Consider the following 144179-nt stretch of genomic DNA (forward strand, 5'->3'; position numbering starts at 1 on the left):
GATCCAGCGGCTCGAAGACGCCCTGGCGAAGCAAAGGCGAAAGGGGATCTCCAATCCGCCTACCCCTCCCGGCAGCGATGCCAGGGACGGTAGGAAGGACGGAGGAACCCAAGTAGCCGGAGCTAAGCCGGGCCCAAGTCTCCGAGGTCTACGTCCAAGACATTAGGACTCTTACCTAAGTCTACGACAGGGGTGAAACCGAGCCCTGCGTGGCCGGTGTAACCCTGCACGCCGGTTTCGTTCAATAAAGTCTTTTCTCTCTCTCTCTCTCCGCCACTCCCCTAAAACGGTTGCCGAGTTCGCGTCTGAAGCGGCTGCAACGGAGGAGACGCTACAAATTCGAACGAGGCAGTACGACCGCCCTGTCAACGCGGTGGCTTAGAGGCTAAGGCGTTGCGCTACTGAGCACGAGGTAGCAGGTTCGATTCCCGGCCACGTCGGCCGCTTTGCTGATGGAAGCGAAAAGCAAAAACGTCCGTGTATACGAGACTTCGGCGCACGTTAAAGATCTCCAGGTGGTCAAAATAATCCAGAGCCCTCCACTACGGCGCGCGTCATCGCCGTCGTTGCGTTGGCGCGTTAAACCCAACAATCAATCAATCAATCTGTCAACGCGCTTTTATCACAGACCATCGATGCCGCGACTGTAAGATCCAAGACATTACGTGAGACAATCCGAGCAGTGGTCAGGGAGGAGCATCAGAAGCTTTTTCCAACGACGCCGCAACCTCAAGTGGCTTCCCTCACTGACGTCATCGAAGAAGAGGTTCAACACGCGCCCGGGACTTATTCGCCTTCAAAAGCACCCCGTGATCCCCAAGCGAATACCTACTCCGCAGCTCTTCGTCAACCCCGCCCTGCTCTAACCCGTTATCAAGAGGCCGAGCCATACCGCCGTCCAATCCGCCTGCCCGACACCCTGTAGACCACTACCAGACTCCAAAGAAGACCGACGTGTGGTGAACGCCCGATAATCGCCCGCTATGCTACCAATGCGGAGAGGCCGACCCCATCAACCGTCTCTTTCTCTACAAGAGGCTCGGTTTGTGAGGATTCTCCGTCGACGCCCCACGCCGGCGAAATGGCCAGCGCCCTGCTGACAACGAAGAGTACCTGCCCAACACCAACAGCGCCTGCTTCAGCCGTTCACCGTTGCCCTACCGGTATCAGACACCCAATTGCCGCAGCACTGCCGACTTCACACGTAGAAGGTCCCCCAGCCCACGCGGGGGAAACTAAAAGCAGAAAATTCTGGAGGCAACGCTTCATGAGCGCGGAAAAATGAAAACCCTCAGACGACGCAGCGACTCGCTGAATACCATAATTCACGACATACCCTAAGTCCAACGACCCAATCTAACCCTAACGTGACCCCACATAACCGAACCTCCTGCTAAGAACACGACGAGGACGACGACGCATGGTGCCCGACCGTCAACACGTACAGGCCGAGATACGACGCCCCGACGCACCCGAAACTCGAGGAAAGCCGCGTCCGAGGTTAAGCTGTCCATTGACGGCTTTGATTTAGTCGCCCTCATAGACACGCGAGCCGACTACTCAGTAATGGGCGAACCATTTGCGTCTAAGCTGAAGAAAGTTAGGGCCAGATGGCACGGTCCGCACATACGGCCACCAGGAGGCCACCTCATGAAGTCAAGTGCAACGTGCACATCGCGCGTCACCTTAGACAGCGCACCGTGCTCTGGGGCATTCGTCATTTTGACTAAGTGCTCCACCGATTTAATTCTCCAAATGAACTTTTTCACGAACAACTGCGCAATAATTGAGCTCCAGACCAAGTCGATAACTTGCCTGCAATCACTCCATGACGCCAGAACAGAACTCCGAACACTGTGAAGCTCTAAGGATCGACGATGATCATGTCAACCTGGCACGCCGCGCAAGCTTGATTATCACCGTCTACTGTGAAGGTGCTGCGCCAGATGTCGACGCTACTGTGGAGAGAGACCAGAGGTTGCTTCTCGGCCGCGGTGTCTTTTTTTGCGAGGAGCATCGCGAGCTTTGAGCAACGGCACTCTCCAGTTTTGGCCCCTAATTTCACCGAGGAGTACCAGAACCAAAAAAAGGGTGGTGAAATTGCATTCCTCGAATTAATGCAAGATGCAAGTCACGTGATCCCGGTTGCCGACTTTAAATGAGCACCCGAAGATGCTTTCAAGCTGCCGCATCCTTTCGACGTGAACACTGCGCTGCCTCCAGAAAATCGGGACAAATATTGAATTTGCTGCATTGCTACAGCAAGTGTTTTTCGTCAATATAAAAATTACGTCATACACCCAAAGCGAAGCACTGAATTACAACCAACGATGGAGCCCAACATACCCGAGAGCATACCTCGGCAAAGTTAGCGCGGCTCACTCAAACTCACTCACAATATTTTTTTCGAATCACCACTCCCTCAATCTCAGACTCAATGCTGAGCAGCACATCTGCGCTCACTCAAACTCAAACTGCCATTGAGCGCAAAACTCAGGACTCACTCGGACTCAAAACTCCAAATGTACTCAGAACTCAAAAAGTACTCAAACTCAAAATGGACTCAGAACTCAAAATGTACTCAGAACTCAAAAAGTACTCAAACTCAAAATGGACTCAGAACTCATATGTACTCTGAACTCAATATGTACTCAAACTCAAAATGGACTCATAACTCAAAAAAGACTCAAAATTGAAATTGTGCTCAGAACTCAAAATGGACTAAAAAAAATGTACCCTGAACTCAAAATGTATTTAAACTCAAAATGAACTCACAACTCGAAATGGGCTGAGAACTCAAAATGAATTCAGAACTCAAATGGCCTCACAACTCTCTCATGCTAAGAATTTACTCAGGGTCAGATGGACTCTGATTTGATTAGCAGTCAGTTTTTTCAAATTCGCGCATGGTAAAAATATTACGGGTGCAAATTCGTGAGCTCAAACTCTTGCATTCGCCACGACATGACATCGTAGCTCCTGTAAGGTCGGAAACAATTTTCGTTGCAGATTTAATACAGCTATACCTGCGGTTCATGAAGAGTAGCGCTGGTTGGAAGCAATCGTACGTATATATTGGATATCAAACTCTTGATGTAGGCTCCGTGTTCGTGTTTATAACGGAGGCGGTCCAGACGTGATGGTGTGCTGGGTCCCTGGGTCGAAACAAGCAAGATGGGGCGAGGGGGTGTGCGCTCACTGCTCCATTCATTTATGTCGCAGCTGTTTAGGGTTACGGTTCCGTGCATTCTTGCTCTGCGTCCTGCAAAAACGCCTTTCGTCAAAGCGAACTGTCCACGCGAATCTCTAAAGCGCGAGGCGTTCATGGATATGCCTTTGCTATTAATTGCGTAGCACTCTTTGCCCAGTACCCCCCTCTCCTTACCCCCACCAGGATCGTGTAACGCCCTGCATTTACACAAAAATGCAGATATCACGGAAGTTGAACATTTAATAATTATAAAAGCGTAAATGTAGACAATTGATCAAAATAATTCCTAAAAAACTAAAAAAATATTAAGAATAAAAAATATCGAAAATTGCGTACTGTGTAACACGGGAGTCATCGATAGTCTCAGATTGTGCTAAAATTCATAGAGATGTGGCGCTAAGCAATTCGGGGTATCAAATTGAGGGTCTCGAGGAGAGAAATCACGTGGGAGAAAGAGAAAAGTGCCTCGTTGTTTGCTTAGGCACTTTTATTAGTTTTTATTACCATTTGCTAGGTTGGTTGAGCTCTTGTGGCTCGGCTCAGCACCACGCTATTGTTGTCAGCAATTTCCGCCAAAGTACCCGGCTATTACTTTCCAGCATGCACGCGTGTGCGTGTGCGAGTGCATGTGCGAGTGCGAGTGCGCGAGCGAGTGCGCATGCGTGTGCGTTTGCGTGTGCGTTTGCATGTGCGTGCACGTGTGCGCGTGTGCGTGCGTGCGTGCGTGCACGCGCGCGTGCGCATGCGTGCGTGTGTGTGTGCGTGTGTATGTGTGTGTGCGTGTGTGTGGTCATGTGCATGTGCGTGCGTGCGTGCGTGTGTGTGTGTGCGTGTGTTGCGTCAGTCAACTGTTCTTCCGTTGTGTTTTAGGTGTAGTCGTTGGAGAGCTGCAGAGCCCGAGTTAATTCTTTTCCTTTACATTGTCTTCATGTGCTAGTTTTGATATCTTGCGCTGATTTTGATATCTTGCCGTGGACGCACACCCAAACTGCGCTTGCTTGTTTTTCTGAAGTGTTTTCCTTCTGCCGCAATGTCTTTTTATGTCTTGGTGGCTCTGTTGCTTCTCTATCTCCTACACTCTAGCGAGGAGTTAATGTCTAACATGTAATGGGCCAATTCTGGATTCGAGTGCGCGTCGTACACTTTGGGAAGGAAATTAGGGATATGAAACGCGGCCGCAAGGCTTATTCTTAAACAAATGGGAAATTCGCCTTCCTGGTGAGCTCTGATGTCCCCTGTTACCTATGGTCGTCCACAATTTCCACCACACAATATGTGTCGAATGATTTCCTTGTTTGTTTTAACACAGGGAAATGGGGAAAGTAACGTTTGAATGGAAGCTATTGGCAGAGAGTTTTTGAGTCTGGTGATTTAAGTTCGAGAGCTTGGCATGGCTTCTGTTCTTACCCCGTGTCATCCTGCCTAGATGATCCAGCAATTAGACGCCAATATTTTTATTACTATATACCGCATTGATGGACATCTCTGACAAGCCCTCGCATGTATATAGCACAACTGCCTTACGGGTTGGCAAGGAATTTTGGTTAAACCCTACCCAGTAAATAAAGAAAGATGGCGCATACCGACAAGAATATATCTAAGCTCGAAGGCGTCCAAAGAAAATCAATCAGATTTGTCTACAATGCCTACGGGTGGCATATTTCCCCTACAGCGCTTTTAAATCTAGCCGAGCTTGAAACCTTGCAACTAACACGTTACCGAGATCGCCTAAAACACTTGCATCTACTCTACCATAAAAACCTGCCTTGCCTCCAACGCCTACTTAACACGTGTCGATAAATGCTCGACTCAAGATTTCCACACTAAAAAACTATCCGAGATATATTGTCGCACTAACGTCTTTCAAAATGCATACTTTCCGCGGACTATACGCGAGTGGAACCGATTATTGGCAAGCTTGATAGACTGCCCTACCACTGTATCCTTTATGCGCATGCTTACAGAAACATCGGCGTGCGCGCATGCTTAAGTTTTCTTGGTCATATGTGTTTCCTGGCAGGGATCATGAACATTTATTTTCACGTTTTTTTTTCTCTGGTTGTGATAGCGCCTTTATGCGCAGTGCAACTGCGTGTTCATATATGACTTCTGTAGTTTTGTCCGCCCGTTGCATGCGCTATTGTTGGCAGCATTATTCTACTATTTTTTTTCGTTACCTATGCGCCATCACATAATGTGCTGTTGTATACGCAACGCGCATGTCCCGCGGTGTTTGTTTTTGTTTTTTTTTTCTTGTTCCTATTGGTGCAGTCACGTTGTAGACAACTTTTGTTAGGGTTCAGTGGGCCCTGTGTTTAACTGTCGTGCATTATATTATCAGCTGGTTTCTTCCACCCACTCCTGCCTAAGCCCTTGTTTCAAGGGTGGCAGTACTGTATAAATAAATCAATGACCATTTGCTATGCCCTCATAACTATATTCAGAAAGCATTTTTATATTTTTCCCACGCCATACCCCTCGACGAGACCTTTAATTTGATACCCCACACACCTAGCAGGATCATATGGAATTCATACCAGTCAAACTAACCATGACTTTCATGACTGCAACCTGGACGCATTATTTAAATGTCCGACGTTATTTCCCTAACTGAAACCTTTAATTTGACACCCGACATGCTTTAGCGGCTTCACCTTGTATTTAACCCAATCTATGACTCATAATGACTATCTCATGATTAGAACCACGAAGCCTTTTTTATTTGTACCACGTGATTCCCCTCGTCAAGACCATAACTTCGATACCCTACACGCCCTAGGCGTCACTTCGAATTTTAACCAAATATAAAACCCGCCATGAGTATCTCATGTTTATAATCAGGAAGCATTTTTCTATTTCTCCCATGTGATTCCGCCACGACCAACTACAATTAAAGTTGGTCGTGGATTCCGCTCATCAAGACCAATAATTTCATACCCATCACATCCCAGCGGAATCAATTTGAATGTTAAACCAATCAATGACTAACCATGACTATCTCATGATATAGCCATACCGCATTTTTGTCCGACGTGATTTCCCTTATCGGAACCTTAAATTCGATGCCCCTCCCACCCAGTGGTGTTATTGTGAATTTTAACCTAATTTATGGCCCACCTTGAGTATGTCATGATAATATTCAGAAAGCACTTGATTACCCTCATCGAGACCTTAATTTGATACGCCACACGTTATATCGTAATGAAATTAAATTTTAACCGAATCTATGAATAACCATGACTACATCATTATATAACCATAACTCATTTTGTCCCGAACGATTCACACATCGAGACCTTGATTTTGATTCCCCAGATGCCCCCGCAGCGTCATTTTGAATTTTAACCCAATCTATCACTCATTATGACTGCCTGATGACTACAATCAGGAAGCATTTTTTTTATTTACCCCACGTGATTCCGTTAGTCGGGACAATTCATTTGATACCTCAAACGCCTTCCTTAGCTTCATCAGTCGTACATGTCGCCCAATCTAATGCGGTCATTTTTCGGTCTAAAGACGCGTTGCCCAGTCAATTCATCTAATTCATTTAAACAGCAGAAGGGACAGCCCCCGCCCGCTTTTCCCCCCGTCTCTCACCTCTTCCTTTGTGACCCCTAGTATATCAAGCCGTTAACAGTACCAGGCGAACAACAAGCAAGCAAGCGCCGCAGTGTGCTTTCCCACCCTCTTAGCGGATGCATTAGGAGGAAATGTTAAGACAACCCTTTTTTATGACCTAACCACTCAAATATTACTCACGCGCCAGCCGAGAAAACTTGGGATACAGCAAGTTCTTCGGGTCATGAAAATTCAACAAGAAAGTAAAAAAAATCATACACCCCCTCTCTCCTCTCAATCGATCACGCGGTTCGCGAATGGTGCCGTCCCGGCAAGGTAACCTTAATTCCGAGCCCACAGCGACGCATGAAACTTAACAGCCAAGCATAGCTGCCTGCTAGCAACTCATATGTACTCAAACTCAAAATGGACTCAAAACTCATATGTACTCAGAACTCAAAATGGACTCAAACTCAAAATTTACTCACTACTCAAAATGAACTCCAACATAAAATGTACTCAGAACTCACAATTTACTCAAAACTCAGTATGTACTCAAACTCAATATGTACTCAAACTACTCAAACTCAAAATGTACTCAGAACTCAAAATTGACTCAAAACTCAAAATGTACTAAGAACTCACAATGGACTCAAACTCTAAATGTACTCAAATTTAAAATGTACTCAAACTCAAAATGGGCTCAAAACTCAAAATGTACTCAAAACTCAAAATGAACTCAGAACTCGACATGGACTCATACTCAAAATTGACACAGAACTCAAAATGGACTCAAACTCCAAATGTACTCAGAACTCAAAATGGACTCAGAAGTCACTAAGTCTCAGGAGTACTCAAACTCAATCGGACTCAATCTTAGTCGGGCTCACTCACCTCAAACTCACTCAAGCTCAAACTCCCCATGCCACACTAGCCTCGCACTCACTCAAACTCAAACTCACGCGTGAGTTTGAGTCCAAATGAGTCTCAGTGAGTGGACTCATGAGTGAGTTCGCTGACCTCTGCGCGACAGTCACCGCACCGCTTGTCTTGACACGAGCGAGAAGCCATCCGGACACAAGTCGAAGACGAGCTCAGCCACGATATTATACAGCCATAGAAAAACCCGTGGGCTGCTCTGGTCGCACTCTTAAAGAAAAAAGACGGCACACTGAGGTTCTGCGTTGAGTACCGGCGATTGAACAAGATCACCAAAAAGGACTTGTATCCCCTGCCACGAATTGGTGACGCCCTGGACCACCCCTGCAACGCGAAGTACTTCTTATCGATGTATCTGAAGACAGGCTACTGGCAATTTGAAGTGGACGAGATAGATGAAGAGAAGACTTCATTGAAAACCCCGGATGGTTTATACGAGTACAAGGTGATGCCCTTTGGGCTATGCACGGCGCCAGTTACGTTTTAGAGGGCCATGGACACTGCGCTAGCTGGTCTGAAGTGGCCTAACTGCCTCGTATACCTCGATGACATTGTGGTTTCTCTTGAACTTTTTACAAACACCTTGGAATGCTGCAGTCTGTACTCGAGGTCATCCGAGTGTCAGGTTTAACGCTAAAGCCAGGAAAGTGCACCTTCGCAAACGAGGAACCCAAGTTTTTGGGCCATATCGCCAACCCCGTGGGAGTCGGGCCTGACACGGCAAAAACATCAACCATAGTGAACTTCCGTAGACCGATAAGTCAGAAGGGCGGTGGAGATTTTTGGGACTGTGCGCATACTACCGGCGCTTCGTCGCAAACTTCGTCCGCATTGTTGAGCCACTTACGCGCTTGACGAAAAATAGCACGCCTTTTAGTTGGGGAAATGACCAAGGCAAAGCATTCTTCCGAGCTGCAAAAACGCCAGCAAAGCCCTCCCGTGCTCGCTCATTTCGACGAAACCGTCGAAACGGAAATGCACACCGACGTTAGTGATATAGGTTTTAGGGCCGTCCTCGTCGAAAAGCAAAGTGGTTGCGAAACGGTAATCGCCTCTGCCAGCTGTGGTCTGTCGATGGAGCAGAAAAACTACTCGGCCTCTGAGAAATAGTGTCTGGCTGTTATACGGGAACTGCAAAATTTCGCCCATACGTGTATGACAGACCGTTCAAGTTTGTGACAGACCACCACGCGCTGTGTTCGCTCGCAAATTTGAAGGACCCCTCTGGCCGCCTTGGGCGATGAAGCTTGCACCTGCAGGAATACGACGTTAATAAATCCGGCATAAATCCGGCTTAAATCCGGCAGGAAACACTCCGAAGTCGACTGTCTGTCCATGCCCCCCTCGATCCACCGCCTCAGGACTCCGATGCCGACAGCGCGTTCTTCGGAGCCCTGACGGAGAGCGATCTAGCCCACCAACCGCGTGCTGACCCGAGTTACGCGTCATTATCTACTACCTTGAAGGACGCAATGTCGCCATGGTTAGGGCTTTCAAACGAACGTTACCAGCATTCAGCCTCAAAAACTCTGTCATCGTGAAAAAAAATTTCAGCCCCGGAACGTGAAATATTTACCTTCTTCTCATCCCGGCAGATCCTCATGACGAAATTTTGGAAGCGTGCAACGACGACCTGTCTTCTGGACATCTCGGCGCAGCTCGCACAATTGGAAACATCCAAGTGAGGTACTACTGCTCCTGGCCTATATCCGACTTCACACACTACGTCCGGAGCTGCCGTGACTGCCAGCGACCAAAAACACCACCCACGAGACCCGCTGGACTTCTGCAGCTGATCGCCATTCATTCGATGCCTTTCTAGCAGATTACAATGGAGTTTCTGGGCTAGATCCCTACGTAACGATCCGAGACGAATTGGATTGTCGTAGCGACAGGCTACATGACGCACTACGCAGCTACCGCTGCTCTTCCGAGGGGGACTGCTCAAGAAGTCGCAAGGTTCTTAAAAAGTCAAGTTGTGGTGCGACATGGAGCTCCTCAAGTTGTAATCACGAATCGCAGAACGGCCCTTATTGCCGAGCTGATGCAAGGAATCTTACGCTACAGCAACACGGATCACCGAAAAAGGATGGCTTACCACCCCAAAACAAACGGTCTAACGGAACGTTTGAACAAGACGATTGCGGATATGCAGTTTATGTACGTTTATGTTGCACATAAGACCTTGGACGAAGTCCTCCTATATGTGACGTTAGCGTACAACATGGCTACACATGAAACTACGCAGATGACACTGTTCGAGCTTGCCAACGGAAGGCGGCCGACTACGGTGCTTGACGCCTTGCTTCCGCACGTAGAAGACGACACCCCAATGCCGGCGTCGAAGGATACCTTCAACGTGAAGAGGAAGCCCGCCAGCTTGCTCGAGTTTGTACAACAGACAAGCAGCTGGTGGATGCCGGCCGCTGCAGCCTTCGACGCCGAGACGCCGAGTACCACCCTTGGGATCGTGTGTTTGTTTGGACTCCCATCCCACGACGCGGATTGAGTGAGAAAATTCCACGATGGTATTTTGGACACTACCATATTCTATGACGTTTTGGCCAACTAACCTACGAAGTGATCCCCGATGCTGATTCCGGCACATCACGACGACACACGAAACCCGAAGTCGACCACGTGGTTGGCCTAAGACATTTTTACGCACGATGCCGGACTTTTATTTTTTGTTCGGACTGTCGCCTATGTTAGCGTCAGGTCGATGCACTCTTAGAGGGGGGATAAGGCTGCGAACCATGCATTAGGTTTGCTAATTTATGTTTTGCTTTTGCGGCATGGCTGCGCTGGTTTGTGTTTTGTGTGTGCCAAGAGAAGCGCATGCTTCATTCTTTCTTTTTATGCCACATGTGTTATCTCACTTGATAGGGAGCGCGTTCCGAACTATCTTGAACAGCCTAGAATACTTTGCTTTGTTCTGAATGTAAATCGACGGCTGGAGAAACATTCGCGCCGAAAGGTAAAAGCGTGCAGAGTATACGCCGTGGCTTTAATTCGACTCCCGAAGCCCACCGATGCACCTCACTTTGTTGACCGCTGCTTCGCCGCCTGTGTACTTTTGGAGTTGTTAAAGGAGCCCAAGTACGCTCAAATAAACGTGCTTTTCGTTCCACACGACGGCTTCATCTTTGGCTTCGTATCAATATACAACCCCTTCTGCCGAATCTTTGACAATCCAGAAACACTCTAGCATGTGGTTTCGCAACCCCAATAAAATTCAGACTTTGACAAAATTCCAAGTACAACATACGAGCTGTGGGATTAGTAATGTGCCTGCTCGGACATAAGTAAGTAGCTTTGGCTATCGATGAAAGGGCGAAGACGGCAGGCCTAACCAACAGACTTCTCGACTGAGGACACCACCCACAATCTAGCTAGATTTACTTTTAAAGCTTTTTCCAACCCCTACTGTTTGGTTGTCTTCTGAGCTTTGAATTTACTTACGGACGGTATTACTCAAACCTCCTAGAGCTTTCATTTTAATGAGCACACTGTCTTGACTTTTGACTGCAGCATGTCTTACATTGTAAGGTCGACGTTTCTCAGAAACGAAGTTTTTTGGTTTACAATCGTCGGCGTTGAATGGACGAGTGCTTAACCTTGCTAACTAATTTTACACCTCCATTCATCCTTCTCGAAATTCTAGCCACTTAAATCGCGTCGAAATGACGCAAAAGAAATAAACATCAGCTTCCTAACGGGAGGGACGCAGATTGCATTCTTACTACAAGAAGCGTTTTAAGTGCGATGCACTTTATAAGCGACCCCAAACCATCCACCGCCGGCGGCGGCGGCGTCCGCAGCCCTGCTCTCCCTAGCAACGGCGCAGAGCGGAAAGGAGCGTCGGTAGCAACGGCGCAGTGACGTCACTCACCACGTGACGCCACGCCCTCACCGCTCCCTCGCTGCGTGGCGGTGTGCGCCACGCGCATCCCTCTCCTCACCCGCGCCGTGACGTCACGCACGACCTCCTCTCCCGGCAGCTGCTGTTCGCCGCTGCGCGCGTCCCCCTCCCCCTTCGCTCGCTCCTCCTGTCTCCTCGCTGGCTGCAGCTGCGCGCGCACCCCTCTCTCTCGCGCGCCCGCCTTCTCTCTCAGCCACCTGGCTCGGCGCGCTCAGCGCGGCGTACCCCTCTTTATATGCAGCGATAAACCGCCAGACCTCCGTGGGTCAGCTCGCGCGCGCTGTCTCGCTACAGTCTCCTGCTCGCTCTGCTCCAGTTTAGACCGTTCGCTGGCTGGGCGCCTCTCAAGGCGATGTCAGAATTACTACGCCGTGTACTCTCGGCGCAAGAAATGCATTCGCACTTCCTCACGATTCCCTTCGGGGAGGTGGGGGCAATTTTTTTACGTTCTCTTCACTCACAATGACGTCATAAATTGAGAATGTTGGCTTTATTGCAGTGCGTTTTCACACGGCATACACAATATTTACAGGATAAAATGAATCGCAATATTATTGCCAGGGCAATAACCATGGTGCAGATGACAACTGAAGTGACGTACTGGATACTGCAAACACAAATACTGCTTCTAGCGCAAAGTCCTTTGCAATCAGTTGACAGGAAGTCTAGTTGGACAACAAAGGAATCTAGAGGCTCATACATGTCGTGATTGGCTCGGCAAAAAGACGCACCAGGTCCTCAGCGAACATTGCCACACTTTCATTTGGCGTCTCTGCGCGCGATTCATGGAATCACAGTGCATTGTCCCGACGATCTGCGTTCGGGAATGCCTCGCGAAGATCGCGGCGCAAGTAGTCCCCCGTACGAAGGCTCGCTTCATGGTTCTGAAACCATATACGGGCACCGTCCTTTATTGAGTAGTAGACGTTTGTTAGTTTGTGTAAGGCATTCCGGAGATTGATTAGGCGACTCATTTGTACTGTTATAGCCAGTCTTCGACCTATTCCTACACTTCGCCATTGAAGCTGGTTGGCTGCCGAGGCTCTTGGAGAATCACGTGTGAGTTGATGGACTCCATGGTTTGCGTTTCGCGAGCTTAACGTGCCTGAGCGTTCCTGGCCACGAGGCCGAATTCAGCGTTTAGGCCCAGAAGGCGACGGCTGCTGCGATGGAAAGGCGCGTCGATGAGGAGAGGCCTGCCTGGGCTTGGTGACCGGCTGCCCGTAGGACTACCGGTAGGCGAACTTGGGGGCAAAGACGAATAGAGATTTATTTAGGCAAACTTGTGCCTCAAGAAAGAAAGAACCAAGAAGACGGGTCTCCCGCGAAGCGCCGATCAGCCAGACCAGCGTTCTAAAGCATGAACTGTTCCACGAACTCTCCTACATGCGCCATGCGAAGGAGCCTTTCATTGTTATCGTCTTTGTGGCTGCGGCTCATAGATGATGCACTCGTGACAGTATTGGCTAAACGCCCCTCGAAACGTGATCGGCCCCCAAAAAGGGGCCGCACCGAATTTTCTTTCCCAGCACTTCCTAACTTGAGTCCTCCGGAGAAGAGCAACTACCCTCTCTTATTGGTGCTGGAATCGTCGACCAATCAAAACGTCTTCCTTCACAGTCCGCATTTCTTGTTTCAAAGTTTATGTAAGGTGTCGCCGGTGCCCCATGTAAGATAATCTCATTTGGTTTAAACGGGGAAAGGCTTTTGGGAAGCGAGTGTGTCATGAGGCGGGAAGGGCGAGTTCGCGCATTTTCCTCACTTTACCAGTTCATACTAGACACACACAGTCTGGGCATCAATACGAAACCGAAAAAGACAACATACACACAGCCTGGCCCTGGTTAGTACAACAGAGGACACATAGGAAGACCAGGATTACACACTCGCCCAACACTTTCAACATGTGTGCAGTTCAGCGTACTACACCAGCGCTTTCAGAAAGCGGAAAACAACCTGTGAGAAAAGCCCTTGCGAAATAGTTATAGGACCTCATCGTATAAGACCACCTTCTTATCTCACGACGTTTCAACATCTTTTAATTCTCCTAACTTCTCCATTTTTTAACGCAAAATCCAGCTTGGTGTGAACAAACTTGCTGGCTGGGCGGACACAAACAGTTTTAAACTGAACCCTGGAAAAAATACTTGAGTTGTGTTCTCCCGGAAGCGTGGCATACACCCGAATCCTGAAAACTGTAATATTGGTGTAGTAATTCTTGTCAAAGTGGAACAGAAGTTTTGAGGCCTAATATTAAATCGTGAACTCACATTTATCAATCACTTCATACAGCTCAAACACAAATGCCTAAAAAATGGGAACGTTCTTAAAGTATTGTCACACCATTCCTACGGGGCAGATAAAAAACTGCTTCAACGCCTGTTTATTGCTCAGATAGGATCCCGGCTGCGTTATGGCAGTGTTGCCTATGAGTCAGCGCCTTACACATCCCTGAAAATGCTGGACTCAACGCTGCACTTCGCCCTCCAGCCAACTAGAATGCCTCAATGTTGAATGTAACAAGTGGAGCCTCGAACGTCGGGGAAAATGCAGGGACCTTCTTTATGCTTTCAAAATCTCATCAATGCATAACCATTATTTTATGTCATTCTTTATTGATACCTCCAAATCCCAGGTTTTTTAAACCGCCCATTTATTTCTTCTGCGTTTTCATACAGAGGTAGAGAACGAAGCATCAGAGCTCGCAAAGCTCTGATGCTCTGCTGAAGCATCAGAGCCTCAGTCTCTTTTTTAGATACAATGAAAACAACTGTTATTAATTAAATAGCCCCATTGCATCTTCGTCTTACACTACGTGACTTATCTTTTATACATATCTATACTACCAGGGTTCCAAGAAGTGCGATTCTGCAACATTTCTTGTCGCTTCAACCCATATACAAGTGTGCAGAATTTTATGCTTACACATCAAAAACTGCCACCACTAAGTCCCGTGCTGCGCACAGGACAGTTTGACAGCTTGAATATTAGTAAATCCCATGAATGTGTATGCTAGTATATTCACAGCCGAGGCCCATGGTATACTTCTTGTTGTGAACTATACCCTTCACACTAAAATTCCAGAGTACGTAATTTATACTTATCCCTTAAATGTTGTGCCGACATTGTCAGCATAAAAAACTTCCAAACACCTTGTTGTTAACCTTCTGATAAGCAACATTATGTATTTATATGCGTTAGACCTCCAAGTCACCGTGTGCTGGGTGCCAGGTCACTCTGGGGTCGCATCAAATGAGAACGCAGATGACATGGCCACTTTTGCTACACTTAGTACAACGGTTGACATAACAACAGCACCGTACACCGACTTGAAGCCACACTTCACAAAACTACTTCGAAAAGCCTGGCAAACACACTGGAATGAACAGACACACAGCAACTTATACGTATTAAAACAACACTTTTGACCATACAAAACTGACATACACAACAGAAACACAGAAGTTCCCTGTGCTATGCTACGGATAGGGAACACATGCAACACACTCGAATCAGCGCACGGGGTCTTCAAGACGTCTTTGGAGCAGGTGCTGAACGTCCCTATCCGTTGTTCGCATACTCATTCAATGCAAAACCCTTCACACCACATGACGTAAACGCTTCCCCCAAATGCACAGAATACAAATCCGGTTACACCCAGCTCTTTTCCTCTCGGACGATGCCATGTTTTCTGTCCAGTGGGTTTTTAAATATTTACCAGAAACAAAATTTTTAAACCTGATTGCACACCACGCATAATCCAAACCTGGACTCCTGCAGAGGCCATCCTCAGTGTCTTTTACTGATTCTACTTTATTTCTTATTGAGTGACTTTAGTGTTTAGATTTTATCCCTCACAATAACCACGGTTTTGGCGCTCTGTGCACCTGTTGGGCTTGCCCCTTCAACATCCAGCAATCATCATCATCATCATCTGCCGTTGGTTGGCTTCTGCCATCCGCCAGACCTCACACAGCCATGGATGTAGCTGTGGCGGGTCCTTCGACCACTACTCCGTCCAACACACAACGAGCGGTTGTGGGAGCGATTCCTTCCTGCACTGCAAGCGTATTCCATGGTGGACTCCAGCTCGTCACTGTCACCGCACCAGATGCTGATATGGACATAACTCCTTCGCTACAATCTCCAAAGGTTGCGAAAGAACAGCGCTCCATAGGCGGTGGGGAAAAAAGCTACCAGCCCCTGGTGTCAGTGGCCCAAATCATACCTAAGTGTCGTCGGTGATGCATCCGGCCCTAGGCTTCGTCTACACCAGCCAAAATCTTCTTTAAACATTTATGGCAGCAGAAATAGTTATGTAGTCGAACTGCAGAGGATTAATTCAAAACCTGGATGATATATAAGAAATACTACACAACACTCAAACAACCGTCCTGTGTTTACAAGCGACTCACTTTAATTCTAAACACCCTGACTTCTTAAACCAATACTTAGTATTTAGTAGAGAGAGATAGCTGCACACACTCCTCTGGTTGCGTAGCTATAGTTATGCAAAAATCTTTACCTTGCCAGTAACTTCAGTTCGCACTGGCGTAAAAGCGGTTCCTGTTCGGGCAATTGTCTTCAACAGGTTAACACAAATTTGCTCAATATACATTTCCCCTGAATATCGTTTGTCCAGCTCCTAATATGAGCTCCTTATAGAGGAGCGGCAGGAACCGTTTTAAATGCAGAGCATTTCTTTAACTCAAGATGTTATGCGTCCATAACTCGGCGTCAGCAGCCAGCCAGCACGTGCGCCCCTCCCCTGCTCCTCCTCGCTCTCAACAACAGGTGCGGGCGCGCATGCGCGTGCTCCGGCGCTGAAAGAGGCGTTGCAGCAGCAGGTGCTACCTCCTCTCCCTCTACTGCGCGCGCTACGAATATACTCGTTGCCCGAGCGAAGGATCCGCGGCCCGACGTTGACGTTTGGCCGCGGCTTCTCGTGCACGAATTTCGGCGTCGGCAGCGCGCTTGAGACGCTTGCGTTCGGCGTCGGCGGCGCGCCATCTCGCCGCCTTGTCTTCTGCCGCCGTCAATGAAGAGGATGGCACGACGTCTTGAACTGGTACTGCAACGCTGACGTTGGCTTGCGTCGCGGTACTGGTTAAAGGTGTTGCTTCCATCGCTTATGAACTTCGACGATGGCGCACTGCCCTCCCGAGAGGGATAATAAGAAAGACAGAAAATAAGAATAATAAAGATTCAACCGATTGCCCCGCAGAGAGGGTGGGGTGCAAACGATGGCAATAAATAACACAATACGTACTTACGTCTCTCGTCTCTCTCTCTCTCTCTCGTCTCGCAACCCAACTACCCAACCCTTACGACAACAACAACTACAACTACCACCGCCAACTACCACAACCTACGCCACGTGACCACCCCCAATGCTCTGCATTTACTCGTGTCCCTCGCGCGGGGGCATGCGACGCAGGTTTTTTCACTTGGCACCACATAGATATCTTACTGAAGTATAACGCTGGAAGTCTGTATTCTGGGGGCTTTACGTCAATAGGAAGGGGATCCAATCCTACTTGTGTTTTGAGCTTTCTTTATTGCACGAATGACACCAGGACACTAACGACGACGTCCAAGCATTTTTTCCGGACTAGAACCGGATGAGTGCTCTATCGGTAATATTTCTTGCGGAAATACAGATTCGTTGAGCGTCGTCCGTGCATTATCATCCGGAAAGTCATCAAAAAACCATGTCATTAATCTGGTCTTCAAAACAATTATGGTAGCTTATTCCTCAAACCTTGGGGTGACTGTGTGTTGGGTGCCAGGCCTCTCTGGCATTGGCGGTAATGATGTGGCGGATGAAATGGCCGCCAATGCTGCACTCCGAAACACAGTAGACATAACAACACTACCTTACACGGACCTCAAGCCACACATAAGACAACACCTGCGCAGAACATGGCAAACACACTGGGACGAACAGACAGACAACAAACTACATGTAATAAAGCCACACTTGGAACGGTACACATCTGACTCACACAACAGACACACGGAAGTCGCCTTGGGTAGGCTGCGGATAGGGCACACCCATGCGACGCACTCGTATCTGCTGACGGGATCTTCTAGACCCCAGTGCAGCAGGTGCGGAGAGGCCCTATCCATAGTGGACATACTAATCACATGCAAGGCTCTTCACACAACACGACACAAACACTTCAGAGAACTCTACAGACAACATATTCCCCTACATCCATCGTTTTTTCTAGGTGACGAAGCCATTGTTTCCGTGAAACGTGTGTTTGAGTATTTGTCAGAAGTCAAGTTTTTAAACCTCATTTCCTATCACGCATCATGAAATCTGGCCCTATACACCAGCCATGCTCATTGTCGTTTTGTGATTTTACTTTTGTTTTTGCTGATTTTACTTAGTGTTGAAGGTATCACCTCTCATATACGACTATTGTATTGGCGCTCTTTTCTCCAGTTGGCCTTGCGCCATAAACATCATACCATCATCATTATCATGCGACGGCGGTTTTTTATTTGTTGGTGACCTGAATGCGCACAGCTCACTGTGGGGTTCGCAACCCAAAAATTCCAGAGGCCGCTTGATACAGAAATTTCTCTTGTCATCCGTAACTTGTTTCATTAACACAAATCAGCCCACATACAACAATACAACACACAACACATATTCACATGTTGCTTTGGCCATACGCCCCACTGTTGGTTTTCCGTCCATCGATTAGGAAGTTGATACGAATCCCTACTGAAGCGACCACTTCCCAGTCATCCTCAGATGCAACAAAAGTTTAACCATCCTCGTTACCACTGGGCAACGTTTAAAGGGAAGTCTAAATTTACACATCAATTGCACACATACATATGAATGAAGTGTGCACTTTCTTCACAGCACATATACTTGATGCTGCAAGCGATTCTTTTCCGCATACCACTGGTACAACACCTACTTTACAGAGGTTCTGGAGGAATGGCGATTGCAAGAAGGTCAAAAATGCTGAGGATAAAGCCTGGAGGGTCCTCCGCAGATACCCTATAAGAGAAAACCTCATTTCCTTCGTTGAACGAATTAGCCATTGGACGGCGAATCCTGAGTCAGGCAAACAACAGACAGTTTGAGATATTTTCTATCATCAATACAGGTACGCGCAAAATTCGGAACAAGATACGAAAATGCGAGGGGCAAAAAACATATGTCAACCATCCGGTCAGCACAACTGGCAATAAACTTGAAGAGGAAGCAAACATCCTTGCACAACAGTGTGAAGACATTGCGAGCTTCTCCAACTACAGCGAAACATTCTTGCAAAGTAGTCTATTGAAAGGAAAGCTATCCTTGACAACAGGAAATCTAAAGACGGGTATACTTTCCTTTTTCTTTGCAGGAACTTATGCTAGCCCTGGGCACTACCGTGCTTCAGCACCAGGGACCAATAAAGTAGCATACACAATGATTCAGCACCTACTCCTAGACACCCTCAATACTCTTCTCTTCTTGTACAACGAGATATAGCTCGCGGGGTACTTTCCTCATGCTTGGAAAGAGGCATTGGTGTTAGCAATACTGAAAGAGGGAAAAGATGCTTCTTCTGCGACAAACTATCCCCCATTGCTTTAACGAGCTTATTGAGCAACCTCTTTCCAATGATGATCAAAAGACGAAATATATTTTTCAGAATATCATGGTGTCCTTGATGGCTGCCAGGCAGTCTTTCGGTTGGCCAGATCCACAACTGACATTCTTACAGCTGTTGAATCGTATTTTAAAGGTGCTTTTCCCCATAAATAATAAATAAAGCTGCTTTTCCCTATAAATTTCCCCATAAATATTGAAATCTTTCGGCATTTATGGAAACATGGGAAATACACAGTAAAACTACCTCTCAGAACATCTCGGGTACAAGTTGGTGCAGCGTAATCGAGGACCTATACGCAGGAAAATGGGTTCCCGAGGGTGGAGTGCTCAGCGGCAAACTATTGCAAAAAAATTACACCACTGAGTAGTATGCGAAGCAGTCATGGGGTCGAATGAAGTTTCCATTAGTTTTCATTGCGTCGTTTCCGTTGATGTTCAGCTTTGCCTGCCTTCGTTGTATCAGTAGCTTCTTGACGTAGTTTAATTGAGTGACGGACATAAGGCGCGTTCGTAGCACATGCTCTCGTGTTGGTTTGTAGCGGTGGGGGAAGAGCGCCACGTACCTGCCGTTGCGGCCAGAGAGTTGTGGAATCAAAACCGTCTACCGCCTAACTATTTCTTTTTACAGTACACGGCGCTGACGTCATCCCAAGCGCTTACGGGGCTGAATAAACGCCCATGCGCAGTAGAGTGCGGACGGCGGACAAGGGAGGGAGGGACACAGCCCCGAGCATGAGATGCTCCGCATCAAAAATAATTAAGGTAGGGAGAGCGCTGCCAGCCACCAACTTGTATTAGGTCTACGTAGACGATGAAAACATCAGCTTCCGGTTATGTGAGTCATCTATCGGTGATTGGCAGATCCACGTTATTGTGAACAGTCTAGCCAAGTGGGCAGACAAAAACCTCACAAGTTCAAATTGAGTCTTAACAAAAGATATGTTTCTAACTAAGGGCGAATAGCCTTACCGTTCAAAAAAGCTGTGCTCGTCAGCCGTGTTTATCAAGCTTTGGCGGAATGATAACATCAGGGTTAACCTAAAACTAGGATGCCGCAGCCACAGGGGACCTCAAGTGCGAACTTAGAATTGCGCGTGAGAAGAATGAAGTGTCAAAGGAAGAGGCGATCCGATAGGTCTTTGCTTTCTAAAGCCTAGGATAATGTGTATGTTTGGCACTCACGGCATAACTTTCAAGTAGCTCTAGTTTGGTGGCCGCTGGCCGCAGGTTTCGTTACTGGCCGGCAATATTTGAGCAATCCATAACCCACCAAAGAACGCCTGTGTTAGTCCTGAAGCGAGCACCCGTGTTTGAACGAGCCAGTAGTTGTGCTTACCGACGGCCGGCTCTGTTCTTCAGACGCAGCCACGTAACCATGTCCTAGTCTCGTTATGTTAGCTGACTTATAGCGGCTGGAGACAAGGAATAGTGAATGAACTAGCTCCTTTTGAGGACTCCCGTAACGGCCGTAACCCTGTAGTGCCTCCTCTGCCAAAAGTATTGTACATACTAGTTTCACTTATCTTTTATTAACCGTACCTTATTATGGTGAAACATAACTGGATGTAGAAGTTTTCAACAATACGTGCGATGCACTGCCGTACAATATAGTTATCATAATTCTAGAAATCACGAACTACCGATAGAAATATGAGATAAAAAAGACGACGACAAAACTTGCCTGTTTTTTGGGCGTTGTCTTATCCAGTGGGCGTAGTTGCTGTTCACGTTTTATTGAACTGTGATGCTATACAAACTTTCTCTAGAAGTCACCTTTTCTAAAATATAATACATTTAGAACTTTTCATCGTTCACCTCCAGAGCCCAGTACGACAACGCTACGCCAATCTTTACTGGTAAGAACACAGCGCTGAATGAATCAGTATGAGCGCGAAAGACCCCACTAACATTCGCGTCACGTGGCATGGATTGGTAACTCATGTTGTTAGTTTATTCAAAAAAGAATGGGGCTATGACGCGAAATTATAAGCCAACCGCTCTGGAGTTAGTCAGGGCTTGCTACATTTTCGTGAGTTAGTTTTATGACAGCCCTAGACTAGCTAAAACATACAGAGATAAAGAAGGCTCGCGTAACTCTATTCAACCTAAAGGGCATATTCGTGAAATGTACATACCGTATTCGAATAAATTTCACAGGTGAGACACGTAATCAAATTGCGTTGTTTAAAGAGTTAAAAAAATGGTTGGTGGATCTAATCTTAACACAAATGTACAAAAAGTTGTCACCTTGAGCGTGTAGTGGAGGCCATCGTTTGTAATCGCATTATAGTACAATTCCAACATTTCTTGCGGCCAAGTAGTTGTGGGTGAGTATACCAGAGTCATCGTTTACCAGCAGGTGACCACAGCTTCTCCCCAACCTTTATAATAATGTTTCTCTTGGTACCTTTTTGGGGCAACCAGGATGAAATAGGCAGAAGTTATGAGGGGCGTGTAGTCTGAAGACGGAAGGGGTGCAGACGTCTGCTACGCACGCTGGGCTTCTACTAAAACAGGTTCAGGCAGAGGCTTAAGCCAGTCACCGAGAAGAGAGCACAGCGATTCGCAGAAAAATATAACTCTTCGTAAAAATGACCGGGCGGAAGCTATATTACTAGCCCAGAAAATGCGATGCCGTTGCAATCTACAGAGAATGAGAAATGTTACAAGGTTGCGATACGAAGATGTTTTGAAAAAAAGCGAAACCTATCATCTCTGATAAAAATCAATTTAAAGTTGAGAATAAAACAAACTAAACCGAACAAAAGGTGGAACAGTAAAGATAGTTGAGCATGGCGCTGTTTTACTTTTTACTTTCAGTAGAGAACATTCCAAATGCACCCAGGGAAGAGCGAACGAACACATTTAAAGCCGTGCGGAATACCGCACCAGGTGTTCTGCAGTCTAAGAGCCGTTTTTCAATCTTACGAAACAAGGCGAGAGCGCAACGTAGCGCATATGCTGAATACAATCTGCATCTTTATCGGTGGCTTTTTTAGGGCATGAGTCTACTACGAATAAAAAAAAACACCGGGAAACACCTGGGTTAAAGTTGCTAGAAAGTATGAAGGGCAATAATCGATGGCAGGACTCTATCTATACGCCTTTGAAGCTATCCTTGTTATAATACATAATAAGCCTAACTTGAAACAGCGGGTGACTTTTTCCTAGAGAATAAACAAGTCGCCTTGAGGTTTGATGCTGAAGCAAAACGCATACGCCGGAAGTATGCCCCGGTCCTTGAAACGCCGATGTGCTCTGGCTGTAACCAACTTCACTCCACAAACAAATGTTGTGAACCAATATTCTTATTGTCCGGGGAAGCACATCCTTCGGTGAATTAGGAGTGTAGGCACAGACATCGACTCTGGCCCACGAAACCTGACATCTTACCCTCCAAGAAGGAACACAACCGGGAAGTATGTGTAAAAAGAGGAGGGTAAAGAAGCACCAAGAGAAAAATAGTTGTAGCCTGGGCCGAAACGAATTCACGCATAAGCCGCAGTTTACTGGGTCAACCTAGTGTCTGGTTCAATTGTTAATTGATTGTGGTGTTGAACTACACCCCGACACTACATAGGCGATGACGCGCTCCTAGTGAAGGGCTCCAGAATAATTTTGAGCACGACCGTATATTTTCTGGCTCACCTAACTATAGAAGCTTTAATGCAACCCCGTCAACCAGAGAAAAGCAACGTCTCAAAAAACAGCCACTTGAAATTTTAGATCCACGCTCTCCCATAAGAACTTTCCATTATGTCTAAGGCTACAACCAAACAATCTGCAACCACCCAGAAAATCGAACAAGGTCCACCTCTATTATCACCAACCCATGCCTCTTGAACGAAACAAATGAATGACCAAAAACAAAAGTCTCGACGCGTGCACCACACCTAGCAAAAATAGAAAAGAAAATAAAGAACATTTAGAAATAAACATATACGCTTCCATCTGCATTTCATGCGCACAATCCACAGTCCACAAGCCTGTTGTAGAAATTGCAAACGCCGACTAAAGAAGAATTCTTGCAACAAATTCAGCACCAAATGCAACCACAAGAAATGTGACGCAGAGCCATTCTCATCACCTCCAAACTGAAGCCTCTCCTGAATCTAGGCGTCTTCAGAGAAACATCTCGAACGGAGTACTGAAAAAAGAGTTTAAGTGGAATTACAGGACCTCTTCAAACAAAAAAGGGACTCTTGTGATAATCTAACCCAATTAAAGCAATAAATCTGACATAACCATGTTGCAAGGACCACATGGGAAGGCCAAGATCCCTGTGAACACCCTACGTGTCAAAAAGCCACTCCGTGAAGGACATTGCAGCTACCCACAATTTCCTACCGAAAAGAGGTGAAATACCTACTCCACTTGGGCCAACAAATATAGAGGGCGTCCTCTCGTATTCAACTGTTATTGTCTACCAAAACCAAACAGGTTTTTTGATTTCAACTGTTACTGTTTTCTAAAAGCAACTGAAGTTTAGCGCCTCGACAGGAGCGAAGCAGTGGAAGTAGTCACCAAACTCGACCATCCTCATTGCAGTCCACTTAAACGCAACACATCATACATGGAGCTACCCTAGCAACAATCACCCCGCGCCAACGAAATTAGTGGACTCCTCACGAACACAGACCTCGCGCTTCTCAGTAACTCTACCACACTCTGTATATTGAGAACAAGCACCACTCGGAATACATTCCCGAAACTGGTTCTGTGCTTGAGCTATAAAGCGCAACGAAGGGCGACCTTCCATAGCACGAAATAGTGGGTGAAATGCGGTATTCTTTGGATTTTCTTCCCACGGACCCTCTAGAAGACTATAAATGGCCCATCTATCTCCACCCACTCACACTCAAACTATAGCTGCTGGGGCTCCAAACAAAAACACATCATCAGCCATGCTGTGGTACTTATCGCTACTCAGATATGTTCTACATTGATGACCGTGTTTTTTTAATTTGGTAAGTCCGCCTTAAGTGCAAAAAGATGAACAGGGCAACGGCGCTAAAAGAAATTACAAAACGCGGGGTACAAGTAAACGCAAAATCTGCTGCTACGCCAAAGACCTGGACTAAGAAAATTGCCTAGTTATATGTGGCGATCCTAACGGCCTCGTATCGTTCGAAGAAACACGAAGCTGCTTAGCGAACTTATTGATTGAATTAAAGGGATAGTAAATAATCCAATCAAATGCAAAGCAGACGTTGAGCACACTATCTAGGGCGGAAATGAACATCTATGAAGGACCTTGCTACTCCACCTGCTATGCAAAACATTCACGATAAACACATTAAAACTGGACTACAGCGGCCGTCGCAACAGCACATTGCGGGTGCTTATGTTCATTGAAAAACTTAAAAAAGAGCAGTTGGCTTATAATTGCGTGGCAGCGCCCCATTCTTTTTTGAATACAAGTCAGCTAACATAACGAGACAAGGACATGGTTACGTGGCTGCGGCTGAAGAACAGAGCCGCCCGTCAGTAAGCACAACTACTGGCTCGTTCAAACACGGGTGCTCGCTTCAGGACTAACACAGGCGTTCTTTGGTGGGTTATGGATTGCTCAAATATTGCCGGCCAGTGACGAAACCTGCGGCCAGCGGCCACCAAACTAGAGCTACTTGAAAGTTATGCCGAGAGTGCCAAACATACACATTATACTAGGCTTTAGAAAGCAAAGACCTATCGGATCGCCCCTTCCTTGGACACTTCATTCTTCTCATGCGCAGTTCTAAGTTCGCACTTGAGGTCCCCTGTGGCTGCGGCATCCTAGTTTTAGGTTAAACCTGATGTTATAATTCCGCCGAAGCTTGATAAACACGGCTGACGAGCACAGCTTTTTTGAACTGTAAGGCAATTCGCCCTTTGTCAGAAACATATCTTTTGTTAAGACTCAATTTGAACTTGTCAGATTTTTGTCTGCCCACTTGGCTAGACTGTTCACAATAACGTGGATCTGCCATTCACCGATAGATGATTTACATAAACCGGAAGCTGATGTTTTCATCGTCTACGTAGACCTAATACAAGTTGGTGGCTGGCAGCACTCTCCCTAACGTATTTATTTTTGGTGCGGATCATCTCATGCTCGGGGCTGTGTCCCTCCCTCCGTTGTCCACCGTCCGCACTCTACTGCGCATGGGCGTTTCTTCAGCCCCGTAAGCACTTGGGATGACGTCAGCTCAGTGTACTGTAAAAAGAAATAGTTAGGCGGTAGACGGTATTGAATATACGACTCTCTGGCCGCAACGGCAGGTACGTGGCGATCTTCCCCCCAGCGCAACAAACCAACACGGGAGCGTGTGCTACGAACGCGCCTTATGTCCTTCACTCAATTAAACTACGTCAAGAAGCTACTGATACAACGAAGGCAGGCGAAGCTGAACGTAAACGGAAACGACGCACTGAAAACTAATGGGAACTTCAGTCGACCCCATGACTGCTTCGCCTACTACTCAGAGGTGTAATATTTTTCAATAAATAGTTTGCCTCTGAGCACTCCCTCCTCGGGCCCCCCATTTTCCTGCGTATATGTCCTCGATTATGGTGCACCAACTTGTACCCGAAATGTTCTGACAGGTAGCTTTACTGTGTGTTTCCCATGTTTCCATAAATGCCGAAAGATTTCAGGTTATGCAGGATGGCATAGGATCAAACGGTGGCCTAGGGCTTTTCAATGTCAAAGAATACAGATATAGAGCATTATTTATGGGGAAATGTACCTTTAACCAAAGTTTCAACAGCTGTAAGATTGTCAACTGTGGATCTGGCCAACCGAAAGACTGCCTGGCAGCCATCAATGACACCATGATATTCTGAAAAATATATTTCGTCTTTTGATCATCATTTGAAAGAGGTTGCTCAAGAAGCTCGTAAAAGCAATGGGGGATAGTTTGTCGCAGATGAAGCATCTTTTCCCTCTTTCAGTATTGCTAACACCAATGCCTCTTTCCAAGCATGAGGAAAGTACCCCGCAAGCCATATCTCGTTGTACAAGAAGAGAAGTGTATTGAGGGTGTCTAGGAGTATGTACTGAATCATTGTGTATGGTACTTTATTGGTCCCTGGCGCTGAAGCATGGCAGTGCCCAGGGCTACATAAGTTCCTGCAAAGAAAAAGGAACGTTATACCCGTCTTTAGATTTCCTGTTGTCAAGGATAGCCTTTTTTTTAATAGACTATTTTGCAACAATGTTTCGGTGTAGTCGGAGAAGCTCGCAATGTCTTCACACTGTTGTGCAAGGGTGTTGGCTTGCTCTTCAAGTTTATTGCCAGTGGTGCTGACCGGATAGTTGACATATGTTTTTTGCCCCTCGCATTTCCGTATCGTGTTCCGAATTTGGCGCGTACCTGTATTGATGATAGAAAATGTCTCAAACTGTCTGTTGTTTGCCTGACTCCGGATTCGCCGTCCAATGGCTAATTCGTTCAACGAAGGAAATGAGGTTTTCTCTTATAGGGTATCTGCGGAGGACCCCCCAGGCTTTATCCTCAGCATTTTTGACCTTCTTGCAATCGCCATTCCTCCAGAACCTCTGTAAAGTAGGTGTTGTACCAGTGGTATGCGGAAAAGAATCGCTTGCAGCATCAAGTATATGTGCTGTGAAGAAAGTGCACACTTCATTCATATGTATGTGTGCAATTGATGTGTAAATTTAGACTTCCCTTTAAACGTTGCTTAGTGGGAACCAGGTAGTTAAACTTTTGTTGCATCTGAGGGTGACTGGGAAGTGGTCGCTTCCGTAGGGATTCGTATCCACTTCCTAATCGATTGACGGAAAACGAACAGTGGAGCGTATGGAAAAAGCAACATGTGAATATCTGTGGTGTGTTGTATTGTAGTATGTGGGCTGATTTTTGTTAAAGAACAAGTTACGGATGACAAGAGACATTTCTCTATCAAGCGGCCTCCGGAATTTGTGCGTTGCGATCCCCAAAGTGGGCTGTGCGCATTCAATTCACCAACAATTAAAAAACCTCCGCCGCATGCCCCGGCGCGAGGGACACGAGTAAATGCACAGTATTGGGGGTGGTGACGTGGCGTAGGTTGTGGTAGTTGGCGGTGGTAGTTGTAGTTGTTTTTGTCGTAAGGGTTGGGTAGTTGGGTTGCGAGACGAGAGAGAGAGAGAGACGAGAGACGTAAGTACATAACGTTTTATTTATTGCCATCGTTTGCACCCCACCCTCACTGCGGGGCAATCGGTTGGATCTTTATTATTATTCTTTTCTTTCTTTTCTTTTCTTTCTTATTATCCGTCTCGGGAGAGAAGTGCGCCATCATCGAAGTTCATAAGCGATGGAAGCAACACCTTCAAACAGTACCGCGGCGCGAGCCAACGTCAGCGTTGCAGTACCAGTTCAAGACATCGTGCCATCATCTTCATCGACGGCGGCAGAAGACAAGGCGGCGAGACTGCGCGCTGCTGAAGCCGAACGCAAGCGTCTGATGCGCGCTGCCGACGCCGAACTTCGTGCACGAGAAACCGCGGCCAAACGCCAACGTCGGGCCGCGGATTCTTCGCTCGGGCCACGAGTATATTCGTAGCGCGCGCAGTAGAGAGAGAGGAGGTAGCACCTGCTGCTGCAACGCCTCTGTCCGCGCCGGAGCACGCGCATGCGCGCCCGCACCTGTTGTTGAGAGAGAGGAGGAGCGGAGGAAGGGCGCACGTGCTGGCTGGCTGCGGACGCCGAGTTACGGACGCATAACATCGTGAGTTAAAGAAATTCTCTGCATTTAAAACGGTTCCCGCCGCTCCTCTATAAGGGACTCAAATTCGGAGCTGGACAAACGATATTCAGGGGTATGTATAGTGAGCAAATTGTTGTTAATCTGATGAAGACAATTGCCCGAACAGGAACCGCTTCTATGCCGTTGCGAACTGAAGAGACTGGCAAGGGACAGATTTTTGCATGACTATAGCTACGCCACCAGAGGAGTGTGTGCAGCTATCTCTCTCTCTTATATACTCAGTATTGGTTCAAGAAGTTGGTGTGCTTAGAGTTATAGTGAGTCTATTGTAAACACAGGACGGTTCTTTGAGTGTTGTGTAGCATTTCTTATATATCATCCAGGTTTTCAATTAATCCTCTGCAGTTCGACTGCCTAAATATTTCTGCTGCCTTATATGTTTAAAGAAGATTTTGGCTAGTGTAGGCGAAGCCTAGGGCTGGATGCATCACCGACCCTTCAAGTTTTGGGCCCGTCAAGTTTTTGGGCCCGTCAAGTTTGGGCCCGTCAAGTTTGGGCCCGTCAAGTTTTGGGCCCGTCAAGTTGCAATTGAGCAACTTTTTCCCGATTTCCCTTGATAAAGATTTGTATGTGCTTTACTGGAAATAAACTTTCAACTTTCAACCACACTGAGGTATGATTTGGGCCAGTGACACCAGGGGCTGCTAGCTTTTTACCCCACCCCCTTATGTGGCGCGGTTCTTCCGCAGCCTTTGGAGATTGTAGCGAAGGAGTTATGTCCACATCATCATCTGGTGCCGTGACAGTGACGAGCTGGAGTCCACCATGGAATATGCTTGCAGTGCAGGAAGGAATCGCTCCCACAACCATTCATTGTGTGTGGGACGGAGTAGTGGTCGGAGGACCCGCCACATCTACATCCATGGCTGTGTGAGGTCTGGCGGATGGCAGAAGTGAGCCAACGGCAGATGATGATGATGATGATTGCTGGATGTTGAAGGCGCAAGGCCAACTGGTGCACAGAGGGCCAAAACCGTGGTTATTGTGAGGGATGAAATCTAAAGACTAAAGTCACTCAGTAAGGAATAAAGTAGAATCAGTAAAAGACACTGAGAATGGCTTGTGTAGGAGTCCAGTTTGTGATTATGCGTGGTATGCAATCAGGTTTCAAAATTTTGTTTCTGTTAAATATCTAAAAACCCACTGGACAGAAAACATGGCATCGTCCGAGAGGAAAAGAGCTGGGTGTAACCGGATTTGTATTCTGTGCATTTGGGGGAAGCGTTTACGTCGTGTGGTGTGAAGGGTTTTGCATTGAATGAGTATGCGAACAACGGATAGGGACGTTCAGCACCTGCTCCAAAGACGTCTTGAAGACCCCCTGCGCAGATTCGAGTGTGTTGCATGTGTTCCCTATCCGTAGCATAGCACAGGGAACTTCTGTGTTTCTGTTGTGTGTGTCAGTGTTGTATGGTCAAATGTGTGGTTTTAATACCTATAAGTTGCTCTGTGTCTGTTCATTCCAGTATGTTTGCCAGGCTTTTCGAAGTAGTTTTCTGAAGTGTGGCTTCAAGTCGGTGTACGGTGCTGTTGTTATGTCAACTGTTGTACTAAGTGTAGCAAAAGTGGCCATGTGATCTGCGTTCTCATTTCCTGCGACCCCAGAGTGACCTGGCACCCAGCAGAGGGTGACTTGGAGGTCTAACGCATATAAAGACATAATGTTGCTCATCAGAAGGTTAACAACAAGGTGTTTGGAAGTTTTTTATACTGACAATGTCGGCACAACATTTAAGGGATCAGTAAAAATTACGTACTGTGGAATTTTAGTGTGAATGGTATAGTTCACAACAAGAAGTATACCATGGGCCTCGGCTGTGAATATACTAGCATACATATTCATGGTTTTACTAATATTCAAGCTGTCAAGCTGTCCTGTGCGCAGCACAGGACTTAGTTGTGGCAGTTTTTGATGTGTAAGCATAAAATTCTGCACACTTGTATATGAGTTGAAGCGACAAGAAATGTTGCAGAATCACACTTCTTGGCACCCGGGTTCTATAGATATGTATAAAAGATAAGTAACAGCCTAAGACGAAGATGCAATGGGGCTATTAATTATTAACAGTCGTTTTCATTGTATCGAGAAAGAAGACTGAGGCTCTGATGCTTCAGCAGAGCATCAGACCTTTCCGAGCTCTGATGCTTCGTTCTCTAGCTCTGTATGAGAAGGCAGAAGAAATATATGGGCGGTTTAAAAAACCTGGGATTTGGAGGCATCACTAAAGTATGACATAAAATGATGGTTATGCATTGATGACATTTTGAAAAATTAAAGAAGGTCCATGTTTTTTTCCCGACGTTCTAGGCTCCACTAGTTACATTCAACAAGGAGGCTTTTTAATTGTCTGGAGCGCGAAGTGCAGCGTTGAGTACAGCATTTTTAGGGATGTGTAAGGCGCTGACCTATAGCCAACACTGCCATAGTCCAGCCGGGATCCTATCTGAGCAATAAACAGGCGTTGAAGCAGTTCTTCATCAGCACCATAGGAATGGTGTGAGAGTACTTTAAGAACGTTCCCATTTTTTAGGCTTTTGTATTTGAGCTTTATGAAGTGAGTGATAAATGTGAGTTCACGATGTAATATTAGGCCTAAAAACTTCTGTTCCACTTTGACAAGAATTACAACACCAATATTACAGTTATCAGGATCCGGGTGTATACCGCGCTTCCGGGAGAACACAACTCAAGTATTTTTTCTAGGGTTCAGTTTAAAACTGTTTGTGTCCGCCCAGCCAGCAAATTTGTTCACACCAAGGTGGACTTGCGTAAAAATGGAGAAGTTAGGAGAATTAAAAGATGTTGGGACGTCGTGAAATTAGAAGGGGGCCTTATACAATGAGGTCAACCTATTACTATGTCGCAAGGGCTTTTCTCACAGGATGTTTTCCGCTTTCTGAAAACGTTGGTGTAGCGCGCTGAACTGTACGCATGTTGAAAGTGTTGGGCGAGTGTGTTATCCTGGCCTTCTAATGTGTCCTGTCTTGTACTAATCAGGGCAGGCTGTGTGTCTGTTGTCCTTTTCGGTTTCGCATTGATGCCCAGACTGTGTGAGTCTAGTATGAACTGGTAGAAGTGAGTAAAATGCGCGAACTCGCCCTTTCCGCCTCACGACACACTCGCTTCTCAAAAGCCTTTCCCCGTTTAAACCAAATGAGATTATCTTGCATGGGGCACCGGCGACACCTTACATAAACTTTGAAACAAGAAATGCGGACTGTGAAGGAAGACGTTTTGATTGGTCGACGATTCCAGCACCAATAAGAGAGGGTAGTTGCTCTGCTCCGGAGGACTCACGTTAGGAAGTGCTGGGAAACAAAATTCGGTGCGGCACCTTTTTGGGGGCCCATCACGTTTGGAGGGGCGTTTAGCCAATACTGTCACGAGTGTGTCATCTATGAGCCGGAGCCACAAAGACGATAACGATGAAAGGCTCCTTCGCATGGCGCGTGTAGGAGAGTACGTGGAACAGCTCATGCTTTAGAACGGTGGTCTGGCTGATCCGCGCTTGGCGTGAGACCCGTCTTCTTGGCGCTTTCGTTCTTGAGGCACACGTTTGCTTAAATAAATCTCTATTTGTCTTTTCCCCCAAGTTCGCCTACCGGCAGTCCTACCGGCAGCCCTTCAACAAGCCCAGGCAGCCCTCTCCTCATCGACGCGCCTTTCCATCGCAGCAGCCGTGGCCTTCTGGGCCTAAACCCTGAATTCGGCCTCGTGGCCAGGAACGCTCAGGCACGTTAAGCTCGCGAAACGCAAACCATGGAGTCCATCAACTCATACGTGATTCTCCAATAGCCTCCGCAGCCAACCAGCTTCAATGTCGAAGTGTACGAATAGGTCGAAGACTGGCTATAACAGTACAAATGAGTCGAAGACTGGCTATAACAGTACAAAACAGTACAAATGAGGACGGTGGCCGTATAAGGTTTCAGAACCATGAAGCGAGCCTTCATACGTGGGACGAAATGCGCCGCGATCTTCGCGAGGCATTCCCGAACGCAGATTATCGGGACAATGCACTGTGATTCCATGAATCGCGCGCACAGACGCCAAATGAAAGTGTGGCAATGTTCGCTGAGAACCTGGTGCGTCTTTTTGCCGAGCCAATCACGATATGTCTGAGCCTCTAAAGTCATTTGTTGTCCAACTTGACTTCTTGTACACTATTTTAAAGGACTTTGCTCTAGAAGCAGTATTTGTGTTTGCAGTATCCAGTACGTCACTTCAGTTGTCATCTGCACCACGGTTATTGCCCTGGCAATAATATTGCCATTCATTTTATCCTGTAATTAATATGTATGCCGGGTGAAAACGCACTGCAGGAAAGCCAACATTCTCAATATATGATGTCATTGTAAGTGAAGAGAACGTAAAAACGCTTTCTGTACAAGGAATGCAATCTGCGTCCCTCCCGTTAGGAAGCTGATGTTTATTTCGTTTGCGTCATTTCGACGCGATTGAAGTGGCTAGAATTTCGCGAAGGATGAATGGAGGTGCAAAATTAGGTAGCAAAGTTAAGCACCCATCCATTCAACGCCGACGATTGTAAACCAAAAAGCTTCGTTTCTGAGAAACGTCGACGCGACAGTGTAAGACACGCTGCAGTCAAAAGTCAAGACTGTGTGCCTATCAAAATGAAAGCTCTAGGAGGCTTGAGTAATACCGTCTCTAAGGAAATTCAAAGCTCAGAAGACAACCAAACAGTAGGAATTGGAGAAAGCTTTAAAAGGTAAACCGAGCTAGATAGTGAGTGGTGTCCACAGTCGAGGAGTCTGTTGGTTAGGCCTGCCGTCTTCGCCCTTTCATCGAGAGCCAAAGCTACTTACTTATGTCGGAGCAGGCACATTACTAATCCCACGGCTCGTATATTGTATTTGGAATTTTGTCAAAGTATGAATTTTAATGGGGTTCCGAAACCATATGATAGACTGTTTCTGGATTGTCAAAGATTCGCCAGAAGGGGTTGTATATTGTTACAAAGCCAAAGATGAGGCCGTCGGATTGAACGAAAAGCACGTTTATTTGAGCGTACTTGGGCTCCCCTAACAACTCCAAAAGTACACAGGCGGCGAAGCAGCGGTCAACAAAGTGAGGTGCATCGGTGGGCTTCGGGAGTCGAATTAAAGCCACGGCGTATACTCTGCACGCTTTTACTTTTCGGCGCGAATGTTTCTCCAGCCGTCGATTTACATTCAGAACAAAGAAAAGTATTCTAGGCTGTTCACGTTAGTTCGGAACGTCCTCCCTATCAAGTGAGATAACACATGTGGCATAAAAAGAAAGAATGAAACACGCGCTTCTCTTGGCACACAGAAAACACAAACCAGAGCAGCCATGCCGTAAAAGCAAAACATAAATAAGCAAACCTAATGCAGGGTTCGCGGCCTTACCCCCCTCTAAGAGTGCATCGACCTGACGCTAACATAGGCGACAGTCCGAACAAAAAATAAGTCCGGCATCGTGCGTAAAAGTGTTTTAGGAAAACCACGTGGTCGCCTTCGGGTTTCGTGTATCGTCGTGATGTGCCGGAATCAGCATCGGGGATCACTTCGTAGGTTTGTTGGCCAAAACGTCATAGAATATGGTAGGGTCCAAAATACCATCGTAGAATTTTCTTACTCAGTCCGCGTCGTCGGATGGGAGTCCAAACCTACGCACAATCCCAAGGGTGGTACTCGGCGTCTCGGCGTCGAAGGCTGCAGCGGCCGGCATCCACCAGCTGCTTGTCTTTTGTACAAACTCGAGCAAGCTGGCGGGCTTCCTCTGCACGTTGAAGGTATCCTTCGACGCTGGCATTGGGGTGGCGTCTTCTACGTGCGGAAGCAAGGCGTCAAGCACCGTAGTCGGCCGCCTTCCGTTGACAAGCTCGAACGGTGTCATCTGCATAGTTTCTTGGATAGCCGTGTTGTACGCAAACGTCACATATAGGAGCACTTCGTCCAAGGTCTTATGTCCAACAGAGACGTACATAAACTGCATATCCGCAATCGTCTTGTTCAAACGTTCCGTTAGTCCGTTGGTTTTGGGGTGGCAAGCCATCCTTTTTCGGTGATCCGTGTTGCTGTAGCGTAAGATTCCTTGCATCAGCTCGGCAGTAAGGGCCGTTCCGCGATTCGTGATTACAACTTGAGGAGCTCCATGTGACACCACAACTTGACTTATTAGAATTCTTCGACTTCTTGAGCAGTCCCCCTCGGAAGAGCAGCGTTCTGTGCGTAGTGCGTCATGTAGCCTGTCGCTACGACAATCCAATTCGTCTCGGATCGTTACGTAGGAATCTAGCCCAAAAGCTCCATTCTAATCTGCTGGAAAGGCCTCGAATGGATGGCGATCGGCTGCAGAAGTCCAGCGGGTCTCGTGGGTGGTGTTTTTGGTCACTGGCAGTCGCGGCAGCTCCGGACGTAGTGTGTGACGTCGGATATAGGCCAGGACGAGTAGTACCTCACCTTGATTTTTCCAATTGTGCGAGCTGCGCTGAGATGTCAAGAAGACAGGTCGTCGTTGCACGCTTCCAAAATTTCGTCACGAGGATCTGCCGAGATGACAAGAAGGTAAATATTTCTCGTTCCAGGGCTGAAATTTTTTTCACGATGACAGAGTTTTTGAGGCTGAATGCTGGTAACGTTCGTTTGAAGGCCCTATCCATGGTGACATTGCGTCCTTCAAGGTAGTAGATCATGACGCGTAACTCGGGGTCAGCACGCGGATGGGGGGCTAGATCGCTCTCCGTCAGGGATCCGAAGAACGCGCTGTCAGCATCGGAGTCTTGAGGTGGTGGATCGAGGGGGGCACGGACAGACAGTCGACGTCGGAGTGTTTCCTGCCGGATTTATGGACAACTGTAAGGTCGTATTCCTGCAGGTGCAAGCTCCATCGCCCAAGGCGGGCAGAGGGGTCCTTCAAATTGGCGAGCCAACACAGCGCGTGGTGGTCTGTCACAAACTTGAACGGTCTATCATACACGTATGGGCGAAATTTTGCAGTTCCCGTATAACCGCCAGACACTATTTCTCAGAGGCTGAGTAGTTTTTCTCCTCCATCGACAGAACAGCTGGCAGAGGTGATTACCGTTTCGCAACCACACTGCTTTTTGAACGATGATGGCCCTAAAACCTATATCACTGACGTCGGTGTGCATTTTCGTTTCGACGGTTTCGTCGAAATGAGCGAGCACGGGAGGGCTTTGCTGGCGTTTTTGCAGCTCGGAAGAATGCTTTGCATTGGTCGTTTCCCCACCTAAAAGGCGTCTATTTTTCGTCAAGCGCGTAAGTGGCTCACCAATGCGGGTGAAGTTTGCGACGAAGCGTCGGTAGTATGCGCACAGTCCCAGAAATCTCCACTGCCCTCCTTACCTTTCGGTCTACGGAAGTTCTCTATGGCTGATGTTTTTGCCGTGTCAGTCTCGACTGCCGCGGCGTAGACCATAAGGCCCAAAAACTTGGGTTCCTCGTTTGCGAAGGGGCACTTTGCTGGCTTCAGCGTTAACCCCGACACACGGATGGCCTCGAGTACAGACTGCAACATTCCAAGGTATTCGTAAAAAGTCTAAGAGAATACCACAATGTCATCAAGGTATACGAGGCAGTTGGGCCACTTCAGGCCAGCTAGCACAGTGTCCATGGCTCTCTGAAACATTGCTGGCACTGTGCGTAGCCCAAACGGCATCACCTCGAACTCGTATAGGCCGTACGGGGTTGAATGAAGTCTTCTCTTGATCTATCTCGTCCACTTCATATTGCCAGTAGCCTGTCTTCAGATACATCGATGAGAAGTACTTCGCGTTGCAGGGGTGGTCCAGGGCGTCACCAATTCGTGGCAGGGGTTACACGTCCTTTTTGGTGATCTTGTTCAATCGCCGGTAGTCAACGCTGAACCTAAGTGTGCCATCTTTTTTCTTTAAGAGTACGACCAGAGCAGCCCAAGGGTTTTTCTATGGCTCTATAATATCGTAGCTGAGCTTGTCTTCGAGTTGCGTCCGGATGGCTGCTCGCTCGTGTCAAGACACGCGGTAGGGTGACTGTCGGGCACAGGTCGGCAAACGCACTAATGAGTCCACTCACTCAGACTCATTAGGACTCAAACTCACGCGTGAGTTTCAGTTTGAGTGAGTGCGAGGCTTATGTGGCATGGGGAGTTTGAGCTGGAGTGAGTTTGAGCTGAGTGAGCCCGACTAAGATTGAGTCTGATTGAGTTTGACTACTCCTGAGACTTAGTGAATTCTGAGTCCATTTTGAGTTCTGAGTACATTTGGAGTTTGAGTCCATTTTGAGTTCTGAGTCAATTTTGAATTCGAGTACATTTAGAGTTTGAATCCATTGTGAGTTCTGAGTACATTTTGGGTTTGAGTCCATTTTGAGTTCTGAGTACGCTTTGAGTTTGAGTACATATTGAGTTTTAGTACATATTGAGTTTTGAGTAAATTTTGAGTTCTGAGTACATTTTAAGTTTGAGGTCATTTTGAGTAGTGAGTAAATTTTGAGTTTGAGTCCATTTTGAGTTTGAGTACATTTTGAGTTTGAGTACATATTGAGTTTTTAGTACATTTTGAGTTCTGAGTACATATGAGTTTTGAGTCCATTTTGAGTTTGAGTACATATGAGTTGCCTAGCAGGCAGCTATGCTTGGCTGTTAAGTTTCATGCGTCGCTGTGGGCTCGGAATTAAGGTTACCTTGCCGGTACGGCAAAATTCGCTAACCGCGGGATCGGTTGGGAGGAGAGAGGGGGTGTCTGATTTTTTTTACTTTATTGTTGAGTTTTCATGACCTGAAGAACTTTCTGTATACCAAGTTTTTGCGGTTGGCGCGTGAGTGATATTTGACTGGTTAGGTCATAAAAAAGGGTTGTCTTAACTTTTCCTCCTAATGCATCCACTAAGAGGGTGGGAAAGGGTGGTGGGAAAGTACTCTGCGGCGCTTGCTTGCTTGTTGTTCGCCTGGTACTGTTAACGGCTTGATATACTAGGGGTCACAAAGGAAGAGGTGAGAGCCGGGGGGAAAAGCGGGCGGGGGCTGTCCCTTCTGCTGTTTCAAATAAATTGGATGAATTGACTGGGAAACGCGTGTTTAGACAGAATAATGACCGCATTATATTGGGCGAAATGTACGACTGATGACGCTAAGGAAGGCATGTGAGGTATCAAATGAAAGGTCCCGACTAACGGAATCACGCGGGGTAAATAAAAATATGCTTCCTGATTGTAGTCATCAGGCAGTCATAATGAGTGATAGATTGGGTTAAAATTCAAAATCACGCTGCGAGGGCATCTGGGGAATCAAAATCAAGGTCTCGATGTGTGAATCATTCGGGACAAAATGAGGTATGGTTATATAATGATGTAGTCATGGTTAGTCATAGATTCGGTTAAAATTTAATTTCATTGCGATAGAACGTGTGGCGTATCAAATTAAAGGTATCGATGAGGATAATCCCGCGCTATCTGAATATTATCATGCCGTACTCAAGGTGGGCCATAAATTAGGTTAATATTCACAATAACACCACTGGGTGGGAGGGGCATCAAATTTAAGGTTCGGATAAGAAAAATCTCGGACTAAAATGCGGTATGGCTATATCATGACATTGTCATGGTTAGTCATTGATTGGTTTAACATTCAAATTGATTCCGCTAGGATGTGATGGGTATCAAATTATTGGTCTTGATGAGTGGAATCACATGGGAGAAATACAAAAATGCTTCCTGATTATAACCATTGAGATACTCATGGCGGGTTTTATATTGGGTTAAAATTCGAAGTGACGCCTAGGGCGTGTAGGGTATCAAATTTACGGTCTTGACGAGGGGAATCACGTGGTACAAATAAAAACGGCTTCGTGGTTCTAATCATGACATAGTCATTATGAGTCATAGATTGGGTGAAATACAAGGTGAAGCCGCTAAAGCTTGTCGGGTGTCAAAAAAAAGGTTTCAGTTAGGGAAATCACGTCGGACATTTAAATAATGCGTCCAAGTTGCTGTCATGAGAGTCATGGTTAGTTTGACTGGTATTAATTTCCTATGATCCTGCTAGGGTGTGTGGGGTATTAAATTAAAGGTCTCGTCGAGGGGGATCGCGTGGAACCAATGTAAAAATGCCTTCTGAATATAGTTATAAGGGCCTAGCAAATGGTTATTTATTTATTTATATAGTACTGCCACCCTTGAAACAAGGGCTTAGGCAGGAGTGGGTGGAACAAACCAGCTGATAATATAATGCACGACAGGAAAACACAGGGCACACTGAGCCCTAACAAAAGTTGCCTACAACGTGACTGCACCAAAAGGAACAAGAAAAAAATTAGCAAGAAAAACAAACACCACGGGACATGCGCGTTGCATATACGAAAGCACATTATGTGATGGCGCATAGCTAACGAAAAAAATAGTAGAATAATGCTGCCAACAATATCAGGCAAGCGCATGCAATGGGCGGAAAAAACTACAGAAGTAATATATAAACACGCAGTTGCACGGCGCATAAAGGAGCTATCACAAACAGAGAAAAAAAAAGCGTGAAAATAAATGTTCATGAACCCTGTCAGGAAACACATATGAGCATGAAAACTTAATCATGCGCGCACGCCGATGTTTCCGTAAGCATGCGCATAAAGGATGCAGTGGTAGGGCAGTCTATCAAGCTTGCTAATAATCGGTTCCACTCGCGTATAGTCCGCGGAAAGAATGCATTTTGAAAGACGTTAGTGCGACAATATATCTCGGATAGTTTTTTAGTGTGGAAATCTAGGGTCGAGCATTTATCGACACATGTTAAGTAGGCGTTGGTGGCAAGACAGGTTTTCATGGTAGAGTAGATGCAAGTGTTTCAGGCGATCTCGGTAACGTGTTAGTTGCAAGGTTTGAAGCTCGGCTAGATTTAAAAGCGCTGTAGGAGAAATATGCCACCCGTAGGCATTGTAGACAAATCTGATTGATTTTCTTTGGACGCCTTCGAGCATAGATATATTCTGGTCGGTATGCGGCATCTTTCTTTATTTGCTGGGTAGGGTTTTAACGAAAATTCCTTGCCAACCCGTAAGGCAGTTGTGCTACATACATGCGAGGGCTTGTCCAGAGATGTCCATCAATGCGGTATATAGTAATAAAAATATTGGCGTCTAATTGCTGAATCATCTAGGCAGGATGGCATGGGGTAAGAACAGAAGCAATGCCAAGCTCTCGAACTTAAATCACCAGACTCAAAAACTCTCTGCCAATAGCTGCCATTCAAACGTTACTTTCCCCATTTCCCTGTGTTAAAACAAACAAGCGAATCCTTCGACACATATTGTGTGGTGGAAATTGTTGACGACCATAGTAAACAGGGGACATCGAAGCTCACCAGGAAGGCGAATTTCTAATTTGTTTATGAATGAGCCTTGCAGCCGCGTTTCATATCTGTAATTTCCTTCCCAAAGTGTACGAACACGCACTCGAATCAGGAATTGGCCAATTACATGTTATACATTAACTCCTCGCAAGAGTGTAGGAGATAGAGAGGCAACAGAGCCACCAAGACATAAAAAGACATTGCGGCAGAAGGACAACACTTCAGAAAAACAAGCAAGCGCAGTTTGGGTGGGCGTCCACGGCAAGATATCAAAATCAGCGCAAGATATCAAAACTAGCACATGAAGACAATGAAAAGGAAAAGAAATAACTCGGGCTCTGCAGTCTCCAACGACTACATCTCAAACACAATGGAAGAACAGATGATTGACGCAACACACACACACACACACACACACACACGCACGCACACGTACATGAACACGCACACGAACGCACACACGCACACACACACACACGCACGCACGCACGCACAAGCACACACGTGCACGCACATGCAAACGCGCACGCACACGCACGCGCACTCGCACGCGCACTCGCACTCGCACACGCACTCGCACACGCACACGCGTGTATGCCGGAAAGTAATAGCCGGGTACGTTGGCGGTAATTGCTTACAACAATAGCGTGGTGCTGACCCGAGCTACAAGAGCTCATCCAACCTAGCAAACGCTAATGAAAACTAATAAAAGTGCCTAAGCAAACAACGAGGCACTTTTCTGTTTGTCCCACGTGATTTCTTTACTCGAAACCCTCAATTTGATACCCCGAATTGCTTAGCGCCACATCTCTCTGAATTTTAGCACGATCTGAGACTATCCATGACTCCCGTGTTACACAGTACGCAATTTTCGATATTTTTTCCTCTGAATATTATTTTAGTTTTTTAGCATTTATTTTCATCAATTTTCTACATTTACGCTTTTATAATTATTAAATGTTCAACTTCCGCAATATCTGCATTTTTGTGTAAATGCAGGGCGTTACACGATCCTGGTGGGGGTATAGAGAGTGGGGTACTCGGCAAAGAATGCTACGCAATAAAAAGCAAAGGCATATCCATGAACGCCTCGCGCTTTAGAGATTCGCGTGGACAGTTCGCTTTGACGAAAGGCGTTTTTGCAGGAAGCACAGCAAGAATGCACGGAAACATAACCCTAAACAGCTTCGACATAAATGAATGGAGCAGTGAGCGCACATCCCCTCGCCAATCTTGCTTGTTTCGATCTAGGGACCCAGCACACTATCACGTCTGGGCCGCCTCTGTCATAAAGACGAACACGGAGCCAACACCAAGAGTTTGGTATCCAATATATACGTACAATTGCTTCCAACCAGCGCTACTCTTCATGGGCAGCAGGTATAGCTGTAATAAATCTGCAACGAAAATTGTTTCCGACCTTACAGGAGCTGCGGTGTCAGGTCGTGGCGAATGCAAGAGTTTGAGCTCACGAATTTGCACCCGTAATATTTTTACCACGCGCGAATTTGAAAACACTGCCTGTAATTAAATCAGAGTCCATGTGACCCTGAGTAAATTCTTAGCATGAGAGAGTTGTGAGGTCATTTGAGTTCTGAATTCATTTTGAGTTCTCAGCCCGTTTCGAGTTGTGAGTTCATTTTGAGTTTGAGTACATTTTGAGTTCAGGGTACATTTTTATTTTCAGTCCATTTTGAGTTCTGAGCACATTTTGAGTTTGAGTCCATTTTGAGTTCTGAGTACATTTTCAGTTTTGAGTCCATTTTGAGTTCTGAGTGCATTTTGGGTTTAAGTACATATTGAGTTCAGAGTACATATGAGTTTTGAGTCCATTTTGAGTTTGCGTACTTTTTGAGTTCTGAGTACATTTTGAGTTTTGAGTCCGAGTGAGTCCTGAGTTTTGCGCTCAATGGCATTTTGAGTTTGAGTGAGCGCAGATGTGCTGCTCAGCATTGAGTCTGAGATTGAGGGAGTGGTGATTCGAAAAAAATATTGTGAGTGAGTTTGAGTGAGCCGCGCTAACTTTGCCGAGGTATGCTGTCGGGTATGTTGGGCTCCATCGTTGGTTGTAATTCAGTGCTTCGCTTTGGGTGTCTGACGTAATTTTTATATTGACGAAACACACTTGCTGTAGCAATGCCGCGAATCCAATATTTGTCCCTATTTTCTGGAGGCAGCGCAGTGTTTACGTCGAAAGGATGCGGCAGCTTGAAAGCATCTTCGCGTGATCATTTAAAGTCGGTAACCGCGATCACGTGACTTGAATCTTGCATTCATTCGAGCAATGCAATTTCACCACCCTTTTTTGGTTCTGGTACTCCTCGGTGAAATTAGGGGCCAAAACTGGAGAGTGCCGTTGCTCAAAGCTCGCGATGCTCCTCGCAAAAAAGGACACCGCGGCCGAGAAGCAACCTCTGGTCTCTCTCCACAGTAGCGTCGACATCTGGCGCAGCACCTTCAGAGTAGACGGTGATAATCAAGCTTGCGCGGGGTGCCAGGTTGACATGATCATCGTCGATCCTTAGAGCTTCACAGTGTTCGGAGTTCTGTTCTGGCGTCATGGAGTGATTGCAGGCAAGTTATCGACTTGGTCTGGAGCTCAATTATTGCGCAGTTGTTCGTGAAAAAGTCCATTTGGAGAATTAAATCGGTGGAGCACTTAGTCAAAATGACGAATGCCCCAGAGCACGGTGCGCTGTCTAAGGTGACGCGCGATGTGCACGTTGCACTTGACTTCATGAGGTGGCCTCCTGGTGGCCGTATGTGCGGACCGTGCCATCTGGCCCTAACTTTCTTCAGCTTAGACGCAAATGGTTCGCCCATTACTGAGTAGTCGGCTCCCGTGTCTATGAGGGCGACTAAATCAAAGCCGTCAATGGACAGCTTAACGTCGGACGCGGATTTCCTGGAGTTTTGGGTGCGTCGGGGCGTCGTATCTCGGCCTGTACGTGTTGACGGTCGGGCACTATACGTCGTCGTCCTCGTCGTGTTCTCAGCGGGAGGTTCGGTCATGTCGGGTCACGTTAGGTTTAGATTCGGTCGTCGGGCTTAGGGTATGTCGTGAATTATCGTATTCAGCGAGTCGCTGCGTCGTCTGAGGGTTTCATTTTTCCGTGCTCATGAAGCTTTGGCTCCAGAATTTTATGCTTTTAGTTTCCCCCGCATGGGCTGGGGGACCTTCTACGTGAGAAGCCCCCAGTGCTGCGGCAATTCGGTGTCTGATACTGGTAGGGCGACAGTGAACGGCTGAAGCAGGTGGTGTTGGTGTTGGACAGGTACTCTTCGTTGTCAGCAGGGCGCTGCCATTTCGCCGGCGTGGGGCGTCGACGGAGAACCCTCACAAACCAAGCCTCTTGTAGAGACAGAGACGGTTGATGGGGTCGGCCTCTCCGTATTGGTAGCATAGCGGGCGATTATCGGGCGTTCACCACACGTCGGTCTTCTTTGGAGTCTGGTATTGGTCTACAGGGTGTCGGGAAGGCGGATTGGACGGCGGTATGGCTCGGCCTCTTGATAACGGGTAGAAGCAAGGCGGGGTTGACGAAGAGCTGCGGAGTAGGTACTCGTTTGGGGATCACGGGGTGCTTCTGAAGGCGAATAAGTCCCCGACGCCTGTTGAACCTCTTCTTTGATGACGCCAGTCAGGGAAGCCACTTGAGGTTGCGGCGTCGTTGGAAAAAGCTTCTGATGCTCCTGCCTAACCACTGCTCGGATTGTCTCACGCAATGTCTTGAATCTTACAGTCGCGGCATCGATGGTCTGTGAGAACAGCGCGTTGACAGATTGATTGATTGATTGCTGGGTTTAACGCGCCAACGCAACGACGGCGATGACGCGCGACGTATTGGAGGGCTCAGGATTATTTTGACCACCTGGAGATCTTTAACGTGCGCCGAAATCTCTTATACACGGGCGTTTTTGCTTTTCGCTTTCATCAGCAAAGCGGCCGAAGTGCCCGGGAATCGAACCTGCGACCTCGTGCTCAGTAGCGCAACGCCTTAGCCTCTAAGCCACCGCGTTGACAGGGCGGTCGTACTGCCTCGTTCGAATTTGTAGCGTCTCCTCCGTTGCAGCCGCTTCAGACGCGAAATCGGCAAATGTTTTAGGGGAGTGGCGGACAAGGAAAGCATAGAGTTCTTGCTTTGCTCCTCGCATAAGGAATCTGTTTCTTTTCTACCGTCATTTCTTGTCCGCGCGGCGAAATAATCACTTCATTTCTTCAACGAAGATGACTTTTTCGTTGGAGTGCTGCGTTCGAGTTTCAAGCAAAAGTGCAGCTTGTTCTTTTATCACCACGGTAGTGAAGGTCTTAAGAAACTCTCTTTTGAACTGAGTCCAGCAGGTCAAACAGCTCTCATGGTTCTCGAACCAAGTTCCACCAGCATCTTATAAGTAAAAGAAGATGTGCCGGAAAGTTTCTGCATCGTCCCACCCTTGAAGATGCGGACCCGCTCCAGCTTCTCCAACCATTTCTCAGGGTCTTCAGCGGGTGCTCCCCAGTACGATGGCGGTTCCCGGGCCTGCTGGAGGACGATTGGTGACGTTGTTTACTGCACAATGGTGTTGGCTGAAACGTTCGTTCTTTTCGGCCCTTCTGGCAGAAGACCGAACTCGGGTAGTAATATTTGCAGTCAGCGGCTTTATCTGGTTGGACTGGCTTGGTGGCTTCTGAATGTCGTACTCAGACTCATCGATTCGATGACTGCGCAGGCGAGTGTCATCGAATCGAATGGCGCGGCATGTGCACTGCAGGCTTTTATTTTTCGGCGCAAGTGTTTCTGGAACCGTCGATTTAAATCCAGAATATTGTAGATCAAAGAACACTACTCTAGACTTCGTGACGTTAGGGTCAAACAGTCTGCTTATCTGAATGAGATATCCCGTGGGGCATAAATATAAAGAATAGAACACGCCAATCGCTTTGGACACACATACCAGAGCCGGGCGTTGCCGGGCAGTGAAAACAAACAATAAATAAAGAAACCCATGCATGGTTCGCGGCTATATACTAACCTTATAACGTCGCTTGGGAAACAGGTATCTCCAAGGTGACGCACTTCACCATCAAAAGCCTGTTCAAAACAATGCACGCATGACCAATACAAGCGCTACGGAACGCAGACTTCGCAATTTCTCCTTGTGCCAACTTGGAATTCCCCGACGGATAACTCAGAATTGGCTTTACGGACGGATGCTGATAACACCAGCACAAACGTTCATTCTCAAGTTGCAAATTCAAATCCAGGTACTCGAGTCTGTTTTAACGAGGAGTCTCAAGGGTTAATTTCAGGCCTTGCCCAACCACATCTAGCCCCACTCTACAAACAGTGCTTTTCCATTATACACGTTGTGGTTCATATTTTTTGTTCGCGTTTTCTTGACGGCCACTATACTCTCCAGTCTGTCGGTGTAGTCCTTAGTCGCGGATACTGGGTGTTGAAGTGCGCCTCTGGAAGGTGTCTCTGGTAATGTGCACTCATAGCGCAATCAAGCGAGTACGAGTGCCTGTTGGATGCCCGAAGGCTTGCTTAAAGTCCTTCCGTATAATTGTGTTGATCGTCCACCTTTCTTCGGCTAGCAGGGCTGCGTAGGATGGGAAGAACATATTTCTTGAAATAAGGAAAGCTTGAACTAGACTCAGCATGTCCTGCTACTCAATATTGTGTTTTCAGCTGTCAATGCTCCAGAGCAGCCTGAGAATTTTAGAGGTTGACGATTCCGATTTTGATATTTGGAGTCAAAGCCAAAGTCTATTCAAAGTCGAAAAATTTTATTATAAATAGAAAGTTCAGTACCTCGTTAGGATTTACAGAAGGACGTCCCAAGGTCACAGACTGCAACGGGATCTCCTATAAAGTTTCGCATAAGTGGTTGTAAACAAAGTTCAGCAAACAAGAGATTCAATGATAAGAGTGATTTTAGTAAAAATATCCAGACAGTAGATAAGTATTAGCAAAATTTGTAAATGTTATGCTCCATAAAATACTAGTGAACATAAACACAAATATAAAAAAATACTCAAATGCAGATACCTAGAAATTGGAACAACGAAACAAACGGATCAATTACTACAAATGTAAAAAAGCGAAAGAGTAGAAACACTGTTATAAATAGTTTTCATAATCTTCCTTTCAAAGTAAAATTGAGCAGAAAGCGTAGTGCATGATATTAGTAACTTTTTTAGACGCAGTGCTTCTCGTATCTGTATCAATGGATGAGTATTGCAAAAAAGTTCTGAATGCTCTTTGACGAGATGGTATTTTACATCACATTTGAAAGAATGGAGTGTTTTGAGTCCCTTATCTTGTTCGCAAGTGCATTCTTAATAGTAAATGCGAAGAAATGGCCTGGTTGGGTTGCCGAAATTAGCTCAAAATGTAGGCGGGAAAAATTATCATTGCTCGAAAATCTCGTGAGGCTGTGGTTGGAAAGGGATGAGGCAGTAAAAATGGCCCAGGGAAGTTGATGATTAATAGATCGCTAGAAGATACAAAGACTATACGTGAGGAGATTCGTGACTGCCAGAATGATGTGATTTTTCAGTAAAGGGTCGGCCTTAGAAAGGTACGAGCTGGAGGTTAGGATTATAAGCGCTTGATTCGTATTATTTGCATCAACGTGATATGACGTTTGCATGTGTTGCCTCAAGAACTGATACGGTAATTAATATGAGAGTGAACAAAAGAATAATAAAGCGTGGTGAGTGTCTGACGACTGAAATATGGACGAGCAATGATGATTATACGTATGCCATATGCCATTTTCTTTTTTATGTAACCGGTTAGCTTGAAGAGCATACTTCAAAGTATAGTCTAATTGAAAACCTAGAATTGTTGAACTGTTGTTCTACAGGTGCTGTGCAATGTAGAGTGATGGAATTAAAGTTGTGTTTTGTTTATTTGAGTTAAATACAAGAAATTGAGCTTTTCAATGGATTAATTAGTAGCGTGTTGTAGCTTATACGGGTTGGTGTTTATTTTGTCTGTAAAGTCGTCATACTTTTGTGGAAAGAGAAAACACCCGTGGCGGCAGCGTAGGAGAGGCATTTTGAGGAAGAAAGGCAATTAGGTTAATCTTTTATGTAAATTAAAATTATAGTGTCCTAGTATGGAGCCTTGAGGAACACGGTTGTTTTTGGTAGCCGCGTTTGAGAAAACTCCAGAAATGGACGTGACCTGTTCCTATCACACAAATAGCTTTTCAGTAATTGGAAAGGGGGTCCATATATGCCAGAGACTCCTAATTGTTTTGAAGTGCAATGATTTATGGTGAGAAAAACCTTTCTTATATCAATAAAAACAGAATCTGCATAACATGGATTGTACTTATTGTTTAAGGGTGGTCAGTAAATGAAACTACTCTGATATCATTGGACTAGCCTTAGCGAAAGCCGTACTGGCAAGCGGAGATACTACCACATGAATTGAGGTAACTGGTAAGTCGCAAAAGAATAACTTTAAATGAACTGACTAAAGGAAGGCAAAATACACATGGCCCTGTAGTTAGACGTTAAGTATCAGTCTCCTTTTTTCTACAGTGGTATTGTTTTTCCAAGCTTGAGTTATATAAGAAACACGCTATTCAAGTTGTTTAATGTCCGCAGTAAGCTGCGGCGCGCTTCACTTATATGGACAAGGGTATTGCCCGCGCCGTTGTTTGTTTGAAAATTGGAATTTCCGTTGTGTTTTCTAAAATGTTCTCGCACACACCTCGGGTCTATGCGCTGTGTTGATATTCTGTTGGCCGCTTTTTCACTTCTCTCTTTGCTTATCGCGTCTCAGTTTCACTTCTCCTAACCTTGTCCTTAAGATGGATCTTACACATCATCGGGGGCACTTCGATCTCAGTGACTACTTTTTAAATTTTCCTCGCGATTTTGCAACTTGCGTTGGCGATTTTTGCTCTAAAGGTGTGATCTGGACAAGTATCTCTCGTCTGGCTGGTGATACTTCTATCTGGCGTGGATGGGTCTGTGATGGTGGTGAGGCTCTTTTCTATATTGTTAGAGAGTTATCCACCTAGTTTGGTTTGGTAAGTGTCGAACAGTAAGTTGATTTTCCCCATTGAGGCTGGGTGTTGCCTCCAGGTTGTTTAACGACATGACCTACTGCATCTGCGAAGCGGCGCCCATACTACACGAATATTTGTCGCAGCTGGCTTCTAGAATGACTGTCCAAGGTACGAGGTATTAAAACCGCGTAGTGATCGGTTCCGAGTAATATTTCACGTCTGCCACGAATCCGAAAGTTGAATATTCTGAAATGGTATGATAGTACTGATTCCCCAAGCCTCCGTTTTTTTACCTTTTAGCTAGCATAAGTACTCTTTTCACCGGATTTTTCTTGTTCTCGAAGATAAGCCTCTCTTTCTAGAGCAATCTGACCTGGTAGGGACCGCATTGTTTCTTTTTTTCCGATTCACCTCCGATTTCAGTTCCTGCTATTATATCACTGTTTTTCTCTATTCCCTATTCATTCCAGGATTACAAGCTTCTGTAGCTCTTCTTTTGGCTCTCGTTCTGCAGTTTCCGATTTCGGAACCATCCATGCTTGATTTAGCGTTATTCTGCATATACTTTTCTCCAAGGATCTTCAAATAATCAATCCAGTCTTCGAACTTCCGGCTCGGTGGATATTTCGTATCGTTGGACATTCAGGCTCGATTGGACCTTCCGACTCGGTGGATCTTTCGTCTCGTTGGACATTCAGGCTCGATCGGACCTTCCGTCTCGTTGGATTTTTTGTCTCGCCAATCACGTGACGGATTGGACCTTCCGACTCGGTGGATTTTTTGTCTCGTTGGACATTCAGGTTCGATTGGACCTTCCGACTCGGTGGATCGTCCGTCTCGTTGTACATTCAGGCTCGATTGGACCTTCTGTCTCGTTGGATCTTTCATCTCGCCGATCACGTGATGGATTGGACCTTCCGACTCAGGGAATCTTTCGTCTCGTTGGACATTTAGGCCACGTGTGTTTAGAAACGCTTCGCTGTACAGAGCACACACGTGACATATCTGTTCGCGAAATGGCGAACGGTAATTCAACGTGGTCATTATCTGCCCTCTAAACCTACAGAGAGATAACAAAAGAGCGTGTAGATTTGAGTTTGGAAACGAAAATAAATGTAGAAAAGAAATAAGCAATGAAAAAAATACCTTCTGGGGTTCGAACCCAAGCCTGCAGCACCAGTACTCAGTGTTCTACATCGAGACCACAGAGCTTTTTTTTTGTTCTTTATTGCCCATCTCGGACAGCAACACCAGGTACCAGGTACAATGACAAAGAAAAAAATCACAGTAATGCCACCATGCCCCGCCGGGCCGGTGTTGTCATTTAAAATTCCCTAAGCGTAGTCAGGGGTTAATTTTAGACAACCACTCTGGTGGAGAGTTCTTCGCTCTCTGAACTTCAACAAACTGTGACACACTTTCCCTTAAGTACTGTCTCGTTGGTCGCGTGTCGACATCGCAATGCAGACCGCAGAGCCCGAACGGTGGGTTTGCTTTAGCAGGCGCTCAAAAGAATAGCGCCCGCAGTGACATCACACATGTTACGTGGGATTTCTGTGCAGCAGGGCGTTTGGAAACACGCGACCGGGCCGGAACTGTGCCAGGCTCACAAACGGACACCCGGGCCCGGGCTTGGTGTCATGGGGCCGAGTCGGGTTCGGGCTTCATAAAGCGGGCGCGTGCCTTCAAAGTTAGGTTAGTGCAGGGCTTCTAACTCTTCACTTCAAGCATGTTTAAAGTGATAACAACTTACGTGGTTTTTTGGCGACAGCCTTACATAGGAGTTAGGCCCCATGAGTACGTGCATTTGTATCTGATGGGAAAAATTATAGGCACTGCTCGTTCCTTTGAGTGAGAATGTGGGAAATTTAAGTGGGTAGGCAGGTTAATATCTTCCGCAAACGTGTATGGGGAATTGGCCACGAGCTTCTACCACCCACTCTGGTCGTTACTGGGTAATCGTATGTGTGGGGAAGGAAGAATTCGGATCAGTTCTCCATCGTCAGCACGCCGGCACAGGATTTTCGGTGAATGGGTGAGGAAAACAAAATACAACTTTAATTTCAAAGGCTAGGATTCAGCACCTCACGCAACTCGTTCGCAGCCAGAAACGACCTTGAAAAAAAATAGGAGTGGCTTAGCTCGGCTATGCCAGGATATACATAGCCTGAGCTAAGGTTCAGCACCCGTATTCAAATTTGATTGGATTTCAATCCAACACAATCCAATCCAATCCAATCTAAATCAAACGCAATCCAAACCAATCCAATCCAAGCCAATCCGATCCAATCCGATCAAAACCAATTCAATGCTTCTCGCGCAGAACTATGGTGGCTAGAAGGGGGGGGGGGGGGGGGTCAGCATCGGCGCGCCGGAAAGGCAACGAGAATTCATCAAGATGCGGCGGCGCTGCTGCCGGCTCCGAGATGCCCGAGCAAGCCCCCGCGCGTAGCAGCCGCCTTTCGCCGCAGCTGTTTCAAGGTAATGCGGATTTAGGGGGTCTTATAATAGAGGCTAGTTGGCACACTTTCCTGACTGATTGCTGCAAAACGTGTATTGGCCCTGAAAACTAACGTCTTTAACTTCTTCCTTCTATGTTAGCTGCGTGCGACGCTCGCATCGTGAAGCGCTGGAGGATAGCGAATAAAGTGACTTGCCACGAGCTTGTCACCAAAGCAGCATCCGTGCCGTATTCGCTTTGGTGCCAAAGTGTTCAAGCAATGTCTTAGTTTAGATTAACACGCAGCATGAACCATTATAGAAACAGTTCGTTTGAAGGAATTCAGGTCGAAAAGTAAGTTCTCTTTCGTACAAGCTTTTATACATGTATATTTGACACAGACTCCTAGGGAGGAAATGTAGGTAGAAAATATGCATCAACAATGCAAACAAGGCTATATATAGCAAGTAAAGACACAGTCAGTAGTTAATTAGCAAACTCAGATCAAGTCGTTTAGTGTCCGAAACTATACATTTTTGCTAGATATTTTCAAAAAGGAATGGTTACAGCCGCTTTCTGTACCAGTCGCACGTTTACAGCTTCGGCTAAGTAATTATCACGAGTAACTGAAATTCCACATACTATAACAGTCATCCTAGCGGCCAATTGTTATGTAACTTTTCATGCGACTTTTTGTAGAACAACAGTTTAGGCTATTCTTATATATTCGTACAGCATGCATCGACAGCAGACAAGAATTCTGCAACGTTTACAACTTGACTGTAAACTAATTTGTCACAAGTAAATAAAACTCAATGTAATGAGGAAGCTGTCCTTTCGGCCAATTGCCATATTATTGCTTTCGGTAAAGTTCTGAGAAAACAAGAGCTACAGCCGTTCAAACGTTGACAGTACGCGATAAAGTTGGCTTTGCCGCAATGAGTTTTTTTGGATCGCGGTGCAATACACAGAACCCAAGCACTGAACAGCTCTTTGAATTTCACGGACATATCCATAAACAGCTTCTACGTAAAAACTCCTAACTCCCCTGGCGGGAACCCCTGTGTAGATGCGACGCATAGGCGGAGCAGCGAAGGGACCGCGTTTTATAGCGCGCATAACTTTGAGGCGACTGCGTAAACCAGTCCCCGTGGATGACGACGTTGGCGTACTTGTAAAGCGTCGTGGACTCTAGGTGTTTGAGCCAAGCGTGGATGTTGCTTCGCTGGAAAACGGCACACCGGTTATATGCGCAACGCGCCTGAAGGAGAGGAAACCGCAGAAGAGAGAGTACTGCATGTCGCGCTAGGATCGTGCAGAACCCAATGAGAGGAATGCCGGACGCACACACAGGACGGAATGTATTTACAACATATTTAGCCACTCAAGGAAATGAAGGAAACTCAAAAAATAGAAATGTTCGCAAAGCGGGTTCGGTTAGCTTTCCACGGCAGTGGCTGTCGCTAGGCCCGCAAAACAGTTGCGTTGAGCACGGCTCACAGGTACGTCTTGTTGGGGTGCAGTGGTCGTCGAGGGTGAGGGTCGCAAACTTGGCCAACCGCTTCACGCACAGGTCGCCAACGGGCTGGTGTGGGACGCTCCGGAACACCCCCGCGACCAAGCACACCAGGCCTGGAAGTCGTGGCCAGGACTTGGCAACCCGGCGGGCCGAGCAGGAGCATGGGGTCGCTGACGCACCCCGAACGTTGGCCTCGCAGCAGCAGAACCCTGGCTCGAGCCGGAACGTGACGACGCGGCAGAGCCTTGCGATCACTCGTGCCCGAGCCGCACCCAGACGGAAGCTCGCCTTGGTCACCGATGGCGACGGTCTCGTAGCGGACGGCACGTCGACCGGACGTCTGACATGGGAATGCCCAGTCCAACTGTGCCCTGTCTCGGTCGCCCTGCATTTCCCGGGTTCGCAGCGCTTGCTCGCACCACGCCCTCGTCTTCTTCTTCTCCGTCATGTCTTTTTCCCAGCGGCCACTTGGTGTCTCCCGCGATGTGAAATCTTTCACTACTTTCACCGTGCCCCTTCCGAGCCACTCATTACACTGCACGTGCGCCGGCCCCAGAGCGTCTGTCGCGGCTATGACGCAACACAACCCAACACAATCCACTTTAATACAATCCAATCCAAATCCAATCCAATCCAAGCCAAGCCAAGCCAAGCCAATCTAATCCAATCCAATCCAAGCCAATCCAATCCAATCGAATCCAATCCAATGCCCCTCGCGAGAGAGTGTTCGCTATCGGAGAGGAGAGGGGGTGAGCGGCGGAGAGCGCAGCTGGCGCGGTGAGGAGAATGGGGGAGGGGTGGACAACGCCGCCGCCGACGACGACGACGCCGGAGGGACAAGGCGAGTGAATCAGATGCTCCGCATCTAAAAATTTTCACCAGCCCGGTGTATACGTTGTGAAAACGCGAGCCCTCTATGCCGGCGAGGCAGGCGAGGCCAGGCGAGGAAACGGCGGTCTGCTGCTCGAGGCATCCCGGTAACGACGCGCGTGCTGCCGCTCGACGGCATGAAATACCAGCACGCCGCCGAACACGGCGCAGTCGAGCCGATGCTGACACCTACCCTTCTAACCACCATAGCAGAACGGCCATTCACGGCACACGCGAAACCGCTCAACCTCGGCAAGTGTAGCTTACGCTACAAAAGCGCGTTTTGTAGGACTCGCGAATTTAGCTCAACAGTGGCGCGTAATGGACAGGAGTCACGTCATATGGGCCACACACGCCACACATCAGAACATTATTATCGGTGTGTTAGGTGCACGCTATAGCATTGAAGCGATGGGATTAAAGGGAAGAAGATGCCCCACTTCAATAGCCCAGTCGTGTGTCTTAGCGGTGGTTTATATCGGCAGCCACAAATCACGCGTACAAGATACTCTGACATCAAGAAAAGTTGCCGAAAAGTTGCTAAGGAGTGAGGCGCCACTGCTTCCGATGTCTTCTTTGATATCTCCGTTGCATCTATGAAGTTTGCAATAAAATGTTTGCCATTGTTATCGGGACAAATCGGTTTGTTATCGGTTTTAAAAAACCAAACTTGTGCTTTGTCTTTGTGGCGCCTTTAAGGCCGTTGCCTCAAAGGTGTTCTTTGTACTCTACTTACAACTCCACAATCAACGTGGTAAAACCTGGAGGCGGCACGTCAGGCATAAGAACTGCACCCCCTAAATACCCGACAGTTGCGGCTGCTTCTCTAACGAAGAGTCAGATATACGAACAGAAGTTACCATGCCCCAGGAGGTAGGGGAATTTGACAACGTTTCGCAAACGGCATTATAGGGTGCCTTGAAGCGCGCCCGCTCCGCTGAGGGTGAGCACAACCGCGTTGTTTGCTAGCGCGACCGCCATTTTCTTGCATCCGCGGGACTTGGGGCGCGCGTTCGATGCGTGACGTGCCTTGACAGTGCTGGTCTCCCTAACAGTGTGGGCTTTATTTGGCTTTACTTTTGATATTCATTCCTTTTCTAGTATAGATAAACAGACGAGTAAGGTTTTGCTGAAGGATTCTCTATTTTGAGATGATTAGCGTAGGTATGGCGAATGCCTTTCTGTTTTTACGATAGGGGACACGGCGGTCAACGTCTCGCTGTCGCTGTCATACCGCGGCGTGAACTCGCTGTCGTTGCGTTTACATATAAACATAGCAGAAAGTAGGCGCAGTACACGAACGGAGGGAACTGATACATATATGACTACAAATGTCCGGCAGGCTTGCGGCCACTGAAACTCGCGGTACTTACATAGTATTGCCTGGCGGCAAACTGTGTCATGCATTCACTTGCAATCTAAACCTGATTGATTTACTGATGCTTAAAGCACCTACTCTACATAGGCGGTGAGGCGCGCTGCAGTGGAGGGCTCCGAATTAATTTTTGACCACCTAGAGATCTCTAACAAGCGCCGAAATCTCGAACACACGGGCGTTTTGTATTTTAGTCTTCATCTAAAGAGCGGAAACCGCAGGCCGAGTATCGAATCAGCGTCCCTAGGCTGCAATCTAAACACAAAGGCTTACACGGAAGTAAAAATAATAATTTATTGCCTTGAAGCACAAATACACTATGTACAAACTGATTAAGAACATACTCCACTGCTGCTACGTTATACATATGTACAAAATGATACAAACACACTTCACTGCAGTTATAAAAAAGGTAATCATGATTGCATTGGAATGTTTTCGAGCTTGGTTTTTGAGGTTGTGAATTGCGTTCTTTGCATGTGTGTGATGTTCTTAAGTACGGTGTATCATCTTTCCAGGTCTGCTAACTGCTTTTTAAACTCACCACAATCCCTTTGTGTCTCACTATACTTATTTTGTGATAGTTTTATTTGCCGAGTTTGGATTTCCGACATTCAAAGCTTCGACACCTGGGCTGTTGAGTTGGAGGTTTTCCGATGACGTTTCTTGTGATACTGTGTGAGTTGACTGGGGGAGCATTTCCACTGTCTCGTGTTGCGTGAGGTTTTCCAGCGAGGTTTTCCACCTCTTCATCGTTGGATGTGGGCTCAGGCTGCGTTCTGTCTCTGGGTGGCTTTCGCTGCTTTGCAGCAACTAAAAGCAGAAAGATATGCAAACCAATGATCAAATTAGGCAGTAAGTTCAGGCAAAGCTTGGTAATCAAGGGAACGGGAAATCAAGCAAAGAACAAAGCGGAAACACTGCGTGGCAAGTGTCTTTGATTATATAATTGTAATAATTAATCAGGTAGAGCGATTGTGTCTTTTCCACTGGAAATGGATTAAGTGGATGCCGGAGGTTAAGGTTGTGGCGTTAGCTGATCGACATTGCAATTGAATAGGTGAAAGTTGTGGGGGCCGGTGTTCCCCTACGCCTCGCCTGCACATATTTCCGCGAGCTGGGAGCCGCCATTTTGGGTAGCCGGCGCGTCACGTAGGTCGTGTCCTCTTCATGACCCCGCGCGACGCGCCGAACCGGCTTGCCGCGAACGTGTGCGCGAGGGCGCGAGGGAAGGAGGACCAGTTTGTCACCTTCCTTAGCGCCACCCTCTCCCCGACCTGGGGAAGATCTCCTCTCCCCTCCGAGCTGACCTGCGGCACCTGCGGGACGAACGAGCGCTCCGGCGGGGAGTCGACTGGGCGATTGGGTCGGAGTCGGTTGGCTCGGCTGTGCCTACGCCGAATGCCCCGATGACGGTGAACCCAGTTGGCTCCACGGACTCTGCCGAGAGATTCTGCCCTGATCGGTCGCCTCGGGATGCCTCCCCTGCTCCCGCGGCCGTGATGACGGATATCGAGGTCTGAGCCCAGCGGCTTGAGCGAGCGACAGGAGCCACTGTCTCCCCGCGAGCGATAGTCGTGTTGTCTGGTGTATGCACTGTATCTGCCAGGCAATAAAGCCTCACTTTGGATTGCCGGAGCCTGTCTACCGCATGTGAGTACTCGAACCCGTGCGTGAGTCTTCGGATTCCGCAGGGCTAGTGTACGGCGCGTAGCGTTCTCTAGCAAAGCTAGCCGGGGTCCTCTGCTATCCCGTACGTTAGCCCACAAAGTGACTCCCGATAAGAGCAGGAGAAGCAGCTTTAATACATATACATACTTACATGCCTGCATGCATAACGTGTTAAATTAAAAAGAAGTGAAGCATGCCAGACCGGCGGCTCAAATGCCACTGGAACGTTTCCGAGCGGCCAACATGCACTGATTTCTGAAGTAATGTACGCACTTATACAAAACCACGCAGTGAATCAAATGTTAAATGCCTACCTCTGATTGGGAAAGGCGTTGGTACAGCGTTTGGCTTCAGCATCTTTCATCCATCTGCCTGGTTTTGTCAGAAACAGGATCCTTCAAAGTGAGCTTGCACGATAAATTGTCAATATAGGGTCCTTTTTCCCCGAGAAATAAGAATAAATGACGTGAAATCAAGCAAAGCGAACAAACTGGCATCCACACGTATCGGCTCACATCCGCACATGATTCACAAAATAAAGGTGTAATTCACCGACTTCGTTTCACCTCCATGCGCGACTGTTATGACATGATAAGCGAGAATATCATGTCCTAAGTATCAATTTTTTGCACAAGAGCATGTGAAACAGACCTTAAGTTCAGACAACGAGGAGAAACACGTGCATAACGCGTCGCATGCAGTTTTACGCTTCGGGATATATCATTCATACTGCCAAACATGGGCTTTTGCTGAAGTAAGTGTGGTGTGCCGGGAAGACACTTCGGTACCGAGAATACTCGCACACCTTCTTACAACGAGCGCATTATTTCGTGATACAAAGTAAAATGACTGAAGATGCAAAGCGCCACACGTTTTATATCGGCCCCCCGCTTCAAGAGGCCACGTCCGTTTGCATCAATCAAATATAACAAGGCCGCGAATGCATGATGAAACCTCCAAAATAAACACATAAAACCGTACGTATGCTATCTAGAAACAGCCACCCAGATATGCTGGCAATAACCCCGAATAGATTTGGCATTGCTTGGAAGCCGGGTACTTACTCTAGAGGTTCGTCGCCTGCCACTTGTCCCGCTTGGTCTTCACTGTCCACAGAAGCCGCCTTTTTGGGTCTGTAAGAAACGAAAACATCCTCCAGACATTTTTAGCGCTGTTAGAACGCGGCATCACCCAGGCATTCTGCAAAGAGAGTTTGTGAAGAGCGCCGCTTTTCGCCTAGCGCGGGAGTCAGCGGGGGCGGGATGCACGAAAATGGCGGCGGCGCCTCCCTAGAACCGGTCTTGGCGGCGGCTACCCCTTCGAAGAGTGGCGCCTACCTCAGCGGAGCGGGCGCGCATTGAGGCACCCTATACCATGTACGGCTGCAGCGACAATTATGGAATAATTAAATTACACCGCAGGCACAGGAGGATCGACCACCAGAAATGTGTGCCTGTACTTCGAATCCTGCATGAGTACATTGCGATCTAATAATGAGCTACACACGCCCAGAGTAGGACACGCTCGCAATAGGGTATTGCACAACGCTTTGTTATAATGCAAGTTCAGCCACACTTCATTCATGATTGTGGCAGTCGAACTGTTTGTTGAAAACGTCTCGGCAACATTTTCATGCACTTCACGAATCTGCGTTCAGGAAGTGAAATATTAGTAGAGCTTATAGGCACCGGTCACTGTTCAGAGGGCGCGACGAATAAGTACACCCAGCGCCGCCCCGCGGATGCTTGAGCTAGCTTTGGGTCGGTGAGAGGGAGACGGCGGCCGCGCGTTCATATATTCGGCCCCTCTCGATTTGTTTTAGCGATTCTGCAATTGTTTTTGAAAGGTGTCTCGACCTTGAAAACTGTTCTGGCAAATAGTTTCCCGTGTATCAAGTGCTTCTGTGCGATTTCCGGACAGTTACGGGGCTGAACTACTACTGTCGGCATCGCGTGCGCGAGAAGGTAGAGATTGTACGTTCCCGTGCCGTGTTCGCCGTGAAAAAAAATTACGCGACAGACATCGTTGCGAAGCCCCATTCTCAGCAAGGGAAGGTTATTTACAGCGCCAATTCAGGTCAGTAGCCAGAGTATACAACGGCGCTCCACAACAGGAGCGTGTCTGTTTTATTGTTTCGTCTGTTCGCGCAACCACACTACAGTTACTTTTTCGGTTGCTATTCTTCAGCTCGGTTGGTGTTGTCACTAATTAACAACGCATTCCAAACGTTATTAGCTGTTGACAAAGTAAACGCAGTTCCACACAGTTCGAAATATGCTGTGGAGCGGTGGTTGTCATCACGAAGATTCCGTTTAGTTTCGGCTTCCATCTTGTGAGTAATGTTAGAGTCGTCTTAGCGGCTAATTGTGATACAGTTTGTTCAGGCCGTTCGTAATTCTCTAAAAAAGTATTTCCTCCTCCTTCCCATCCTCTGCTTAAACAATAATAAGATCACCTTTCAGAGTACGCAAAACGCATTAAAGAATTCTCCTCGCCATCCTCTGCTTAAACAATAATAACCTCATTTTAGTACGCAAAACGCATTAAAGAAGTCCGCGCGAGTGAATGGAACCTTGCCTTTAATAGCTTTCCACGCTCTCGCTTGGAATGCGTGGCCGAACTATGTACACTTCGGGGAACAAAGTAGGACAGTAAGCGGGATGCGTATTGACCGTCTTGACATTGCTTTTGGCATCACCCGCGAAGTGCTGTGAATGCATATTCTTGTGCCGCCTTTTGGTATCCTTTCGGTTCCTTGGATGTCGCTAAAAAAAGGTTACTGCTGATAAAACAATAGTGGCGGAAGCGGTAATACCTTGTGTTATGCAACTACTACGACGGCATGCGATTCATCGCAGCGCGTTATGTGTATGAACACTGAAAGCAAACGTTTTAGTTTTACGGCGCTTCGTGTCTGCGCTGCGCATAAACGGTAATCGTACTCATAAGTTTACTCCTTCCACTGACAAAAAATATCATGACTTTCTTACTTCCTTGACTTTTCTTACTGCTACAATCATTTCTTGCGACGCTTATTCTCCCACGGCTGCCCGAGCGAGAAATCTGTGCAGAACGATGGCAGGCTGCCTTTCGCGATTGTCGCTGTCCTTCGCGCAGCAGTAGTAGCGCTGCCACTAATTCTTTCCTGCAGCCTTTTGGTCCTTTCGGACCCTGCAACTTGCAATGATAACTATGTTTCTTAAAAAAACTTCCGCCATACAACATCGAACCGCACGCAGCGCGTGTGTTTTTACGTGCGCTGAACGGCCGGTCGCGGCATCCACCGACCCAGAGTTGCTAAGCGGCGGCGAGAGGCGGCGCTGGAGTCGCGCGCAAACTGCAGTGTCCGGTGCCTATTGCCAAATAAGGGATCCTACGCTAGCTCTCGCAAGCGAAGGGGGGGGGGGGGAGCCGGTGCCTCCTTTTGCAGTTTTCTTTTCTTTTCGCCGGTGCAGTTTTCTTTTGAAAGAAATGGAACACTGAGTCACAGTGAAGCAACTGGAGGAAACGTGCTGGTTCAGGGGGCAAAAGGCTAGAGTTACGCACAACACTACCACTACCGCTATACGAGACGTGGCTAACGAGCCTCGGTACTTTTACCGCTCCTCACAGTCTCTATTCCGAGCCCTTTCCTCACAGGGTAAAAGCGGACCGGCAGAGGGCCCCTTTACTTTTCTCTCCATTTGCAAACACAGTCGGCGAGCAGCCGACGTCCTGGTACACAAGGAGAGATCAAAGACCTCTGTGCCACCCGATATTGTGAGCACGGAGAGGAAATAATCCAGCGGTATTATTGAACAACGTGAAGTCTAATGTCGACTGTAAACACCTTGAGTGGTTGTGCCCCGACACATGCATATCAATCGCCGCAGTGTGCAAAAAGAGTTGTGTTTGGGGGAACTTCTTCACCTCGATTCGAAAACAGTGCGGGACATCTCCGTGTGTGTAGTAGATAGGTCGCAAATAAACCCTTCAAATGGACATGTGTGTTGCAGATTCGGTGTGAACGTTTCGCGCAACATATGTCGGTCATTGGTTTCATGATGAAGTTTAAAGGGACACTGAAGTGATATGTAAACATTCCGGGATTATTAGCGCAAATTGTAGTCCGGAGTCCTTAGGCCATGTTTCGACCACTCTGGGCGCGTTTACGCGATTTTATTTAGTAGAAAAATTCATTCGAAAATGCTGTCCTTCTCTCTTTACGCTCGCCCTATTTCTGTGGCGTTTTCGTGTGACGACGGGTGGAGCCGAGCTCGCAATTGGCTGCGCTACTGCACGGCTCCCCGGCCTTCAGGCAGAGTCAGTCGGCCCATCGTTTCGTCCTTCCGGCCGCCGACGGGTCGTCGCAATTCGTTTGCTCAGTTGAAACGAAGCCAGGACACGTTTGTGAATGGAAGAATGTGTCTTTCTTTACTTGGTTAGTTTGTACACTATATCTAGCTCCAATTCAAGGTCGCTTCACACAAGCGCTGCACAAGCGCACATGCGACACTTCGCTGACTGGTACGCCAGTAGCAAAATATAAGGCCTCTTGAGGGCGGGAGAAGCGTCAGCGAAGTCAATATAGGTACTAAGAAAATAAAATCACCTGATATTTTACCGTACAGCGTAAAACTAGGATGCGGGAAGCACTTTTTTGCTCTGGGCGAAAACGCACAGCGGCCAGCAGCACGACTACGCATCTGCGAACGCTTTTCCGTCTAAGAAGTGCAATTGCTAGACGTGAGATATTGCGGAAACTTGGGGGATGCTTACTGCACGAACGCAAAACGACAAATAGTCACCTAAGCTGCTTGGAATACTAAGACTAAATAAAAGTGTAAACTGGCTATACATTATATACCTCATATTTCCAAGGTCGGCACCGCTCGCCCGTGGTCGAGTGGTTTGGAGCGCTAGGCATGTCAGCGCAAGTGTTTTGCAAGTCACAAGTTCGAATCCCCGCGGTACGTGCTTTTTTCTTATAAGATAACCTTTTCGTTTTCCGCCGATGTTTTCTATACTGAGTTCACCTTTTTTTGGGCCGCAACGTTCATTGCTCCACGAACTAGTTCACAGAACGCGCGCAGGCTGGCACTGGCGCGCTAGCGAGTTCTCGTTGGCGTGCTGTTGCCAAAAGCACCGACTGCTTGCGGGCAGTGGGCACAGGCCAGAATCAACAGACCCTTGGCCTGGTGCGAACACGCTTTTTACGATACAGGCATGAGTGAGGCAAGCTCCAAATGTAGGGGAAAAGCGCATGGCATTTCAGCGTCTGCGGTGACGCGGAGGGCGTTCATGCACTGCGTAAACCTCGGCTAGTGTAGGCTACGATTCCAAGCCGTCCTGGGAGGCTTATCTTATGCATTTTAAAGCCGACAACATTTCAGAAGCGCGGTACGATGATTACTGAGATATTGAGAATGCCCGTCCAACAACGCCATTGGTTGTGTTTTACAGAACCGAAACCGAAACTTGTTTGATTGCTAACCTTGGGCATCGTCCAATCACGGCGCCCCCTCCTCCCAACGTAACAGCCTTAGTTGGTGCGGCCGTCGCAAATCATCTTTCGCGCTTTGTAAAAAAAAATACCGATTTATCAACCGGATAAACGATGAAAAGTGTGCTAAGTTGAGCCAGTCTACGCAGTGCAAGCAAAAACGGGAGCTTGACAAATTCACTTCAGTGTCCCTTTAATACAGATTGCATAGGATGAATCTGTCCTCCTCCTAGTCCGATTTCCAGTCCATGTACTATCTAAATTCATACTAGCATTATTGGCTGTTAGAAAGAAAAAATTCAATAAACGGAAGGCAAGACAGTTGAGTTTAGCCATGATAGCAGGAGCATGTTCGATGAGAAGCGGTGTCAGCGAGGGCGCTTCGTTACGACACATTTCGTACTCCTGCTCAGGAGTCAGGTGACGATCACGGAGTGGGCCACAGCCACACTTCTCTACTTCTTGTCGCAGTGTGGCTCCAAGAGTTAAACAGAAGCTCCATAAACATTTGTCACGGTCAGCCCAAGGCAATACAACCTTATAAGGGCAGTGCCAAGAATTTGGTCCATCCTTTGGCTACGGGGAACCTCCGGGGAGGTCGTTTGTTGATGCTACTTTGTGCCGATGATGTGAAGTAAGTGTTTTTATTTGAATTGCACCTACGTATAAAGAAGTGAGTCGTAGTAAACAACAATGCATGCGTAACGTGGCACTGCATACGTAGATTGAGTTTTTCCCAATGTACAGCACAGATCGGCGGGTGACACCGACCGTTTCTATATTCGTGGCGAGCGCATTTAGGAAAGCGTGCAAAACAAAACGCAAATTTCAGTCACTGCCACCTCCAATTTTTCAAGGTTGATGTGCTGTGAAAACACGCGTTCTGCCAACCAGAATGATTGGAAAGTTCAATACGTGAAGAGGATCCGGTAAGCTGCACCCACGTCTCTGTCGCAAGTAACGTTAATATCAGCAACTGGTGCGGCAGCTACGGAACTACAATATAACGCAACAGTTATGTCGTGATATTAAAAAGCTGCCCCACGTTTTTCACTTGCACCACATAGAGATCTAACTGAAGTGTAACTCTGGAAGTCTGTATTCCGGGGGGCTTCACGTCAGTGGGAAGGAAATCCAATGCTACTTCTGTTTTAACCTTTCTCTAATGCACGACATACAATGGGACACAAACGAGCACGCCCAAGCATTTTTTGCTGACTAGAACCGGATGAGTGCTCGATAGGTAATATTTATTGCGGAAATTTAGTAAGTCGCGAATGGCAGTGGGCTGAAGCCATGATAGGTGAATGTAGAGGCGTTGACACTGTCCGGCCTGGAGAAGGGAGCCTATGTTATTCGATCCGCTCATTGGATGACCTGCGAATATTGCAGAGAAGGCACATCATGCAGTGGTCAGTCTCTTCGTAGCAACAACAAAAGTAAACACAGCTCAATTTCTCGTGTCAGTGTTGTCTAGTGTAGAAGCTTCTATGCGGCTTCTGGTGGTCAGAAAACGAAGTTGGCAATCATGCACATTAGGTAACAAGCGATGGTAATAGTAAGCGACTTGTTGGATTGTCAGAGGAATCCAGGAACAGTGCAAACCCTCATCCTTAGGAAGCGATCAAGTGATATGCCAAGCATATATATTTAAGAGAGCTTGCGTGGTAGTTTGAAGCATAACGGCTCCTCATGCAAGCGCAGAAGTAGAGACACGTATAGAAACAGCAGCCTTGATGAGGCGTTCCTGCGCCGAGATCAATGTTCTTTTATGACAACCTTACACGTATTCGTACCCGGCGCATTGGCGTCAGCTTGATTAGGACGTGAACCAATCCTATTGTTTCTAAATATGGAGACAAAAAACGGATCCCAGCGTGCCTCTCATTGCACTTTCTGGCTACGAGTTGGCACTGTATTGTATCCTTTGTCATTTTTTACTTCATACCAGAAGGCCGCTCAATTAGGTATGAACAGTTGACATGCATTTCCCTTTAGCATAAATCAAAGCACAACACATGTGCTAGCCAATTAGAACAAACCATGAAGGAAAGCGTTCAAATGTTCTCATAAAATTGCACAGTCTTGCATGCCAATTCAAAGGATATCTGTAGCGTGGTAATTCGGCCCTACTAGAGTGGAAGCGAAGTTAAATTCCTTCAGCTGAAAACGTGTACTCTCGCTCATAGCCCCGCATCCACTGTATTTGTTACCACAAAACTGTGCGTGTAAGAATGATGTATGAAGAACTTTGAGACCGAGAGGTGCATTCATGGAAAGAGTTGTTATGAATGAATTCATGGTTTCAGAAGGTTGACCATCGCTTCATTGGATAATTACATTTCAGTGTGGAAATCACAGGAACCAGCTTCGGTGTACCCCGTTCCTTGATGCCATCATCTCTTTGTTTCCTTTTTAGGCAGCGCGAAAGGGGAGATAAAGAAAGTAGTACACAGGACAAGCACTGCCCTTTGCAGCTTTCCTGTGTGTCCATTCGCCGTGTTTAAAATATGATTTCAAACCAACTTGCCAACATTTATTTGTTGTTACCATCTTTCCTCTTTGAGATGATGCTCGCTCTTCCATGCTAGCATCCAGCTCTTCAACAGTGTTAGAAAACACACAGGTCTAGTGAATATCTTTACCCTCCTGCAGGAAGGGGAATGCAACACAACCAATTACTGCAAACAATTTTGAGCAAACTGCTACCACCGAACTTGTCACCCTCATGAAGCGGTAACAGGTTTGGCGCGCCTAGAATTGAAAGTTGTTCCGCTAAGATAAACCAAAGTGGTTCCGCTCGTTCAGGGGAAGCGCCGGTTGGTTTTCGCATTGTCATAGACAATGCCCGTCGAGCGCTGCCATTTGGATGGAAATTTTGATCGAATATCCCAGGGTGGTGTCGCGTCTGACCCCGCGTTTTTTTTTTTGTTTATTCCGCCTACGATCATGAGTGAGTGGCTTTTTATGCACACAAAACGCCGCCTAGAAACGTTTTTGGTGGCCACAGTCGCATGCTGATGGCTTAAATCACTACCATATTCGTTTACTGGAGGAACCCTCCATTGATTGACATGCTTCGTAACCCTACTATCTGAGTACCTGAAATTACGGATAATCAGCCTCACACAAAAATGTTCCAGTCGTACTGTTAATTTTGATTAGTTTAGGCATTGTCGCTTATTCCCCAAATGAGTCCTTTACAACATGCGAAATTATTTTTCACTGCAGAAGGTGCTCCAAGTGAAAAAACTTCAGCCAAATACCTTTGTAAGCAAAGGAACGTGGTTTACCTGGACACCGAGCTTAGCGCAGAGGGATTGCAGGTACTACAGCTGCCTTTGAGTGGAGTGCACGTGAGTCCTGGAACGCACCGCCGGTCTTGGCACGACAGGCCCTGGGGGAGAGTTTTGTGGCTCTGCCTCCAAGCACACAATCGCAGTCGTCGAAGGAGAGAAGTGGCCGATGTTCACTGCGAAACGATAGCGCGTAGGTTGGGATGCCTGGTTACCCGTGGTCACGGCAGGCACGGACTGATCTTCCAACAATACAAAAGGCGCTGTTGAACCCGTATTCGCCGTTACTACGCCCTGCGGAAGGGGCGAGAACTCAGCTGTTGGTGCTGTGGTTGTAACCGCTTGTAAGGGCACAATGGCAAAGGTATTGTTCTGGGGTGTGGCATTTCTCTTAGGGGGAGCCAGTTAACTTGCTGTCCTGTCCAACGTACCATCCGAGTCATAACGCTGCCCAGAGTCGCGTACAATCTCCGCTGCTGCCGCCTCCGTTGAAGGCCAGTCTGCTATCGCCGGAAGCTGAGGCGCTATACTTGGTGAGTTGGAGGTATGTAAGGTGGCAGCAGTGTTATCATCAGCTAACACAGGGAGGGAGTCAGTACTGAACAGTGGTATATCAATTTCAATGGTAGTAACAGGAGCTATAGGGGATGTAGAAGCAGCTGCTGCATCGTGGGCAATTGTAGATGGCTGGCGATGAACCATTTCGAGGCCGTGGGGAAAGTAGTTTCTCGTCGGTCCGCTTTGGGTGGTGCCTTCTCTAGGCGGGTTAAGCGAGGCTGAAGACCTTCTGTTCACCATAGTTGCCAGTGGTTGGTCGCCTATGACCAATAATATACTCCCGACGTCAAGAGCGCGTAATGTTTTTTGGACAGGTTGCGGGAAACTTGGAGGTTGAAACGGGGTTGGAAGGAATTGGGGTTCCGTGCCTTGAAACTCTGTATGAGGCCTGATGAAGCTTGGAGGTTGAAACGGCGGTAGAAGAAATCGGGGAGCCGTGCCCTGAAAAGCTGTACGAGGTCTGATAATCGCGTCGAGCAACGGAGGTATACCCGAATCGTCAATGAGGAGAGGAAATTGTGGTAGCGAGGTGGGGCTACGTGTTTGTGAACTCATGCTCGACGATTGCTGCTGCTCTGGTGGCCATCCTGCTGTAAGAACTTCCGGAGCAATGTTGCATGTACAAGCTGGGTTATGATTTTGTGTGGAGGCACCAGTATTGTTATTTGCCAAACCTTGACGGCCCTGCCTACTCAGCAATGGTATGTCTTTTTCTATGGTCGTAATTGGCATCGCTGCAGACACGAAACCATCTGAAGGCTGAGCCATAGTAAAAGACGTCACTTGGCCAGTCGAGGTTGTGGGTGGTCTTCTTAAGTTAGACGGCGCTGCCGCTTGGCTATTCACCAGCGTAGCCAGCGCTTGGTCGCCTATCACCATGCTAAAGGTCCCGATGGAAAGGAGAGGAGGCGTCGATACTTGGGGAGGTAGAGGGATGGTGGGAACCGGAAAAGGAGGTAAAAACGGGTTAGTTCCCGCGTCAAACAAAGGGGGAGGAGGTAGCATCACAACATCGAGAAACGGTGGTATTGAGGACTCGTCAAGAAATAGAGGAAGTAGTGGTGGCGAAGCGAATCCGAGTAGCCGTTCATGGTTGTTTGGTGGTTGCTGCCCTGACGGACAGCCTCGTGGAGCATGTGTGTTCGGAACAAGGCCTGAAGCAGCCAAGAGGTTGCCCGGACGTGGTGCAGAGGAGGTGAGAGGGCTTGAAATTGGGAGGGCAGGAAAAATTGAGGCATATCCGTTCCCTGAGTAAGATCCGTGTCAGCGGTGGACAGTGGTTGTCCGCCATGGTTGTTCGAAGATGACGTTCTCTTGCCTCGTTGCGGCGAACTGTTTGACCTTACTCGAACTGTGGGATGCACTGGCTTCTTTGGATTGCTTCTGCGTGGTTCTGGTGCCGCTCGTTCTTGACCTTTGTCTATGGAAGCATTTGGAGTAGATGTCAACTCGGGCATGTCCTGGGATTGTGTGGGCCATTGTGCAGGAGCTGAAGGGGATGTCTGCGCAGTCATGACAGGTGGCATTACAGGCCCCTGTACTCTTTCTGAGGAAGGTCGTTCCGTTCTGCCCTCAGAGGGGTCAGGTGGTAGAGCAGCGCGGTGTATGCTTTCAGGTGGTTGACTGTCACCTGCACATGCCCAGTTCTTTTATTATATTAGGACACCTTTGTAACAAGAAACTAGTATTACAAGTATATAAAGAGTATAATCAAGCACGCGGTAATCAATACTCATAGGCGCAACACCAGGAATAAACAATTAGAAGTGCATAACTTCAATCCTCTCTCGCCGCTATATGCAGCAACACCTGTAAAAACGTTTTGTAATAGGAGATTTGGTGTTGCCGCCTAATCATGTTTTTTGACCCATTTAAAATAAGTAATCACAATATTTGCCCATTGAAGTAAATGAAAAATAAAAGATAGACAATCTCGGAAGTCATGGCTTACATCTAAACTAATAAACATTATTACGACTAAAACAGTTATGGGAAAATTTCCTTAGACCAAAGGATACAGAAATTGTTTTAATTTAATTGTAATTTAAAGTGCACCACAAATTGCGTAAACCTCATTTAAAAATCGGAAAAAAAAATTTTATAATAAAATCTCATCGATTCGAACTGCCATGGGACACTACTTCAGATCGAATTATTGAAAGTTAGAACTAATCAAAGGGAAGAACTAAAGCCGTACAAAGCGATGGGGGAGCATTGAATCTACCTTTTAACCCTGTATGTTAAAGTGAACACTTTTAAATTCTAACGAGTGGATGTAGCGGAAGGCCACCTTTTTAGTACACCCCAGAACTTAAAGAGACTGCCAGCATTCTATTCCGTCATACTTAGGAGCGATCGCCGCACTATAGCTTCCTCCGCCGCCCCCTCGTGTTCTTTGTCAGCGAAAGGTTCTACGCGTCTAACCATGGATATTATGCCACCCGTCATCCCACCACTCGCAACTCGTGTTCACATCACCGTAGTCGGGACAGCAATTTTTTTCAGAAAGGTCCTCTCTGAGTACTTTACACTGCTTTTACTAGATTGCTTCTAACTGATTTAACTTCTCTTTCCGTTTTTCTCTCCTTGCCGGAATCAATGTAGCCTCTTGTGTCTATACAGCAGGGGCCTTTTTCGAGCCGTGGGCCAGGCGTGTGGCTGCCAGAGCGGTGGCGCGTAGTTCGAATTATCTGTTGCGGAACCTACCTGCGTTCCTATTGACGGGGTTTATTATGCATATAATTCTATGGAAGCTAGTGCGGACGGAATTGTGCGGTTGAAATTATCCATAAAATATCAGTATTCAAGTTCGCCCCAATTATCTGTCACTGTACTTCATCAGCGTGTTTTCTGACAGTAATGATCAATGTTCCGATGTTTTTGAAAAAAAAGTTAAATACGATGTTACACACTGATGCCTCCACAAACCATTCATGATAACGTCATTAACGAGGGTCCGAAGTGGGTTGTAGCTCACTGGCTACTACCTACAACCGTTACCTTATACAGCGAAGTCATCTAGACAATGATGACTACAGAACCCCTGGGGCTGCCTACGATCTTCCGTTCCATGCTGGGAAAAAATGCCGGAATACATAGTCGAGACTTAGTACAGTCCCTTGTTCGAACTCAGCAAGAGTTGAATTTCTATGTTTGGGTCAGACAGACGGACCCGTTGTTTTGTCAGCAGTTCGTTAGCAATGCAAAGAGCCGTTTCTTTGGTGCCCAAACGAAAACAAATCCTCGGGCTAGGGCGAGGTGGCAAAATCCGCGCTGGATGGCGTGTTCACCACAGCCAGCTCTGTTTTGATGTCGTTGGTCGCCTCGTCTCGCATTGAACTCTCGTGCATCCACGATAAGTTAAATCTTGGGGGTAGGGAACTGGCGACAACGATCTCGCGCTTTTCTTTGAGGTGTCGAAACCTGCAATCCCCAACAATTCATTAGAAAAGAAGCATATTCAATTCAAGGTGCCTACATCACTTACCTCTTTTCGATCCCGTTGAGAACTGCACTTGCCAGAGGGCCACAATATGTCAGTCCTTTCATGGCCTGGTAGTTGATTCGCTTCTCCAGGATGAAGAGGGTAGGAAGAAGGTAACCAATGAACATGTGTTCCTGTCACTGAAGTACGCCCAGCACGCAGGAGATTGGCTTCACGACCTGTAGATGAAAGAGTGTATTACACTTTGTTAACCACGGGTTTATTGACCACGTGTTCGCCAGGGCGATCGCGTTGTTTCACACTTCTCGTACGTCTAGTATGTATTGAAACACCGTTTTGCGTAAACATTAGTGAAAGCTCCGCTGTACGTCGATTCCCACCTATGCGTGGGATGCGCACATTCTTTTCTTCCCACAATTTTCCCCCTTAGTATAGTCCAATAAACGTTCTCTCTCTCTCTCTCTCTCTCTCTCTCTCTCTCTCTCTCTCTCCGCTTGTTTGGCAGACCAACCTCGTTGCACTCCCTTCGCAATTCCGTGGTTTTCTGCTGACATACAGTTTGGTCTCTCGCTCTGCATTGTGGGCGCGGAAACCGTGGCAGCTCCCGTGAGGCACTCAGCTGTTTTTTGCAATCTTTGGCCATGCTTGTAACTCACAGATTTATACCTCAACGATTTCAAGCAGTCACTCTCTTACGTTGCAGTATTCCTCTATGAATTTGTACTCCACAGGCCTTTGAAGGGCCTGCAGTTTCAGGGTGCAGAACAGTCGGTCTTGGTTTTTCACTTGGTCGTGCAGCTTAAGCAGGTGCTCTATGGCGTCATGAAGTGAATTACACCTCGTTGGAACTGGTCGGCGTAGATAGACTGCGCAGTGACTTTTGATCAAGTCGGCTGAGACGTTGGACTGACCTTGCTTGCAACAAAGTGAAGAACACTTCCTGAACACGGATTTCCCTATTCGCGAATACTAGGTGTCGAGTTCAGCGACAGCAGAGTGTGATGTTGCGACCAAGTTGGGAGTGTGAGCTACGCATCGATTGTGCGAAGGAAGCACGAAGTCAGGCCCGCCCAACGAATTCAAATTGCCTGTCAGTTCCATTGGTCGGATTTCACTTTCATCGTCTGTTTCATTGGTCTCATTTTCCCCGAACACCCTGAAAGGAATAAAAAATACGAACATTATTAATGCAAACAACACTACAAGGGGCCAAACGTTTGCGTTATGTTTTTTGTTCGGAGATTTTCCTGAAGTTTGACCCATTGTCGGTTACCACGGAGGTTAGCTTACTCTCGATGTTGTATTCTGCAAACACCGAAGACAACACCTCTGCCAGCTTATCATAAGTTGCGGGACCGATGACACGTCTGAACGCGAGCACGGCAGTTTTCCTCTCGCGAGTGATCGGATTTAGCCACAAGGCAACAATACCAATGAAGCTCTCGCAAAAATAAATGAGTAGACAAACAAATATAGGCATCAGACCGCATTGTATGATGCAGAAGTAATGAACCGCCGTGGTAGTCAAATCTCAATATAACGAATTACTCGGGACCGTTATAAATCGTTCGTTATTTTGAAATATATTTCTAATGTAAAACTGGGCGTTAAAAGCCTGTGTCCGAACCTAGCAATGAGAATGACGCACGTTAGCAGCAGACGCATGTTGAGACAGCCAAACTCTCAAATAAAATGTTGCGCTCACTTCAAAGCTGCTTTATACGAAGAAATCAGTTATTGTGTTTTGGCGCGTGCAGCACGCTAGACTGATTAAAAATGCCACTACATATTCCACCGTGCACAATATCTCATCAGGTACGTAACTGCACGGAGCAATAAAAGTGCGGACTTTGATCATGCGCACTAAAACACCATTGTTCGACGCAATCTCATATTCTTCTGTGTTCGGTGAACCACAGTCGTAACCCTTCGCGTCGTCATCCTAACCAAAGATAACTGCTCTCGCTTCTTTTTTGCTGTGTTGCCAGCTGTATTCATCGTTGTATCTCGCCCGAAATTCGCATCAAAATCACCCCCAACAAAGAAATACCTGCCCCCACATGTCATTAGCGGGATAACATCCGACGGGCCACTTACACCCAACACAACGAGACAGGAAAGAGGCAAACGCGGCCTGCTGGGTTACTGCACATTAAACCACAGCTTTGTGCATGGTGGTGCTAGCTGTTGGCCAATGGTGATGATGATAGCTACTGCACTCAGGAAATACACAGAGAAACGGCGGTTTGTGTTTCACGCGAGAGGTGCGGCGCTGTTACTCTTAGCCGCATTCGTAATGCTGATGTTCCTCGATTACAAGGAGGGAAATAAATTACGTGCATTATTCTGAAATATGCGCTATATTGAAATTCGTAATCCTGAATTTTTGACATGAATAATATAGGCAATCTAGAGAGGATTCTTAAAATAATCGCGAAGGTGAGAAACTCGTTATTGTGGCGTTTGTAGTAACAAGATTTGACTGTAAAACACACCTGTGAAAGCTCGACCAAAGCTCGGCTGAAACAGCCATGTGGTCAACGTTAATGACTTCCAATGAGTGCTTCTGCTTCATTTCTTGAAAACATGAGTCAAAGCGGTCGGTCAGCGTTCGTCGAGTGCGTGCCTTCCGTCCTGGAGCGAGATGTTCCGCCAGATCCTTGAAGGGTTTTGCTTCGACAATACAGAAGGAGTACAGGCCTTCCACAACAAAAGTCGTGACAAGTTTGTCCATCGTGTCTTGAGGGACGGCTTGCTTGCTGTCACTGAAGATCTCCAGGCGCGATTGCTTCTGTGGCTCTTCAGTCGAGTGTGCGCCTTCAGAGAGGCGTTTACGTCCTCCTTTTTAAAGCAAAGCTTTTTACCTCTACCCCCCAAGGGTTCTTTCGCGACCGTTGGTGTCACCAGAAAACTCCAGCGAACAATGAAAGAATTCAGTGGCACCGGCGGGAATCGAACCTGGAACTAATAGACTATCAAAGTGAGAGCCCGTTGTCTTACCGATTTAGCTACGAACTCACGCGAAGATGGGGAAGACAGGGGGTGTACTCCCCAAGCACATCTACGGGTTTACCCCCTGCGTTCTCGCTGAATGCCATGTGAAAGCGTCACGCGACCACTCACGCCCGTCTAGTGGCCCTGTGCGCACCTTGCTCATGTTGTAAGAGTTAAAAAAATTAAAGGAAGCTCACACCATTGCATCGCATCTCACTTCTAGTACGCCAATGTGCTAAATCCTGTTGCCTCCGGTGTTCACGTAAAACGTCACAGCTCCTCGTTGTCCGCCCTCACGCCAAATCAAGGAATACATTCAAATACTCCTTGATGGCCAGGCCATCACTCCAATCCTCAGCATCAAGATTCTGGCCCTACATCTCGAGGCTAACACCAAGAGTGACGTCTCCTTGCGGCGCCTCAGAAACAGCAATAATCAAATCGTACACATGATCAGGCGAGTTGTCACCAAGAAGAGGATGCCTGAAGGAATCCGGTTCCTTTCGATTAATTAAAGCTTTTGTCCTCTCGAGAGTCACTTACGTTAACCCCTGTCTTCTTTTCGAAAAGGAAGACATAGAGATGCTTTATATAATGATTAGAAAGACAGTCGAGAAGGCCATTGGTCTTCTCATGAGTGCGTCCACACAGAGGCTGCTTAGCACGGGGCTCCACAACACGGTGGAAGAGCTGATAGAAGGTCATCTTTCTAACCAGAAGGTCCGACCCACAATTGCGGTGGGTAACCGCATGCTTCACCAGATTGGCTGGGCAGCCCAGAATGTCAGTCCGCTTGACGTGCTCCCAGACTCTTGGCGACTAGAACTCAAGATGCTCCCTTTACTTAGAAATATGAACCCCTCACATGACGAGGGTAACCGAAAATTACGGGCTCAAGCGATAAACACCACCCTCGGTGGGGATCGTGCAGTTATCTACACAGACGCCTCCAAACATAGAGGGCAGCAATACGCCATCATCGTGGCTACCTCCAGAACCAACCTCCTTGCGTGTACGTCGCTCAGGACCCAAGAAATGACGGAAGCAGAAGAGGCAGCCATCACCTTGGCTCTCACTCAACCAGGGGTTCTGAAGGTAGTCACCGATTCCCAGCAAGCCTACTGGAATTACCAGTCGTGTTGGGTGTCCTGACCTGCACTGCGTGTGCTTAAAAACCACTACCCAAACGGTTCCATTCAGCTCATCTGGACACCCCCTCACGCTTCAATGGGGGGCAACCAATACGCCCACCCAACAAGCCTGCGCTATTACCTCCCGTGCAATGGAGCTGCAAGAGGACAGTCACCGGCTTGTCACGTTCAGGGAGATAACGCAGCATCATCGCCTTCTGAGACAGACCGTACCTTCGCCTTACCCTGACCTTTACAGAGAACAACAAACTACCCTACGGCTCATACAATCCAGGGTTCGTTCCCACAGCCAACGCGTCTTCACTTAATGCATCCGAATTACTACGACGCTGAATGTAAATTTTGCTCAGAAGTAGAAACTCTCTGCCCCATAATCGGGGTGTGCGACTTTAGCCCTGAGCACCCCCCTCTCTTTCCGTCAACTACCTGGAGATGCTGCTGTCCAGGCCCGCTCTACCTACCCAGGTTCAGCGGGTGGACAGAACACAGGCCGCGCGGACTGCATACGGGCCCCACAGAAGAAGGAATCACTCCCCAGGGCGCCACTCTGGGCCGTTCAGAAATATGAACAGAAGTATTGCTTCCTCCTCCGTCTCCTCTGCCGCAAATGTCGTCGCCTCCGTCCACGGCGCAGAGACGGAGAAGTCAGATCGTCTAACACTGGGTTGGAGCTTACTTTAATTTTATAAAAAAGTTTCCACTCATGTGCTACACCAATACAACTCAACCAAACACCTTCATGCATCATGCATTGATTTAACCTTACCAAAAATATCTTTGAAGTAATAAAGGGTGTGGTTAAGTGCATTTCCTTTTTGTCTTGTTTTACTATGTGTAGAGCGATGTGAGTGAATTTAAGTCACGTCGCATTGGTAATCGTTGTGGGTGCCGTTTACAGCTTTCCTTTCGAACCACATTCACGAGGTGGATTGGCGCGATTTTTTTTCATCAGGCTCTCGTATTCCTGAAGCTTGTGCAGGCGTGCTCTCAAAAAAAGAATGGAATTTATGGTACAAGTGTCGGACTAAGTACTTCGCGTCTATAATTCCCTAGAAATAAAAAAAGGCGCATGCATTTAGCACGCCCTTTAGCACGCGCCACGAGACTTCCTGAGCCTCCGTAGTCCGACGGTCGTCCCCTCTTGCAAGCCAGCCGCGTTAACGAACGGCCGAAGCCGCGAGAATTTTCGAAAATCATCTCTAGGCAAAAGTCGACCGTTTCAGCGTCCGTACGGGTGTGTGCGTCGGGTGCCTGATCTGAGCTGACTCAGAGAACGTATGTGAACGGCTTAAGAGCAGCGTTGCCCATGCGCCTCGTGAGTTGTACATGAACTTAAGACCGTTGTTAAAGCTTTTGGTTTGCCTTCTCCTAAAAAAAGGTCTGCAGAACTTGTTATTCGACTGGGATCAAGAAAGAAGACGACCAGAGCACAAGTTAGCTATCAGAGAAAAGCTAACAATGACGTGTCGCTGCTTTCTTGTTTTTCGTCCACATACTATGAATAAGTTTTATTATCTTTTAAGTTGTCATAGCCACCCACCTTCATCTTATTGCGAAAGGTCATTCAGGTGAAGTGAAAGAATAAATAAACTCTCCTCACATACACAATTTCATGGGAAGCCAACCAAAAATGACGCATCACACCCAAGAAATGTCCATTGCCTATAGTTATCAGCGAATGAGGCTATCCAGTGAGGTGGGCGGTGTTTGGTGCATTAAAATTTTTGAATATTCTTTAGTGGTTAACCTTTTGGCCTCGTAGCAAAGAAGCTACAGTTTTTATTGTAAACAAGCGGGTAATCACCGAACATAAGTAAAGAAGTTCTGGTTAGAACGATGTTAACCTCGCTCATTATTATAAGCACGCACGCACGCATACAAGCCCAAACACTTCAATACAAAAACTTTCTGCCTCTTATACCTCTTACATGCAATTGTGTAAAGTGCACAGACCTGCTGGCTTTTTTAGCCGCACACATTTGAGTAAGTACCGCGAAAAATAAACCACCCACCAAAATGTCGCCAAAATACTGCAACTTGAGAAGAGCTCAACCCATGCAGCGAAAACGTGCACGCATGCATTTACTGAGCGTTCGTTTAGTATTTGGAGATCAAAACCTGGTAAACATAATGTTTAACGTAAAAGACAAACTAACGTGGCACTGCCTACACTTAAAATGCAGAACGCCTTTTCCTGTTCGCGAATATAAATGAACCATAAATAAAACTTACCTGCAGGTGCTTCTTCATGTTTTCCGCCGACGTCTTGGGCACCGAAATCGTCTTGCTTGATGGAGCACAAGTCAAACGTTAGTAGGCGATGTTTCAATTTCTCTTGTCTTCGATTAGTTTGAACATCGGAGACAGCCAGGGCCAGGGGCAATCTACATCGGCACTCATTGCAGCAGGTGACATAATCCAGGTAGGTGCCGGAGCAGGCAAGATGGCGTTTGATGATTCTAAATCGTCCCGTAGACCCACCAAGACCCAACATGCTATTTGCTCAAACAAAACAAAAAAAAACCAGCTATCTCTCCCTCTTATGGTTAGTCGCGGCGCCGCGCGATTCCTGCGCCCCTGATAAACGAAGTTAACATAAAAAACAGAGAAATGCTTAAATTGTCTCAGCTAAACCCAACTAACTCACGAGGGAATCCTCGTTTGGGCTGGTTCTGTCAACCGACCGGACTAAGGCTTCTGTAAATCGGCTTTCTAGCTCTCGCTCTAACTGTCCAAGAACACCAAGCACTTCGGTTTTATTCCACGAAAACCACGCCTCGAGGACCTACTAAGTTCTAACACACACTGGGCCCCTGATTGGCCAGGTCAACAAAACCCAAAATTTGTGCACAAACAATCACGTGATCCACACTATCTCTCTCACTCAAACTCCCAACACAATTAATATGAGTGAGCACAGGTATAACACAGGTTGAACTTGAAATCGACCTACTACAGCAATTCTGAGCGCTGGAAGTTGACCTTCGGGCGGCCTCTCTCAGGTATGGTCCATACGGCGCGCGACGAAAATATGCCCAACTAAAACGGAATTACTGCCCTTTGTTAACACGACGCATGCAATACAAAAAGACCGTGCACTCCCGTCGGCCCATTCCCACCAGATCGGCGACAGACCGCGCCTTGACGAACTACGCCCGTACTCTGTAACTTCGAGCAGTACAACATCCCGAGACACTGCTGCACGCCCAGCTCTTTTTAGAGCCAGCGAACCTTCGAATGACCACACAACGAGCGCAACTGCCCCGACAACAATACACACGCGCCTAGCGCACACTAATGCTGTAATTACCCTTGACAATACACAGATGTGGTGATTTCACAAGGAACCTGTGGCACCAACAATTCTATCGGCCAGACGTGCATTTTGGCCACCCCAGACAAACGATGAAAAGAGAGAAGCATTCTCTCGGCTTCGCTGTTCACCCGTCGAACGCCGCGTAAGCTCAACCGGCATGAAAGCAAGCCCTGCGACCCATTGCGTGGTTATTCTTCAGCCTTTAACCTTCCAGGAAGCACGATTTGCTGAAAGGCGGGCCAATTGTCAGCTTATAGGAAGAGAAACACGGTAACGACTTGTGATTTATGTACTCGAGCATTGGAATCAAAAACAGCCAAATTCTAGAAATGTAACGTTTGCAGATGGAACGCCGTTCCTGCCGTTCCTTCAAAAACCTAACGAGTTGCCGTTAATGGAATGGTGGCGTTCCTCCGTTCCTCCTAAAAGGAACTAGTTCCAGGAACGCCGTTACGTACAACACTGGTACAAACGACTCCGATGTAACAACTTGTGAGCCACTGCGGTATCGGTTTTTGCGGTTAAAGATAACAGGGCACTGCAGTAAAAAATGGTTTTTACGGTGACATGCTGTTAGGTGCCCATGTAGTCATTACCTTGTCGTGTGCCTTCATTCCCTTTTCGCTCCCCGTTCTTTTGTTCCCGCTTCCCATCACACCAAAATATGACGGAGGATGGTATGGTAAAATACCGTTTTTCATTTTGTATACAGACAAAAGTATGTTGCCGAGCTACTCGATGTCATGATGCCAGCATCATTTTTGGGAGGGACGCATAGGGCGCGCAGATCTAAAAATTTCGATTAAAAAGTTCTAGGGTGTTATCAGCAAATCCATTTCTTATCAAGGTGCTTTAAGTGATGCCCTTTCAATTGGGATAGAGAATATGTACTCCACAAAAATCGGTTGTCTGTCCCGTTAGAAGGCCGTATTTCGCCACGTCCCCCGAGCAGTCCCAAGCAAAATGTTCCACCGTCCAAGCTAATCAATTTTACCATTGACTGCCGAATTATTTGGGGGACAATTTAACGGGACTTAGGACAGTAGTTATCGGTAAATTCAATATAATTTGCTAAGAAAGCAAATTCCGCTATAGGGCCAGAACCATTGTCTAATAATTTATTTTACCTGTCGCTTTTTTCCTCCTTTCTTCGTAAGCTTCTGCTGCCGCTAGAGCTTAATGGTGTAGTAACGTATAAAGTAAGCACAACCAAATTCATTGATTTGTCGCAGATAATTGCAACAGCAATTTATTTATGGGAACTTATACAATTTAGTAATTAGCATTTCAGGAGACGGCGAACCTTGCTTTCGCGTCAGTGTCAAACACACCACTTAAAACCGGCGACTCATAACCCTCGCCTAGCTAATGCGTGCCCCACGATAAATAGCTATTCGAGATTTCTGGTTTCCGGTGGGCTGCGCTTTGCGAGAATTGCCATGGCCGCGTGGGAGACGATCCCCTTGCGCAGCCCACCGGGACGAGACGTAGAGCTCGTGTGGGTTCCGGCACACTCGACAGTGGAAGGCAACGCCCTCGCCGACCACTACGCCCGCGAACTAGCAGACCGGGCCGAGGACGAGTCGGAGCTACCGCACCCAGTCACGAGCTACCGCGAGATTACCACGCTGTACAGGAGCGCCAGGTGCAGGCTTCCCGTGCCGCACCAGCAACTCGACCGCAAGCAACAAACAATAGTGCGCCGCGCACAAGCGGGGTCACTGGCGCACCCAGCTTTATTGAACAAGATGTTCCCGGCAGAACACGACCCCATCTGCCCGTTCTGCAAAAAGACGGAAGGCACCCTGCCGCACATACTGGCGGAGTGTACTGAGCTCAAGAATCCTCTACCTTCCCTCCCCCTTCCCCTTCCCCCCCTACCCGAGCGATGGGAGGTCTTGATGTCCAGCCCCGACCTGTCGACGCAGCAAGAGCTCGCGTCCAGGGGCCAGGAGCTATTGGACTCATATGGGACTCGTGACTAGGGTTCCACCCCGTCTGACGCCTGCGAGCGTCACCTGAAATGGGCTCAGCGAAAGTTGTTTCTCTCTCTCTCTCTCTCTGGTTTCCGCTCAGTCAGGCATGCAAAATTTCACGCAGGTAGTAAAACCCATACCAAGATTCAGCACTGGACACTATTCTCAGGCGACTTGTTCAAGCGATCCTGGTCAGACGCGTCATGTTTGGGGCACCGTGCGTTACTCTGAAAACTACAGAACATTCCATTATGCAAAAGCTTTAAACCATGCAGAATTTATCTTGAACTCCCCGCATTAACTCCCACCACGCACCTTCTCCAAATCAACCGCCACAATCCAGCTTTGGAACTCGTAAAATAAACTGGTCGGCGAACTCGCTCGCACCTCCCTCAGCCTTTGGCCTCCTCAATGAAAAACACCTGGGATGCTCAGTTCCTAGTCTAGTAGAAGCACCGCGATGCGTGTTCACAGAAATTTGCACTCGCATAACGTTCCCACGTATGGGCCACCATGTGGACACTGGTAATTACGTCGTTCGAAGATGAGCCCGTGTTAGTCTTACGGAAACTGTTTTCCAAACTCGGAACACAAGATAGAAGGATGTGGCAACTCATCGCACAGGAGAGCACAGACGATGATTTCCCACAATTATTAAAGCTTCACTCTGACATCCTCCATCATCAGCTTTACCCACGGGGCTACTGCAGAAAAAAGCGCATAGCCCTCGCCCCCCCTCTCCCACATCCTACTGCCAGTTCCGGTAACATTCTGATCGGATGAATTTTCCCTCCCGCCCTCTAGCTTCTCAAGACAATCAAAACACTGCCCCAAATCCAAATCGTCTGGACTCCACGTTCATTGTCAATATCAAGGAATGAGCCGGGTCTTAGTGCCTGAGATAACTAAACGCACGCATTCCCATCCAGAACGGTAAAATCGCAGCTATCCAAACATTTCCCTTCCCATTTGGTATACAGGTATGCTCAGCTGCTAGAATGAGAGTACCTTCCTTCATTACTCACAACTAAACCCTTTCACAACACCTGCGACGGGATCCGACTGGGGTGAGCACGCCATGCTCAAGCCTCTTTGAACACGAGTATCTTTTATCCTATATCACCATTACAATCCCTTAAAACTGTCCAACCTGCCAATTGCCTAATACAACGTGCCATTTCGTGCGGGCACCCACAAAATACCGGAATTCCTATTCCCTTCCCTGGATAATTTGGAGTGTGGGCTCACCTGCTCAGCTCGATAGTCAGGAACGACTGTTGTCCCGGGCGGGAGCAGCAGCTCTCTCCCGCTGCTTTCTATCGCTCAGACGAGGCCACAGGTCCTTTTCATTGGCCATGTTTAATTTAATCAGCTGAAATAAAGTTCTTACTACCATAACAACAAGCAAAAAAAAGACCACCAAAAAAGCGAGAAGAAAACCTCGTTGTGAGCTGTGATTCATTTGTATAAAAATGAAGGTTTTCTCTCAGCATATTGAAATAAGTAAAGTGTGTACTATAGTGAAGAATATTAGCTATGCTGCTCAAAAGCATCAGAGTCGTCATTAGTCAGAATGGGTCATGTTGACCAGTGCGAGCAGCGTCATCATCAGCATAAACACTGTCGGAAATTCTCATCGCCATCATCTAGAGCTACGGAGTTCACTCGGACTGCTTCGTTCGGCTCGTGGCTGCTCCCCTGATCCGCGATTCCTAACCTCTCGCCTTCAGAAAGATCTTCTACAATAAATCATCTTCCCAGTTGTGTAGGAGCCGCAGTCACGCCTTAATCCTGGAACTCCGGAGCCGGAAGTTACCCTTGGCCATGAGCAACCAACCGAACCAGAGTGCTGCGCCCTCCTCGCCGACGGTGATGTGCTACGGTGTCATGCAGCGAGACCCTCCATTCTTCAACACAACCGATAATAACAACACCGGGCGTTGGCTGTCCGTGTATGAACGTGCAAGCACTCATAACCGATGGGACGACGCCATGAAATTGAATAGCGGCGGCTTCTCTCTGAAGGGCGCTGCCGAGGTATGGTGTGGGAACAACCAGCACGACTGCCGGACATGGTATGAGTTCAAGGTAAAGTTCGTTGCGGTCTTTGGCCGACCAGCGGTGCGCAAGCTTCAGGCGGAGCAGTGTCTGCGCTTTCGAGCACATCAGGCTGGCGGGAACTTTACAAGCTAAATTGACGACATCGATGACCTATGTAAGCGCGTCGACCCATCTATAGCACAAGCTGAGAAAGTCAAGCACATTTTAAAAGGCATAGATGACGACGCCTTCCAAATGCTTTTGTCCAAGGACTTGAGCATGGTTGTCGACGTCGCCAACTTGTGCCTTAGGTTTGATGAGCTGCAAAAGCAACGGGCCCTCACTTGAGGATCTCGTGCACGGGATGACTCCGGGTTGAGCTTGGCAGCAATTTCCACCGATTCAGCGTTCCTTACGCAATTTGAAATACTTCGTGGGTGAGGAAGTAGCCGGGCAGTTGTATCTCCTACCTTCCATAAAGAAGTCTGTGTCCACACTAGAGCCGGCCCTCAGAGATGTCATCCTGGGTCAAATTGCCGAAGCACTTTCACCGCCGTCTTCGCAGTACGTGCCAGTAGCTGCGCTAGTCACTTATGCCGAAGTCGCCACCAGTCCATTGCAGCAGGCTGCCGTGACCTTCTAGCCGAAATTTCCAGTTCGACCTCGGGCTACGCCTTCGGTGATTTCCCTACCTCAGTTCGTGCGGGAATCCCGAAATGCATGGCGTACACTGGACAATCGCCCTATCTGCTTTGCGTGCAGGATGCCAGGGCACGTTTCACGCTATTGTCGTTGTTATCTGCCGTCAACCTGGAACTCTGCGCTTGCAGACTCCTCCGCCGCCTCAAGTCAATGCGACGCCACGTTTGTCGTTCCCGACCTCCTCTTCAGACCGCGCCAAAATTACTGACCACCGTTAGACATCTCAACGCCGCTCGCTCTCCCGGATGCGGCGTCGTCGTGGTGTCGGAGATACATAAAACTAGTCCCCACAGTTCGTGAGGCACCAACTGCGTCGATGGCGAAAAGTCAAAGGCCTCATCTGCTTCCATCCCCTACCAATGTCTTCGATGTTATTGTTGAAGGCGTTTGCACATTAGCCCTGGTCGACACAGGAGCTGCCGTTTCCGTTATTCACACTGATCTCTGCCGTTCCTTTCGCAAAGTGAATACGCCCCTCGATAGACTATCGCTACGAACTGCAAGTGCACAAAATATTGAGCCAATGGCTGCATGCACGGCTAGGGTCGTTATTCAGGACGTCGTGCACCATACTGAGTTTATAGTGCTTCCAGTTTGCTCCCATAAAGTAATTTTAGGATGGGACTTCCTCTCTCGCCATAATGCAGTGATTGACTGCGCACGCCAACAAGTGGAGCTTTCTACCTTTTCTGACTCATCGTTTGAGGACGACCGTTCCATCCACGCTACTAAACTTGTCGTGGCATAAGACACTCACAATCCGTCCAGTCCTTCAGTGTGTGTGCCTGCATGCTGTGTGTCTGTGACCCACACCACGGCGCTGTTTATGCCATCTGACATTTTTACCTCCGCAACCTTTTTCTGCTGCCGTTTGGCGTTCTGGATTTCAACTCCGGGCCAGCGTCATGTTCATCACGAACATATCGACCGTACCATGCGCCTCCCTAGAAGGCGAAACTTTTGGAACTCTAGAACATATAGACTGTGGCCTTGTTTTCAACGTTACAGATGGCGTGTCACACATTGACATTGGCGTACTAGTTCCGTGTTCGTCACGGATCTAGTGACGAACACACGATGCGCTTCAGCGTACGTCCACTGTGGAGCACACCATGGACACTGTAAGCAATCCTCCACTTCGGCAATGGTCGTTTCGCGTCTCCCCAGCCGAGCGTCGCACCATCGAGCAGCACGTCGACGACATGCTCCACAGTGGCGTTGTTCGACCCTCAAGCACTCCCTGGGCATGTCCTGTAATTCACGTCCGGAAAAAAAGATGGTTCTATTCGATTTTGCGTAGACTATCGCCGCCTCAACAAAATCACGCGCAGGCACGTCTATCCCCTCACTCGCATAGATGAAGCTCTGGACAGCTTGCAAGGGGCCGAATTTTTCTTTTCGCTTGATTTGAGGTCCGGGTATTGGGAGGTTCCTATGGCGGACGATGATCGTCCGAAAACGGCCTTTGTCACTCCTGATGGATTGAACAAATTAAATGTCACGCCGTTCGGTATATGTAACGCCCTGCAACATTTGAACGCATGATGAACAATGTTTTGCTGGGGCTCAAGTGGAAGATCTGTTTTTGTTATCTAGACGACATTTTCGTCTTTTCCGCCGTATTTCAGACTCACATTCACCGTTTAAAACAAGTTTTAACGTGCCTTTCTACAGCTTGGCTCCAACTTAACCTAAAAAAATTTCATGGGGAAATTTTGCACCGAAGTTAGGTATTGCTACCTCGCACAGCCTTGATTCACAAAGCATCGGCATTCATGCATGCCGAAGGTAGCTATATAATAATCCCTAGAAGAGAGAAGGACGTCTTGCCGAAATCTGAAACGGTTTTCTCGAAAATCTACTGTGAACATCTTTATCGTTCTTATCATCTGATAATGTGTTACTATTTGGGGTGGGCGATTGATCTATAAACTTCGCAATAATTGATGAATGCTTTTTTCGCCATTAATTTTTAACCGGTTAATCGTTGCAAGTCATGTGATCAAAATAAACCAAGAGAGCACATGCTCAAATTCTATGCAACCATGTCGAGAATCATACTTGGGCATAATAGCCGGCCTTACGTTATAACAGGAAACGATGCATGCTCAGTGGTGGTATAATAAAGAAAGCCGCCACTATTCTTTCCTCTAGGGCCAGGACAGACGAAAGAGGAAGACTTTTTTTATACAAACACAAGGTCATCTAGGTTTCTGGGAAAACGAGAAAATACACCGTTTTGGCGCTAGATAGTTTAACGGTGGCATAAGTAAGCCGCGATTATACGCCGCATACAATGAAGTCGAGCAATGATGTTTCTCTGTCTAGAAGCGTCACGGGCGAATCAGCGCCATGGCTATGATGTGTTTACCTCAACTGGACTGTGTGTCAGTCGGCTTAGAAACATTCTGAACCCTAAGCGTCCATCTTAAGCGCACAAAAACACACGGACGCAGAAGACAAGGACAAGCGCTACTTCCAACTGAATTTTATTGAATCACGGTAAAATACATACCCGCAAAAAGTTTACTTCCCCTTTCTCCTAACAGCCCGGTTTGTATTTCGCGCGGTCGTTTTTCGCACTGCCTTGATAGTAGTTCGCGTCGCATCTGACAGATGGCGCCACCAGTTCATGGCGCGTGCGCCGCTCGTGGGACCTTGTTCTCGGCGGTTGCACTCGGTCTCTGCAAGAGGTAGCGTCAACATCCCCCTCGCGAGGGGCACGATCAAATGCAGAGCATTTCCGGGGGCGCACGACGTTACGTTAATGTAGTTGCACATGTGGCAACTGCTGACGAGAGAGCGCTCGTCAGCAGTAATTTGAATGAGTCAAGGATATAAGGCGCGTCCGTAGCCTCCAATTCTGTGTCGGCTTTGTAGCGCAGTGGGCAGGGCACCATGTACATTGCGTTCCGCCCGCAGGGTCGAGAGATCGAAACCTGGCGCCGGATAGTATTTTCTTTTATATAGTGTAGGCGGAGGGTGCGGATAACGATGGTTTGGACTACGACGGGAAAACGCGGGTGACATCGTGAGTTACTGAAATGCTCTGCATTTAAAAGTGTCGCTTCACCGCCACGAAACTTACCATTGTGGGTCATGATGTCTACAAGGATGGCGTGCTCTCCGACCCAGCCAAGCTTAACGCTGTCGCCGAATTCTCGAAGCCAACTAACATAAAATCCCTTCGGAGGTAATTAGGGCTTTGCTCATACTTCCGGTGCTTCATCCGCAACTTTTCCTCAATCATTGAGCCATTGACGAAGCTGTTCGGTGGTGCCCGTGACTTGCCTGCCTGGTCTGCGGCCTGTGACCATGAGTTCCAGACTTTGCGCCGTCTACTGACCTGGCCACCTATACTGCGACACTTCAACCTTACAGCGCCTACCGAACTTCATACTGACGCCAGCGGAGTTGTCCTTGGAGCTGTGCTTTGCCAACGTAAACAAGGTTTCGCCGAATATGTCGTCGCCTATGCCAGCCGCACTCTAACGAAACCAGAATCCAATTATACAGTTACCGAGAAGGAGTGCTTGGCCATCATTTGGGCGCTTGCTAAATTTCTAAATATATGTACGGCCTCCCATTACGTGGTCACCAAATACCACACCCTCTGTTGGCTTCTTTCATTGAAAGATTCGGCAGGTCGTCTGGCCCGATGGGCGCTTTGCCTCCAAGAATATGATATACAAGACAAATACAGGTTTGGTCAGAAGCATTCCGACGCCGACGCTCTCTCCCGTTCACCCGTACCTGCTGATCTATCGGACTCTCCAGGTGACCTGTCGTTCCTTGCTGTGACTGATATGGCAGCTGAGCAACGGAAAGACCCGGGAATTGTTGTCCTCCTCACCTCGACTACCAATCCTTCCCAAGCTGTAACAACACGCGCTCCCCGTAGCCAAGCATCTCACTTTGCAGTACGCGATCAGCTGATTTATCGGCGCAACTTCTACTTGGATGGCCGCAAATGGTTGCTCGGGATTCCCCGACATTTGCAGTCCGATGTTTGTGCCTTGTTCCACTCTGATGCCATGGGTGGTCATGCCGGCATACTCAAAACCTATGAACGTTTGCGTCTTCGTTACGTCTGGCGCGGGATGTACAACTTCGTGCGAAAATACGTTCGATCCTGCCAAGATTGCCAACGCCGAAACCCGCCCCTACGTCATCTGTGTGGTCATTTACAGCCGCTGCCTTTCCCTGTGAAACCATGTGACCGTGTGGGCATTGATTTGTACGGACCGTTACCATGCACAGCCGCTGGCAACCGCTGGGCTATAGCTGCCATCGACCACTTGACGCGCTAGGCTGGAGCCGCCGCTCTTCCAGCAGCTACCGCACGGTACGTCGCCTCGTTTCTCTTGTGGCATTTTATCCTTCGTCATGGTGCGCCTTAGGAGGTGCTCAGCGACAGGGGATGAGCCTTCGTGCCTGATGTCGTAGCGGAGCTCCTTAAGAAATGTTGCGTCATCCATCCAACGAGTACTGCCTACCATCCAAAAACGAATGGCCTCATAGAGCGCTTTAACCGTACCCTCGGGGACATGTTGTCTGAGTACGTTGCGTCTGACCATGAAGACTGGGACATTGTACTCCCCTATGTGGCGTGTGCCTTTATAAGGCGCGTTCGTAGCCTTTGATTCTGTGTCGCTTTTGTGGCGCAGTGGGAAGAGCACCATGTACCTCGCGTTCCGCCCACAGGGTCATGGGATCGAAACCAGGCGCCGATAACTATTATTTTTTTATAGTGTAGGAGGAGGGGTGCGGATGGACAACAACGCTGCACCTGTTGTTGAGAGCAAGGAGGGTACGGGGAAGAGACGCGCACCTGCGCCTCGCCGCGACGCGCATGCGCAGTGAGCGTGTGGACGCCGCTGCCGATGGTCGAGGACATCGTGCGACTAAGAAACGCTCCGCGTTTAAAAGAAAGTGGAGCAATTGTACGAGGACTGGCGTATGTTAACACTGGTTTAGTTGGTACAACCGCCCATCTGTGTCTCTTTTTGTATTCTTATTTAAATATTTGGTTCTAATACACCTAATTCAACTAGTTTTATATGCAAATAGAGTGAAGAGTAACGAATGAAAACGTGAATTCATGTGATTTACATAGTTGACTGTTCACTACAGTGCTCCTTTGAAGATTGTTGGCGTATTTATTATTGGTTTCGGTAAAAAGCAGTCAAGCCATTTGAAGGTTGAGCCCCGATGCCGAAGACCTGCTTGAGGGTTTCCACGTTTGAGAAGGGATTGTTTTGTTTGCAGGTTAATCTGAAGTCGGCGAAATGAAGGTCGAAGTAGAGCCACGAGAACCGGCGCCGCGGGGGCAGATTCTTGATGTAACTCACCTGCATTCATAGTGAAATGAACTTTCACTGGGTGCGTCCAATGACCGAAATATGTTAGATGGCAAACAGAAAGAATGTGAAGCTGCAACCTACAAGCGAATTGTGTAAAGAACACGGAAACATAACGGCAAAACGACAGTGCACCGTTGTCGTGAGTAGCAAGTTGCATGTAAATATTGACAGTGCATTGCAGGCGCCGAGATGTTGGCACCGGGAGACAGTCTTGAACATATCGCCTTCGGCGTTATGGCTAGAAGTCAAAAAAGGTTGTCGGCTGTTCCTAGACTAAAAAGTTTCGCTACGTTTGTACGACCGCGTTGTCAACAGGCGTAAGCACAACGCAGATGTGAAAAGTCTGGAACAGTTTTTTTAGTGTGATGCACTTTATAAGCGACCCTGAATCCACCGTCCGCATTGCTCCTCCTCCACTCCCCTAGCAGCGGCGCGAGGAGCGGAGAGGAGCGTCTGTAGCAACGGCGCAGCGACGTCACAGCCCACGTGACCCGCGCGCGCTCCGCCTCCCGCGCCGTGGCTGCGCGCGCCTGCGCCGGCTCCCGCACCGCTCCTCGCGCCGTGACGTCACACTCCCACGTGACCGCGCGCTGGCGCCTTTGCGTCTGCTCCCCCTCTCCTCGCGCCGTGACGTCACATGCTCTGCAGCTGGCGCGCCTCTCCCCCCGTTAGGATTGCACTCACCCTCGGCGCGCGCCTCTCCCCTCGCCTGACAGCTCCCCCTCGCCGGTACTGCGCCTCTCAAGGCGATGGCAGAATTACTACGCCGTGTACTCTCGGCGCAAGAAATGCATTCGCACTTCCTCACGATTCTCTTCGGGGAGGTGGGGGCAATTTTTTTATTCCAGTGTCAATACGTCGGCGCATAAATAAGCCTTACAACGGTGCTGGGTTAAGCACAGCGCGCGGCCGACATTTTGTATTTAATGGGTCGATTTCGAGTAGAATTTATGCTGATACATTCCCCGCATTCCAGCACACGTGCTCACCAGACAAAAACTAATCTGAATGTCTGTCTCCCGGCAGAAAATCTACTGAAGGTCCAGCTACATGTATGATGAAGCACTTATTTTGCTAAACCGGCATTGCTGGCACCTACGTTCTGGATGCTATTTAAACGTGTTCCCTGTTTAAGATATTAGTGGTACTGTCTTGTTGCCTGTATTTAGACCTATTTCACGGACAAGTTTTAGATATGGCTGCTATTTAGGTTTGTACTTTAAACTGACAGAAAATTGTACTACCTATCTGAGCCATTTCTGCTATACTTCAATCGCAAACTCTATAGACGTTTGCAAAATGACCGAGACGTCTGAAACAGAATGTGAGAATTTTCCTAAAAATTGATCGTTACTTTTATGGGACATATAAATAATCAGAAAGTTCTTATGCAATAGTTATTAAAGCTACAATTAAAATCCCTTGAAACATTTTGATTCGCCTAACAATTTTTTGCTGCAAGCTATATTTTAGTTGGTGGCTCCACGTGCAGTTGTACGAGTGCATAAGGATGGTTTTGTGGCTTGCTTGCAAAAGCGTTATGGTTTTTTGTAAAAATACATATCTAAATATTGTGTACTGCTTAGTTGGGCGAATACACCCGGAAGCACGTTCCCAGCGTCTGTTTGCCCGGCAATGATGTCACTTCCCCGGCGGTTTTTAAAGATGAAAGCGTATGTCTGTTTGGAGCCATCTACTGCATGCAATAGGTTTTGTTTACTTTTGGGGCACCTGTTGTTTTTGCATTCCGGCACATGCTGCTCGTGTGACTTCCTTGATTGAAAGGGCGTGACAATTTGCACTTTTCAAATTCTCACAATACCAGGTTCTTGGCCTGTTGGCGCGCATTGTGTTTTTATATTAAAACAACTGCCCCTTACAAAAAATCTAAGATATGAGATTTAGGAATGGCAAAATTGTTGAAATAAGGGTAAAAATTTTCCGACGCTTTCTGTGAAAAATATGAAAACGCATTTTTATTAAAGAACAGTACAGCATGTTGTTGGGCTAGTTGGTACTGTATTTTACGCGTATAAAAACTGCACGTCAAATTCAAGACTAATACAAAGGGAAAGGAGGGGCGCTCACCAGGCAAGGGCTACGCCATGTTTAAAATAATTCCTAACCACACCCATCCTAACCAACAGTGAGAAAATCCAGCTGCATTAGTCTGTTTGAAAGAAGCGTTACTGATTTGAATGTTACCGAAATTTGTACACTGGCTGCTCTCATACTTGCCAATGGCTGTTGCTACAAGTTCTTGAAGACTAAAAAATCTTGTCCGACCGAAGGAATGTTCACTTAGCCGGGAATAGAGATAATTTTTCAGTAAAGTGGAAATCTGGGCCTCTTGGTTTATGATGTTCGGGCAAAACAGTGAAAACATGCTACAGAAAAGGAGCACTTCGAAATCTAAGATCGCCAAAAAATTTCCCCTTGCAGGCTTGTCACCTTAGTCTGCATACGAAAAGTGATCTCTTTTTGAGTTGAAGCCACTGAGAGCTCACTGATGCATTTATCTCCTCTTTACTTGATCAAAAATGCCTGTACTAGCTATCGTTCGTTCTTAGATGCACCCCGCTAGATAATGAACACACTTCCCAAATCCGGAGTGCACGTGCACTCACGCACGTGCCGCACCAAGTGGCTTTCTGTGCAAATCATGAGGCCCCTACGGTGCTGGCGCATACGCTCGTTAAGGCCTGGTTCAGGCTGTTTCCGCAAATGTCGTAACATCTTGAAAAATGATGTCATTACACGTCTCAGCCAACCGGACGGTGTAACACGCCGTTTCTTGACGTCCACAGCCCACGATATGGCTGTTGCGTCATTAGCCTGAACATAGCGTAAGGCTGCGTTGAGACTGTTGTTGCAACTGTCGCAATATCTTTAAATAATGACGTCATTTCACGTTTCAGCCAACCGAACTGCGTGAAACGCCGTTTTTTACGCCCATAAGGCACGATATGGATGTTACGTCAGTAGTCTGAACATACCCGAACACACCGCCCTCTTTGGCCGATTTTGACCCTTTTTCCGGACAAGGGGATCTCATAAACAACTCCTTGTGCGCATTCAGTGAATTCCGTGCGGTGCTGCGTGTAACAGGCGCACTCCTTGGGCTCCTCCTTGTGAATGCAAGCCCGCAAGACTGAAAGATTTGTGGAGGCCGAGAATGCCACAGTACGCCGCACCTTAGTACTACTCATTTTGTGTTGTTTGACAGTGCATAGCAGAAATGCATTACTCTAGTTTTTTACCACATTCTTACGTAAATCGCTTGCTGTTCTGAGGGTTTGTTTTAAGTTTCTATGCACGGTTTATGCCACTGCTTGCAAAAGCCGGTTGGGAAACGCGGTATGTTCGCCGAAGCTCTGCTCCACATGGTGAGCACAGCTCATTTGTGGGCATTGTGAAACACGTGCTTGTAATGATGCACTTTACAGGTCTTTTATTGTGCAGATACGCAAGCCAGACTGCATTACTTAGAACGCGGTTCCTTCATAGAGCCAAGGCGCATGGTTTAACATAGGAACAATGGAAAGGCCATTTGTAGAAAACACGAAATTCCCTGAGGTATGATCTTAAGCGCGTTGGTACGTCACTGCAACAGTGCGGAACCGAGGTGGACTACCCGTAAACAGGACAGACAACAGGACAGACACGTAAACAGACAACCTGCCACACCGACTAGCTCAGACTGCCTTCTACCTTTCTGCAACAACGTTTACGCCTCGGTGAGATTCCCGCTTTTGCCTAATATCTTTCGCGTTTTGGACCTTGGGCTATAAGTTACACATCGCCGGCTAAGACCGTGACCGAACCGGTATCGTTGGTGGGGCAAGCATCCAGGTTCGTCCCGTATACGGAATATGAACTCTGCATTTCGGAAGGTATGAACGTCCCCACTCGGTACAGTCCTGCAACGCGCAGGTTGCCTGTGCAAAGCACCCTGTCGTACAATAAGAGTCGCTGTTTCAACTGGCCGCAGAGAAGAAAGGTAGGTTGGCCGGTTTACCGAAAGACCGCTTTCTTGCGAAGGCACTTAAGGCCATTGGATGTTCGTATTGTTGCATGAATGACGTGAGGTTGTCCGATGTCTAATAAAAACCGAAGAAGCTGTTCGGGTATTTGCAACTGTGTAGCATCGTTACGGGCATTGGTAATAGTGCAAGTGAAAGCCTCCGAATGTTTTTCACTTCTAAAATGCGCACAATACACAGACCACTTCCCGTAATCTTGGCTAAAAATAGTTCTTGCAAAAGTCTTTGAGCTAGGCGTTGTACCTCAAACGCAATCGTGACGTACTACCCGTTGACGATTTCTTTCGATTAAGAGTTCCTTTGAAGTCTCTACTTAACTCAGGAAGAGCATCAAGAGCAGCACTTCGTCCTTCTCCATGGACATAAAATACCTGTAGTATTCTATCCTCCCCATACAGTCGTTCTCTTTTGTTTAAGCATACATAGGCGCTTATGAGGTCAGCGTATTTCAAAATGCTTCATGCATTCCCGTTGACACGTTGTCTGAGCTGGTTGCCTCGTACATTCGCTCTGCGGTCTGGGATTTGGAAGGGACTACACACCTTAAGAGGAATTGGTTCTGTATCTAGACTCGGCTGCCTCCGGTACTGAGCAATGTTTCTAGCTTTCCTTGACAGGAATGTCGCCACTCGCCTTTCCCACTGTAAAGTAGTTAAGACCTTCAGGTACGTTGATGGCTACCTGCTATTTGTTCACACTAAAAATGTAGGTTTCGTAATGGCTGTTTCGAACCTTGTGGGTACTTTATATTCTTTTTCCCACCACTTTGTGCAACGAATAAAACGCTAATCCCGTCACTGCTTCAGATTCCTGCATTTACGGCACAATTTTTCTGATGACCATGAATCTTGGGCTTATTAGCCTCTCTGTTTGAAGCGTGCCTTTTTCAGTCCGCCTATTCCAAATTTGGGAAATATGGGATTATGAAGCTGTGTATTTCGAAGGCACTAAACAAATCTTGTTTTCAACAAATGAAACCAGCCATGATGAACAGAGCACTCGGCTGATGGCCGCCGGGTATCTGGTACAATCATGAAGTTATCGCCGATTGTCCTTAAACCGCTGAAGAATGAACGATGTAGGCACGACGCTCCAAATGAGGATGATAAAAAAATCTTCATGATCTCTGGCGATTCAACGCTTACACAATTTGAGAAACATTGAGAAATGCGCTAAAGTACTTGTGCATTTTGTGCCCGTAATAAGTTATGGAAACTCTGGAACAAAGCGAATGAGGGTGACGTCCACTCTGATACATGCATCCTAAAGCATACTACGCCCTTTGTAGCTTGTTTGGAAGGCATGGTACATCTAATACCATTACAAATTCTCGAAAACATGTGTAGGACAAAGTGGAATATGTGTTGTAATTGTTAGAGTGACAAACACAGTAACGTGAAAAAAGTAAGGAGGAGCCATGTTGGCACAAATTGGAAAGTTTGTGGTGGTTACCCTAACCTCCAAAAACCCTACATAACGAACAAAAGCAAAAATAGACAGGTACAGGAGATCCTGGTAGCCTACGATATTATTTAAACAAATATACGTGTGTTAGCTACCCTTCTGTACTGTAAAAGGCAAAGAAATTGTTTATTGGTCTGGATACAACGTCTTAACTGCTAGAAACGTTTGCGTGTATCTTCACTCTCCCTTTTGTTGTTCACAAAATTCAGCATGAAAGCATTTTTCCTCGCAAAAACGACTGTTGCTATTCGGCACTGCTTCCTGTTTTTCCGTCTCGTCTGCGTATCGTTGTGTTGTGCCCGAGATAAGGGAGCATTGAGCGTTCCATACATTGCACAATTCAAATCAGCAGGGTTTTCGGTTGGGTGTACCTTGCGTAACTCAATTAAGAGAATTTCTTTACTGTGTGAGAAAAAGTGTGAACAGACACTCTGATAAAAAATATTTTAAAAAGTCGTTGTACTGGGGTGAGAAGAGTTGCTTGCGGGCAGAATGTGGTTTTTTATTATAATTGAACGAGTTGTTATTTATTTGGGTTACATTAAGCGTGTAAATTTGCAACAATAGATGGAGCACAGTTTATTGTTCTTGGAATCGCATCAGGTGTAGAGGAGAGGACTGTCCCTGGGCTTCTACTCTTCCTTATTACAAGTGACATATACCAAAGTATCGGCTGCTTCCTGCGTTTGTTTGCATACGATTGGGCACTATAGAAAGAAGTAAAAGTATCGTGTATATCCGCGCGTTACGGCATTGTATAGCTAACTTACAAATATGGTGACAAATTTGGGGTGCGTTAATATGGTTGGAACAACTATGGAAACGTGTTTTAAGAGGAAAAAAATAGAAGTGCGTAAGAGTGTTCGTGTTTTACACAGGTAGACGTTCAACGTGTTAATAAATTTAGGGATAAGAGTGTTTCTTGCACCTAGACTGTGCAGAATGTCCATGCTGCTGCTGTCCATGAAGCTGCTGGATAGTGGCTATGCTGTGAAGGAACCCCGGAAAGTTTTTTGTTTCAGTTGTATATGACCTTTTGTCAGATCGATAGAGGAATACGCATGCAATTTGTGTGGTCCACCAACACCAAGCGAGAAAACGAAATAAGAAGAATAGGAACGCAGCAACTGGTTAGGTTTAGACAAAAATGCGACAGTCAAGGAATGATGAGTTGAAAACCATCCCTGAACCTTTAATTGGTGGAGCTAAAAATAATATTCAGATTACTCAAAAAAATTATTTCCACGCCCAAGTGAGGATGACTAAACGAAGTCTTTGGGCAATACGGAACAAACGCGTACAGGGTGGACGGGGCGAGTGCTTGTCCAGTCCATCTTAAATTTAGAATATGCCGTAAAAGCTACCTGCTTTCACAACATTACGTAATGCAGTGACTTGACCACTATTGCTAAATACGTCATTAAAGATAAAAACCGACTGTTTTAGGTAGTATTTTTGCTAAGACAGGTCGGCCGTGAAACGCCCTATTTGTACAACGGTCGCCATTGCTGAAGAACAAGTGTTTCTGCAGGCTTTAGGTAATATGTGCTCGCGTTTATTATTGCATAACTTACATAAAAATTTTGCATTGCACCATTGCAATACTGTGCATAATTGAGCGTATAGAACCTCTTCTCAATATGCTCAACAAAAAGCGCAAGTTGAATGGCGCATGCGCCAACATCCACTTACGATGGTGAGATTGTGGAGTTCCTCTACGACGGCGATAAAATAACTGTAAATGAAAAAAGAACTCCGTAATCTGTAGCCATGAGCATCTTTAGGGCGAAAATAGGGGCACAGCAGGGGGAAGAGATTGCGGTGGAAAAATTTGGCCTTGGTACTCGTAACTGCCGCTGGAAAATGCTGGTTGCTTTCGCCGTAAGGAATAAACTTCGAAAATTGAATACACTCTTGTTTAGAGAAAAAAGTGGGAAATGACTTGGGAAGGCCTAAATGTGGAAAGAAAAAATAAAATTGAGTTCAGTTTAACAACCCCCTGTACATGGTGCGCGAGGTACGCGTAATTTGCAGCGTCAAAACGAGTTATCACGGGATTGTCAGTAGCTCCATCCGCCTACATTTAAGAAGGAGAAAAATACAATGCTACAGCAGAAGACGCATAACCTGAAATCCTTAGGAGGAAAAAAAGAAGCATTCAGATAGCTGCATAAGAACATGACGATGATGATAACTGGCTTTTTGTGGTGCAACGAAAACAAAAAAATGTGTGCGTACTGCTGTTCAGTAGGCTATGCATTTTCAGGTGGCACTTGTGCAAAAAATATTCCGCTTAAAAAACACTTGATCGGTTCACTGCCTCAGGTTTCCGAATTGTGCTTCGGCATTATTTCATTGACCTTTATTTCCTAAAAAGGCAGTCTTCGTAGCTGTTCTGGAAAGATGTGCTGAAAAATAAGGCTATGAATCCTCAGTTCCATGGAACGTATGTTAAAATTGGATGACATACAGCCTCGTCAGGTAGCATGAGTCGAAGAAGCCTGAGTGCCAGGCCAAGTCATTATATAATAATGTCACTTTGGGAGCCCTGCAACTTCATAGTTCATACATTTTCAGCAACCAGGTGGAATTTGTTTCACGGCAGTTGCAGACGGTGTATTTTATTCTGGCTGCATTATTTATTTTGCATCAGCAGCACAAAAATCCGCAGCTCCTTTGGTAATGTATGCGATACTTGCAGTACACTGCTTGGTGTATCAGTTTTGTTTTGGCGCCTAGGGATTGAATACGGCCAAAGATTCTTCTTTGATGAACAAGGGGCGAATTGCTTTTGGGCGCAACTGCAGCTACCTGCAGTTACAAATACTGCCGTTCTTGCTGTTTAATTTTCTCCAGACTGCTATGGTAAGATTACCAAGAAACATTTTCAAATTATGGCAGCCCCTTGAGCGGCTGAATGACGTTTGCTCTCTCTCTCTCGCTTTGTACAGTTTGTATTTTCTCGTTGGCAGCCCTCTATATTTAACCAACTGTTTTTGATGTGGTAGTATTTACACATAAAGAGTGAGCGGTTATTCATACCGAGTCGCTTGCGCTCGAGGATAACCTTCATTAAACTGCACGTAACTTCTTCTGAAAGGCATTGCTATAACAATGGGTATCGAAATATTTTACTGCAAAAAAATTATAAAATCAGCACTGCTGCTTTAGCAGTGGTGTAGTGGAGATCTTTTATCGCATTGATATCCTTCCAAAACGAAGCTTTCCGGGCTGCTACAGGCGTGGTATTGTTTCAGTGGAACACAATTTATCGGTGAATGTACATTTTTCTTCTTCCATCTGGCCTTACAAGACAACATGAGTTTCAAAAAACAACCGGGAATATGGTGGCCGCACTGTAGAGAAGGTTCAAGAAATGTTGGATTGAGAAGTATCATCAAACTTCGAAAATTTCATGGAAGGTTGGTGTTGCACGTTTTACTATGTAAAGTCGGCTCGTCGCACATCATTTCATTAACAGGAACTCCCATGAACGCATGTTGTTGGCTGTTGTTCGATACACCAACAACCGTATACATTATGATACAATAGTTTTTAAAGCATTCTTTGAAATATCTTGTGCCTTTAAGTTACATTAGGTTAGTCTTAACCCAGCAGTCTAGAATACGCATACCAGAGTACAGGGAAACGATTTTTGCAGTCAGAATGTATGACAAATATATTGCTCATACTAATAACAATAATTGGATAATATACAAAACATTTCAAGGAGACAAAAAAGCCGATTGATATTCAGGCCACGAAGGCAGAAAAATAGCAGGGTTTTAGGAATCAGCAGTACCACTTATATCCTCCGTTCTGCCTAATATTTTTTTGCATACCGGCAGCTTTCGCAGCATTCGCAGGGGAGAAACCAAGTAATCCCTAATAAAGTTCAACCACTGTGTGCTACAAGGGATATCCTAACAAACGCCCTCATTTAAAATCATCGTGTTCAGAGTCTCGTTCTTTCCAATAGGCGCATGAGATCTGCAGCAAGTGTCCTCAAGGCCCAGTTATTTTGAATGAAGAGAATGGCAGCATAAATATGGTATCCAAGAAACAAATTCAGGAGTCACTGCCTGCATTGTCAGTTCAGCATGTATTCACCCTCCTAATCGCCGTTTATTTCATCTTGAACTTCCGGAAATTCGTTGAACTTTTGGCGCAAGCTAGAAACACGGAGAAGAAATACAGATAAGAAAAAAGGAGGAGAAGGAGAACGAAGGTTGTCGCCCCTCCTTATTTTCTGTGTTTCTAGTTCGCGCTAAAATTTAAACCATATATGTTCACCCAACAGCTCGTCTCTTCATCTTACTTCTGGTATTTCTAGGCCCGTGATAGTTTTTGATACACCCGCAGACAGTTATGAGATATAGTTGGGGTCACCTTTGTTTAGCATAAAATGCATTCATGATACCCTACTACGGGTTTATCGTTACCCTGAATTTATATAGGCATATGAAGCGACTGGTTTGTACTTCCAGAATAACGATTATCCTGCTTTTATTTCTACAAAATTTATGCTGCCATAACCTAAACTTGATGAGATGGAGTCATGCACGGTTTTAGCACTGTAAAAACATCCTCATCCATAGGTTTCCAGTGGAAATTTATCCGTGTAATGCATACGTTTTATTTTTCTTTCATCGCTTTGTTAGGAATTCAATCCAGACTGCAGCTTCAATAAGGAAGGGCAGTACCTGCCAAAGAGGTCTCTCGACCTGACACACAATCATCCTGCTGTCAAGCAACGTTTCAGACACCTGCCACAACACAGAAGATTTGCGCTAGATCTTCAAGCTAAGGGTCGCGAAATTCTGCAGTTGAAGGCCAACAAGATTATGATGAGAGAGGAAATAGAAAAGGGGAGTGGGAGTGCTGTACGTTTAGGGATCTCTCAAATATCACTGCAAAAGAAGAATTGTTGAAACCGAGGAACAACTTTGCCTGAAGTTGTAGGCATGCCAAAAGATGTGCATCGAGACGCAGTTCGTTTACTCCCAAATAAAAACAGCGATCTCCAAGCTGTTTATTTTCACGACGAAAAAGCGAATAAGTCATTTCACTGCTGGCCAGTGTAATATTCATCGATGCGGCGTACAAGTTGCTTGAGACAATGTCGCGCTTTCTGGTTATCATTGAGAATGGCAATGAGGAAATCGAGATCGTCACTCTTGTGTTGTTGACAGTTGAAAATGCCGAAACTCTTCACTGGTTTTTTGAGGGGTTCAAAGATTTTGAGCTCAAATAGGACTCTCTCTGGGCGACCATGGCGGACAAAGATGTGAAGCAAAAATCCATCATAAGAGCGTTTTTCCATCATCGGAACTTCACGTATGTTCTTTCCCTTTTCAACAAGCTTTCCGCCGAGAAGGAAATATGCAGAAGTGGGCAATTTCTAAAGGTGAGCAGGAGACAGCATTAGACACTTTGCGGCAGATGGTCTACGCCAAAAGAGATGAATACAGTGAGCTCTCTGCCTTGCTCCACAAAATAGGGGCACCAGGAATAGTCCAATATTTTGCTAGAAAAGTGCACGTCATTATTGCAGAATGAAAATGGGGCTGAAGTGGTGATGTAGTTTTTTGAACTCGACCAACAACCGTGCAGATTGCTTAAAATCAAAGCTAAAGCAGCTCGTAGAACACTTCAGTTCACTTTATTTGTTTGTCGATTGCATGTATGGAATCATCAGCAAACAGTGCAACGAAAAAGCACACAAAGCAGCAGTTATGCTTCAAACGAACCCAACACTACCAAAAAGGAACGATGCAGCCAAGATGTACACCAGCCTTCTGACGCCGTATGCATTTCGTTACGTCAGCCAAGAGCTCTGTGCCTCAGTGTGGCTAAAGAGAAAATCAGCTGTGCCATTGCTGGCGGCAACATTAGTGCGGTCACTGCAGGTTGTTCTTGTGCTTTCTGGAGCGCCATGGTGTTGCCATGCCAGCACATGTTGTTGATACGTCAGGCATCCAACATGCCCCAGTATGATAAGAAGCAGTGTGCTGAGCGCTTATTCTTGGATGCCTATATAGCCAACAGCCGTCTAAGGCAGGACGTTGTGTGTGGTGACAACATGGATGTGCAAGTCCGAAGGCACAGCAATAAAAAAAAACATTGTCGGCCCACGAAACGTTCAGAAAAGCAGATGATGTTATGTCAAAGCTGGCAAGCATGACATCCGAATGCTTCACAAACACAATAAAGAGAGGCGATTCTCGTAAACCCAAAGAATGGTTATGAAGTTGACATCTGTGAAGTTGACATTTCGGCATCTCTGCACCTAAAAGTTTCTGTTGCGGCTGAGACTACAAGTGCAGAAGACTTGCAAGAATTCGCAGTCGACCCACGTGCACAGTGCAGAGCTGCTGAAGGGGGACCTCGTAAGGAACACCGGGAAGAAAATATTCACATCGTCGAGTGCTGAAGTACCCTGCCCAGCAATGTACAGATGAAAATCAGCAGACATGAAAATTCTCTTCCGCAAGCATGCACTACAGCCAGCAACGTTGCAAGCCTCAAAGTACCGATTGTGATAAAAAGATGTGGCCGTCCAAAGGGCCTTATGCTCCCTGCTGTTGAAGTCCCACGAAAGCGGAAGCACATGGAGTTGGATGCCATTCTCTGACCTGGTAGCAATTGAGAAAGAGCTAGCCGTGTTAACTCGGCTCGTACGAAAGAAGACAGCAACAGAATCTATCAAGGGGAAGTAAATTGATGATGGCTTTGTGGAAGAAAGGCCGGAGGATGTGCATATTGGCATTCAGGATGAGATGGGGGTGAGATTTTGCGCCGCTATTTCACTGATGATGCTTGGGAAGCTCTAGTAATGATCACTGACATTAACCAAGAGGAGTAGAAGTGCGCACAGTGCAAGACAGAATTAGATGATTATGGGACCATTCTGTGCGACTGGTGTTTATTGTTGCACCATTTACCATGTTTTGGATTGGCCAAAGAAGCTCAAGTCAAAGCTCTGGCAATGTGGCCCATGCACGGGCATTGCTCGTACAAAATGGTTTTAATAGTTCATTGTCTGCTGATTTTGCCTTTTTGCAGAGTGCACATATGTTTTGCGTTGAAAGAAGTGCTGGTTTCCTTCATTTTAGAAATATTTTTGGAGGCGGTTACTTTGCAATGAAAAGTTTGCTTAATTTTTTTTCTGTAAAGAGTATTTTTGAAGGAAGAGGTGATTCCCTTCATTACGGAATTGATATACCGGAGGGGGCAGGTAGAGTGCAATAAAAAGTTTGCTGTATGTTCTTTTCAGCAAGTTTCTTATGCGAGTGCTGACGCTGCCAAGCCGCTTTTCCAGTGAAGTCCACTGCAGTGAAATATTTGTACCTTGTATATTATTCTAAGCTAGAAGTTGTCTATTGCGTTGGATAAATACTACTTCCCAATACCGCGTCACTGGCGCGTACAAAAACGGGACGAATAAATGATATGATAGGCACGGTTGTTGCTTCAGCTTACATACAGACCCGTTAACGGTGGGTTTAGGGAGCTCAAAGTTTACATTGGAGCTTGCCCATGAGCGGGGATTATATTGAATCGGTTTGTAGTTAATGCGGGCGTCTATGAGCGATTACGATTATGGCTCGTAGACAGCCGAATGTGGTTGGCTCTATTCTCGCAAAAATATCCCCGAAAGCGAATGTTCATGTACGCAGCTCATTCAGCCACAAAACTCTTTCTACTCTCGTGAAAGTGTCCCCGAAACCAATAGCTCAAGCATGGAGCCGGTGCCGGGAGCTCCTTCTGCCACCTCTGCGCGGCTTTGGTCAAAGATCGACCGGCCACACATCGCGGTCAGAACACGCACACACACATGCTTACACCCACAGGCACACACAGGAATGCCGACATTGCAGGGGCGCTAACTGGAGGTACGAATGCGAAACATTTCCCGGAGTATTCGACGAAATTTTACAAGTAGTGAAGGTGCTTGCGGGCGCCTATCGAGTGGTCGCGATTTCATTGGGCTGGAGTTCCGCCGCTGTAATTAAATCGGAAGTGAATATTTTGCCGGCTGCCGGCAGTTTGTTATCGCTAGAATTATGCCGGCAAAACGATGGCGCTGCCATAACAACTGGCAGATGGCCGGTGAAATTTCTGGAGAAGAAATTGCCGGCAGCGGGCATTATTCGACCGTTGTGAGTTATGCAAGAAACCGGCATTTTCTGGTCCAGTTAATTATGCCTACAGCTTGAATTTTTTTACGGAATGCGAGTGAACTGCCCTACGAGGCGCGCCAACGGGTTCTGTTGAATGAATGCTGGCAACATAAATGTGTACGGGTCACAGTACCTGATGCACAAAATTTCACTAATTATGGCGGCTGTTTCTATTCCTGTTAATTATGCTGACCTCTGATCAGCCGAAGGACTGTCAATTCGGCTAGTTGGTACTTGTTCTCAGCGTGTGTCCTGTCTGCCTTCTTTTTCCAAGTCCGTCATTGTTGCGCTATAGTTTTTCATCGTGAAGTGGTCACGCCGGAACAGCCAACACAACGGTGGATCCACCGCCGCAAAGGGGGCTGGCATTACAATTCAGTATAAGGCGAACACTTTAATACGAGCATTAGATTAGACTGTAGTTATTGCACCAGCGTATCACGGGATTTTGACAAGAACCGGGCATACGCAGACTTTGAGTCCTGGGATTTGTGTATTCGGCAAAACGATCTTGATTTCAAATATTTTCGAATATTCGATACGAGTTCCGGAATGGTTTATTGTTTTAGTACTGCTATTTTACCGTCAGTGCACTCACGGCTTGCCTTGAAGGCCATGAAATGTCTCCATGTGCTTCAATAGCTCCCGCAGGTCCCCTTAATTCCTTAGTTACAAGGTGGGAGTAACCGCAGATACGTTTAACTGTGGTAACCAAAGTTTAACCGCGGTTATCTCGAACTGCGGTTTTGGCTGGTACACGCGAAATTCCAAGTGTGGCGGCAGCAGCTGCATGATTTTGAGCGTAACAAAACAAAATTAACAAAATTGACAACTCGCAGCCTGCTTGCGTTTATTGGGAACCTTAGGCTTAACAGCGCTCTGGATATTTCTTGCTAAAACACTGCGCTAAATTGAAATTACGAAGACGAAGGACGGCGGAACACACGATGCACACTTAGTGTGCATCGTAAGTGTGCATCGTGTGTTCCGCCGTCCTTCGTCTTCGTAATTTTAATTTAGCGCAGTGTTTTAGCAAGAAGTAATGTACCAACTAGCCCAGAAGCGAGCTCTCATCTGGATATTTGACCGCCGCTATCTCTAAAACTGCGATATACAATGTACAACTGTATTTGTCAGTGCATTCAATCCATTTTATCGCAAGTGACACTTCTTTTCCGCGATCAGATCCACTTCGAAGAGCGGCGACAAACTGTAGCTGCCGTGGTTTGGCCGGCTCGACCCGCTGAGTGGGCCGTGCGGGTAGGCGCGCCTACGAGTTTTCAGGGACGCCGGCGTGCGCGCAGATCGTTTTCGAGTCCTGACAACGCTTTATGATTTTCTGCTTCATCCATTTCTTGCGAACGACGCGCATAATTTCCAAATTTATCCGTAGTTCATCCGGTGGATCGGGAAACAAGCCGGAGCTTTCGCTTAAGTCATGGTCACCCTAGTCGGGCTGACTGCGAGAGCAACGCAAGGAACGCAAGGTGTTCTTTGGGCCATCTTTTGGGTGTCCGTTATTTCGGCTCTGAGGGCCTTCGCCAGGTGATTGTTTTTCGCCTCCCCTGATGAGCCGTCATTTGCATCCGAATTGACTTATGCAGCCGGGAGAGCGGGCAAACCAAACAAACAAAAAATTTCCCCATCTGCCCGCGATGGAACCCTGGTGTGATGCGACGCAGGGGGGGGTTCAACGAAGTAGTCAAAGCAAGGTCACGTCAGTGCGAGAGTGAGCGCTTGACTGAACCGCCGCGGCGCGATACCCGCTTTATATTCACAGCGATTGAAGGAGAGGAGACAACGGAGGAGAGTCGCGCATGCGCGCACTTGTGCGCACCGGAGCAGTTGTTAACGCAGCGAAGCGCGCGCCAAACAAGCGCGCCAGCTGTGGTATGCTAATGACCCGGAGTGAGGGTGTTGCACACAGCTGTCGGAGAGAAGAACGGAGGAGGGATGCGGACGGATGACGCGACGATGACGCAGGAGGGACAAGCCCGAGAGCAAGAGATGCGTCGCATCTAAAAATCCAAAGAACCCGGAACCAGAGACTTGATTTCATAGAAACAGCCAACCTATCGCACGACACTGCCGGCATAAAAACAGTCGCGGAAAAATGTCGCCTGCCGTCGGCAAAATATCGACTTCCAATTAAATTACCGGCGTTCCACTGGCAGTCCGGCTGCCTTGAAAACTTGTGTAACAGTTTTCTCACGGTAGCCGGGATAATTGTAAAAAAGTTCTCCCGGCACTTTGTCACGTGACCTCGGAGAGCCAATAGGAAGTGACTGCCGGCAGAAACGTTTTTCGGAAATTCTCTCCGTTGCGGGCAGAATAGACACTGCCAACAATCAACTCCGCGAGAACTGCGACGTATCACACACGCCAATCGTATTTTGATGTATTTTGGTGCACACAGCTAATTGCAAAAGCCGAGCTTCCATGCATAACACTTCAACAAAAGCACGGCACACACACCTGGTATGAAAAAAAATGTACTATACACAAGCGCAGACCAGCACTGGGCGTGGCTTCCACTCACAGTGACCGTATTTTGAACGCTATCGTTCAAAATAGATCGGAGCACATTTCAGAGCACGCAAGAGCTGGACCCGCCGCGGTGGCTCAGTGGCTAAGGCGTTGCGCTGCTGAGCACGAGGTCGCGGGTTCGATTCCCGGCCGCGGCGGCCGCTTTTCTGATGGAGGCGAAAAGCAAAAACGCCCGTGTGTACGAGATTTCGGTGCACGTTAAAGATCCCCAGGTGGCCAAAATTAATCCGGAGCCCTCCACTACGGCGCGCCTCATCGCCTGCGTTGCGTCGGCGCGTTAAACCCTACGATCAATCGATCAATCAACGCAAGAGCTGGGCCACGATGAATTAAACTTATCGTTCGTCTCGTGCTTGCGACCGTGCCGCGTTATATGTACATACCATATTTGCAGGAGAGCACGACGACACGAGGGTATCCCTAAACACGCGACAGAAAACGAAAACACAGCGCACCACACTGCAGGGGCTGGGCCTTTCTGCCTCGCCTCCACGCAAAGCATGAACATTTAACACATACCAACGATAAACGCGTATCGAAGTACGGACTAACGACCAGTGGGGTCTGTCGTAACTTCTGCAAGTGCTTTTCTTTTTGATATCACAATGAAGTTGTGCGAAGTACACCGGGCCCGGTGCTCGCCACCGCCTTTTTTGGCGAAGACCGATGGGCGAAGCCAATCGTATTGGATGGCCGAGTCGTCGGACTCAGCCATCCAACACGACTTGGTTCTGCTGGTCGAGGGAATTCGGCCTCGGCGTCCAAAATGGCCCGACACGAGCTACCCGATAAGGCCCAACAGGCCGTGTCGGACCATGTCGTGCTCAGTTGGACGAGGAAAAAAAAACCCTTTAGTCCACTGCGCCAGAACACAATAGGTGAAGCCGTAGGAATAACCGGTATATTGTTCTTCATAGCTGGTATCCAGGAACAGCAGCGTTTAGGCTGCGGCTGCGATTTCGCCATGCGGGAATAGTGATCGCCGCTCTTTTGTTTTACGCTGTCCGCCAAAACTTATTGATTGGTCGATATCGATTCTTTATTAGCTAATGAACCTTCCGTAACTCTTCTGCTTTTAAATGAGCTTACGTTTTCTACAAGCGTTGCTGGGAGCACACGAATAGGTAGTCTGCAACTCCGGGAAACGAATGGTGGCCACTGGCAATGGTCGAAGCGTCGTAAGCCGAAATGCCGAATATATTAAAGCTAGTGTTAACCTGTATAAACTTCGTGGACTTAGTGTTTCTTACACTCTAACAACTAACAGAAGAGAGCCGCAATCATTACAGAGGAATGTTATCGGGACACACTTTTCGCTTCTCAATCTCTTCCCGGAGACTGTTCGGCCAATCGGTATTTGTCGGCGTCTTCAATCACCGAGCCAGTCACACCACGGCAACCGGCTATTCTAGTAACGATGCACCACACGGAATGTCCATTGGCTGACGTGTTCATGTCGTCGGCCGCGGACTCTGACCTACCGCTCTGAGAACGCTGAAGCGGGCGTCGCCATCGTGTCGTCGTCATGTCGGCCTAGCCAACGCGCCTTAACTAGAAGCGTGGTGATAGAGTAAAAAACTTAACGGACGAACACGGTACTGTTTAGCCTGCTGCAGGAAGCGCTAAATAACCAAAGGTGCCACCACGACCCGTGAACGGTGAGCAGGTGACGCGTCTCCTCGCCGAAAGTGAGAAAAAAGCCGTTCAATTGCAACATTTCTGCTTCGTGACGCGCATGGGGGAATTGATGAAGTAAACACAGAATATGGTGGATCCCAAAAGCAAGAGGGAATGCGGCAAGAAACTTTGCAAAAAGCTTTCCACTGCGCGTAAAAACGCCGTACTTGGCACGGGTGACGTTGAACACCCAGAATAATTGCGCTAGTTTATTTAGGGTGGTTCACACGCCTTTCAAAGCCCATTTAAAAGTGTACCGTGTGCATTGGCGGTTGCAACCACACCACTACAATATACGACTACGGCTATTTCCCTGTCACCGCCACGCAAAGTCTAAACCATTTCAGCGTCGACCCCTTGGTAGGGCCATTTAGTAGGATTCATAGTTGTAGGACATTTAGTAGAAGTTTGGGGAACGTGATTTCGCGAAGTTTGTTGTAGGACTGCGTTTACTAGACACGCACTGGAAGTCGTTTCTCAACATTGCCTATTTAGGTTAATCCTTAGTGAATTGACTCTCGATTTGATTATGAATGTCCTAATGATTGTAGGTTATTATTAAGCCTGAGTGTATTGTCTTTCAATTTTATTATGATCGTGCTTAGGATGTTTGGTTAAGAATCAGAGTAATTTGTCTTCGCGTTTAGTGCCGCTTGCTTTGAGGTTTTTAGGTGTTTAGAATAGCAAACGGCTCCATCTAGTCTATTCATCTGAGCCAGTCGAGACACCACAAGACACAAGAAAAAGACATAAGAAAGGTCAACGATCAACCAGTTGAGTCAACAGGCGATGTTTCGGGAAGAGATAACTCGCGCAAAATCGGGCTTACCTTCTCTCTAACGGTGGTCGGCAAGTCAAAAAGGATGCCGACCCTGTTTAGCGTCGTTATGGTCGCAGCATTTGATGACTCTGCTATTTTGACGGACGTGGTGTTTTCACAGCCCTGGAAAAGAGATTGGAGAACGGTTGTCTGAAGAAAATGGCGAGCACTTTAATTTACAACCGGTGATCAGTCTTGTAAGGGCGCACGGCCATCAACCCTCATATATTGCAGTATATACTGCAGCTCGGTGGGCAGTAACCAAGCTTTCAAACAGTACTTCCAACTGTGGTGTTATTTATATTAAAAACGTGTGCCCGTATTGCATTGTGTTTCTTCAAAGTGCCTATTACTGAATAATGTGCGGGAAAACATTTTAGTTTTTTCTGTTGCCACAAAAGAATTGCAGTACACAAAAGACCTTGAGTCTGTACTACATGTATGTTTGTGCCTATGTTTGTGTAGGTGCGATTTTGTTACTTATGTAAGTATAACTTCAAAGTATTTTAATAGTGCTAGGGCGTTTCACACTGTCGCTTGAACTGCGCCTAAATTTGCTACGCATTTTTTTTCTGTTCGCTAGAACAGCCTAACGAAATATACACCTAACCCTGTAACAAAGGAACCTAATACGCCACGTAAGCACGTATCACCGATGAATTCTAAAGCATGAACGCGCAGTTTAATGCCTCAGGTGCCTTGGTGACGCCTCGCGTTGTGGAAGGGAAGTAAAATCTTGACACCTGGAGACACTTGGTTGTCATGTAGAACATTTTGGTATAAGTTCGAGCTGGGTTCCGAGAATCGGACATTCCGGAATCCAAGATAAACAAAATAATTGAACATTCCCAAGTAGGAGCACCCTGAACAAATTCAGTGGAGTTTAAGCGTTATTTTTCGACTTCAATCGTCGAATAAAAATTAAGGGAAACTTGCACTTACTCGCAAGATTTTAATGGCGAAGCTCTTCATGGTGAGCATCGGCGGGCACATCATTGTTCATCTGCATGAATTTCGTGACTGTAACCGTCGTCATATGCTCCGAAGAGGTGTATTGTGTTGTTCGTGTTGTTCGTGCAAGTCTTCGTGTTGTTCGTGTTGTTCTTCGTGTTGTTCGTGTTGTTCGTGCAAGTGGTGGATGCGAAGCCATCCTAACATTGTGTACTTCCACCGGCTCAACTGGCCAACCCAGCTTGTGTCGCGCAAGGCTTGAACCATAGCGAAACCGCCGGATTTCATTATACGTGAGAACTGGAGGACCCATGACCGCGCATTTGTACAAGCTTGATTGTTCATTTACACAATGCGTCGTTGCTTTGCCCTGTGCTAGTAGTAGTCATCGTCACATTGATCGATCGTAAAACTCAACTCAACCAGACATCGCCGTGTTCCTCATGTCATAGCGCTTCACGACAGCGCTCGAGTTTTTTTGCTAAAGCTACTGCGCGAACCGGGGTGTCGGTGTTCGCCGCTAGGCGCGCGATCGCCAGCATGCGGCATTTTCCGGCTGCTTGGATTTTGTCAGGTTTTTTGCTGAAGGCTCTACACGTGCCCGGAACGCTCGGTGGTTGCTCTGGTGCACACGCTCACGAGAACTCCGCATTTTTTGAGTACTTCTTCCTGTAACGGCGAACTTACGGTTGTACAACAGCTCCGGTGTTTAAAGAAGGTACAACTCCTGGCCGCAAAACATTCGAATGGCGCTGGCTTTTCACTACTTAAATAATTTTTTAGAGTCCTCTCCCGTGTGTTAGAGTCGTCTGACTATTTTTTCTCATAGATGTGTTGAAAAGGGACAATTGTGTAGGTTTTTTCTGAACGAAAACAAAATCGTTCCAACGACACAAGATTTGTCTGCTATTTTTATGGGAATTCAAAAATTTGTGATAAAATACGCTTGGTCTTCAAATATAAATAGAGTTTGTATCTTCTCAAGAATGGGCATTTGACTGCCTAAATCCTTGAGTTTTTGTTCCTTGAGTTCCGATTTCTGGAACACGCTATCATCAAAACACCGACTCCACGGAAAATCTGAAGAATATTAGGGAACTACCGACTGCTGCGCAAGATGCTGGAGCCCGAGGCAGCACACGGCTGTTCGGCCTAACTGAAGCCGGTGTGCCTTGGCCAGTGATTTCCTATCCGGCCTATTTCCGGCAGACGAATTCGGGCAGTATACAAATGTGGGCCTTTTGGCAGTTGCCGTACTCCCAAGGCTATCCAATGGTCAGTCTCCGTCGGCCAGTGGACCGGTTTACGTTCACACCGCCAGACTCCAGCGGAAGAGCTCGGGCAATTCTACAGCCACCCGTGTGCGGCCGAAGTACAGCGACCGGAGGTCAGCCGAGGTGCGGTCGTCGGACTACATACCGACTGCTGCTGCCGAAAGTTCGGCCTTGCTACAGGCATTGGAGTTCAGCCACACTACGTTAACTGTACTGAGGCCGGTGGAGGACCACTGTATGCAGCGCAAGCAGAAGACTCAGTCGCGCTGTGCAGCAGCACAAACCCACCGTTTTGGGCCCACTGCAGTCACATCAAAGTGAGCCCGCGTGCCACCACCAGCCATCCAGCCTTCAGCGCAGCCCTGCTTATGTTTCAATCTCACAGCACAATTCATTCATTAAACACTGCGCACAGCTTGTTCCTATAATTTGTCTGCCTTTTTACAATCGGAGGCAAAAAATATTCGTTTCTCTCCTCTAGCTGGAAGAGTTGTATTGTCCAGGTGCTAATATATTCTGTGCAGGCCAGTTGTAATAGGCAGGAGGGGGGGGGGCGGGGGAGGGAGCGAGAGTGCTTACTTTAGTGGGTTGAATTTCACAAGGATGAAAGTGCCGCATTTAACTAGCTTCTTTTAGGACAATCTTCCTGAACACTTCTCACGCTCTGACTAAATGAACTATTTTTACAACTGCTCCCTTAGCAGTTTTGTTGTATATAAAACAGGCGCGCATAGCTTTTCGAGGCGTTTTGGCACTCGACAAAACACTCGGGAACATTCCATTTCGTCTCCTTCTCACAAGTAGTATGTCTACTTTGACCATTTTTCAGAAAATAATACTCGATCAACATTTTTCATTAGCTTTCACAGGGCTGATTCTAGGAGAGATGAAACGAGTACCTTCTTTTTCAATCTATTTTGGATGTTGTTTTTATGAGCTACGTGCACACCACTAAATAGTTGAAAAAGACCTAATTTTCCTCTGATGTCGTAATTCGTTAAAAAAATTGTAGACGTTTGTCGAATGGCGCCGTGCCTCTGGTGGGGGCAGGTCTATCCAACTTTGTGTTCACGCAAGAAAAGGCCTAATGCCACAGTTTAATACATCGGTTCAAACCAAACAGATAGCAATGACCGCACGCAAACAGAAAATCTTGCATACTGTCAGGAATAAAACGATATTTCATTGGTCGAGTTTGAATGCGTAAGGCTCTCAACCCCTCGGAGGCAAACTTGTGGGTCGTCCTTATGTATACACACCTTCCTCCAGCTTTAGAGCAAGTGTAACACGGTACTTCTTTCGTGCCCCTCAAAAACAGCTCCAGCTGTGGTTTTCACTTTAACCGTTCCAGTGACCCCATTTTCGAACTTTCAGCAGCATCAATGGCTGTCTGTTAGTCCTTTTATGTCGCTGCAATTGACACTCGGGGGAAACAATTTTTACCCTGCCATTCCCAGTTGCTAAAGGATGCCCACAAATATCCAGTTCTCACCGTTGCTTTTATGTATGTATTTATTTATTACCTCCTTCTCCTTCGCACGCATTACAGCAGGGGGATATATAAAAGTAAGCATCAAATTTGAGACCAAATGACAAAATATTTCTACAAAGTGCGGTGAAAGTGAAAGTCGTCATCACAAACACTGGAAACAATCATAGGTGGAGAGAGAGAGAGAATGAGAAAGCTTTTTCGTTGAGAAGAAAGCCGAGAAGTCGGCCAGTATCTAAACACCGACATTCTAGTCGACGGGGGAATGAGTAGGGGAGGGTGGAAAAACCCTCTTTATAAAAGGGCAGATGGAAGAGGAGAAAAGAAATAAAAAAAAGCAGACATCATGAAGTTTGTGTGAACAGTTCGATTAACATCATTTTTTCGGAAGTGTTTTAAATCAGTTCAGGGACGCCGATATCGTCTAGGTACTCAAATAAAGCCATTAGTGCTTTGCGTTGAACTGAAGGGGAGGGCCATGGACCCAGGAGCACTTTGAGGCTGATTGGTCCAGGGCGGAGGTGCTCGATCTCCTCTACGAAACGGCACCTTGCGAGCATGTAGGCATGGTACACTAACAGTACGGGTTTCAAGGTTTCCCGCGATCCGCAGTTGTCACAGTAAGAATTAGAGCTTGTACAAAGTCGAAACAGGTGTGTTTTCGTAAGCGCTGCATGGAGGCGTAATGGGTGGTACAAAGTTTCTAGTCGGTGTGGAAGTCACTCTGGCAGCTTAATCATGAGCTGGGGGTCTATGCAGTGCAAGAAGACATAATGATGCTTTGAAAGATACCAGAGACGGTTCCGCTATTTTGAGACATGTGCCTTCGTCATAGCTGAGGCCTCATGCTTGGCGAAGAACACCTTCCTTATAATAGGTATTTGAACGCCCCTGGGAGCTGCTTCTTCTGCCATCTCATTCTCTGGAGCACCACAACGATCTCGAAGCCAATGAAATGTCACTTGGTGCCCCGTGTCGTTGGCTAAGTGGTGCAAGTAAGTTATTTCATGAGAGGCGTGTTCGTAAATGCTGGAGCAGTCGTTGTGCAGTATACTTTGGAGGGCTGCCTTCAAATCTGTGAATATGGTCCATTGCTCCGGTGGTTGGTGGAGACTGTGCCGGATGACGTCCTTGATGGCGTGAAGCTAGGCTGATATAAATAACGTTTCCTGCCATATGTTGAAAATATTCCACTCTCGTATTGATCTAACGAAAAATGAATTACGCATAGCGTCACCTTTAAAGCAAAGTTAGTAATTTATTGTAAGGTTGTGGTCCCAATTTGCGATATGTAAAGTGGCGCTTTGATATTCTTTTCCTCTTTGATTCCAGTTTTCCAATAATATATATTATATAAAAATTTCAACCTGAAGCGTCATCTGAGATATTTTGTGTAGTAGCGTTTAAAGTTTATTTTTGCTTTCCCTCGTGCTAAGCTGAAGATTCCAATTACCTAAAACGAATCGCACTGCCTTATTCTCTTTGTTTTCGAGCGTATCGATTGGTACTTTGGTGTATGGAGCCCAGAAAACACATGCCTTCTGCAACATTAGGCGCGCATAATTGAAATAATGTTGTTGTTTGAAGTTAGGAGGAGTTCGCTGATTTTCTTAGGAAACCGAAAACACGTGCACCCTTAACTTTTCTGTAATTGCTGCGTACGGTGTCTAGTTTGGCAACGGGGTAAATGCATTGGATAAAGGAATAACAAACACGCTATTAGTTTTGGCCGGCGTTATCGCAATCAGCGGTAGTCGGAACAACTATTGAAAAAGAAAAAAAGGGAGGAGCTTTTCGCCGGCCTTCACTGTCTAGCATGCGTAATCACGTGAACGGCGATTAAACTTCCCAGTTCGATATCTCGGAGTTCGGGTGCGCTAGAAGAATTCTGACAAATGAAACTACATCAAAACACGATTGCATCTTATCAATAAATACATGCCTGCTGACTGCAGCCACTACATAGTAAATTATTAAATTTTAGTTAATAGGGCCACCGTTATCAATAATTATTACCTAATTTTGTGTCGCCCTGGGCGCCAAACCTCGCTGTAGAAGTGCTTGATTTGATTGGTTTGATTGATTGGCCTGATAGGTTAACTGGTATTGTATAGTGAGTCCTTGCACCTTGCTGGTTGATCTAGAACCAGTCTTTACTGCTTGACCAACGAAGTTCGTTCATTTAAAGAGTAGAAGCACTGAGCGGATGATAAACGCGTCTTAATCACTCGGATCCCTGACGGGTGCTTTTTCTTCACAGAAGGGAAATACCGGACGTGCACCGGGTGGTCCCCTTCCAAACAACAGCTACAAGAGGTGGGTGAGTTCGCGGCGCCAAGACACGTGCCGTTGTTTGGCTGTACGCCGCTTACCAAAGGAATTACGGAGGCTCTGAGGCCTTAAACCGGGCTGTTTCTACTTGAATGCGGTTTGCCAAATATGTTGCGGCATTGCGCTTGCCGTAATTCGACAGAAGACCCATTAGCGAGTAAAGAAAACATACATTCTTGCGGCCTTAAGTCGGCCGGTCTTTTACATAACACCGGTTGCGCGAAGAAAACGAATATTGTGCCACCGGACGCGTGGTTCACCGTAGAAAGAGTGAATCCACGGCAGCCACACTCCGGCCGGTCTCCTTCCGAACACCAACTGCCACACGAACGCGAATATACTGTGGTCGGTTGCTTGCAGGGAGTCTGCTGAACACCGCTTTTCGAGCAAAACAACGGATGCTCCAAGGCCGGACGTCGGCCGTTATTATTCTGAACATCAGCCACCGAACGTAAAATGAATATCTGGGAACCGGGTACCTGCTGTTGTGTGGCTTAACACGAGCGGCCGGAGAAATAGCGAAGTGCTGGTGCCCAAATGTTCAAGGTATCATCAATGGTTGCCAGCATCTCGATGCTGGTCGTACATGCTAGAAAGCAAGCATAGACGGGCCGTTCTTGGGACACACTTTCTGTGCTGCCTGGGGCTACTTTTTACAGTACTGTAAGATTTTTATCAGCACATTCGGCTACCAGTAGCCAAATACGTTAGGTTATTTTGTTGTATTTAGGTCTTTTTGTCTTCAACTGATCTAATTTAGGCACTTGTAGTCGGGCGTGCTTCTTCAGTGCTAATACGTAGACGGTGAAGACGCACAGTTCTCTGTTGGCCGTGCCAATCGTCCGGAGAGGGTGTACGCTGTTACTGTTTGGCCCTCTATCATTCTCAGCATCGTCAGAGGGATGACAAGCATGATCATAATCGCCAAAGCGGTGAAGAAAACGTGGTCGTGTTCCTTCATGAGCACGTGGTCTTTGCGTAACTGCTTCCAGACTTTAGACACGAGGTCATCTAACTACATTCTCGGTTCAATTTGTGCTGGCCCGGATCAGTTGCAGCTTGACTCTAGTGGAGGAGCTATGCAAAGGAGCGCATCATACCCAAATGTTCTCCTGAGAGTCCAGAGAGACCTTCTAGCGTTATACCCCCGTATATCGCTGCAGCCGCCGGCAGCTGGCCCTACCTAAACAACGCGGCGCCCTCCTTCCGCAGTACTCCAAAGGCGTGATCCTGGCAATGGACGAGTACGATGCTGCGATGAACATTCGCGAGCAAAACGTCAGTTTTTCGAGAAACAAGACCGCCACAGAAAGTTGTACAGCGGGAACCATTTAACCCCATCGGGGACACTAGCATACCCTCATGGTCATGGGTGCTCGTTAACAGTGAGTGTAACGATCTCCCAAGTGGCGGCAGAGTCACGGAAGTTTTCAGTCCGCTTCTACTTCAGCATGAAGTCGCTATCATTCGAGGATTGGCCAGCGCAACGCACGGTATTACAGAGGTTATCATCACCATCACCCTGTCTACGCCCACTGCCGGGCAAATGCCTGTCACATAGATCTCCAATTATGCTGGTCCTCTGCCAACTGCGACCAATTTATCAACGCAAACTTCTTGATCTCATCTGCCCACCTAAGTTCCTCCCGCGCCTGCAACGCTCGCCTTCTCTAGGGATCCAGTCTGTTACCCTTAATAACGAACAGTTATCTTGCCTTCGCATTACATGCCTCGCCCAACTTAATTTTTTCATCTTATATGCGACTAATATGTCCTTAACACGAGTTTGTTCTCTGGCCCATTCCGCTCTCTTCTTTTCTTTTAACGTTACAAAGGTGCTGCTCACCAATTTTTTGAACCAGCGTCGGCAAATGGCCGAAGGAACCACTCTTCCAGCCATTGAGGTTGTCCCCTACTGGAAGGGTGTAGCCCGAAAGAACCCATTCCCATTGGACCCCTTCCCGTTTGAACCCATTCCCCAAACGCCCTTCCCGCTTGACCCGTCCTGTGTGCGCCCGTTCCCGAAACGACCTTCCCTTTTTTGTGCTTCCTGTTTCAGCCCGTTCCCAAAACGCCCTTGCCGTTACAACCCGCTCCCAGAGGGCCCATCTCATTTGAACCCCCATCGTGCAACCCATTTGAATTTCTGAAAATATGCGTTACCGTCTTCGAAACTGTTCACCAAAATTTGCTTACAAGCAACGGGTCATGCATGAAAAACTTGTATGCACCAAATTTTCCGGTATCGACCGATATTTCCGGCCGATAAAAGTTTACGAATGCCTTAGGCCAGTCCTGCCCTCTTGACACAATATTTGTAGCGGCGGAAATGTGCTATAAAGAAACCCAATATCTTGAGGAATGCACGCATTGGATTTTTCTGCAGTTGGTGTTCGTACGTGCGGCTGAAATTTATTTATCAGCCGCTCTTATGCTCATTGTTTGGAGCGTAGCTTTGTCTTCGGGTTCGAGAGATTTCTAGATGAAAGATATCCGTAGGAGAGACTTTGAAAAAGGCAAAAATATGTGCAGAAATCTGATAATTGGCTACAAATGACTTTCCTACGTGAGTAATGGGCAGATATTTTTATTTATTTATTGATACCTTACGGCCTGGTCGGGCTCATGCAGGAGTCAACATAAAGACACATCAGTATTGGTTGGCGCAGTTTAAAAACGCCCCAAACAAATAATTAAAAGACATAAATACGTAATCGACGCAAAGGTGTCCGAGCAAGGATATTCATTCGTAATGTATTCCAATTTTAAAATACGACGATTCAACCAGAATACATATTTACAATACAAGGGGAAAATTCTTCTAACGATACCGAGTTCACTGTTCGTGCAGTTAACGTATTCTAGTGAGAAATTGCGCGAGGAAACAAAGAAAACTTTGGAATAATAATTCAGCTGATTGGCTGCCTAATAGTCTTACTATGATGTCTTCGCGCTAAACGTCTGAAAAGCCCTTGGAGGTAGTATTCCCGCGACAATTTTAAGTTTCTGTAGTAAATAAAATTTAGGCTAGAGACGACCCTGCGCTGCTTCATTTTTTGAAGGTTTGCCCTAATATGCAAATTGAGCACGCTAGAGTGACGGGAATAAACAGAATCAATAAAATGCAAAGCTAAGTTTATAATTTTCGCCACTTCTCATGACTGCGATTTTTATAGCCTGATGTGGCATATGTATCCAGATACATAGGGTGACTTTATTTTTGTACATCTTTTTATCTTTTATAGTTTTCATCTGTTTCTTTTCGACATTGATGTACACTCGCGTTATTATAACGATTAAATGTGATAGTCCACCAAATACGATTTCTTTCAAAGTGAGGGTGTTTTTGCGATTTTTTATTTGTGCTTCCGCGGCGCTTTTCTGGGCTTTTTGATTTTATCATTTTTTGGTTTGTTAATTTAAAAGACTTGTTCGTTAATTTTGAAGATTTGTTTATTAATTTGTTAGTTGATAATTTTTCTATTCGGCTTTGTTCATTTAAAAGATTTGTTAATTGGTATGGCGAATTGTAACCAAATGTAGTCGTCTCTAGATTCAAAAAGTGAAGCCCAGGTTTGAAAAGCAGTCAAGGACTCTGGATGTACTGAGCATGCTATCGCAGTGGCTGTGAACCAACGGAAATAAATGAAAAACAATATGAAAATTTTTTTAATGTTTCATAAACTGGGTACGTTATTCCGGGAACGGGGTAAATAGGAAAATACGAAACGGGAAGGTTTTTTCGCCCCGGGTTGAAATGGGAACGGGTTCATACGTGAACGGCCAAGTGGGAAAGGGCGAAACGGGAAGGTCGTTTTGCGCCGGGTTGAAACGGGACGGAACAATCGGGAAGGGTGAAATGGGAATGGGTTCAAACGGGAACCTCCCTACTGGAAGGGTTGTTTTGTTCTTCAGAGCGATCCTACTTCTACGACGACGAGCTAGTTATCATTTGACGTTAAGCTCAGCTCACCGCGGAGACAGTAAAGAGAACCTTTTGAAACTGTTGCACAACTTAAACGACTGCTCCTCGTCAACGTCAGGCGTCCTATAAACTCTACTCACCAAAATACGCGTCATCACGGACGGATCTGAGCGGCCAGTTCACCAGCCTCCCTACCACGTATCACCAAAGAAGCTACAGCCGCAGGCGCTAGAAATGCTCACTGACAATGCCATGCAGCCGTCGAAAACCTGTGGGCTTCGCCTGTCGTTTTTGTGAAGACAAAGATGGCACTGTGCGATTTTGTGTCCAGTATAGCAAACTCGATCATGCGATAAAAAAATTCCCCGCATTTCCCCGAGGGGAAGAATGTGAAAGTGCGAATGCACGAGTTGAATTTGCGCGGTTCGGTAATGTTCGCGAATAAGAGATCACACACACACACACAACTACAAAGAAAGAAAGACGGATTTATTCAAAGACACCTATTTGTGTTGTCGTTGTTCTTGATTGCTAGAGCGGATCTCAGCTTTGAAATTTCGTGTCAGTACTCCTTTAAGCGGGTGCATTAGCCCTTCTCACGCCCGATTCCTCGCCAATACACCACGTGGGTAAGTGCCATGTCAGCGGCCAGGCAGCGCGCGCCCATCTCCCACCGTTGCCAAGGAAGACGAGGAGCGCGCGCACCCGCTGCTGTTGCTATGCGGACGGCGGCGGACGCTTCAGGCTCGCTTAAGAAGTGCATTCGCACTTAAAACAAAGCATGTTCATTGCCTTGTATAAACACCTTCCTTGACCAGCTGCGACACGCTGGTTAATTTTTTCTAGGATTGGTACAGCGATTACTGGCAAACACAGGTTGACCAGCGCGATTGGGAGAAGACCGTCTTCATCCTAATCACTTGTTCGAATTTGAGATTCTTCTTGTTCGCTTGTGCTCCGCGGCCGCCTCTTTTCAACGCACGATGGGCACCGTTATGTTTCCCCTGAAGTGGAAAACGTGCATCGTAAATACAGATGACGCCACCCGGTTCTCCAATACATTCGCGAAACACCTAGAGCGGCTGTCATTTGTCCTCCAGGCAATACGATCCGCTTCGCTCGCGCTCAAGCCAGAAAAGATTAACTTCGGCTATGAGGAACTCATTTTTCTCGGACATGTTGACAGCAGCGCGGCATTGGCGCCGACACGGACAAGTTTGCCGCCGGTTCTCCCTTCTAGTCCACTGCTGACAGGATGTCCGTTCGGCATTTTTTTGGCCTGTCTTCGTAATATCGGCGATTCATTTTGAACTTTGCTGAAATTGAAGCCCCACTCAGGCGCCTTACTCACAATGACGTCACTTTTGTCTCTCCGCTGGCAACCAAGATGCTTTCCTGCCGCCTGTAGATACACCAGCAGTTTTAGCCACGTCGATGACGAGACAGACACAGTGGTGCACACTGACGTCACCAAATGTGGTGCGAAACGCCTTTCTCGTGTAATAAAAAGACGGCGCCGAAAAAGCTTTTGCTTTGCATGCCTAAAGCTTTCGCGAGCCGAAAGAAATTTCTGGGCCACCAAAAACGAAGGGCAAACGGTTGTGTAGGCGGTTTCAAAATTTTATCGTACCTTTTGGGCGGTTTTAAAATTTGGAGTTTAAATCGAAATTTTGAGAATTCGATCTGAACTTCACAATTTCCTGGAATCGATGATGATGATGATGGTTGGATTTTTTTGGCGCAAGGCCGATTATGCGCAAAGAGCGCCAAAGAAGGTAGTGAATTTTGATGACACCGTAAATAATAAAACATGTGACCAAAAGTAAAAGTGATGCGAAACAAAAGACACTGGAGATGGCTGGTGTATAGGGCCAGGATGATTACACGTGATCTGACAAGAGCTGCAGAAAGTTTACCTCAGCTAGAAACATAAAAACACGTTGATTAGAAAAAATTGGTTCGTCGGCTAAAAACTATGATTGGTGCAGTGGAATGTGTCGTCTGTTTAATTCAGGGAAATGTTTTTCTCGTGTTGCGTCAAGTGCTTTGCATGTGGTTAGTCTGTGGACTACGGATAGGTCCCCTCCACACCTACTACACATAGATTGCGAAGATCCAGTGAGCAAGTAGGAGTGCGTTACATGTGTGTGACATATCCGCAGCATAGCCAGACCAACTTCAGTGTATCTGTTGTGTGAGTCAGTTATGTAGCGTCCGAGTTGTGGTTTTATTAAGTGTAGTTTGTTGTTTGTTCGTTGACTCCAGTGTAATTGCCATGTGTTACGAAGCTGTCTTCTGTTGTGTGACTTTAGGCCGGTGTAAGGTATCGTTGTAATGTCAACGGCGGTTATGAGAGCGGCATCACCAGCCATTTGATCGGCTTCCTCATTGCCAGGGATTCCAAATTGCCCTGGTACCCAGCATATGGTTATTTGAAGTTTGAGGCATATGCATTCATTAGTACCTTAAAAAGAGCATTGATCACATAGTTTTTAGATGACCTTCCTAATGACAGTGCCTGTAAAACCCCCAGAGAGTCTGTGTAAACGATGGACTTGCAAAGATTATATTTTATGATGTGGTTTGAAACGAGTAAAATGCCATACGCTTCTGCCGTATAAATACTGCTATGAAAATTCATTGTTTTGCTAACTCTAAAAGTTGGTCCATGCGCTGCACAAGAGACAGTAAAACCAGTTTTCGACGCGTTGCTATATAATTCTGCGCACCTGTACTTGTCCTGGAGGAAGAGGAATTGCTGCAGAATTGCACTCCTGGGTACCCTATTTTTTTCTACTAGAGTGAATGACAGCGCGCATGATACAAGACGAAGATGCGATGGTGGGATGAAATCATGAATGGGTGTCTTGTGCGTGTCTGAAAGGGGGGCATTAAGTGCAGAAGCCTCCTCCCTAACTCTGAGAGAGAACGGTAAGGAAATAGATGGCCTGTTTAAAAAGAGTTGTAAATTTGATGTATCGTTCATGATGGGCATAAAAGGATGGTTGGCCAGAGACACGATCTCAGATGCATACAACAGGTCAACATACGCCCGCTGATGCCCTAGGCACCATTTGTCACACTCGACATCAAGACTTTCAACAGGGCTAGTGCTGAATGCGCAGGATGAGAGGCGAAGGCCAAGATGCAGCCCTGGGTCCAGCATTTTCCATGCTATCTTCGTAGCCGACCTATATACGACACCGCCGCAGTCAAGCCGAAACCCCACCAAGGCTGTGTAAAGGCGCAGAGAGGAGTCGTTTGTCGGCCGCATAAGATTGATATGAGAGGGCCTTAAGAATATTCATTGTTTTTAAGCATTTGCATTTTAGCTGTCTGATATGCGGGATGAATGTAAGCTTTTCGTCGAATAAAATACCTAAAAACATGTGCTCTTTCTTCACAGGAATCGGCACATTCGCAAGAGTGATGTCTGGGTCGAGGTGGACCCCACGCCTCCTGGAGAAGAGAACACAAGAGATATTCGGGGGATTAAGATTGAAACCATTCTTGTCAGCCCATCTGGCAAGTTTATTGACGCAGATCTGGACTTGACGTTCGCAAATGGACAGGTTACACGATTTAAAGGATATCTGCACGTCATCTGCATACATGGAATAAGAGATTGTAGGTGGCAATGCGTTTCCAAGAGAGTTCATCTTTACTATGAAGAGAGTGCAGCTCAAAACTCCAGTTTACGGCACGACATTTTCTTGCACGTGAACATTTCACAGTGCACAACCAATTCTGAAACGAAAGGTTCTTTCCGACACATAACTACAAAGGATGTTCTGCATGTTGCCCACAACACCGATTGACTTCAGGTCACTAAGAATGCCGTACCGCCAAATTGTGTCATAGGCTTTCTCGATGCCGAAAACCACCGTAAGACAAAATTGTTTATGCACGAAGACATCCTTTAAATATGTTTCAAGAGCTACGAGTGGATCGTTCGTTCATCTCGCGGTCCTGAAGCTTGCCTGGCAGCTATCTCGAGAGACCGTAGTACTCAAGAAAGTACACGAGCCTGCGATTTATCATCTTCTCGAGAAGCTTGCACAGGCAGCTGGTCAGGGCGATGGGTCGATAGCTAGCAGGAGAGGAAGGGTCCTTCCCTTCTTTCAAGAATGCTACAACTATGGCCTCCCTCCAAGACTTTGGAATGTGCCCCGAAAGTAATATCTTGTTGTAAAGGTGAAGGAGTGTTACAAGAGTGTCTGTGTGTAAGTGCTGTATTATTGTATATGTAATGTTGTCTGGGCCTGGAGCTGAGGGTTTACACGTGCTCAGAGCAGCCCTCAGCTGAGGTAGTGAAAACAGGGAGTTGTAAGAAGTCTGTGATTTGTTGTTGTCGCGAAGGGACTTCTTTTCACAAGAGGCTTTATGTTTCAGGAAAGTGTTTGTATATTGTGCAGAGCTGGACACGTGTTGAACGTGTTTTACATGTGTGTTAGACTGATCATCTAGTGTGTCCCCAGTCGTGCTGACCAAGGACAGGCTGTGTATGTCGTACTTTAAGTTTACGTATTGGTGTCCATACCTTGCGTCTGTGTCTATGAATTTATGGATGTTATGAAGGAGCACCAACCATCCCGTTTCGCCTCACGGCGCACGCGCTTTCCCAAGGCCTTTGCTCTTTTAAAAGAAATTAAGCTGACCGACGTGGGATACCTGCGAAAGACTCCCCACGCCTTGTTCTGTGCCTGTCGCACTCGCCTGAAGTCCTCATTCCACCATGGCCTCCTTTGGTTGTGCGGACCACTGGAGGCCTGGGGAATGGACTTTTCGGTGGCATGGAGGATGTGCGCCATGATCATTTGTGTATCTTCTTCAACGTGTAGGTCTCCCAAGGATGCGTGGTGTAGTTTGGATGTTTCTGTAAATGTACTCCAGTTCGCTCTAGCTTCATTGAACCTGTTATGGGAAGGTGAACTGTTCGGGCCTTTACCTATGTATGTTAATGCGGTTGGGAAGTGGTCACTACCATATGGGTTACTGCCAACATCCAACTTAAGAGATGGAAAGAGAACTGCGGAACCAATAGCCAAGTCGAGGTGTGAGTATGTGTTGTGTCCTATATTATGATATGTAGACTTGTTTTTATTGAATAGGCGCGCTCCCGAAGATGTTAGATATTTTTCGATAAGGCGACCTCCAGGTAACTATTCCAGGTAATAATATTATACCAGGTAACTATTCAAAAAATTTGTATGTTTGGAATTTAAATGTGTTTTTTGCAGGCATAGGACACTTGGCTGATTGGAGTGCAGTATCTCGTACACATCGTGAAGATTTTTAAGAAGGCCTCTACAGTTCCATTATATTGTTTTCTCTTCCCATTATTTAGTGGGAGAGCTACAAGAGTGTGTATGTTTATGTGTCTTCTTTAGGGGCTGTGACCCTTGGATTGGGCTTTTTGGGCCTTTCTGTAAGCTTGGATGTCGGAGGCCGCTCCATGCGCTGCGTTGCAGGCAAGAACAGCACGACGTCCATCTCGTCGTCCAATCTCCTGGGTGTGCCCGTCGAAGCAGGCCCCCCGGACTTGGCCCCCTTTCGGGGGCCCTTTGTTCGAGCCGCCACCACCGCGGGTTCTGGGGGCACGAGAAAGGGCACGGGCGGTGCAGTGGCGGTGGAAGCCGATGCGGTGCCCCCGGTGTCCATCCCCTCGGCACCCTCCAACGCACTAGAGGACGGGGAGGTAGAGGCGGGAGCGGAATCGGTCCCAACAGAGACTGTTGGCACCACAACCGCTGCTGCCTCAGCAACCGGCGTGGTGCGGGGTTAGGCTGCATGAGGCAACGGGGGGGGGGGGTGGCAGCGGGACCATGTGTGACTTGCGGTACTGGATCCCAGCCGAAACGAGACGCCGCTCCGCCCCCCGCGAGCTGCGTCGCCGTATCTCCCCAGGGGAAAGAGGCGAACCTCTTTTGCGCCTTTGGGAAGGTCATGTTCTCAGTGACCTGGATCTGATGGTTTTTTTCTATGTTTTAATATTTTCCCATTTTCAGGAGTACGCTGCATGCGGCCCCCCCCCCCCCCCCGCAGTTCCCACATGCGAGGTTGTCAGATTGGCAGTTCACGCAGGGGAGATCGTACGCCGCGCATTTTGCACAGGTCGTTCGGCCACGGCAAGAGTTTGTACCGTGCCCGAACCGCTGGCACTTGAAGCAGCGGCGGGGGTTCGGAATGTAAGGACGAATGAAGAATCGAATGAAGCCTGTATGTCTATATTGTGGAAGTGCGGAGCGGTCAAAGGTCAGGATAATGTGTTTGGTGGGGATAATCTTGTCGTCCTTGCGCATCGTCATGTGCCGCACAGCTGTGACGTTCTGATCATTCAAATCTTCGAGAAGGTAGGCATCTGTTTCCCCCAGGAGATCTGTCTCAGAAATCCCACCCTGAGAGCTGTTTAGGCTCCTGTGGGGTGTGACCCTGATGTCCAGATCATGGATGCGGGTTTGTTGTTCCGCATTGAGTTCTACAACAATTTCTCTGGTCCTGAGCTTTTTAGCTTAATATTTGCCTCCCATGATGCTTTGCAGAAATTTAGAAATCAAGAATACGGACGTGGAAGCGACAGGTCTTGCTGAGTCAGCTGTCTCAATCCCACGAAAACGAGCATAGTTATTCACGGTTAATAACAAGACAGTTGTTGAAAGAGGGGGGAACGAAACTTCGGTGCGGCCCGTTTTCGGGGGCCGATCACGTTTGGGGGGGGGTTGAAAACTGCCATATGATACATTCGAAAGCAGGGAGACGGGGGTACTTTCTTCGTCAGCCTTACCCTGATAGCTGAAGAGGTCCTGGAGCTCCATGCCTGGTAGACAGTCAGGGAGCCCATCCGCCGGAGCTTGACCTGGGCTCCGACGGCCACCGTTTGTGGTTTCTACCCTTCACCATACAACACATCGCCATGGTTGGATCCATGTTACGTTTGGAGGCTCGGGGTTCGCGGTGTCGCCAACACTGTCACTATGATTGCTCAAGGTGCCCCGTGTGGGGGCGATGAAGGCGGTGAAGGCGAAGGCGGAGAAATAGCCGTCAAGTGGCCATGAGTAGTCGGAGGGGCAATTCGCTCCATGGGCTGGTATGGTCTCGTAACAGCTTCGCAGTATGAATGTACGTGCGTAGGAGCAGGACCACAAGGCTGTGGAATGTCGTTCATGCACGCTAGATCCTCTTTTATTAAGTCACGCAGCCCACGGGGATGAACGTGGGCGTTCTGGGAGCAGGTATTGTCACGCTGCTGTAGCTCCTCTCGTATGATTATTCGGATCAGAGTACGGAGCTCTGAGTCCGGAAGGTAGCAGGAACGCGAGCAATCATGTTGGAGGCGAATAGACTTCAGGTGGTCCAAACGCTGGCAGATCGTGCGTACATCCGCAATGCTGTAGGGTTCTGAACCGCCAAGCATTAAAGGCAAAAGAGGAGATCCCTTTCATGATGTGATGCACTTGGTCGGTTTCCGACGTGTTATTTTCAGCTCGACGGCCCAGTGTGATGACATCAGGAATGTACGACGCGTACGCCTCGTTCGGGAGCTGCACACGGACCACCAGTTGCCTTTTGGCTTCAGTTGCCTTTGGAACATCCCTGAGGCTCACAATATAACTAAATAAATATTATATGTACATACATATATTTATATATATTTATATATATATATATATATGTATATATATACATATATATACATATATATACCACCCTCAAGCGTCAGATACACTTCTAGTAAATATAAATAGCCTAGAAAGTGAAGGAGAACACAGTCGCCCAGATAGCCGAATTGTTAAGGCATTCGACATGTAATCGAAAGGCGTGGGTTCGGTCCCCACTATGGGCGCGTTTTTCTTTCTTTCTTTCTTCTGTATATTAAAAAAAATGTTTACTTCATTAACCGTAGAAAAAAAGAAAAGAGCCTAACCACACCCCTACGCCTCCTTTGGCGTTGTAGACTGCTGCCCTATCTTTCTGTATTTCCTCAACGAGCCCCTCATTTCCTTACAATATTATTCTGCGAAAGCCTAGCGAGGGTCTCGGTTCTGGCAGCCTTGATGGCTAGGTAGCATAAGAGGGCTTCCCGCCAGTTACCCGCTAATGACAGGCTGTAGACGCTCGAGTCACGCCCCGGGGGTTGAAAAGAAGGTCCCCTTCTCTCCGTGTAGTCAGAGTGGCGCTGGCTACCACCCTCAAGCGTCAGATACACTACTAGTAAATAAAAATAGCCTAGAAAGTGAAGGAGAACACAGTCGCCAAGATAGCCGAATTGGTAAGGCATTCGACATGTAATCGAAAGGCGTGGGCTCGGTCCCCACTCTGGGTGCGTGTTTTTCTTTCTTTCTTTCTTCTGTATATTAAACAAATGTTTACTACATTTACCGCAGTGAAAAAGAAAAGAGCCTAACCACACCCCTATGCCTCCTTTGGCGTTGTAGACTGCTGCCCTATCTTTCTGTATATATATATATATATATATATATATATATATATATATATATATATATATATATATATATATATATATATATATATATATATAGATATATATATATATTGTAATGCAGAGTTGGAGCAGGGAACGGTGTGTGCGGCACCATGGCCAATCTATGTGTGGGTATGTGCTGCGGGCCTACAACAGTCACCAGTAGTGCCTGTCTGTGCTTCTAGCAAGCTAACCTCTGATCTGGCTGCTTGACCGTTTCTTGAAAATACTGCTCTTACCCGCCTCTCGCTTGGTAAACTGATTCCATTCAACACCATTGGAAGTGGTGAAGGTGCGGTTTCAACGTCAACCAGCCTGAATCCTGGAGCTTCGAAGCCGGAGGCTCCCAATGCCCACCACCCCCGTCGACGCTGTTGATCAACAAGCACCACTGATGACACAGATCGTCTGCGCTGGCTCCATCTGTCAGCGTGATCCCCCATTCTTCAATGGCGAGGGTGATCATGATGCTGAGGATTGGCAGTCGACATACGAGCGGGTGGGTGCTCACAACAAGTGGGATGATCCCGCCAAGTTAAGCAACGTCGAGTTCTATCTTACGCAATTGGCTAACACGTGGTTTTTGAACAATGCACGTGACTTCAAAACATGCGGCGACTTTAAGACCTGGTTCTGTGAAGCATTTGGCAGTCCGGCTGTACGCTGACTACAAGCAGAACTACCCCTCCGCGGAAGAGCTCAGTCGCAGACGGAGAATCTCATTAGCTACATTGAAGACGTTGTGGATGTGTGCAGGCGCGTCGACGTGGCCATGTCTGAAGCAGATAGGATAAAGCATATTTTAAAAGTAATCGATGATGACGCGTTCACTATGTTGCTTGCCAAGGATCCGAAGACTGTGACGGAGATCGTGAGCCTCTGTCAAAGCTTTGATATATCAGCTAGGCAGGCAACAAGTCCTGGTCCGGCGATCCCTGGGGACAAATGGAGAACTCTCCGGTTTGACTTTCCCTCCCGAGCACTCTTCACTTGAGACGAAGATAAAGGACTTCATCCGCGAAGAAGTTGCTCGCCAACTGTCGATTGCGCCATTCGTTCAAGAGCCACGCCAGCGAACGGAGGCACCACCTTCATGTCTCCCTCCGTCTCTTCAGCGAACCGTCCGGGAACAGGTCACCAAGGCCCTGCCAACTACTGGCCAAGTAGTCGCAGCTCCTGCTCCCCTTCCTGTTCCCCAGGTAGCTACTGTTGCTCTTCCCCTGGCTTCAACAGCTGCATTAACTTCCAGTGGTGTTTAATGCAATCGGATGATCAAGCGAGAGGTTGGTAAGAGCAGTATTTTCAAGAAACGGTCACACCAGACCAGAGATTATCTTGCTAGAAGCACAGACAGGCACTAATGGTGACAGTTGCAGGTCCGCAGCACATACCCACGCGTAGATTGGCCATGGTTCCCCACACACCGTTCCCTGCTACAACTCTTCATTACAATATATATATATATATCACCCTACCGGAGACAAATGGGTTCCAGTCGTCCCTCGCTGTCTTCGAGCCAACATCTTGGAAGTTTTCCCCGATGACGCCATAGCTGGCCATCTTGCTTTCTACAAATATATATATATATATATATATATATATATATATATATATATATATATATATATATATATATATATATTCCTGAGGAAGACCTGTCTCAGGTCGAAACGTTGGAAATAAAGTCTCCGAGCAGCGTATTTCTACTTTGTGTATATATATATATATATAAATATATATATATATATATATATATATATATATATATATATATATATATATATATATATATATATATATATATATATATATATATATATATATGAGAGAGGAAAGCAGGCAAGCACGCCTAATGCAGGGCGGAGTTTATTCCGGTGGTTGTTACTCAGGAGCCAGCCTTAACCAACGAACTCCGATGATGATTAGGATCGCGCGAGCCCAGCGATACGATTATGACACCAAACGATGCGTTGGCGAGACGATGCTGAAGATAGTGTGTTTGGACACAATAGGGAGAATGACCACTCAAGCAATCAATGTGGAGACCGCGCTCCCACTAGTTTCCCCGGCGGCTGAAGCGGCCATCCTGGCCGTCAAAGGAAGGATGATCTGCGCCGAAAGGGCTTTAGGCGCGAAACATGGACAGTTTTGATGCCACGGCACCGTCGGTCAGCGACTCCACAAGTGGCAGTAACGACGTAGTTGACTGGAGATGTTCTCTGTATTACTGTGTACGGACCAATGAAGCGTGGTATAAACTTTTCACCGAGTCCTGACGCACGGAGCGGCGTCGAAAGCAGTACCTCTTCCCCAGGCTTGAATATAACTTCCCGGCAGTCTGCGTCGTAGCGCGACTTGCGGTCATTTTGGCAGGACTCGGTGTTCAATTGTGCGAGGTTTCGGCACTGCGCTAGTCGAGAAACAAATTGGTCGGTGATGTAGGTTGTGGTATCCACGGCACAGGAAAAGAAAGATGCGTTTAGAATGGACGGTGGGTGGCGGCCGTAGACGAGAAAGAACGGTGAAAATCCGGTGGTGCTTTGAACGGCGGTATTATAGGCGTATGTTACAAAGGGAAGTATGACGTTCCACTTCCTGTGGTTGGGGTTGATATAGAGAGAAATCATATCCGAAAGTGTACGGTGGAACCGTTCTGTTAGCCCATTTGTCTGTGGATGATAGCTCCACGTGGTTTTGTGGGCAGTACCAGCAGCTTGGAGAACTTTCTCAAGGACTGCTGACAGAATGGTTTGGCCACGATCACTTAAAAGACTACGAGGTGGTCTATGCCGTAAGAAGATGGCTTGCAGAAAGAAATCTACGACCTCGGAAGCGCAACCGGTACGTAGAGGGGCAGTTTCTGCATACCACGTCAAGTGATCGACAGCGGTCGCAATCCATCGATGACCAGTCGAAGTGAAAGGCAATGGTTCATACAAATCGATGCCCACAACTTCGAATGGTTAGAAGGACATAGCAGTGGCTGTAGCATACCGGCAGGGGCTGAGGTCGAGCGTTTACGACGCTGGCTGGCATGAAGGGCAGGACGCAACATATTAGCGATACTTGAGGAAAGGCCTGGCAAAAAGAACATGCTTTTGAGGCGGTCGTAGGTCTTGTAGAAAGCAAGATGGCCAGCTGTGGCGTCATCGTGGAAAACTTCCAAGATGTTGGCTCGAAGACAGCGAGGGACGACTGGAACCCATCTGTCTCCGATAGGGTGGTAATTGTGGCGGTAAAGGGCTCCACGAACGGAAAGCCGAAATTTACTTAGTTGTCGGCGCGTTCGGTTGTTAGGTGGGGATGTTCAACCTTCGGGTAGGTCCAGTAATCGTCTGCAGTGCGGGTCGGCTCGTTGGAGAGAAACAAGGTTTTGTAGGATATCTTGACCGGTGGTTTGCAAAGGGGCCATGGGCAACGCGAGCGGAGTTGTTGAAGGCGATGAGTTACTTTGAGACGATGGCTGTGGGCAACGGGAAAGAGCGTCGGCATCACTGTGCTTGCTCCCCGACTTGTAAGTCACAGTGAAGACCGAGTAGACTGTAGACTGTAGACCGTAGACCGAGTAGACCGTACACACTGTAGACCGAGTACCCAGCGGCCAAGGCGTCCCGAGAGTTACTTGAGGGTGGATAACCAACACAGGGCGTGGTGGTCTGTTACCACTGAGAAATGGTGGCCATACAAGTAAGGAAGAAATTTTTGCACTGCCCAAACAACGGCGAAGCACTCTTTTTAAGTTATGGTGTAGTTCTTCTCAGCGGGAGTCAAAGTGCAGCTTGCATAGGCAACTACTCGCTCGGACGAGGAATCTGTACGCTGAAGGACAGCACGAAGACAGTGACCACTTGCATCGGTGTGAAGAATAGTGGGTGCCGACTCATCGAAGTGGCAGAGGACTGGTCCAGAAGTTAAAGCTTGTTTCAGGGTTTGGAAAGCTTTTTCACAGTCTTGGGTCCAGACGAATGGAGTTCCGGATGTGAGTAATTTGTGAAGAGGCGAGGCTATTGCTGCAAAATTTCGGATGAAGCGGCGGAAATAGGAATCCAAGCCCAGAAAACTTCGTAGCTCTTTCTGGCGAAGAGGCCGGGAAAAATTGAGGACCGCATTGATCTTATCTGGATCCGGGCGTATACCTTCCTTGCTTAGAACTTGGCCCAAGACTTTGATTGAAGTACTGGCAAAGCGACATTTCTTGGTGTTCAGCTGTAAACCAGCATTGCCAAGACAGGTGAGGACTTCATCCACACGTTGAAAGTGTTCAGAGAAAGTGGACGAAAAAATCACGATATCATCTAGGTAGCATAGGCAAGTCTTCCACTTTAAGCCACGAATTACAGTATCGATCATACGCTCAAAGGTGGCCGGAGCGTTGCAAAGTCCAAACGGCATCACGTTGAATTCGTAGAGGCCGTCTGGTGTGGCGAAGGCTGTTTTTTCTTTATCGGCTTCGGCCATGGGAATCTGCCAATATCCTGACCGAAGATCGAGCCTCGAGAAGTATTCTGCGCCATGTAACGTGTCGAGAGCGTCGTCAATTCGGGGCATAGGATAGACGTCTTTGCGGGTTATTTTGTTAAGCGCTCGGTAGTCCACGCAAAAGCGCACAATATTTCTTGCGGACCAGGACAACCGGCGAAGACCAGGAACTGCCCGAACGGCAAACAATGTCCCGCTGAAGCATGTCGTCCACATTTTCTTGAATGATTTTGCGTTCTGCCGATGAAACGCGATAGGGACGACGGCGGACGATACAAGAACCATCGGTTTCTATGCGATGAGTCGCTGCTGATGTTCGTCCAAGAGTGAGGGAATGGCTGTCAAACAACGCCTTGTGCTTGGTAAGGAGGGCGAGTACTGATTTTTTATTTTCCTCGCTTAGTTCAGTGCGGATGGTGGATGTAAGGCTCGAAGACGTAATCGCTTGCCCGCAGGCACGCTGGAGTGATGCTATAGGGCAAAGCGCAAGACGGCCAACTTCCTCGTTTAGAATAGAAGCAACCTTAGTGCCTTTAGGAAGTAGAATCAGCTCAAAGGCAATGTTTAGTGCGGCGATGAAAGCTGATCCTTGTGAAAAGCCAACGACACAAGGTGGTATTATAACTCCTTTGCAAGCGAAGTTCCGAGCTGGTATAGCAAACGAATCTCCATCGGCGATACTATCACGCGTTACGGAAAACACCGTTTCTTGGCCGGGACACAAGACACAATCTTCGGCAGAGACCAACCGCGGTACGGAAGGATCGGATACACAGTCCATTCCTGTCTCAGTGAGGTGACTCGCAGGGTCGCGGAAGGAAATTACAGCAGACGACGCTGGTAAAAAGCCCCAGCCCAAAAGAATTTCATGAGAACACAGAGTCAGCACCGCACACTGAATGTAATGTAGGAGCCCGTCTATGGTAACCCGCACTGTACAATATCCAGAAGGCCGAATTGCATCACCATTTGCCCCACACAAGGATGGCCCGGCGTAAGGAGTTCTCACCTTCCTCAGACGTGAACATAACATTGCACTAATAACTGACACACTAGCCCCCGTATCAACAAGTGCCTCAATAGGCAAACCTTCCACTTCTACCAATAATAAGTTCCGCGGACGTTCAGGAGGAGTTGTGGCGCCTTCGAGCAATGCAGTTTCCCGCCCAAAAACTGCAGGTGCTAGTTTTCCGAAGGGTCGTTATTGGGAAGTGAGGCAGGACGAAGAGGGGTCAGCTAGCGACGGTAGGGCGAAGGCGATCTGCATCGGGTTGGCGTATTACGCTGAGAAAACTCAGGAGAATCGCGAGGCGGGGAAGAACGGCAATTAGGAGGGACGTATGTGCTTGTACAAGCACCATAAGCAAAGCGGGCGTTATCCCGCTCATCAAGAGCGTACCCTCGGCGTTCATCCTTCTGGCGTCTTCGGCAAAAGCGGGAAATGTGGCCCCGAATTCCACAGTAGTAGCAAACCTGGCGGTCCCGAGCGAAAAGCTGGCGGTCGGGGCGCACGTGCGCGCAGTACGCCTGGGCACCCCGAGAGGGGGCAATGGCCGACAAATGTCCGGGAGCAGTTGAATGCGGAGGCGATTCCACGAACAAGGGGTGTTTTGAAGCGGGCTCTGCGTATGTCGTCATGTAAGGGGATGGAGGAGTTGAATTTGCCGGTGGGTACGCTGTCATGGATGCCAGTTCCTCCTTGAATAAATCCCGCAGCCAAGATGGGCAATGGTGGCAGTGATCACGCGGTGAGGTACGGGTGCCTAACTCCTCATGAATGATTGCGCGTATCAGAGTACGCAGATCATTGTTCTCATCCAGAGGAGCTGGCTCAGGCTGAAGGCGAAGTGACTGCAACTGATCGAGGCGTTGATAGGTCTCCCACACATCGCTGACTGTCAGGGGATTCGGGATAGCGAGGGCGTTAAAGGCAAATGAAGCAATGCCCTTCAAGATGTGCTGCACCTTATCGGCCTCTGGCATGCTTTCGTCCACCCGGTGGCAGAGGGCGAGGACGTCCTCGATGTAAGCCGCATATGATTCGTCGGGACATTGGACGCGAGAACCCAGATCTTTCTTGGCGCCATCGACACGAGCTGACGGGGTGCCGAATGATTTGCGTAGACGCTGAGTAATATCGGTCCAGTTCTCTAAGGTTGCCTCGTTGTTGAAGTACCATGTCTTTGCGACCAGGTCTAGGTGGAATGGAAGATCGCGCAGTTTAAAGGCATCATCCCACCGGTTAAATTGGCTGACGCGATTATACTGGTCGAGCCAATCTTCGACATCCTCACCCCGAAGACCAGCAAAGGAGGGAGGGTCGCGCTGGTGGCATGTTATCACCCATGCCGAGGGCGGTGGAGCGCTGTGTTCCGACGCGCTTTCTCGTTGCATCGTTGGCTCGTGGAGCGGGAGACGTCGACCCGAACGGAGCTCCAGGGGTGTAGCTGGGAGCGGCAGAGGTCGGGGCCGACAAGCAACTCCAGAGAGGAAAGCAGGCAAGCAGGCCTAATGCAGGGCGGAGTTTATTCCGGTGGTCGTTACTCAGCAGCTAGCCAAAACCAACGAACTCCGATGATGATTAGGATTGCGTGAGCCCAGCGATACGATGATGACACCAAACGATGCGTGGGCGAGACGACGCTGATGATAGTGTGTTTGGACACAATAGGGAGAATGACCGCTCAAGCAATCAATGTGAAGACAGCGCTCACAATATATATATATATATATATATATAGTCTCCCCTATAAAACTGTTGAATGGAGTGCCCCGTGTGTGTGAACTTGTTTTTTGTAGTAGTTTAAGTACTTTCATTCTTTCGCAAAATTTAACCTTCCTGAGGATGCCTTGCATGCCGAATACAACCATTTGTAGCGGGTAGCCAGTGCCTGGGATCCGACTGACTTGCTCGTAGAATGTAGTCTGCCCGCATGGGGACAAGACTTACTTAGGGCGTCGAACATGCATTCAGGCTTCAACACCAATTTCTGCTGTTCAGAAATGCAGCAACATAAAAACTTACTGTGTCGGCACCGGTAACAGTGGCTGATCCACAGGGAGCGTAAGCAATTGCCATTGGGTTGTTGACGGCTTCGTTCAAAATGTAAAGTTGGGCGCCCATCTCCAGTGAGAGGCCCACCACGGCCAGTGGGTTACTATATTGGTTGGAAAAAGCCACCAGCTCACCATGCCGCTTCTGAAAAAAAAGCGTTAGATCGGTTCATACAAGTACCCCGTGCGCCAATTTCTTTGTTAAAGGAGCCATGAAGAGAAAATACAAGTTCGTTTATTTTGAAAGCACTAGGACTCAGTATCTTACTCAGCTCCATTAGAGCCACAAAAGGTGTTTTTTAACGAAAAAAAAAGCAAGAAGTATTTAAAAACTTTAAAATTTTGCGCCACAGTGACGTGTTATGAGCAAGAATGACGTCATACGGGCCAAAAATAAAATATAATTTTTAGTCCGTTAACTGCACGTTAGCATTCAAGTGATGCGGTCAAATGGAACTAGAGGCCCCATTACGGACGTCCAGTCATGTGTCGTCGCGACAGGTCAGTTAGGCGGCCGCCAATCGCACAAACAAGGTTCCGTGATGTCATAGAAAAGTTGCGGGAAATTGCCTAGGGGGTCGCCACGGCTTCACACGTTTTCTTTAATATCTCCATTATTTGTTCAAAGATTGCGATGATATTGGTATCATTGTTATCTGGACTAAGCAGTCTTTCTAATAAACCCAACTTGTATTTTGTCTTCATGGCTCCTTTAAGGTACATACGAATAAGACCAGCAGTAACAATGAAACAGGGAAGCCAGTTTCTTAGAACGGAACTCACAGTATAAGAAAGTTAGTGGATAGTTTATTCAGTAACTGTGTCGAATACATTGTACAATTTGAGAAGTTGTTTATCATAATCTTGGACAAACAAGGTGCTTGACTGTCTTGAAAATCAACTTAATGCGTCATTTTTGTATTGCCCAGAAGATTTCAAAGTGACACTCAGAGTGAGTTTATTTGACATTGCGCAGAAGTTGGGAGCGCGAACAAAAAGCCAGGGGAAACGAGGGACTTGGGTCGGCGCATCCCCCCCCCCAGACGCTTTGCGTTGTTTTATGTAGATGAGGGCACACCTTGGGACCAGTAGTAATCACAAATAAAAATCACGAAATTAGTAATCAAAACATCAGTATGCAGAACAAAAATGACAAAACATCATTGGCCGCTTCAAGAAAGACAACAACAATTTAATGTGATAACTCCAGACTCATCATTTACTATTCGGTCACAGTGTTAGATTATATCTCAAGGCCATACATTTTACCTGTCCCTGGAATTAACCATGTTAAACCAGTACGTGTATTGCAAATATGCTCGTTAGTTGGTAATCCGGACAATTCATGTAAAGAAAATTCTTCTTTGTTGCCGTGTTGTATCGCAGTTATAAATCAATTTTGCCGAACTCAGTAAGCGGGTTACTCAAATAGCATCAAAGATGGGCTGAGTATGAATCCAGAATTTGGCATTTACAGTATTTCTGAAAGCATGCTTCTGAATAAAATGGAGTCTATTTATGCTAGAAAAGGTTGTAATGCTTCAGACTAAAGCGCGGTATTTTATAGATGGAAGAAAGGCCACGTTACATATCCTTTTCCAGGCGGATCGCAAGCATTTTTCGCTCCACAATATTTTCCATAGTCCCTTCCATGCCCAGTAGTGTATGATTCGTGCAACACGCATATTCCGCCACTCTAGTGATTCGCTGAACGTGTATCGGCGATGTGCCCAGACCTCTACTTTTTTGCCTCATTTTTCCTTCGTACAGCACCAGATCGCAATGGCCTTTCCAGCGACATCGCAACTATTACCCACCCATCATTATTCATACAAAACATCAATAAGCTTTTTCTCTGTTAAATCCTTGGCTTCTTTTTGTTACTTTTTAAACCACCCTCTTTATACTACCGCCTTTGTGGTCTTAAGGGAAATAAAATGAACAAGCTGACACTAACACGCAAGACTTGAAGGTAGCGAAGCTGTACGCAACTTTCACGAACATCACGATGGTTCAAGTGCACGACTGCAGCCGATTTGCTCCTTCGCTGCAACAACGACCATTAATTCATCATTGTTGCTATAGCGGTGTTTCATTTTTTTGGAAGTGACAATCAATAGAAATCAGTTTGCAGGAGCGTACGCAATGACGTGTTTCCCTCTTTCTGAGGACGTGTTGCTAGGTTTATGGCAAAAGCTGTAGTATATTTTTGGTCCATCTTGGATAATCCCTCTAAGTGCCCTACCGAAAATATGGCAACGAAATCCGTACGACATGAATATTATCATAAATATTTCAACGACATGTCTTCAATATCGCATAGATTTCAACATGTCGAAGAAGCTTTATGACTTGTCACTTATTGTTGTCCTCTAACATCATAAAGGTCCGATGTCGCAAAGACTTCAATGACATGTCTTTGACATCGGAAGGCCTTCTACGACATGTCGATGTACTACAATATCATAAAGATCTGTTATCGCGTAAAGTCGAATGACATGTCAGAAAAAAATATCGATGCCAGACAGATGCAGGAAGGACAGAGGGGCTAGCATGAGATGCGTTGCATCTAAAAAAGATCGACAACGTCTTTATGATATAAAGATTTCAACCATGAGTGGTAGAAGTTCTGCAGTATGTATTCAAGGTAGTCTTACGACGTGTGACATATCCCACAAATTAGCCCAGTGTGCCCTGTGGTTTCTGAAACATATTGCAGACAACATATATTCTGCCTTGTCATCACTGTAAGGAAGTACAAGGTACAGTACAAAATAAAGTGCAGTATAAACGCTGACACTTTGCACTTTCGAGTTTACTCACACAAAATTTAAATTCTTGTGTAACCTGTTGTTCTGTCAATGTTTCTATAGAATCCATAATTCAAAGTCTGTCATTCACTTAAATCATAAATTGCAGTTGTCCACACTATAAATTGGCTGCTGCTCTATTACCACCTGCTAAGAATTTGTGTCGAAATATCCCTAAAAAGTTGAAAATTTAACTTAGGAATGCCAAGGTTTCAGAAAACAATGTTTTTTTACTAAAGAAACGTTCGAAATAAAGCAAAACGCTAGTGTAGAGCATTGTTCTTAGCCCTACTAAGTATTCAAAGATCGTATTAGTACGGTCATTTTCAAAACCATCATTTTTGACGTGACCAAATTTGTTGAAAATCACAATCTTGCTATGTAGGGCCTGAAAGTTCTGGTCAGCAGTACAAGATGAATTAACTTGTTGTGGACTTTTCACCTTTGTTTTCGGTTTGTTTTGTGTAGTCTAGCCTTCAAAATGCTAAAAACTGTCCTTAAAATTCATGTACAAACATAACGTGCACTTTTGTCTTGGCCAAAGTGATATCTAGGATCACTTCTGACTATTGATCAAACTTCCAATGTCCAGTAAAGTTTGAAACAACGACAATTGACTATGTGCAAAGTAGGGTCATTGAATACAGCATTTGTTTGCTATATAACAAAAATTAGAGATACTGAGAAACCGCACTTTTCATCTATTTGGATAACGTTGTTTGCTCTTCGCAATGAGGGCTTCGTAGTAAATTGCAGTGCTTAAGTTCCTATTGCCCTCTCGTTTTTTGTTCTTGGTCATGTGTTCATCTCTGCTTGTCAGCAACTGGTACAGCCTGCTTGTAAATGGCACGGTACAATCTCTTCCCCCCTCTATTTTTTTCCTGTTGCATCTCTTAGTCATAGTCATTTTCATGGTTTTGTGCACCCAGAGAGTTTGCCAACCCGGTGGTGTGCATGGCTAGACAGACGGTGGATGCGTTTCTTAGGCACGTTTTCTTTCGCGGTATTGCTGTACCCGTTGACAACAGCATACAGATTTCTGGTGAATGGCGCCGTAGATTTCCCACACCTCTTTTTCTCTGTCGTATCTATTGAAAGTAATTTCGGTGTACAATGTAATATATCTATTTATTTATTTATTTACAGAATACTTCCGACCTATTTAAGGTCCCCAGCAGGAGGGGCAAGAATATAACAGTGCACACAGCTGTAAACCAGCAAGAACAATAAAAAGGTACATCAGATGCAAAAGATACATCATGGGTAATGGTTGAATACCATCATGGATCAATACGACTTTGTGAGTGTTGCTGTGCTTGCGGCCCGCCGTGTAAGCCTTACTTCAAAATTTTGGCGTTTTAGAGGCGACTGCATCTCATTCATTCGCCTTGTCCCTCCATACGGCGTTGTTCTCCGTCGACACCCCTCCCCCTACACTATAAAAAAAATTGTTAGCGGCGCCCGGTTCCGATCCCACGACCCTGTGGGCGGAACGCGAGGTACATGGTGCTCATCCCACTGCGCCACAAAACCGAGACAGAATGAAATGCTACGAACGCGCCTTATATCCTTGACTCATTCAAACTACGTCAAGATGCAACTGATACAACGCATGATGGGGCAATGATAAACACTTGCAATAAAAGAAAAGAAGCTTCCACTTGCAGGAACAAAGATGGAGTAAAGGTCGTTGCGACAGCGAAGCCCCAAGCATACCACGTAGAGAGATTGACCAAGATTGGCAAATAAAACATAATAATAATCATAAAACATAATAATCATGCGCTTTCCCGACACGTTTCACTCGATTTCAAAATCAATCCAACGGAAACACCAAGTGAACATCACGATGCGTCGCATCAACACAGGGTTTCCCTCGCGGGGAGGTGGGCGCCATTTATTGACATCTTTTTGTTTCTCAGTCATTATTGTGTGTGTGTGTTAGGTTTAGGTTCATGCCCTGGCCCTCTGCTTCTTCAACCTTTTACCCCTATCCCCCTAACATACACACCAGCAGGTATTTCTATGTCTGCCCGAGGGTACAAACTCGTAGGCGCACTATTTGTTCGACTGTGTTCAAGATGATGTTTGGAGTTTACTGGCGCAAGGCGAACTAAGGGCAAAGAGCGCCAAACAATATTAATTACATGTGAGAGAGAGAGAGAAAAACACTTTATTGGTGAGACACCGGGTTCAGGTTGGGGGGTGGCCTCAGCCCAAATGGCCGAAGCGACCTGTAGTGCCCGTTGCGTCAGGGTCCGTTGATCCACGAGGCAAGAGTTACCCAAGGCCTGCTCCCAGTGGGTGGGGTTGGGGAAGGGGGGGTAGGGGTCCGCGGGGCACTCGCATAAAGAGTGGTACAGCGTGTCGAGGTTGCGGCATCTCGGACACTCTGCGGAGAGGAAGAGGTGTGGGTGGGAGTGCTGTAATTGCGTGCGATGGGGGAAGGAGTGGGTTTGTAGAGTGCGCCACATTTGTGCTTCCTCTATCGTAAGTTCGGCGTTGGGTGGGGGTAGTGTTCTGCGGGTGAGGCGGTAGTGTTGTGTGATGTCTCGGTATGTGGTGAGGGCGTACCCAGTGACGTCGACTGCTCCACGCGTAAGACCAAGAGGAGTGCTCGCCCGGGGTATTAATGCTCGGGCCTGCTGATTAGCCACCTCGTTGGTTCCCACGCCAGTGTGAGCCGGGGTCCACAGCAACATCACGGGCTGGTCGGGAGGTTTTTTTAGAAGAATTTTTAGTGCCGAGGCTGAGATGTTGCCCTTCTCATAGTTGCGAAGCGCCTGCTGTGAATCCGATAGCACGAAGGTCGGTGTTGGCGTCTTGGTTATGGCGAGAGCCAGGGCTGTTTCTTCTGCAGTGGTGGGGTTTGCCGTACAGACGGAGGCTTTGATTGCTGGTTGCGGTTCTGTGGCGGAGGCAATGCCTGCGATTGCGAAGGCTGCTCTGTCGGGGTACCGTGCCGCACCCACATACACGGTGTGTTTGTCAGGTGGATAGTGCTGTGAGTGGTAATGCGCGCGTGCCTCTTCTTCCCGCGTGGAAGGTCGGGTGCATGTTTCTTGGGATGGGTTTGACCTTGATTAGGGCTCGTATGTGTCTTGGTATCCTGGCCGCAGCGGAGTAGGTGTTGGGCGGTTCTATTTGGATCCGCTGCAGTATGTACCTTCCCGTCGTGGTCTGCGCCAGCCTGTGTATCTGTGCCGTGCGATGGGCGTCGAGTATCTCGTCTACGGTGTTGTGGATGCCCAGTTTTGCAAGTCTGGTTGTTGGAGCGGAGTGCGGAATGTGCAGGGCCGTGCGATGGGCTCTCCGAAGTAGCGCGTCGAGCGAGTCTTTGGTAGATTGGGTTAGATTCACATAAGGCAGGTGATAACTGAATCTGCTGACTACCAAGCCCTGTACGATCCTTAGCCTTTCTTCCTCTGTGAGGCCATGTTGCCTCGAGGTGATTCTTTTTAGCATGGAAATTGTTTGTAGCGTATGTGACCTTAGGACGCGTACTGTCTCGGTTGTCCCTCTATTGGCCTGTATCCTCAGTCCTAGTATTTTTAGGGTCGAGATAATGGGTATGCTTTGCCCTCCGATGTCGACTTTGATGGGCGGTTGGGTGGCCGGTTTCGTCCTGGGGGGATGAAGGATTATTAGTTCAGATTTGGTAGTCGAGTACATGAGGCCCGCTTTGGTTGCGTGTTCCGCGATTACTTAGGCTCCTTTCCTTAGCGTCTGTTCGATGTCGGCGTCGCTGCCCCGGTCGACCCAGAGGGTGATATCGTCTGCGTATATCGTTGATCTTAGTTTTGGGATGGTGAAAAGTGCGGTGGCCATCGGTCGAATTGCGAGATTGAAGAGTAAAGGCAAGATTACGGCTCCCTGGGGCGTCCCCTTGTTTGGCATCTTGCAAATTTGTGTTTGGAACGTTCCTAGTTTCATCTTGGCTGTCCGGCCTGTGAGGAAGGATTTTACATAGGCGAATGTTCTTGCTCCAAGCCCGAGCGTCGAGATTTCTGTTACTATTGCCTCGTGTGATACGTAATCAAAGGCGTTGTGGAGGTCAATGGCTAAAATGGCCGCGTTGTCTTTTTTCGGTGGGTGGTGCAGTAAATCGTGTTGAATCTGTATAAGTGCGTCCTGAGTGGAGAGCCTTGGTCTGAAGCCGACTTGGTTGTGTGGTAGCATGTCGTTCGTCTCGAGGTAGTCTACTATGCGGGCGTTCACGACTTGCTCCATGAGTTTCCCCACACACGACGTAAGCGATAATGGTCGGAGGTTTTCAATTTCGATTGGCTTGCCTGGCTTGGGAATGAGTAATATGTTTGCGTGCTTCCAATCGGGGGGCACTTCCCCTTCTCGCCACACCTTGTTAAAGTAGGCTGTCAGGGTTCAGTCGCTGCCTCTTCAAGATGTCGTAATATCTTGTTGGATATCTTGTCTTCTCCAGGAGGTCGTTCTTCTTAGCGTTCTGATGGCGGCGTGCACCTCTTCGAATGTGAATTCGGCGTCTAGTATTTCGTTGCTAGCGCCCATATAATGCGCAGGTGAGGAGCGCGTATTATCATTTTGGGTTGCGTATAGCTTTATGAGCTCACCATGCATTTGCAGCTCCGTGCCCTCGTAATCTTTTATAAGCTTGGTGATCTTCTTAGCAGATTCTGTCTTGTTGTTGCTGGGGTCGATTATTTCCGTAGGATCGCCCACGTGCGCTTCATCGATAGTGTGCCCCGCATTTCATCGCACGCTTGGAGCCACTGCATTCGCGTCAGGTAGTCTGCGTGTTTGGCTATTGCTGTTTTGAGGTTCTGTAGTTTTATTCTTAGTGTTTTCCTGTGCCGGTGTTTTTTCCATCTCGCTTCGATACTGTGATATGCGTCCCACATTTGCTGTAGCTTAGAATCAACATACAGTGCTGGGACTATGGGGTCTATTTGTGCATCGCTGTCTTCTTTGCACTTCAAAATGGTTTGCATCCATTCTCTGATGTTGCTTTCTGTAATTTCCTTGGGCGGTTCCACTTGCGTACATTTCTGTCTAAACAGCTCCCAGTTGGTGAGGGATTTTCCGGGTGGCTCTTGTGCAAGCCGCGTCTTGTAGTTGGCTTCGAATTCTATTACATAATGGTCGCTCCCAAAGTTAAGTTTTGAGAAGAGACCCCCCATTTTCCCGCTATTACGTTGTGTGTTAGGGTTAGGTCAGGGGTTGTGTCTCTTTGTACGCTATTTCCGATTACGGGTCGGTGTTCCTGGCGTATTGTGTAGGGTGAGACCCAAAGTCTGGATTGATTCCTCCCATTTCCTTCCCTTGCTTGTTGTCTTGTGGTATCCCCATGCCTCGTGTGGAGCGTTGAAGTCGCCTACTATTATCAAGGGTTGGCGTCCGGCTATTTTCAAGGCTTCCAGCAAGAGCGGTTTGAAGTTGTGGGTCGTCTGCTTTGGTGGGCTGTAAATGTTGAGCACGTGGAGAGGCTGCTGTCTCTTCTTGACTGGAAATAGAGTTATAAATACGTGCGGTATATTTGTGTTGGTTATTTCGCTAGCGGATGTGCATATGTTTCTGTTGACCAGTGTAGCTAGCTGTGGGTGTTCGGGGTGTGTGTACGCTGTATAGTTAAGAAGCTTGGTGTTGGATCCTGTCTCTTGTAAGGCTATGACGTCGGGTTGATTATCTAGCGTGGACAAGTGGGCTTGCAGTTGGCTTCTCTTTGCTCTGTAGCCTCTGCAATTCCATTGCCATATGGTGATGTGTCTAGAAGTCGGCATCTTGCTCAATATCTATTGGTACAGGGGTCGTGCTCGCCTGGTCGGTTAAGTTGCTTGCCGGTGCCTTCGCGCTCGACAGGCTTCCAAACATTTTCGCTCGCAGGGCCGTAATGGATTCTTTTAGTGTGTCATTGAGTGACTGAAGCATTTCTTGTTTCAGTTCTTGCATGTCTGCACTGCCCATGTTGTCGTCGGACTTGGGGTTAGTTGCCGGCTTTCTGGTGTTCTTGCGCTTAAGCGGTGGCGGGGTGGGTTCTGTCTCCGCGGCATTGTAGGTTGTTAGCTTCGCTATCTGCACTTTAAGGTTGCTGTTCTCTGCCCTAAGTTGGGCGTTCTCTCTTGGGCGTTCTCCCTCTGGGCGTTCTCTAAGTAGCGCTATGTCGGCTCGCATATTTTGCATCTCTTTTAGAATTAGATCCAGTTTGCTGTCCTGAGATGTAGGAGATGTAGTATGTATGGGAGGAGGGGTGAAGTTGGGAGCGAAAAGGCCTTGGGTACTCGCCTTTGCTGGTGTTGCCGTTGTTGTGGTGCCGGTCGTTCCTTGGAGAACTTGGATGTAAGTCCGCGGTTGCCCCTGTGGCGGCAGCTGCTTCCCCTGTGTCGTCTTCTCGGTGGGTTTGGTAGGCTTGTGGTTGCGGTTCCCCTCCGTCTGGTGTGGTTTTCCTTGGCTGTTGCTGCTCTGTTGACTGTTGGTTGGTACATTTGGTGTCTCGCTCTTGGTGTGTGGTTGTCGACGCCTTGGTTGGAAGCGGCGGGGGCAACCCGCGGCTCCCATTGGGTGGGCCTCTCCGCACAAGATGCAGTTCGGTTTGCACAAGTGCTGTTCCGGGGCTTGCGCTAGGCCGCAAGCGGCGCATCTTTGGATAGGTGGTTGATTGGGGCAGACGTCTTTTCGATGGCCCGGCTGCCAACAGTTGAAGCACGCCTCTGATTTTCTCTTGAACGGGTAGCAGCGGAGGGTGGCCGCCCTGTAGCGGACCCAGAATGGCACATGGGGTCCCTGGAATAGCACTTGCACTAGGGCGGAGTTCCGCAGCCGCTTGGCGTCTAGTATGTGGAGGTCGTGGTTGTAGGCTGTCAGGCTGCGCATAATTTCTTCTGGAGTGTCGTTTTCTGGCAGGGTAAATATTACTCCAACCGCGGTATCGGATGGCGGGGGGATGTGGTTGCACAGGGTGTACGTGCCGTTGGGCAGTTGCAGTTGGGTCATGCCGAGGTACTTGAGAGCTCTCTCCTCAGAGGGGGTGCTGACAATGACGAAGTTTGATTTGTGATGGATTCTCACTTGGTCCTCGTTGGGTAGTTCTACGCTGGCCTGCATCAAAATGTAGTCCACTAGCGTGGCGGCCGGGATCGTGTGGAGGTCCAGTCCACCTTGAGGGCGGAGGATGATCTTCACATCATCGTCAGGCAGTGGGCTCTCTGGAGGCGGGGGTCTTGGTCTTCTCCTCTGTTGCGGGAGGCGTCGTTTTTTGACAAGCTCGTTATGCGTCGCCGGTTGTCGGGAGAGGTTCTTGATCTTGTGGCGGATCTGCTGCCAGTCGGGCTTGAGCAGCTCCGCGGGGTCTATTGCTGATCCCTCCACGGAAATTTCCATTCTGAGGGGGACTTGGCTCGCGCCCGTTGGGCCTGGCGGCTCAGCGTGGCACGTGCTCATGCGGCGCGAGGAGGGCCGCGAGCATGCAAGTGTTCACAGACCTGGCGGGAGTAGGAGAGCAGGAACGCTCCTCGGTGGAACACTTGTTAGGGTTAGCGCAGCTGCTTGGCGGGGCCTTGCGCTTGATCGTTACTGGCGTGAGGAATATTGGTAAACTCACTCCAAGAGGTCTTGTTCCGTCGCTGATCGTTAACTGCCGCTCTGGTATCATCTGTTGGTGGCTGGGTCCGCCTTTTTCGGTTCTGTGGTCCTTCAAAGACGGAGCCGACGTGATGAGGGTCTGTTCATCACGGCCACCTCGTGGCGAAGCCACATGAGAGTGACATGGAAGTGAAATTATAATATTTGAGTAAAAATGAAGAAAAACGCAACGTAATGAAGATGCCTGGTGCAAAGGGCTCTTTGTCAAGATGCATGATAAGAGATGAGGTGTAAAATGTTTATGTCGGTAAGAAACTTAAAAACACGTTTGACTGAAAACATGGGCTCGTCTTCTAACAAGTAATACGGGTGTTGTGGAATATGTCATGTGTACAGCTGTGGGAAGTGTTTGCGTCGTGCTATGTCAAGTGCCTTACATTGAATGAGTAAGTAGATTACGGATAGGCCTTCTCCACACCCGCTGCACATGGGTCTTGCGGACCCAATGAGCAGGTGGGAGTGTGTTACATGCGTGTGGCCTATCGGTAACCTTGCCAAGGCAACTTCTGCGCGTCTGTTGTGCGAATCAGTTGTGTATCGTCCCAAGTGTGGTTTTACAATGTGGAGTTTGTTGCCTGTCTGTTCATTCTAATGTTTTTGCCATGTTTTACGTAGTTGTTGTTTTATGTGTGGTTTTAAGTCAGTGTAGGGTACTGTTGTTTTGTGCACCGTGTTTGTCACTGCAGCAGCACCCATTTCATCTGCCGTCTCATTCCCAGCGATCCCCGAGTGACCCGGAACCCAACAAACAGTTACCTCATGGTTGGCGCCATATGCCGACATAATTGTCATAAGAGGAAGATTAATGATGTCATTTTTGGATTTCTTTCGGGATGATAACGCCCGTACGACACTTAGTGAATCAGTGTAACTGGCAGATTTTGGGATATGGCATTGGACAATGTGATTCACAGCAAGAAAAATTTCATAGGCCTCTGCTGTAAAGATGCTACACGTTAGACTCTTGAATTCAGAAGCTTTAAAATTGGGTCTGTGCGCAGCACATGACACGTCGGAGGAAGTTTTGGCGGCATCGCTATAAAATTCTGTACACTGGTACTTCTCCTGCAGTGCTAGAAAGTGCTGCGGGGTCGTATTTCTCGGTATCCTATTTTTATCGAGTTGGATGTCAAGATGCATGATAAGAGATGAGGTGTAAAATTTTTATGTCGGTAAAAACTTAAAAACACGTTTGACTAAAAACCTGGGCTCGTCTCCTAAGAAGTATTAGGGGTGTTGTGGAATATGTCGTGTGTAAACCTGTGGGAAGTGTTTGCGTCGTGTTATGTCAAGTGCCTTACATTGAATGAGTAAGTGGACTATGGATAGGCCTTCTCCACACCCGCTGCACATGTGTCTTGGGGACCCAATGAGCAGGTGGGAGTGTGTTACATGCGTGTGGCCTATCGGTAACCTTGCCAAGGCATTTTCTGTGGGTCTGTTGTGCGAACAAGTTGCGTATCGTCCAAAGTGTGACGATGCGAAGGTGCCATGTTGCTATAAAATCAATGCAAGATGATTTCAAGATGTTTTAAAAGAAGACATTAAGTAAAGGCGCCTGCTCTCTCACTCTTTGTGAGAAGGGAAAAGAAACGGATGGGCGATTTAAAGCAGCAGAGGGGCTACAAAGAACAGCAGAGAAAGAAAAAAATGGGCGGCAGTTACCCCGTACATACACAAGATAAAAAAGCTAAAAGCGTAGTGAGAAGCTGGAGTCGTTTTCTCAGCCCTCATCAAATTAAACGGCTTTGTAAGAGGGTTAATCGGGATGGAAACACAAAGCGAAAATAACAGCGTGACACAAAGCAGAAAACAAAATTTGTTGAATGCTCTGTCGGCGCTGTCTACCGCATCCCCTTGAACTGCAAAAGAAGCTGTATTGGACACCCAGGCAGATGCCTTAACACCAGGCTCAGGAAGCACCGGCTACACAGGTGAGCGGACGAGCGGTCCTGGAAACTTGGCCACACACTGCAAAGTGTGTGGATAGAAGGCTTTATTTGAGCAGACCAAGGTTTGGTCAGATCGCCCAAGCTGCAGAAACGGAAAATTGTGAAGTCCTATTTCGTGTGATGAGGCACATTTGGAGAATACGTGAGCACGTTTCTTAGTCTTAAAGTTGTTGTGAAACTGTCCTTCTGAAAGATGCACATTGGCCCCTGTAATTCCGGGTGTGCGCAGAAGATTTCGATGAGTACGATTCTGCGTATTCAACTTGAATAGTTCGGAGTCAATAGTTCTGTATTTCGTCATTTCATTCCTCGCCCTAAATCTCCTCCCCGTCCTTGTTTTATTGTTTGTTTCTTCTCTTTTCTGTAAAGCTGTTGGTGGCATTCCAAAGAATAAATAGTTGCTTGTTTGCACTTAGCTATTTGCGTTGTGTGTTTCTTCGTTGTAAGACATTTCGTAATTGTTGCTCACAGAAGAACTGCACATTTGATGCTAGAGGTGATGAATGAAGAATAACCTCTAGCTCCTGATGAACAAGTATTTCCACAATTTGTTGAGGAGCTCCTGTTGTTGCCTTCACCATTTTTGTGATTCTTCTATTTCCCATCTCAATGAAAAAGGCGGAGCAAGCCCATAACGGTATAAATTTTCCACATAGTTTCCGAGATGCAACAACTGGTGCACGTTAAAGGTCATCAAACATTCTCCATTCAGCCCTTCGGCTCTTGCCACGAACACTTGAAGCAGGTGTCCTAGAAGAACAGTACATTTAGCTATAGATTGAAATCTTTAACACGATCCAAATGTTCGTGAGAAGGCGGGTCATATGCGATGCAATTCCTTTGTTTTTGAGAGCTGTGACGAATTCCCAGCAATACATTCTTATTTTAAATGCAAAGTTATTTGATGTCTTCGAGACTGCAATGGCTTGTTTCAGACACCATCTAGTGTCATCAAATACTCGTTCAACCTATTGCTGAGAGAAGTCGCCGCAGACATTAGGCTCATATATCGGGCCCTTGCCTCTGATTCATGTTGGATTTGCCTCCCAATAATTCACTGTTGCTGTTTTTGTGAATTGCGTCATGGCCAGGGGGCAGAGCTATGACAATAATGCTAAGGAGGTGAGAGGTGGTTATGAAATGCTCCATCAGGGTTTCACTGTCTGTCACCCAAGCAGTGCAGCAACGCCCAAGTGGTGAGAACTCGTTCGTAATTTTCAAATGGTTTTATTTGAACAGAATAGAAGGTTGGGCGAGTTGTTACAAATTCATGATGAAATGTAACTGCGCAATAAACAAGGGTCACACAAGCGCCCGTCTTGTGATTTTTCTTCTGTGTCTCTCGTCGTTTATTGCGCTGTTACATTTCCCCAGGTCTTATTCGGTTTGAGTTGAAATGAAATATTGCATTATTTGATTCAATATTACATTGTAGTTGCGAATTCTTCCACATTACTAAAGATCAGTGGTAGGGGCAAAATAAACAATATTTCGAATGCACTGTTCTCACAACTTAGCATCCACATAAACTCGTGAGGC

Source organism: Haemaphysalis longicornis, unplaced genomic scaffold (assembly GCF_048455015.1).
Source record: "Haemaphysalis longicornis isolate Haplotype H1 unplaced genomic scaffold, Haemaphysalis longicornis Haplotype H1 scaffold_13, whole genome shotgun sequence".
In the NCBI taxonomy this organism is placed as follows: domain Eukaryota; kingdom Metazoa; phylum Arthropoda; class Arachnida; order Ixodida; family Ixodidae; genus Haemaphysalis; species Haemaphysalis longicornis.